The 106973-nt window shown below is 36.5% G+C and overlaps 3 protein-coding genes, 1 long non-coding RNA gene, 1 other non-coding gene and 1 pseudogene across 12 annotated transcripts in view; 4 read left to right on the top strand and 2 right to left on the bottom strand.

Moving 5' to 3' along the window:
* The first annotated feature begins 16722 nt into the window (after positions 1-16722).
* Positions 16723-16841, top strand: LOC112485224 (annotated as a pseudogene).
* Positions 16842-36553: 19712 nt separating this feature from the next.
* On the top strand, positions 36554-49621 carry NEPRO (nucleolus and neural progenitor protein). Of its 5 annotated transcripts, XM_006905464.3 has the most exons (9): positions 36554-36727; positions 38371-38525; positions 41549-41628; positions 41987-42118; positions 42521-42598; positions 43726-44087; positions 44405-44466; positions 46521-46780; positions 48970-49621. In XM_006905464.3, exons 1-9 carry the CDS (start codon positions 36625-36627, stop codon positions 49430-49432), a joined length of 1695 nt encoding a protein of 564 aa, XP_006905526.1. In that variant the 5' UTR covers positions 36554-36624; the 3' UTR covers positions 49433-49621. The 5 variants fall into 5 exon arrangements, with proteins under 5 accessions (XP_006905526.1, XP_024906948.1, XP_024906949.1 ...); XM_025051180.1 differs by lacking the exons at positions 41549-41628; positions 41987-42118; positions 42521-42598 and having other exon boundaries at positions 36589-36727; XM_025051181.1 differs by lacking the exons at positions 41549-41628; positions 41987-42118; positions 42521-42598 and having other exon boundaries at positions 36622-36731.
* Positions 49622-51472: 1851 nt separating this feature from the next.
* Positions 51473-51591, bottom strand: LOC112485265. Its single transcript, XR_003048391.1, has one exon. It is a non-coding gene; the product is annotated as a 5S ribosomal RNA (ribosomal RNA).
* A 2220-nt stretch (positions 51592-53811) lies between these two features.
* On the bottom strand, positions 53812-64707 carry GTPBP8 (GTP binding protein 8 (putative)). 3 transcript variants are annotated; one of them, XM_025051194.1, is made up of 7 exons: positions 64552-64707; positions 64282-64461; positions 62027-62125; positions 59765-59895; positions 58697-58796; positions 56883-57001; positions 53814-56707 (listed from the first exon to the last, which is right to left on the bottom strand). In XM_025051194.1, exons 1-7 carry the CDS (start codon positions 64615-64617, stop codon positions 56446-56448), a joined length of 957 nt encoding a protein of 318 aa, XP_024906962.1. In that variant the 5' UTR covers positions 64618-64707; the 3' UTR covers positions 53814-56445. The 3 variants fall into 3 exon arrangements, with proteins under 3 accessions (XP_024906960.1, XP_024906962.1, XP_024906956.1); XM_025051192.1 differs by having other exon boundaries at positions 53812-56707; positions 62027-62055; positions 64251-64666; XM_025051188.1 differs by having other exon boundaries at positions 53815-56707; positions 64282-64662.
* A 15458-nt stretch (positions 64708-80165) lies between these two features.
* On the top strand, positions 80166-100505 carry LOC112484606. 2 transcript variants are annotated; one of them, XR_003048065.1, is made up of 3 exons: positions 80166-80463; positions 95788-95868; positions 100453-100505. It is a non-coding gene; the product is annotated as an uncharacterized LOC112484606 (long non-coding RNA). The 2 variants fall into 2 exon arrangements; XR_003048066.1 differs by lacking the exon at positions 80166-80463 and adding an exon at positions 90755-90834.
* A 2832-nt stretch (positions 100506-103337) lies between these two features.
* LOC102887301 (cell surface glycoprotein CD200 receptor 1-like) overlaps positions 103338-106973 on the top strand; it is a 13250-nt gene continuing 9614 nt past the window's right edge. Inside the window, exons 1-2 of the mRNA XM_025051457.1 lie at positions 103338-103646; positions 103693-103941. Of these exons, the coding sequence (XP_024907225.1) occupies positions 103409-103646; positions 103693-103941 (487 nt within the window). The 5' untranslated portion in view covers positions 103338-103408. The remainder of the gene's footprint in view (positions 103647-103692; positions 103942-106973) is intronic.

The following is a 106973-nucleotide window of genomic DNA, read 5'->3' as shown; positions in this document are numbered from 1 at the left end:
CTGCAAAATGATAACCATAGTAAGATTAGCTAACATCCATCACCTCGCATAGTTATAATTTTTTTCCCTCTGTGATGAGCATTTCTAAGATCTACTCTCTTAGCAACTTTCAAATATACAATATGGTATTGTTAACCATAGCCACCATGAAGTTGTTGATGAGAAGGCAGCAGCCACTGAGCATGGGCAGACCATGGAAGCATTCCTATGTGCGCCTTCTCCTCATTCCTATCCCTTGGGATATCTCCCACTTCAAAGAATGCTACTCAGATCATTCAGGCCTGGAGAGGAATTCTGGCTTTGCAACTTACCAGCTGTGCGACCTTGGGCAAGTCGCTTAAGACAACTGAGTCTTATTTTCATTTCCAATGGGGTAATAATTCTTGTAGAAAAAATGCATGGCACTAAGTAATTGATTGATATTGTCATTTTTAATTACTGTCATCTTCTCCTCATCTCTATTTCTTGGTATTGAATACAACAATTTCCTCCCTCCCATTTCCTTTATTCAGTCATACTGAATAGCAGAGAGCCGTCCCTTGGTCAGGTGGATCTGGCTTAAGCAATCAACCATTTGCACGGCAATGGACTAGTGACTGTAATTTGACTAATGTCTTTCTGATCCAATACACCCATGCACACACACACACACACACACACACACACACGCGCATCCTGAACCCCACTTAGAGCTACTGAGTCAGAATCTTGGAGAGGTGAGTCCTGGATTCTGTATTTTTAAAAGCCTCCACCCCTGATTTAGAACACTGTACCTGTTCAGACTCATGTATACTATGAGAATAAACAAAAATATTGTTTGGAAAATTAGATGAATTATTTTCTATCAGGGTATCCTCAGAGACTGTAGCTGCCTCAGTGATAGACATAGGAACAAATTTGAAAGGAATTTGTCCGATTGGGGGCTTAATATTTCACAGAAATCCACCATGAAAACCAATTTTTTTTATTTGTTATTTTACACACTAAAACGGTTATTAGTCTAGAGTTTGGGCTTGGGTTAATTTAAAAAAAAATTTTGTTTTTTGCCTTTTTGGGTTGAAAATAATTATCACTCCATCACAAATCTCTACTTTACCTGTCATATGATTCATGTCTTTCTGAAGAGTCAAGGATGGAAGAATCCACTGAAGGAAGAGAGGAGGGGTGAATAACAGAGGAGGGAGGGATTAGAGGCCTGAGTGTAGGGTGCTGGGAGAAGAGAGATAGAGAGGAGTGGTGGGAAGTGGTTGTGAACTAAATGTTCCATACACGCATTTCGGGCAGGTGGATGTACAATTCAGCAAATCTGCTCTGAAGAAATAACTTTTCAGATATTTCTAATGCTTTGCTCAGTGTCCTGTACTAGGGGTGTGTGTGTGTGTGTGTGTGTGTGTGATGGGGGGGGGTAGGGTGGTTGTATATTCAGAGTTGAAAATAAAAAAGCTCCCTCTATTGACTCCTGAATGGCTGAGATAAAGAGAACCACATGGGATTCATTGTCAGAAGTGAGAGCTCAGAAGCTGGCCTCCTTTCCCCCATTATTGTGCTATTCTCCTCCTTCCCCCTAACCCTCCCACCTCAAAATGTTCCCCGGGTCCCCACTCAACCCCCACCTCTCCTCCCCACCCCTTCAAACAGCCCAAAGACCCTCTTTTCAAGCTCCTACTGCCTAGGCCCCTTCAACACAGCCCAAGACCTCCATTCAGAGTCACTGGTTTGGGTAAAATCCCTTATTCACCCTCTACCCACCTCCCTGCCCCATCAGCTGAGCCTCAGTTCAGACCTCACAAAACAAAACAAAACCAGCCCATAGAATTGATGGTTGCTGCTGGAGGACCCCCCTCCATTCTTTCCCCCAGGGGCTCCTGCCAGGCAGCTTTTATTCTCCATGGTTCCCTCCCTCCCTGCCCCCAACTCCTGCTGGATTTCTGTAGTTAACAAGTGCACACTGTTATTATTGTGCCCCCTATCATATTTATTCCCTTTCAGGGCTGATCTGCACTTTTGTCAGAGGCAACCGATGCATCTTTTGACATTTTAGCCTTTCTGTCTGCTGGGGAGTGATGACAGTGGTAGCAGCAGGGGCAACCCAGGCTTCTGAGATGGAGCAAGCAATGCAGAAATGAGGAAGATGAGAACAAAACCTCAAAACAAGGGAGACTGGAGAGGAAAGAGAAAACATTGTAACTTGTTAGTGACCCAATGCCAAAGAGGCAAGGGGAGGAGGATGCTAATGAGTTTGATGACAGTTTGCATTTAAAAGTTTTATTTCCCCCAGCAAGGCAGCAAGGTGGCTAACTTTGTTGTAACTTACAGAAAACTTTCATTTTCACAAGTTATCTAAATTTTAGGGAAATCAGAAGGAAACAGAAGCAGAAAGAGTGAAACCCAGGGAGATTCAGAAAGATATATCAACAAAGAGAGGGAGAAAGAAAGAAAAACTAAATTTTTGGTGTTCTTAATGTAACACAGGTGAAAGTGGCTAATAGATTTGGCAAAGGTCTCTTGTGCCTTTTAAAAACATAAATCTTAGGAAATGTGACCACAACCCCAAAACTGTAGTGATTAGTAAACTTCCCAGATTCTTTGATTTTTATTTCCATTAAGACTTGTGTGTTCATAGAAGTAATGTCTGAAATGTTGTTCCAATTAATAACTGCAGAGTGCTGAAATATCAATGGAGAGGAACTTGAAAAAAACACAACAAATGAATTTTCTCTTGACCTCTCACTGGCATTTTCATTCTAACTGTACATATGAGAAAAGGAAATTGAGCAGCACTGTGACCTGCACAAAGCCAGAAGTAGAAAAATGGATCACGAACATCTGACTGCCAGCTCCTGGAAGAAACACGGCCTTCATCTTTCACTGTCTTATTTCTAGTAAGGAATGCATTTATACCGATGAGGGGATCTGAACGACAAAATTCCAACATACTCCTTTAGGAGAAGAGCCTGCGTCTAGAGAATATTAAGGGAAGAGATTAGCCTGTGGGATTAGTCAGTCATCTCCCGACTTGGTTTTCTTTCCTTATATTACAAAAAGGAATCTCATGAAAAGGCTATGTAGGGGGAGATGCTCCAAGTCTTTTCTGATGTTGTTCTTTCACTTTTCTGAATAATATGTTTTGTTGGTTTGTTTGTTTTTAAAACCTCATACTTCCAAATTGCTCAAAGCATTTACAAACATTCATCAAGCCTCAGGACAGTTGTAGGTGGCATATATTATTACCCTCAGCATTCAGATAGACTAACAGGTTTAGAGAAATTAAATCTCTAGTACAGGTTTACTCAGAAACTCCATGGTAGAATGAGGTCCAGAATTCATCATTCCTAGGCCAAAATCCACTTACCTTTCTGTAAGATCAATGTCATCCAACATGTCCTTCAACAATATTTCCAACAGCTTATTCTTATTTTTCTGCCCAAGCTTTCCCTGTCTCGCTCTTGTGCAAACTTAAAATGGTGCCCATTACACCTTTTACAGTCTCTCTTGAGGTATGAAATCTAACATTCTCACAGGTTTTACTTCAGAATAAAACCTTCAACCTTTACTTTATTCTCCCACCATACAATTCTACTCACAGTAGGTTTGATGCACTTGTATTTGCAGACAGAAGCAGGATATCTGCCCCAATTTCCCTTTCTCAGGAGCATAGGTACCTCAACTGGTATTAGCACAAAAAATACTGCTCTGTGATATTTGTATAGTGCTTCATAGTTTCAGATAGTCTTTCAACTGAACTTAACTACAGCCCTAAGAGTTTTACAGATGAGGAAACTGAGTCAGACATAAAGAGGTTATGTGTCTAAAGTCACAAAGCTAGGAAGTTGTGTGTGGGTGGGGAGGAGGGAAGAAGGGAGTTGGCAGGAAGAAGACAAGAATCCAGGTCTTCTAGGGCTCAGGTATAGAAAGTTTTAAACTAGTGCCAGAGAGAATGGATGGAAAATGAATTTTCTGTTTATAGTGATGAAATCACATTGGCAATACAGTCTCTGAAAATAACTCAGCCTCAGAGAAAGTTTTAGGTTTGATAGGGTAAAGAATTTCTCAAGTTGTACTAAGGAACCTAGAACCACTACTTAAAAATTAGGAAGATTGCAATAAATCTTTTATAAGGTAAGCTATAATCTGTTTTGATGTATGGGCTTGAGATTTGGGTAACATTGAATGTTCTGCCACCTGGGGGCATAATTTATTCAGGTTAACAAGTTTGGGGGGCAGAAATATCACCCATTTTTAAAAAGGAATGTGTTGGGAGAAGTGTTCTGAAATATTAATTAGGTCAGGTGGTCAATACTGTTGTTCAAATCACCTATATCTTTACTAATTTTTTGTCTAGTTCTGTCAATTGCTGAAAAAAAGGGTATTAAAATTTCCAGCGGGACTGTGGATTTACCTATTTCTCCCTTTAATTCCATCCATTTTTGCTTTGTGTATTTTGAAGCTCTGTTGTAAGGTGCATACTCACTCACTTATTATTTTATGTCTTCCTGATGGATAGATTCTTTTATCATTATGAAATGTTCCTCTTTATCTCTGGAAACTCTTTGTCTTGAAGTCTATTTATCTGATATTAATATAGTTGTTTATTACGTTTACTAATTGTGTGATTTATCTTTTCTATTCAGTTACTTTCAACCTATATGATCCATTCAGAATCAAATGCATCTAAATCCCTCCTTATATAAGAGGCTTTTGTGAATTTTTTTAGTTCGAATAAGATATTGAGAATATGGTCATCTCTGGATGAATCAATAAAAGGAACTTTCTGAATCTAAAATGTTAAAATCAGGTGCAGATGGTCCAGTTGACAGAAGTGGCTGATTCTCTTGACACATGTTAAAACCTCATTACCTGAGCTTTCCATTTATTTTCCTCTCTTCTCATTCAGACTTCCTCCAAGTCTTCTCACACTTCCTATTGCCATCTTTTTCTCTTCCTCTCCAGAAATTAAACACTAGTCCATGATCTTGTCACCTTTATCCATGATCATCAAGTTTTCTTCACTTGAATATCCCTGCCTCTCATCTCTCCAATCAAAAGACTCAAGCAGGGACTCTCGCTGAGTTCTTTCTTCTCTAGGACTCTCCTCAATTCTCCTTTTGTTTCCTTTTTAACCCCTTGGTTTAGTAACCTTTCTTATATGCCTCTTGATATAACTCACATTTATTCATGCTCCTTTTTCCTTCTTCAAATCTCTCCATAGAACTCCCTTATTTTGGTCTCCCAGTTTCTCCCTCCTTTCTAGCCACATCAACTCAACTAGATGTCTCACTGTTTATTCAGTGTTTTGTTTACATCTAAATCAGACAGTCAACGCCTTGAGGCTGAGGTTTCATTCTTAGAGTTCCATGTTTTGCAAAATGCCATCTGCACTTACCACACTCTATAAATAATAAATAATCAGATCAAAAAATCAGTAAACTGGTGTCAGATCACTGATTAGTATAAGTACGCCACAGACTGGAAAGAGTTGCTGCTGCTGCTGCTGACACAAAACCTTTTTCTCCAAGGAAAACAGAGTAATGAAAAAAACATTGGAAAATATATTTGGCCACACTTAAATTTGGACGAGGTAGAGGATAAACTGACTGTGGAGGGGAAGGCTTCCAGGGCTCCTTCTCACCCTCTGTCCTCTTAAAGGAACTTTCATGTGGACCAAGAGCTCTCTATAGGTCTTAATCTTTCTCTGTACCCAGCCCCTGGCACAGTGCCTGACATGAAGAAGCCATAGAATAGATATATTCTTGAATCGTTGACCTGAATCTAAAGAATTAAGGAGACATTTAGCTCATTCCAGTGCCTAGCTACTTATTGAGACAAACCTCACTTTTGTCTAATTCGTAGACATATCCAATTGCTACAGGAACTGGATTACTATATTAAACTATATTTGGTATTTACAATTTGATGTTCAAAACATAGAGAATTATGTGCAATAGGCTTTGGTTGAGAAGGCGGATGGATACATGTGTTTTGTGTGTGTGTGTGGTGTGTGTGTGTGTGTGTGTGTGTGTGTGTGTGTGTGTGTATACACACCACATAACGATGTTTCAGTCAAGGACAGACCGCATATATAACGGTGGTTCCATAAAATTATAATGGAGCTGAAAAATCTCTATCCCTAGTGACAATGTAACCATAGTAATGTCATAGCACGACACATTGCTCATGTGTTTGTGGTACTGCTGTTGTAAAAAAACTGCACTGCCAGTTGTATGAAAGTACAGCACATACAACTACAGTAGGCTATTCCATCTAGGTTTGGTAAGTGTGTGCTATGATGTTTGTACAAGGATGAAATCACCTAACGACACATTTCTCAGAATATATCTCTATCGTTAAGTGGCGTGTGATTGTGTGCGTGCATAATTTTCATTTGCTATATATAAAAATGTATATAAAAATGAATATATATGTATATGAAATATATATGAAAATGAACATGTCTATATCTATAATTTCAAAATAATTCAATGAAAATATTTGATCCCTAAAGGAATATATCCTCAGCTATATATCTTCTCATATGAAGCATGACTTTGGAGCTCTGCAACTGCTAAGATGTGGTGTTTGGATGCTCTAGGCACTGATCTCAATACTCACATCCAACGAAGCTGAGAATGAACATTCAGCACACATTTCCTGAGCAAGTGCCTTCTATGAAACAGCTTCTTCATGAGTAAGATGTGGTTCCAGCCCTGTAGGGGGAATACAGCAGGGCCCTCAAGCCCTGCACAGTATGGAAAATTCTTATGAGTTAAGTTTACTTTGGGTGAAGTAGCTTTACTTTGGAGGTGAGGTTGAGGATGATACAAACATGACATTATAGTCAAGGTATCTTGCCTGTATCTTCTCAGTTTCAAATAGAGAAGGCTCCCCTCTTATCCGGGACAGACTTGCCACTGACTGGGCTAATAGGCAAAGACCTTGAGGGCAGAGACAGGGCAGAAGAAAAAGAGAAGACTGAGAAAATAGAGAGATGTGGGAGAGAGGAGGCACAGACAAACTGAGGTGTGTTTGTAGTGTAGGGTTGGTCTAGTACAAATCGTGTGGACACAAGGCCTATGCTATGGGGCCCAGTGTTTGTGGAGATTTGTGCTCCCTTTCTTGGCCTGGGTGGGGTTTTGTAGCACCATGCAATAATTAGCTAGACAAGAAGGATGTAGATATAAAAACGGTGTCTAATTAGGATAGTTTCAAGACCCTGGCGTGCTGGGGGATAAGCCTCTTGTTAGGAAGCCTAGGAACATGATGTACAATATACATTTTTAGCTGTGTGAAGAAGATTCCTAAAGAGTACTTAGCTGTCACTTAATTTAAGGGTTCTGGATCTGTGAACTGGCTCAAGTCTAGGAATTGGTTAAAGGACCACAAGCCTCTATTGTGGTGATTCAAGTCAGACTTCTGTTGAGCAAACCTAGGGCTTTTCTGCTTTTATAAATAAAATATGACTTTAGTAGACTATCTATGCAGTTCTAGGGACACCAAGATTAACTAGCCAGTGCCAGTGATCTCTGAGATTTAAACTATTCTGTTTATTGTTTATGGCTCTGTTGCCCAGTTTGGTAACCATATTCACCTCGCTTTTAGTGATTGTTTGCCACTCAGCCCCTGCCATCCCTGGATCCCATCAGCCCCACTGAATTTAGGGGGACCAGTCAGATGTCAACATAGGGCAGATCAAGGATGGAGCTCCCTTTGTGAATATATTTCTTAGAAACTTGGTAAAAGGACTGTCTTCTGGACTCTCTTGCAGGACATAGTTGGAAAAGGCAGATCTTACAAGGTAAATCCATGCTAGCATTCAGATTTCATTAAGCCTTTGAATATCTTCCTCTGTGGTGGTCTATCTAAAACTTTTTGGTTTCAGATTCCTTGGCATTCTTAGAAATTATTGAGAACTAAAAATTGTTTTTGTTTATTAGCGTTATATCCATCATTGCTTATCATATTAAAATTAAAACTTTGATACTACACCACCACTTGATAAGTAGTACTTTCTTAAAGGTTAATTACAATATGAAATTTAAATTACATCAATGAAAGTGTTTTTGCTCTGTTAAAATCACTGGTCAGTCTTGAACTTTGGATCTTTCATGATGCTATAATGTCATGCATTGGTCATTTGCAAACTATTGGTTTACTGAGTTACACAGATCTTCCCAATGTTGACACATTTTATTCAACAATATTAAAAACCACATTTGCTAAAATCAGAAATTGAAAAGCTTTCAGATGGTGGTCCCCTCTACCGACTATCAGCCCATCATAGGTTGGCAGGCCCTCTCTGGCAAGCTCTCCACTTACACATGGATTCTCTGCAAACTTGAGTTCTATATGAAGGTGGCTTAGGAAAGCTAAATCTACAAGCCTTTCTCTGTTCGACTATACTGTACCCCTGGGTTTACATTAAAGTAACACATCCCACGTCGATCAAGGACAGAATAAGAAGTAAGCTGCCAACTGAGGAACCAGAATAGACTCCTCTCTTTGGAATTCGCTTGACTCCATTTGGGTGCTTCTAAAGAAACTCTGGCATTTGAGCTCATGGTCTGTGTACATGTGTGCATGAGAGTGACAGAGTGAGCATGAGAGAGTGAGAACATGAGTTCTCTGAAACCAGCAGTGTGCTGGTCATCTGAATCTGTGAGAAAAGAAAAAAGGCCCTAGTCTGTAGTGTTTGTTGATTTCTGTGGTGTAAATACTTCCACCATGGCTAATCTGAAGCTACCAATGATTTAACGAACTGTTCAGAAAGTTTCTGAATATCTAAAAAGTGACGTTGCTAGCCTGTATAAGCTTAGTGCAGCATTCAGCTGCCTGGAACCTTCATATATCTACCTTTGTTTCTTCTTCACTTATCTATTTGTTTCTTCTCACAACTCTTCAACCAGAAAGAGTGGGCTTTCTTTTCTTTCCAGTATATTACATATTCTATCATGGAGTGGTAAGCCTCTCTGCTAGAGGAATCATATAACATCATCTAAATCAAGACTTTTTTGAGAGTGAAAGAGAGTACTCTCAATTCGACAGGACCACAGGAATAAACCAGGCTTATTCCCCCCAAAACAGAATATATGGTTACCATACTCATGACCAAGTCTTCATAATCGGAATTGTATCTTCCATAAAATATGGGAGATACACGATGATCTAAGTTCTCCATACTTCTTTCTCAAAGTGATTTAGGAAGTCTTCTTTCATATCCATGTCTGGTTTTTAACCCTGTCATCTGGTTAAATAAGGCTCTAATGTGAAGGACTATAAGAAAACATTTACTTATTTAATATTTTCTTTCCTTTCTCTGCCAATAAATATAAATATCCTTATAGGTCATGGAAAGGAAAGTCCTGTTTTTGAAGTCGGACTGGGCTATACATTCAGGTCTTGCCATCAAACAATATGCGATCTTGAGTAAGTTTCTTAATTTCTCAGTCTCAGTTTCATAGTCAATGAATCAGGGGACAGGCTGAACTGACGTTTAATGGTGAAATTTAATGGTGTCTTCTTGGTTCACCTGAGACTATCCTGATTTAAAATGCTGCATTCCAAGAACTCTCTCAGTCCTGGGCAAACTGGGATGGTAGGTCACTTTAAAACCCAGCAGAACTGTATGAAGCTCACATGTCATGTAATGGTGCATCTCATCTAGATGGAGCTGCTGTCCTCAGGGTAGGGTGAGTGAGAGGTTAGAAAACAACTACCTAGTAAATGTTTTCAGTTTTTCTTTGTTCTGTGTCCCTACACTTTTACTTTATTCCCAACTAGGCAGAGTCACCATCTGTTCAGTTGGACATATCGATGAATAATGAGTTGGTCTTTTAAGTCATCTCAGTAATACAATTATTAGAATGTTAAAGATTGATCTGATATAATATTTCTTCTCACAGACTAGCCCCCAAAATGACCCTTTAAAGAAAACCTCTGTAATCCTCTTGCCAAGGAAAGTCAATGTTGCCAAAGGTAGACTTGATTTTCCTGTCACTTCATTTGGAATGATCAGTGCAACCAAAGAGGCAGAGGATCAATCAAACTATATGTTCCATCCAGCCTTCTGGAGACCAGCACGGAACTGTTCTTACATAAAGGCATTATTTAGACTGACTTAATAAGTTAATACCTCTTCTTAAAATGTAACGTGAGTTTAATGCTGACGACAGGGGTTGGATGGCAAGTACAGAACCAAATCTTCTATTTCCTGAGAAAATTCATCTGGTATCATCACAGCACAAGTTTCTCTCCCCAAATCTGAAAGGCACAATCCTGAAAGGTAGGAAATAGCTCAAGAAGGGCCTGTTTGGTTTCAGGGACTCATTCCAACTCTGACACCTCTGCCACAGCTGCCCCATTATGCCAGGCAGAATAAATGACTCTTGTAGAGGCAAGGCTTGGGATGACATCAACCTTTTTCCATCTGGAAAGAATTGAAATTGCCATCATATTTGGTAGTTTCCTAGGGAGTAAAGGTTGTGATTTAAGAAATTATGACTTGGAACTCAATTAAGGTCAAAAGATGCCTTTTTCCAGTTATACCAGATGGTACAAACACAGCACCTTCATTATCAGCTCTTCAACCACACATCCCTTTTCTACATTGGCAGGCCCTTTGAAATTGGAATTAATAAACTGAATTCTTCTTTAAACAATACAAGGTGCTAGCTGTATTGAAGAGGGACTAATGAGCTTCAGTTCTTCCTTTAAACTACCTTGCCTCTCCCTATTTGTGAGCGAGTCATATTGGAGATATGATGGTAGGAAGAACAAGGATTAGGAACCATCACAGTACCTGGCACACAGCTGGGTAAATGGATGAGACCTGGTTTCTGGCCCTGGCTGTGTTGTTAACTAGATAAATGACCTTGGTATCGTTTTACCTCTTTGGTTCTATTTCCACAACTCTAAGTGAAGAGTTGGGTTGGGTTGGGTAATCTTCAAGGCCGCTCCCACTTCTAAAAGCCAATGAATGGTATGCTTCAGCAGTTTTTCTACTTTCTCCTTTTCTTTGTTTATCTTTCTCTCTGCTCTCTTGAGAGACTGAGTAGGCTGATGGGTAGGCTGATAGAATGGTCCTGGTTAGAGATAAGTTAGGGATAGTAATTAAGATTGGCTAGGAAAGAACAAAGATGTTTCTTTCTTCCCCTTTGCTCAAGTCCTGTTTTCAACAGAAGCCTCCACATGACACCAGACGGCTTTGCTCTCTTCTGGATACTGGCTTTACAAGAGCTTCTTCATCCCTTTTCATGTCAATCCTTATATTTCTTCTAACTCTAAGTCTATCATCTCCAGCCTTAAGATGGTAGCTGGCAGTCATGTCCTGGTAAAATGGCTTTCTAAAAACAAAGTCCTAATTTGTAGTATTAATCTCTTTTCATGGTGTAGTTATTACCTTTGTGGCTTATTTCAAGCTAAAAATGGTTTAACAACTTGCTTGAGAATTTCTTGAATATTTAACACTCTGTTCGTGTGGGCCAGTGTGAGCCAATTCTAACACACCACTGGCCTGCATAGATTATAAGTAGGAAACAGACCTACTTTTTTCATCAGTCCATGGTGTCAACACAGCATGCAGTAGGAACCCAAATGAAGCTCTTGATGAGCCTCTTCATGCCTTGATTAGGACAATCTTTCTTATCTTCTGCTATAGACCAAAGGTTTGTATCTTCCCCAAATTCATATGTTAAAGCCTAATCCCAAATGTGATAGTAGTTGTTGGTGGGGCCTTTGTAAGGTGTTTAGGTCATAGGGGTGGAGCCCTCATATTAGGATTAGTGCCTTTTTGAAAGAGACCCCAGAAAGCTTTTTCGCCCCTCTTGCCATGTGAGGATACGGTGAGAAGATAGCCATCTGTGAACTGGGAAGGATGGGGATCCTCACCAGACACTAGATCTTCTATTGCCTTGATCTTGATCTCCAATTCATCCAGAACTTGGGAAATAAATTTATGTTGTTTATAAGCCACCCACTTTGTGGTATTCTGTTATAGCAGCTTGAATGAACTAAGGCATCTTCACAACGATATTTCTTATTAACTCTTTTCAGGTTACAAATTAGTCTGGTCTGTTTTCATTTTGGTTTCTTTCCTCTCCTGGTACTTTGATTTTTAATGCATACATATACACCCATGAAAACAAAATCAGCTTTAAGCTTCTGTTTGTATCTTAGAAAAGAGAAGATTCTCTTAGAGTTTAGCTTTAAGCAGCATGAACTCCATCTCACATGGGAGTTCTCATGTGTTCCATGTCAGTCTGTGATTTACTCAAGGATTCTTTCTCAAAATGCTATCCATGGTGATCTCTGAGAATTGCCCATCAGGCCAGAGGAAGATTTTTAGAAACTAACCTATTACTAGCAAATTAGATATTAACTACACAAAGCTTTAATAAATTAAAGAAGCTCCATCTGTTAGACTCTTTCTCCTTTCAGTTCTTCTTTTGTTTAACTTTTGTCCTAACTTCGCTGTGCAAACTTGCTTTGCAGGGCTGTGCCAGTTGTGGCTCTGGGACAAAGTATTCCTTTTCCAGGCAGAGATATTTTATCCAGAGCTGCCCTTGACTTTTCTTTCAGCCATAATATAAGCATGAAAATACTATGAAAATGAACAGTACAAATAAGGTTTTATGGCTTTCTCCAGCAACGCAGGAAGTCAGGAAAGGCAATAACAGAATTCAATCATTCATCTTCCTTTGCTGTTAACTTGATTTCAATTTCTCTTCCAGAATAAATATTTGACAAATTTCTTCATTAGTGTGGAGTTGGAGAAAGTGCAATAACTTTGGCTCAGGTGGGTTAACACTGTTCTATCCTGGCAGTTCTGCTTGTGGATTTAGTGTTAGGTTTACAATTTCTATTAGGCTATATAGCAAGACTAAATAAAGAAGGCAATGAGGTTGCTGGGTGGGGATCCCAGGTTGGAACAGCCCAGAGCAGATATCACAGCCGAAGACCGAGATGTACACAATACTGGTAGTGATGTGCAAAGGACAAAACTTTGCATCCACTGGGTATACTCATTCCCAGGAATGCAATCCATTCTCCAAAGTGGAAAAATACAAGAAAATCACTAGAAATACAGCAAAGCTCTCAACAAATTAAAAGTAGTCACAATATTCACAAACTTCTGGGGTCAAAGCATTAGATGGTCATCAGATTAGGTGCAAATCAGATTAGGGAGCAGTGACATATATGCACATTTCAAAGGGGACACATGAGTTAGTTCTGAGAGGGCACGCTCAGGGCCAACCTGAAGCAAAATTATGCGATTTCTTTTGGCATCCTCTACTTTTGCTATTCTACCATCTTCATCTTGCTTCTAAAGTCTTATGATTCCCACCCTTTCCAGGCACTTTCCAACTCCACTCATTCAGTGAGACACTGAATTCTTGCTGAAAAAGGGATGCTTCCAGGAGAATGTCATATAGTGAGGTTGATAATTTGGGACTCAGGTTTAGATATAAATATTGCCATCTTATTGCTCTCTAGTCCACTGATGTGGACTAGAGATGCTTGCATACTTAGAATCCACTTGAGAAGCCTTTTAAAATATCGGTCCATTCCCTTCCAATTTCTCTTTCTTCCAAGGAAGCAGGGCAGTGAGGGCAAGGAAATATTATGATGATCAGGTAGTGAGAGGGAGCCTGATGGTTGACAAATACAGTGGTGAATTTGCAGAGGTGACAGGTGAAGGAGGCAGCTGGAAGGTTGGGGATTGGTTCCCTTTAGCAAATAAGTTAATTGACTGAGCAAATATATTGAGGATAGTCAAATCCACATTCTCATCATCTGAGATAAAGGTTTTCAAACACAGAAATAGGAAAATCTAGAAAGATCCTGAGATGTTGGATTAAAGTTAGAAGTACTGGTATGAACTTAAAAAAAAAAATTAAATACATACACATAGATATAGAAATAGTTACAGATATATGTAGCAATAAGCACACTAAGTCCCCAGATCTTGGCTTTTAAATACCTCTTCCATTAAAAGAAGCCAAGGTTCCTTAGAGGAATGGCTGATTGTAAGTCTAGGACAAGGAAAGAACAAGATGACCCTGATCATCTTGTTGTGACAGAAAAGAAAGTAATGCTCAAAGAAAGATAGGACACAGCTTGAAGTAGCTCTTACTGGCCGAGTCCAGGGCAACTAAAGCATCAAAATAAATACTAAATATATTGGATTGAAACTCAATGAATAAAATAAGAACCCATGAGTTAAGACAGATATAAATAAATGAATGTATAAATAAACAAATGAAGGAGAAGAAAAAGTTCTTCCTTATAGTTGAATGTCAACTATGAATTGTGGAGGTTTGATGAAGAATAGTATATTGGTATATTTTAAAAATATCTCCCTACAAAACACTAATCAAGTATAAGGGGGAAATGGTGGCCTCATAGTGGAGAACTTGGCAGATGCAAATCTGACCAGGCAACCAAAGTTAACACAAGTAGTGGGACAGGTTAGTACAGTATAGCCTCCTAATGTGATGCACTGGAAAGAGCACAGCACCATTTCTCCAATTTTTCTGCCAAGAATGCAAGGCTTGAGTGCGAGAAAACATCTGACTGATCCAAGTTGAGGGTCATCCTGGTGAATGAAATTCTGTGTTCTTTGAGACTGTCAAGGACACAGAGCCAGGGAAAGAAGAGGGAACTGTTCCAGAATAAAGGAGAACAATGAGACAATGGGTATTCTAGGAGAGGAATGAAGTAAAAGACATCTTTGAGACAGTTGGAGAAATCTGAATGAAGTCAGTAGATTGGAAGTTGGTGCTGCGTTGATGTTGACTTTCAGACTAGGCAGGTGGTGTGTTGGTACCACAGAACGTTCTTGTTTTGTGCCAATAGACACGAAGTATTTAAGTATTATGGGTCAGGATATCAGAAAAATGACTCTCTCTCTCTCTCCCTCTCTCTTTCTACACACACACACACACACACACAAGCTTACACACACATATGCTTGCACACAGGTGCCTGCACGAGAGCGGGAGAGGCGATATAATACACACACACACACACATATATATATGTATGTGTATATATATATGCAAATAAAAAGTATATATACTACTTTGTACATGTATAAATATACTTTAATAAAACTACACACGCATAAATATATGTGTATGTATGCATGTATGTTTGTAAGCATGTATGCCAGAGTTCCTAGAATTAGCCTAAATACATAGAACCCTACAGGAGTAATCCAAGAAATAAAATGGTAACTTCTAATATTTGCCCATCTTTACTTCTTATTATTTGGATCAAACACACATAAGAAATCATGGACCTATTCTACCTCCTCAGAGTCCTTGAAAAACCCTTCTTTGGTTGTCATTTTAGAATGAAAATCCATGACCTTACACTGTCATTCATTTATATTGCTATCTTAAAGCTCCTTCAAAGTCACAAGTAGCATTCACCTACAAAGCAAGTATTTAACAAGCACCTACTATGTGCCAGGCCCTGTTCAGGTACTTGGGACACATCAGTGAGCAAGAGGTAAGATTCTCTGCCCTTGTAGTGCTTCTACATTAAGTAATGATATGTGTGTATCATCCATGACATAAGGGCAATGGCCATCTGGTTGGTGCCGCCTCACTAAGTTGTGACTTCACCACAGCAGTGCTGGGACATACTGTGCTTGTTCTGATAGAAAATGGAAACTATTTAAATTGTGCCTACAGGCAAAACCTTTCCACAATACCAGGAAAACTAGAGAAGCTCTTTAATGATATAACAAGTTTCCTTGGTGATCTCTATGTGCCATACCGCTTCTCCTTTGGGATCTGCGGTACACAAGTAGCCTTCAAAACAGTCAAACACTTCTCAGCACTGGCTCTTCACTGAACAGAGCCACATGCTCTGGTGTGTCGGAGGCAAATACATGTTTTCTGGGCTGGAAGTGATAACACTACATCCTCATTATTGTAGCTTCCAAATATGAAGGTACAAAGGAGGTGCACACAAAGCCTTACAAATGTCTGCTTACTTCCATCTTGACCTGAGGGTGACTCCGACAGGCCCTGCCGATGGGGCTTAAAGTGCTACCAGTTTAGGAGAAACGGAACATCTATGTTTTGGGCCCTGGAGGGAGAATGGCAATGTCAAAATGCTCCCTCTTCTGTCAGCCCCGGCCTTGAGCCTGGCCTCCCCCTGGATGCCCTTGCAATGACCCCACCCTGACCCTGGCTGAACCAGCCTCTCCCTGTTTGAAATGTTAGGAAGGTTGGGGCAAGGGAGAGGGGTGTTAGGTGAGAGGCTGAGCTAAAGGTTTCTTTTACCACAGTGTAGACATTGTGGTTTTGTTGGAATCACAGTCAGGTTTATGTGCATTTGGTTATGAAAAACCCAGGGGCATTTGCCCAGGAGTGAAATGAGTTGACCCAGCTCAGCCACAAATGACATTTTGGCCAGAGATAAGCTCCTATAGGGAAGGTGGGAACCTCCTCTCTCTAAAGATGGTGTGGTAGGAGAGGAAGAACACTGGAAACCTGGGTTCTGCTGCTGCTCTGCCAACCAATTAGCTCTGTGACCGAAGGCAGGCCAGTTTTCCTCGCTGATCAGTTTCTTCTTCTCTAATATGGATGGAGGTGGAACAGATGACATCTCAAAGGCCTTCTAGCTCAAAAATTCTATGAGTTCTATGCAGAGCTGTCTATAATTTGTGGGGCTGGGTGCAAAATAAAAATGCAGGGCCCCTTGTTAAAAAAAATTCTTGTCTATGGCCATGCTACCCTGAGCAAGCCTGATCCCGTCTGATCACAGAAGCTAAGCAAGGTTCGGCCTGGTTAGTACTTGGATGAGAGAACACTGAGGAATACCAGGTGCTGTAGGTATAAAAAATAAAAATAAAAAATAAAAAAGAGAAAGGATTGTAAGCTGACAAAGTCCTTGCAATCTGTGAGGTCAGCCAAGGGTTGCCTTGTCCCTCCCAAAAATATATTCTTAAGAATTTCAAGACAGCAATAGCGGAATATTAAATCAAACATAGGGCTCTTCTAAGCACAGGGCCCCGTGCACTTTATCAGATAGCTTGCCCATGAAGCTGGCTTTGATTCTGTGGATGTCCCCATCACTACCCTTTACTTATTACTTTTGATGGAGTATCTGCTTCATATAGTGGGAAGAATATGGTTTGAAGTCAGAAAGACTTGGTCTTTAATCTTGGCCCTGGGTACTAATGTGATTTGGGTTACTCACATAATTGCTCCTTGCCTCAGTTTCTTTGTGTGTGTAAAATAGGGATAATCATATCTACCTTGCAGGACTGTTGTGAGGAATTAAGATAGACACACTGAGCATATGGAGGGATTGAGTAAAGAGCATAACCAGTGTCGCGAGGTAACATATATTCACATTAAACTGAATTTCTTCTGAAAGAGGAATTCATGGAGCTGTTGCTTTTTAAGGCAAGGTTGTGTGCTGCTAGAGCGACAGATTCAAAACAGACCTTTATGCCAAAAAAAAAAAAAAAAAGTCATGAGTGTTTTTTTACAGTAACTGCATCTGCAGTGCTCTGCTTTTTGGACCACACACTCTACGATTTAGGAAGTCATTCCATTCCCAACTGTAAATTATCTCTTGGGCCTGTTACTTTTTTCATTCAGTTTCCCATCCTCCCACTCTTATCCCCTGCTATTCAAAACTACATGTGGGTTTTGAGAAAAAACATTGGAGTTTCACATTTATTTCACAGCTATTATTGTTCTTGTTTGCTTTTATTTCACGTGTATCCACATGTGCAGTTTTTCCTTGATCTCTGTAGCCAGGGATGGCCAGCCTCTCCTTAGATCTCTCTCTGCTCTAGTAAATGCACTGAGCAGAAGTCAGCTTCTGCCAGGGGAGGAATTATCATTCATTCATATATTCATTCCTTCATTCATTAGCTCTTCATTTTTTGAGCACTTAATATGTGCTGACCATGTTGCCAGGCACTGGGAATACAGAGGTGAATTATGACTTTTGAGAAACTCAAGAACTAGTGGGAGAGATAAATGAGTGAACATCGAACTTGAATACAAGGTAAATACTTTCATAAAGATTTCAGGGTGTGGGGTAAGAGGAGTATGATTCCCATAAGTTCAGTTTCCACCTGGATGGACCAGAGAAAGGAACATTTGAGCTGGGTCTTGAAAGGTGAGTAGGAATTTTTCAGGAAAAGATATGTCCATCTGAAGGGAATCCTGGAACCTCACTGCTGCGTTGCCATCCTTTGTATCATCTTTGCCACTTCCCTGAGACATTCGTCTCTAGATCATTCTCATGTAACTCCAGCTTCACAAATTGAGCCGCCCTTGGTACACCATCTACCTTCATGCTCTAGTAGATAAGATTATGTGGACGTGAGTTCCCTTCACTCTCTTTACTTGAGTTATGCGATTCTTCACTCTTCCCCCTTTTATTCCTTCTCTTTCAGAGGAGCAGTTCCTCTCTTCTTCCAAAGCCATCCCACCTCCTTCAAGACTTTGCTTATTAAGTTCTCTCTCTCACAGCTTCAAAATCTCCTACTTTCAAGTTCCTTTCCTTCTGTCAACAAACAAGTTCTAGTCTCATACAACCTAAAAACAAATGAAACCTTTTTGAACCCTACTATCCCCTCAAGCTATGGAGGCACTGATCACCTTCTTTTTACTAACACACTTGTTGAGGAAATCACTTTCTCCTCTCTCAGGCCTGACATTCTCACTCCTCCTTCACTCCTTATCTTCTATCAGTTTGGCTCCACCAGCACTTCTTCTTTGCCCACATCACAGATCCTATATTGCCCCTTGGTCTCAGCTATATGACTGACTCCTAAACCTTGTTTCTGGGTTCCCCTGCTTCTCTAAGCCTCATTCTCATCTTTCTCACTGTCTCTGTGATAGTTTCATCAGGGTGGCTCACTGACATCTCAGCTACTGAGCTCATTACCTTCTTCTCCAAATCTTGATATTTTGGTGAGTGATACTGTCATCATCCCAATATCCAGAATCAGGATCTGAAACATATTATTTATTCCTAATCCTTTCTCTCCCTTACCTTATTTCCAATTATGTACCAAATCCCATAAGGTGTCATTTTGAAATGGTTCCTGCCATCTTTGCTATTATGAAAGCAATGGTTTTCCCTTGCCCTTGGGCTACTGTGGTTGTCTGATAATGCATTTCCATTCTTTTCCAACCCAGATAAAATAATCTTTCCAAAGCTTCACTCTAATGGTGTTAATCCCCTTCCTTCCTTAATTTACTCACACTTGTCTCTGGATAGTAACTGAGTGTTTTAAAAACAAAACCTGAGTTTTCTATTCAATTCAACAAATTCTTGTTTGGTGTCTGGTATGTGCAAGTCATTTGATGAGGAGCTGCAGAAGTAAAAAGAGGAAGATAAGAGTATTTGCCTTTAAGGAATAGAATCCAACTTTAAGAGAAAACCACTGAGATAAGACAGAGAATGAGGAGATCTAGAGTATAGAGGAGAAAAAAAGCAATGATGTTTACAGAAGGAGGAGATCACTGTGTGTGTGTGTGTGTGTGTGTGTGTGTGTGTGTGTGTGTGTGTGACTATGAAAATAGAAGAGGTGTTTGTAAAGGATTTTGACAAGGAAAAATGAAAATGAAACTTTCCAGGTGAAAAAAACAATTCTAACAATGGCGTCAAGAAGGGAAAGTACCATGCATGTTTGGAAAATAGTGAGTAATCCAGATTTGCTGAAGCATAGAAGTCTAGTGGAGTCTAGTCTAATTCCACTCACTTGATAAGTACCAAAATCCACATATTCCTTTAGAAAATATATAGTAAATTGTATAACTTAGGGTTTTGACTTATGCTTCAATAAAAATATTTATTTGAGTGCTGTGTCTCCTTGTTGGGACACACACGCACATAGAGACACACACATGACTATGCTAAGTAGGCTTGGGTGGATACACAGACTTTGCTTTTGAGGAACTCAAGTCTCTTTGGAGGGGGGAATAATTGCACTTCATGTGATCAACACTATTAGTACAAGTAAAGATGTGTGAAGTGCCTCTGGCAGCCAGTGGAGGGAAAGGAAATTAAGTTGGCATGGATTGTAAGGAAAACTATCTAGATAGGTAGCATGTGATTTAGGCTTTTAAGAACAAGTTTGTCAGTGAGAAGGGGAAAAGTAGGGTGTTTCAGGTACAGGGAACATGAAAAAAGATGTGTGTGTATGGTGGAGGAAAGTGTGTGAAAATGTATTCGTAGAAAGGTGAGTTGTCTCATGGGCTAGATAATGGTTCTCAATAGAAGGGGTTACCCCCTGGTGGTTCTTATTGAGTGAGGGTGACTAGAGTTGTCTCATGGGCTAGATAATGGTTCTCAATAGGAGGGGGTTACCCCCTGGTGGTTCTTATTGAGGGTGACTTTGTCCCCGAGGGCACATTTGGTAATGTCTCTGGATATTTTTTGATTGTCACAAGCTTGGGGAGGTGCCACTGGCATTGCGTGGGTAGAAACCAGGGATGCTGCTAAATATCCTACAATGCACAGGACAGCCACTTACAACAACAATTGATCCCATTCAAAATGTCAATAGTGCTGAGGTTCAGAAACCCTGGGTAGGGTATGGCAGTCCTAGAAAGAAGTGGCGGGAAACAACGTTGGAAAGATAGATGTGTTAACATTATGGAGGTTTCCAGAAAGATAAGAGTTTTTAAAATCCATTTAATTGGTCTCATTTTCCCCAATGGTGATCATTAATAGTAAAATTCTATAACAAGTGATAATGCTTACAAGTAACAAAAGAGCATTTTCTTTATAAAATTCTATAACTAAAGCTTTGAAGTCATTTGAACAAATATTTTCTTATGGAAAAGTATCCATTTGTAGCCTCTTCCTGGTTACTAGTTAGATTCCTCTGATCCCTGCCATTCCTCCCATTCCTGCCCCAATCCTTACCTCCACCCAGTGCATCCAGGGTTATCCACTGTGCCTTCTAGCTAAGCTGATCCAGGAAGTTCAGGAGCCGAGCTCTGAGTAAAAGTGGACTGGGTCTCTCTGCGACTGTAACTAGGAACTGATTACTTGTTCAGATAGCTAGGTATGGGCTATCAGGAAAGACTGGCTCTGCTCCAGGACTAAAACTGGATGTCTGTGAGCAGAAATCTGGGGATCACTTTCTCTAAGTTGTATTCATGTTGGAAAAGCTGAATTCATGTTTTCATCACTTAATTCAGTACTTCCCTCCCACATACACACACTCTTGCATGATGAATCCCTGTCCTAACCCCATAGCTGGGTGTTAGATCCACTTGATGATTAAGAGGTTGATAACTAACTGGAAATTACTTAGGAAACACACAGGACCTCCTAAGTCTAGTTTCAACCTTCTAAACAAAGGTATCAGCCCAGAAATTATTTCCTGAAGTACAGGAGACAAAGAAGGTTATGGGGCAGACCCTTCATTCTGATCAAAGAAGACCGATTACCAAAGACTATATATTAATGGTTTTCAAAACTTTGAGTTCAGGGAACATTTCCAAATACTGGAATTTTTGATGGCATCCTTAAAAAGTTTACACAGAATTCACTATCATTATACTACAATGGCATTCATATATTGAAGTTAAAAGGATACAACTTGTGTGTCCAGAGAGAAAGGTCACAATTTAAAAGTTGGATAATGTTCAGCTCCTTGTGCTGAGAAAGTGTATGATGCAGATATGGTTATCAGACAAAATATAAGACACCCAGTTAATTTCAAATTTTGGATAAATAATGAATTTTTTAAAGTAGAATTATGTCCTATGCTAAATTCATTTATCTAAAATTCTAATTTAACTGAGCACCCTGTATTTTTATTTGATAAATCTGGCCATCCTACCCCAGATGGAATGTGAGACAGGAATCTTCCATTTATTCAATCAGTATCTGTGCGCTTGTGCTTCTCTGGGATAAGTAGCTTTCCCCTCTGGATAGATAGTTGTTAAAGATGCATACAACGTGGTGGTGACTCCATAGTGTAGTAGTTAGCATGTATACTTCACACACCAGAAGGTCCTGGGTTCGCACCCCAGGTGGAGCCATGGACCTTTGCTGTGAGCGTGTGGGAGGAGACACCCTGCTTTCAGAGATCTAGTTCTTACGGAGAAATGGGCAACATCCATGGGTCAGGGGTGGAAGTGGGGTTGGGGGGCGGAGGGAATAGAGAGTGAGAAGAAAAAGATGCATACAACATGACCCTCTAGCTCAAGGTAACTACCTTAGCTAGTGCTCAATTGAAGAAATGATCTACTTTAATGCTGGAGGGTGAAAAATGTCTGGAATGGACTAAGAGATATTGATCTCTGATGTGGTACATTTGTTAAGCATTTTCTTCATTTGACAAATATTAATTGAGCTTCTGAACTATTGTAGGCACTTAGAACAGGTGGAGAAATGAAATTGTTTCTTATTAGGACAAGGAACTAAACATTCTTTTTCTCATGATGCCTACATGCTTATGTAGTGAAATTTTCAATGCTAATTTCAATATTCTTAATTTTTATCCTAGAATTGACCTGAGTTAGATGTGACTCTATGTATAGGCTTTGTCACACTTGAGTTCCTTGTCACTATTTAAACATCTGCAGTTACTGCCCTGGTCATGTTTTCTTGCATACTCCTGAGGCAAAATTCTTGCTATGCCAGCATCTCCCATAGTAGATTTTATAAGAACAGACAGCAATAAATACTGATGGAAAAAAGAAAGCTTTTAGAAGCATGATTCTCCTAACTGAAAACTTTTTGGTTTTTGGCATGTATGCATATATGCATGTATGTATGTTTTTTTTTTTGAGTGGATCTGGATGCACAAACAATGATGGGTCTCTTGAAAATGTTGAGTGTACAGAGACCATCTCCTTTCTGAATGAATCTTAATTTAAAAAATAAAACAAAACAATTTCTTGACCAGTTTAGTCACAAAAGCAAACACTTGAAAGATTCCAATAACAATTTCTTGGGCAGAAAAGATGGCCGCTGCTCCGAGCTTGGTTCAGCAGCAGACACTGAATGTGGCTTGGCTCCATCCCTTGGCATAGTACTAGGGTGTTATGTTCCACTAAAGGCCCTGGTACCTTTTCAGAAACTCTCCAAATCAGGCACAGACTTGCTGGCAGCCACAGCAGAGGGATCTTACTGATCCATGCCCAACTCTCAGGAGGTAACTGGCAAGAGAGAAGAAAGCAAAACAAGCAACCAAATCCTTGTACACCTTATAAATTTGACTTGGAAATTTTGCCTCAAGGCTGTCAAAGAGTAGAAATAATTATTCCATTTCTCCAAGGCCAGTTCTGGGCATTTTGTCTTGAACGTAGAGAAAAATACATCCAATGATCTGATTATCAACTTTTTTTTTTTTTTTTAAGTCTAGCCATTCCCAAGGTCAGGAAAATAAATTTAGGTTATGCCACTCCCAGCCAAAGCTCCTGTGACCTGTTTCCACTTCAGGGGCCAAGCCATGAAATCATGTGCATCTACTTTGCTTGTGAGACATCTGTTTATCTGAACTTCGTCTTTTGGTTGATAACTAGATTTGTCTCCATTCTGTCTGAGTTTAGGGAGCTGAGATTCTATTGGTGGCCGGAACGTAGATTATGTCCCTCTGCTGGGCTTGTTAACTGAAGCCAGAACGAGCAGTCCCGTCACAGCCTCTTGCCGCCCTCTGGTGAAAAAGGCGGGTACTGAACAAGACATAACGGGACTTTCATTTCCTGAACGAGTACTGTTAATGTCTGCGCAAAGGTCCACGGGGAATAATTGCACTTAGAGCTATTAAGTTACAGTAAAATGTGAATCTAAACGTTATAATGGAAAGATATATTAAATAAATGGAGTTTGAAATATTGTTCTATAAGTCTTGCCTTCTCAGTAATAGGGAGCTTTAATTCTACTCCTTTTTTATTTGTTTGTTGGGAAATCGTTTCTCATTTTTCTCTCTAAACTCTTCCTTTTCTTTAACCATCATTTTATGTGTCTTGAAATAACTATAAGAATCTTGTAAGGTGTTATCTGTAAATATTTCCAAAAAGGGAAACTCAGCATTTGACCCAAGACGATTTTAATTCTCATATACTCCAGATCTTAAACTGGGATTTATATCTATACATTCAGATCAAAATCCAAATCAAAATTCACTTCAGGAATTCAAATAAAATATGTTAGTCTTATACCTTCTGAAAGCCTCTCAATGCAAGTGAGAGGCTGTCTCCTAAGACTTTTGCATGCAAATTACATTTTGAAAGAAAACATGCATTAAAAAAAAGCCCTAAAAATGCCAAAGTTCTCAAGAAGTATAGTCAAGTAGAAGCATGCATTTTTAAATAAAAATCTATGATAGGATACTTTTCAGAATCAAGAAAAATTTTTGGAGACTTTGTATGGGTTTTAATACATTATGCATAAAACATATGACTGACTTCAAATGTGTTCCAGTGATTTCTAGAGTTATCATGTTTTCTGATTTAAGGATTCTTAATGCTAGGCTAGTACTTAGTTCCTATTAGAAGGCTTTTTTATTCATGAATTAATCCAGTCAGTATTTATTTAAGAAGTAGGTACTGAGTACCCATGTGCCAGCAGGAGGGAAGTGCTTACAGAATTGAGCACAAGTGTCTCAAGAACAAGACAGACTTTGGTCAGTATCATAAAAGAGGTAGAGATAAAGTGAGATGGGAGTTCAGAGATGGGAGAGATTAGTTGCAGCTTTGGGGGTAGATGAAATGAGAGGCATCTGAACAAGGAATTAAGAGATGGATAGGATTTGACATAAAAATTATTATACATGGCAGAAATTTGGAAATTTCTAAAGGAGTATTTTTTGGGGGGAAATAACTTATAGACTGATAGTAAGTGCCATAGAAATGACTTTCACCCATTCAGGTTACTTATAAAATATGAGAATTAATAACAGTTCAGATATTGTCAATTCTTGATTGACCTCTGTCCTTTACATATGGAAAGATTTCTCCTCTCTTCCTCAAAATACCCTTCTCTCTCCTGACCAAAAGCAGTAAACAAGAGATGAAGAATAATTATTTTATTCCTTTTCTCTGTCCCTAATTTTCCTTCAGTCACCAATACTATTTAATAAATATTTATTATGCCCTTCTTATATGCCAGATACTCTGCTAGATACTGAAAGGCAACAATTAACAAGCAAACATGATCCTTTTTTTTCCGAAAAAGCTTTTACTGCATGGAGACAGCCAATTAAGCAATGAAATAAAAATCCTAATGTATATTAAGAAAAATAATGTGCAGAGGTTATTTGACTTCTGGTATAAGACAGTCCAGATTCAAATCTGAGCTCCATTGAATACTTACTATGTGACCTCGGGCTAGTTCCTTAGCTTCTTTGTACTTCAATTTTTAATAGAAATATATTTCTAGGTCACCTAATGGTCCAAGCAGGTGTTTCTGGTGTGCAATGGCTTTCCTCCAGGCAATGATTATATTTTATGGCTCTGCCATCCCCTATGGCACAGCTGTTTCTTTAAAGCACTGGTCTGGGAATGGCATCTATTAGCTAGATCTCAGTCATATATATGGTTATCCTAATTCAAGAGAGACTGGGAAGAATAGTTCAGCAGTATACCAGGAATAAGAGGAGAACTTAGATTTGTTGTACAACTGGAAATCTTTGATATAAGCTTTGTAAGCCAAGATAAGAAGTTCAGGCTTTATCGTGGAATTAACAAGCCATTGACAGCAAAAGAGTAAAATGATCATATTTTTCATTTTAGAAAAGTCATTTAATCAGCAGCAAAGAGAATGGCTTGCATGATTGACTGGATAACTTGGTGGATAAAAAGGTTATTCACTGAGACAAAAAGAGGTGCAAGTTTTCAGGGAGAAAGTGGGGAGCTGAATTCAATTTAGGACGTGTTGAATTTGAGGTGCTTTGGGATCATCAGATGATGATGCAGATATATGCTCTAGTTATTTAAAGTCTAAAGCTCAGGAGCTGAGTTAGATTTCTGAATTTTCAATTCATAGATGTATTGGAGTCATGGGAGTGGGTAGAGAACACCAGTATATAAGAAATAGACAGAGGAAGAAGGACTGGTAAAGGAGAATGAGCAGAAGCATCCTGAGAGAGAAGAAAAGGCAGCATAATATGGTATTACAGATGCCATGGGAAGAGATGATTTTAAGGAGGCAGTGGTCCACAGTGTCCAAGACACTGGATTTTATGAAAAAGAGGTTGTGCGTGAATATGCTGGTTATTCTGTTTATTCACCATTTCTCCCCTTCTCTGTGCCCTTGCGAGCTGAGCCCTGTAGATTTTATCATGGGCACCCTTTGCTCTCTGGCTTCCAAATGGGCTTGGCCAGTGGAAGGCAATGGCAGATCAGAAGGCAGAAGAAGGCAAGATATTTCCCCTATTCCTTCTGTGTTTTGGCATCTGGTCTTGGGAGGTAGGTGCATCCAACCTTGACTTCAGTTCCCACCAGGTGTCCTCTTTTCTCTGGTTCTAGTTCTCACTGTTTTAGTTCCTTCTCTGTCTCTTCGGTCCTAGGAATGATAATGGCTTCCCACTGTCCCTGCTCTTTGAGTGCATCACCATTACATGTTTATTGCCTACAACACTGTAAGTTACCCCTTCTTTTGTACCATCTGGGATGGATACTGCTTTCTGCTTGGCATGCTAATATAATAATTTTAATAGTAAGATGGAAACCAAAGTGCAATGGGTTGAAGATTGAGTAGGTGAGGAAGAAGGAATTAGACTCTCAAGGAGTCTGACTGTAGATTAATCTCACACTACTTTCTCTGGGGGAAGGGAAAGGCAAGAGACAGTATAAAGAGTGGAGAAACTCTGAACTGGATGGAGGAGTTCATTCTTTCCAAGATGGAAGAGACTTGTTTATGTTTAAATGCTGATGGGAAAAGGCCAATAGAGAAGTGTATATTGTTGCTGTTCAAATGTAGGAGATTCATTTATTGCCTGAAGTGTATGAGAAGGCAGAAGGATTTGGGACACAGAATACAGATGGAGGGATTTGTCTAAGGTGAGAAACGGATCACCTTATCCATTGTAATTGGAGGAATGGAGGACAAGGTGGGTTAGGGAGACAAATAAATTTGAAGGTTTAGCATTAGGAAGTTGAGAAAGATTTTGTCTGAGGACTTGTGTTTTTTTTCTGTAACCAAAGACAATTCATAGAGTAGACTTAATATTGGGTTGGACATGTGCCAGGCAAATGCGATGGAAGTATAATGGGGTGAAGGAATCGAGAACACTAGCAACCGATGGACGGGGAAAATCTAAGCTCTACATAAATAAGGGTGAAGGCAGAGGGATACTGATGAAGGAAGAATAGGGGGTTAAGGACTGGTGATTCAGTGAGGTTCAAGATTAGATTTATAAGAAGTAACGAGTAAGAAAGTTGAAAAAAAAGATAGGAAGCTATTTGTCAGAAAGGGAAATGTCTGAATTTATGATTTCAGAGATGGGACTGTTTTGGATGACAAAAAGACTTGTGATATGATTTGAGAGTACATGACTGAAGTGAAGTGGATGTGAAGCTTGCTGGAGATGAGGACAAAGAAATAACTGCCACGATGGACGACTTGGAATGGAGAGGAACGGAAGTGTTCAATATCACTACTTCAGTGAAGGGGAAAGTGAATGGGGAAAACATCTCTTTCCCATTCTAGGAGTCCCTAGCATTTTCCTCATCATCCGAATCTAACATCCCACCACTACACCTCCCTCAGAATCCTGGGTCTCATGTGATTATGCCATTTGGGAACCCCTGCTTCAGGCGTAGAACTCAGCTGTCCTCCCCATCTCCTCTGTCTCACCACGTCAGGGACTCATTTCTAAGAGAGTCCCAGCTCCCACTTTCCACATGATAGGGAAACTGGTTCTGGAGATAGAGCAAAGTACAAGCTCCTATTCTGGCTGCCAGTGCTTTTAGGGGATGAGGGTGATACAAGCTGAGGAAAGATGTGCTCCTGCTATCTTAATTTGATTGTGGAAAGCACTTTTCTGTAACAATCACGGGGTCCATAGTTGGCCTCTTATAGAACCAGTGGCAGGGACGTCATGTATGGTGGAGCAAAATGGGTTTGGTGGGCTAGTTCTGGATTCTTATCATCATCCTTTACAATAATTTAATGGAAGAATGCATTCAGCTTCAAATGGACTTAGAAATGGATTTTCTAAATTAGGAATAGTCTGTTTTAAAATTGTGTGTTGGCCTCTAAATACAACAGAGTGATGAAAATAATGTCACTTATTAATGGATGTTTTTTCTTTACATTTCTATGAGGATCTGGGAGTTCAGATAGAAGATTGGCTGGCAGCAAGGGTCCTTGCTAAAAGAGTGATTTATGTTTATAATTTAGATATTTTAATATTTAAAAATACCATTTATCATATTATAGAGGTAATTTGTAATTCATTGAGCACAATTCTGAAAATGAAAAGAGAACATAAAACTCTTCTGTACTCTCACCAACCAGAAATAACTATTATCAATATCATGGCATCATTTTCACTCCAGATACACATTTCCCTTTGCCCCTTCCTCAACCTGGAGTCATATTATATATAAAGTTTGATAATCTCTTTTAATATAATGTGAGCATTCCTCTGTGCTATGACATATCTTTAAAATATGATATGGGTTTTCTAGCTGTTCGCCAAAATCTACTTCTTTCTTCTTGGGCATGCACTAGACTACATTTCCAGGCCTCCTTTGCAGTTAGGGTGCAGCCCATGAAATATGAGTGAATGTGATATGTGCTATTCCTGAATCACTACTTTTAAGAGGCAGGTGTACTTCCTTTATGTTATCTGTTCCCCCTTCTTACAGCAAGATGAAGATAATGACAGGGGCCTAGGGATATTCAAAGTCATAAGATTGAAGGAGCCTAAAATTTTGAACAATCATGAATTGAACACAATGTGGGTAAGAATAAACATCTATTGTGTTTGAACCATTATATATTTTTAGGTCTGTTTGTAATAGCAGTTTTGTCTACCTTGTTTTTCATCCTATAGATGGGCCACAATTTTTTAAAGAAATATGTATTAGACTGTAGTAGCTCTAATGAATGGCCCCAAATGAACGAATCATGTCTTCCTGTGTCCATGTCTCTTTGCAATGTGTCCTACACATTGCAACGAAGATCTTCTTTTTCCAAGAAGATCTAGAGTCTGTTTCCCCATTCCTTGAATCCGGGCTACTCTTATGATTTATTTAAGCCAAAAAAAGGTGATGGAAGTGGCATTCAGGGATTTCTCAGCCCAGACCCTGAGAAGCCTTGTAGCACCTGCTTTTGCTCAGGATGCATCCCAACTCGCATGTAAAGAAGTCCAGGTTATCCTATTGGAGAGAGTCTATAACAGGGATATAGGTCCTGGAGGAAGAGATACCATGTGGAGAGAGAAGCCATATGGAGGAAAACCAAGTCCTCAGACACATGTGTGAGCCCAGCTAAAGCTACAAAGAGACTCAGCCATCCCAGCTCATGCCCAGCCATTTGAGCTGTCCTAGAGGGAATGCCAGACTTGTGAGTGAGGCCATCTTGGTTCCTCCAGATCCAGGTACATCCCTAAGCCAACGCCAGGTGGAGAAGGAATGAGCCATCCTTGCAAGGCCCTTCCTAAACTTCTGACCCACAGAACTATAAACAATAAAATTATTATCTCGTCACTAAGTTGTTGATGGTTAACCAGCAATAGATAACTGATACATGGATATTTATATGTTCCCACAATTTTGTCACTGTAAGTTACAGAGATGAACATCTTTGTACTGACTTTCTCATCTGTCAAAGGAGTCTAGGTTGTTGAATTTGCTTAAATCTGGAAATTGAATAAGAAGTCATATCTCTCCATTTTGGTGCTCAAAATAAGTTTCTGGCCCCTGTTATATAGATGAAACAGTATTTTAATAGTCTGAAATCTATTCAATTCCTACTGACGCTATGATCAATTAGCCACTACTAAAGAGCCCTGCTATTCAAAACAATCGGTTACCATTTTCTGTCCCTATTTCCAATAGAGTAAATTCACCAACATTGTCTCTCAGAGGGTTTTTGTTGTTGTTGTTTTTCATCTCCACTGAAATCATGGAGCCAATTTCAATAGTGGTATATTCTACCATCATCCTAGTATACAGAAGACAGCTATCTAGAACTTTGTGAGGTGGCCCCTCAATAATGTATTTCTCAGTGCCTCAATAGAGGGAGTTACTTCTCAGAGGATACAATTAGGTGGGAGTGGCTGAGTCTTTGGGTTCCTCCTTCTACATTATGCCAGGAAAATTCTAGCATCTTACTTTCATTGAATATAGGCTATAGCTGAGTTCAAGTGTCAATCAACAAAGATACGCTTAATTCCAAGATTCTCTGGTAATTCATATGATGACCCATATCGATAGATTTGGTCTAATTCAGTTTTTTTTTTCATATTCCATCCTCTTTAGTCTAATAACCTTAAGATTCATTTTCTGATAATAAAAATTAGCAATATTTGGAATATAAATTATCTTCCTCCATATCAGACTTTGTATGTCCCCCAGGAGCAGAGATCTGACTTAAGTTATAGCTATAGAGGTGATGAGAAGTGGTGGGTCTTGAGGTTGTTATAGGGTCTTCACCCAAGTCTCACCAGACTTCACACAAGTAACAAAAAGGCAGGCTGCTCCAAGATTCTCGACTTTTCCCAAGCCAAACAAAATAATTTCTCTTCCAATTTTCAGAATCCTTTTTACTAATCAATGCCTTGACTTTCACATACAAGACTTGACAGTTTATGATTTCTATTTAGGTTGGAATTCTGCAACCCATAGAATTAAATTTTGGGTCAGCTCTGCAGCTCTAGGAAATAAGAAACTCTCTGATTCTCTGTGACTTGAGCTAAGAGTTAAAGATCTGAGCTTGTCATTTTTTGTAGGCTCTCCAGTGCACTCAGAAGCATCATTGCTACTGTAGTGGTCATCTGGTCTCCTTAGGGATTCAGAAGGCATTTCATCACAATGAACCTCAGGTGACTGTCACATGATGTCATATCATACCATAATTTCTCATATCCCATTTCCCTTTGGAAAGGAGATCACTACTGTGTTTAAAGATAAGGACATTTCCAAACCAATCTGATAATCCCATTTTGAGGGGCTGTCTCCTAGGCCTACTTCTTGTTCCAAGCATCATATTAGCCAGAGTCCATTAGTAAAACAGAATTATATTATGTATCTCACTAGAGAAAATTTAATATAAAGAATCGGTTAAATAAATGTTTAAGAATTGAAAAGCAGACATGCAACACTGAGGTAAAACAGAAATAACTGCTAAAAACAGTTACATACAACCCTAGAGCTAAGGAAACAAGGGACGGAGTTTGGAGTTATCAGTATTTGGACTTTTAAAGGAAGGGGTCTGCAGAATTGGGACCAAGATCTTTGAGGGCAGAACAGCATCAAGGTGCTGCTAGTATCTCTGAGGGATCAACTAGTTCTTCAAGCGTGTCAAAGAATCAGGGACAAGAGCCAACTGCCTTTATCTGGGGTGAAGAGGTATTGCGGGACAACAATGCAGAAATAAGGGAGCAAGCAAGAAGGAACAAGTCCTTTCTCTGCTCACCTACCTTCCATCCTCCCTCTAGTGGTCCATGTTGGTACAACTACCAGCTGGCAAAGACGATGTGGTTTTGCTGAATCCCAGCCACAGCATCACAGAGCAAAGTATAGAAGTTGGGGATTGAAGCTGAGAGGCAACAGCTGGATGAGCCAGAAGTACTTGTCTCTGAATGTACTGGTGTACATGCGCGCGCACACACACACACACACACACACACAAAATCCTAAGACTTTTTTACAAACTATTTTGGCATTAAAAACACACACACACACACATACACACACACACAAACTATTTTGGCATTAAAATTTTTTTTCTCATTAAAGTAGCAACACATAGTTCTTTCCTTTAAATAGAAAATACAAATAAGCTCACAGAAGAGAAAAGGATCCATCCGACTGCTAGAAAGATAACCATTGTTAATCCCTTCATTTAGGTCCTTCCAGACCTTTTTCTCAATGTGTAGATATGTATTTTTTCATGGAACACATTATCTATATATATAGTTTTCTAAACTGCTTTAAAAATACTTTACTGTATCATTAAAAATTGCTTGAATTAATACATATTTATTTATTTACAATAGTGGGTTCCACATTGTTCCTAGCAAGAGTCATATGAGCCACCTCTAGAGGTCTGCGGAGGAGGCTTTAATGGGAGGGCCCTGCCTTCTACCATATACTCTTGTCCATGACAACAAATCCTAAAATTTTTATCTAAAATTATCTAAAATTTTGTCTGAACCCCAGTAACATGGGACACCATGCTTTTTACTCTTTGTCTATTTGACAGAACCTCAAAATTATTTTAGTATATACTTCTTTGATTACTGATGAGATGAAACAGGTTTTATATAGTTAATGGTCATCTCTGTCTGTGGCAATCTTTCTTTGCAGATGAGGAAATTTTAAAGCATGGCCCTAAAATCTTATTTTCTCTCTAATGTATGCAGCACATGTCTCTCCCATATTCCTCAGATCAAGGAAGCTCTGATTTCAAATATCCACTGCTCACCCAGAACCCTGCTCTCTACTCTTAGTAATGATCACAAGTCCTCATCCACTGACAACACAGAATCCCTCTTTCTGTGGTTCCTTCATTTGTCCATTACTCTACCCCAAACACATCCATATCTAAATCTATCTTTATGTTTCTTCTTGGCTCAGAGAATAAAGGCTTTTCAATCTTTAAGTTAATCCCTCTGTGTAAGCACTTGATCCCATCCCTGCCTATGTCCTCTGGGACCTGGCATGGTGCCTGGCAAACCGCTGATGTTCAAAAATTTTGCTGAATGAATAATGGGCCTTACTCCATCAATTCCTTCCCCTTTATCTCTTTAGTATGTCTAGCTTCTCTAACTCTGTTGGCTCCTTTCCCTTAGCCTATACATATGATCAAATAATTTCCTATCTGTGATGGTCAGTTTTATGTGTTAGCTTGGCTAGGCTATGAAACCCAGTTATTCAATTAAACTGCTAGTCTCTAGGGGTTGCTGTGTAGGTATTCTGTAGATGTTATTATCAGCTACAATCAGTTGACCTTATATAAGGGAGATTATCCCAGGCAATTTGGGCAAGCCTGATCTAATCCATTTAAAAGGCCTTAAGAACTGAGATTTCCCTGAAGACGGGAAGGAAGAAGAAATTCCACTTGTAGACTGTAGGTTCAGCTCCTGCCTGAGAGTTTCCATCCTGCTTTTCCTGATATATATATATATAGATACATACACACACATATATGTATGTGTGTGTAGGTGTGTGTGTATGTGTATATATGTGTGTATATATATATATATTTCCTACTAGTTCTGTTTGACTGGTAGAACACTGACTGATACACTATCCTTAAAATCAGAACAAAATAAAACAATACCCTGATTGATCCTGCATCTTGCTGTTAAACATAAATTGTTTTCCCTTCCCATGTAAGCTTCTAAAAATATTGTCCTATATTCACCATCTCTACTTCCTCCCTTTGCAATCATCCTCTAAGTTATAGTTCCATTTATTCACCTGATGAATTGTATATATTCTTATGGACAATCCATAGGCAACCTCAAACTCAGTATATCAAAAGTTATCTCATTATTCCTGCCTAAATCCATTCTACTTTTGAATGCCATTTCTCAAACTCAAGGCAAAAATCTGGAAGTCATACAAGACACCTAAATATCTCAATAGTAGACATCTACATAAGTCATATTGTCCATTTAGTGCCAATGTTTGAATTCAGGCCCTCAGGATGTCTTGCTTTAGCTTCTGTAATAGAATCTCTTACCTCTAGCCTCATCTCCTTTAAATCTGTTCTCCATCGTGCTCTTGCTCTGATACAAGGTGACCGAAATTGCCCTGCCTAAGAATCGGTGTCTCCTTTATCACCTTAGGTAAGGGCTCCCCAAACCTGACCACCATGACAAGGAGCTTTTAAAAAACACAAATTAGAGCTCTACTCAGACCTAATGAATATGAATTTCCAAAGTGGGGCCTGAAAAATTCTATTTTTAAAAGCTATCCAAGTAATTATAATCAGCCAGGTTTGGGAACCACCAATCTTCAGGATAAAATACAAATTCTGCCCATGATTGACACCACTACTCCCAGCTTTATACTCCCAGCTAGTCAGACATGATCAACAGGGGAACAAAGGAATAAGGGCCCAGCCCAGAAACCACCCAAAGAATACTCTATTGGTAGTTAGAGAATCCCTCCTGCATCCCCAGAGACAAAGGACAGGTGGGTCATAGTCTTAGCTGGCCTAATCTGGCTATAGATGCTTACAGACTGGTGGTTCCCAAACCTAGCTGATTATAATTACCTGGCTAGCTTTTAAAAATAGAAAATTTCAGGCCCCACTTTGGAAATTCACATTCATTAGGTCTCAGCAGGGCTCTAATTTGTGCTTTTTAAAAGATCCTTGTGATGGTGGTCAGGGTTGGGGAGCCCTTGCCTAAGGTGATAAAGGTGCTACCCTACAATTAAAGCTTCATTATAATACCATGTTTACGCCTGGAAATTCATGAATCTAATTACAACAGACTGAGTTCTGGGTAAGCACATGTGCACTAGGCAACGAGTTATATAGCAGCCAAGTGTCAATCAAAATGACCTCAGGAGCCAATCACCTAAGAATGCCTTTGGAAGCGCCCATCACGGCCCCAAATATAACAGCATACCTCTCCTTCCCCCGGGGTTATAGCTCTCCATCTTTCCTACTGTAACCCATTTCTCCCCCACGGTGAAAAGGACCTAGAGGTGTGTGTTACCGGAACTCCGCTCCAATGGTAACAAATCCTATTCACCCTTCAAAAACTCTCTACAATATCAGTGAGCTATATTGGCAGTATAACCTTCAGTAAACTCACATGCCATTGGAGGAGACATATGAACACACAAATTAATACAGCGAGGTAAATTCTGAGAGAATCTGTGGTAAGCTGAATGATGCCTCCCAATAATGTCCATATCCTAATCCCAGAATCTGTGAATATATTACCTTACATTGCACAACAGATTTTGTAGATGTAATTAAAGATTCTGAGATGGGGAGATTATCCTGGGTTATTTTGGTGGGCTTGATGTAATCACCAAGGTCCTTTTAAGAGGGAGGCATGCAGAAGGTTGAGGGAGGGTGGAGGGAGACTGGAAAATGTTGCGCTACTGACTTTGAAAATGGAGGATGGAGACACGAGCCAGGAAATTCAGGTGGCTTCTAGATGCTGGAAAAAGCAAGGGAGTAATTTCTCCACTGGAGCCTCCAGGAGGAACCGGCCCTGCTGACTTGTCGTGAGATTGATTTTAGACTTCTGACCTTCAGAAATGTAATATAACTAAGTTGTTTTAAATGACTATGTTTGGAGTAATTTGTTATAACAGCAACAGGAAGCTAATATAGAGGCCACGTAAACATAAAGGGGTCCCTATTTCAAGTTCTGGAGTGTGGATGGAATGTTAAGAAAGAATTACCAAGAGTTGATGACACTGGAGCTAAGGGAGATTGTTTCAAGAGGATGGTCCAGGTAGAGGAATTGGTGAGTGCAAAGCGCACACAGAGAGATGGGAAGTGCTTCGATAAGACAATGCTACTTGTATTAAACATTAGAAATAATATCAACAATATTCATTCTGGTAAATGTTTGTTTGTATGCCAGGCACTGTTCTACAGCACGTTACAACTCTGTAAGGTCTAGACTATCATTATCTTCTTTTTACCTATAGGGACACTAAGGTTTGGAGGAGTTAGGTAACTTTCCTGAGATCACAGAGCCAGTAAACGGGCAGTTATAATTAGAAGCTTGGCAGTGGGTCTCCAAAATCCACTAACTGCCTCTCTAATATATTGCCATAGGAGCCTTAAGTACTTAAGTAAGGTAGCATCAATTTGGCTGAAAATAAATGAACTATTAGAAAGATGATTATGAGGTGAGGATCAGCAGAGCTTGGAATATAGTCCTCTCTTAGATACTGAGGATGGGATTGAAAGTCGGCCAACTTATAAGTTTAATGATCGCGCACTTTTGCGATTGCTCAAGATAAAGGAGCCTTCCTTGAATATGTCAAATTACTTCTGCGTTACAAATTCTACACTTTGCATAAGCCTCTTTATTTCATCTCCTGCTTTTCTCCTAGTATCTGAGACAGAGTTGGGGATGCATGCACCAACCCAACTCTGGGCCTCAGTTTCCATATCTGTAAAACGCCTTGAAGTACTGTAGTTTCAAACTTGGTTGTGCCTCAGAATCCCCTGGGTGGAAGCATAAAGGAAATGCAGATTCCTCGCCCTGTTCTAGATTCTGATTGAGTAGTACTGGGGTGAGGCTCTCCCCCAAAACTCTCCCAAGAAATTCTGACACACATGCAGGTTTTGGTTACCAGATGCCGGACGACCACCTGGCTCCTTCCCAGTTCACAGCATTCGGTCCGCGATTCCGTGAAGGCCCCGCCCCCTCCCCGGCCCCGCCCCTTGCCCTCCTCCACCTTCGGTGAGGCTTCACTGTCTCGTCCGCCTCCGCCTCCGCCTTGCCCCGTCCCTCCCCGGCCTCTCCTGATGGCTGTGGTGCTGCCGGGCCCGGAGCCTTGGAACCGCGTGAGGATCCCTAGGCCGGGGAGCCGCAGCGCAGTGACTGTACAGGACCCCGGCGTGGCCTTGGGTGGGTGAGGTACCCCGCGCGCGCGACCGGAGCAGACGGTTTTCGGAGGTGGCGTCCGGCCGGGGCGGTGCACGTGCGCGGGGGGCGGGACTTCCTGAGGTCGTGGGGCGCCGGGCTGGGTGCTGGACGGCCCGGGAGGGGCTGCGCTCCAGAATTTGCCTGGGAATCTTGGAGGGCCTGTGGCAGCGCAGCCCTTTCTTGAACTTACTGAGCCCTTACCGGGCCTGGCTGGAGCGAGCAAGGCCCAGAGCCCGGCCCCGCACGGAGAGTGCAGAGAGAGGCGGAAGCAGCCGGCGTCAGGGAAAAGTGCTGCTTGGGCACCTTGTGCTCGCTCAGGGCACTCAGGACTGTTTACCTTCAGTCAGCCTCCCGACTTCTGCCTCTAGGGAGCTGCGAGTCCTAGGCACTCTGGACTTAAACTGCGATCTTTCTGGTTCCTCATTTGCAAAATGGGGTTAGTTCTCCCTACATCACCGGTTGTTGGGAGGATCTAATGATGTCATTTAGGGATGGAGTGCTCTTAAAGTGTTTTGATGGTATTGCCGTTTATTCAGGCATTAGGGCGTAGTAGTAAGGCGCTTGACTCAGGAGCCAGATTGACTGGGTTTGAATCCTAGCTGTTCCCTTTGCCGGGAATTGTCTAACCTTCTTGTGCCTCAGCTCATTTTCAAATAGCTTCACAGAGCTATTTTGAATAATGAAAGAGTTAATGTTATAGGTAAAGCATTTAGAACAGTGCCCGATATGGTAAATAAACACTTAAATGATGGTTATTATTAATATTAAATGCTTATAAGCTATCTAATCATCACATCCTCTTCTCCATCTATCCATCCATCCTACACAGTTTACAGATTTTCTTCTTCCTGTATTCAAAAATTCCTTAACAAGATTCCTATTAGGTGTGGACATTCACCAACTCACTCCCCATTTCCAAGGCAGCCCATTCTTGCTTCAGGTAGTTGGGACAACAGAAAGTTCTCCATGTTGTATAGAAATCTACCTTTGTGTTCCACTAGGATGCTAGTGCTAGCCTTAGAGCCATACAGAACACATTAACTCCATTTTCTACTTCACAGCTTTTCCAACTTGGAAGCTGTTATCTACTGCTGAGTACCTCGTGTTCAGTCAGGCATTCATCAAGTAATATAATTTCCAGTTGCCATGCCGGTTTCTCTGAACATATCTTAAAGTGGTATCTAAATACAGTGTCTTTGACTTTTAAGAGTATGAATGTATCCATTCTGCCTTGCTTATGTGCATAACAAAAATGGGGATTCAGAGAAGTATAAAGCATGTGCAAAACCTTCAAGGTATCTATAGAGTATAAGTGTACACCAAATGACTGCCAAATATTCATGTAAAAGATTATTTAAATCATGATAAAATGTGATATAACGATATACATACTTGTTTAACAGGTATTGTCTTGATTTCCAGACTTTGTATCATCTGTCATCGTTTTCCAACTTCTTACATACTTAGAATCATTAATTATGTCCTTAACAGTTGAGGCTGATTTTGTTAATTTGTCCTTGAGTCCTTTAAAACAAATAAGGAAAGATACTTCTTTCAGTGTATTTTTATATAATATACTTAATGTAGAAATGCATATTAAGTCTTACTAAACCTCTCTGCTTTAGACCTTTGTATTGCAGCTGTTATTAAAGAATGCTGTCTTGTTACACTGTCGCTGAAGAGCCAAACCTTAGATGCAGAAACAGATGTGTTATGCGCAGTCCTTTACAGCAATCACAACAGAATGGGTCGCCACAAGCCCCATTTGGCCCTCAAACAGGTAAGGAGGAAGCCCTGTTTTTAAGATTCAACATTTTACTTGATGAAGATGGAGATCATACTACCACTTAATATTTTGTTATTTATGGAAACTCAGTAAATTACTTGTGACTTATAGGTCTTTAGTCCATAGTTGCATATGAGATTTCATTTTTTTAAAAGTATTTCAAAGAACATTTATTTTTTAGAAAAGAACTATGCTTAATTCTTTCTATCTTGTTTCTAGTGGGTAATTTTATGAAAAGTTTTCTGCATTATACACAATCTATAATAAATTACAGTGTGTTTGCTTAGTTCAAGGACACAGTGTTTTGACCAAGACAAAGTGTTGAATTAAGAGATAATTTCCTGGGCATAATCAAAATCCTACAATCATAAAAAAAAGAAAAAACAAAGTTGTGATTTATTTATTGTGGGGTATATAATCAAATTGGTAATATATTAGAGTGTGTAAAGTGGTTTCATGTAATTTTTGGAGTGTAAGACAAAACTGGACCCTGCAGCTTAGGGACTGCACCATAGAGCAGAGCCTCCTAAGCTGGATTCTTCATATGCACATTCATTGATTCACTTTATTAATTCTGCAAGTATTTTTGGTAACTTTCTATTTGTCAGACATTTTGCTTGGTGCTGGGTATACAGGGGTAAAAAAGACATAATCTCTAACCCTATAGGTTCATGCTCTCTGGTTAATTTTCAGCTCCCATTAAAGGAAAAGAGATGACTATTTCTTCATCAGAGAAAAGTCTGAGATCATGGTCTTCTCCTGAATTTTTTCTAGGCACCTTTTATCTCCTTTTGAATCTTTTACTTCAAAACCAAACTTATCTCAGATTGAACATATTTCTCCTGGGTAATTGTGAATAATTATCCAGTCAGAAAAACGGTGTGTCCATTTTCTCTGCTTCTTTCTTTTATGTAGCTCCGCCATCCAGTCAGTTGATCAGTCAAAACTTTCTCTGCATCTAGTCCCTTCTTTTACTTCTGGCTGCATTTTCCTTTTTAGACATTATCTACTGTTAGTTGTCTTGCTATCCTAACTGATCTTCCCTCCTCCAACCTTTCCCACACTCTCTCATATTCTGTAAACCCAAATCAGATTAATCATCCTAAAACAGAGCTTTGATTTTTAGTGGTTTTTCACTGTCTTCTGAATAAAGATCAAACTTCTTAGCTAAGCTTACAAGTTCCTCCATGATCTGTCCTCTTCAATTTTCCTTAGCTCAGGCTTCTCTCTCATCTTTCATCGGCTTTATACTCCAGGCAACCTGAGAATAGAGTCCCCTGCTCACCACATTCATTCCCTTACCTGAGCTTTGCTCAGCTGGTTCTATATGTTAAGAATGCCCAGCCCCTCCATCTCTGTCAGTTAAAGACTTTCTCATCCTCTAAGTCCCATCTTCAAGGCTTCCTAGCAGTAATAATTTCTTCCTGAGGAGTAACATAATTGTATGTTATGGTAATCTCATTTTAAGTTGCATTTTTCTGATTAGTAAAGCTGAACTCCTCTTTTTATGATTCTTGATTATTTGGACCTCCCTTTATGTTTCTCTTACGGCATTTTGCACAGTCTACATCGTGGTACAGGTATTTGCGTACATATTTTATGTTCCCTACCATCCCTTAGAATAGAGAACATGTCTCATGCTGCTGCTGCAACTATTATTACTACTACTACCTTATATCTGCTTAACATATCACAGTTTATAGAAAACTTTCATCTACTTTGAGATTTATTTTTTCTACCTTCAAAAGCTAGGTACTGGAATTAACTTCACTGTCATGTTCTCCCAAATGGAGCACAGAAAATAGTCTTGATTTCTCTTCCGTGTGACTGTACTTTGAATAGATGAAGACTGTTGTTCCTCCATGTTCTCTCTTCCTTCATAAACTTCTCAAATTTTTTTGCTTTACCATCTTGGTTTGTCAATACCTCTCTCAGAAGATGGTATCCAGAATTGAAAAATGATAAAGATAAGGAGCTGCCCTCTGAGAATTTAGGGATTGTTGCCTCCATTGCTCTGAAAACTATGCTGTTAAGAGAGAATCCATAACTGAATTTCTAGTAGCATATATGTAGCTCTAGCAAGATACTGTCTTTGCCAGTATCAGTGGGCATCCAGATCTTCACATCCTTCAGTCTAGAAGCAGTCCCATGTACACCCTTTGTGTAGTATTTCCTGAGGACTACAGAATTGTTACCACGTTTTATGAATGGCTCTTACCCCCCCCTCTTTTTTTTTTGATAAAAAAATGCTATTGAGTGCCTACTCAACACTCAGTACTGAGTCACAGTGGTGGATAAAATAGACAAAATATATTGCCCTCATGGAGCTTATAGTGGAGAAGAAAAAGGCAGTCAGTCAGTTGTCAGTCAGTCAAATGTCAGATGGTAATAAGAGGAGCTATGGAGAAAAATACAGCAAAGAAGGAGGAAGTGCTGAGGGGACTGTAATTTTAAATAGGGCATATCTTTTTATTTTAGTACTTAAATATATGTCTTTTAAACTAATTGTTTACTAGATTTTTAGCAATTAGAAATTGGGAAGTGTCTTATGTACTATTTGATTTCCCAGCATGCCTTGCATGTATAAGTGTTCAATATACATTTATAAAGTGAATAAACATCACTTTCCTCATCTCTGTAGCACTTACAGATTGTTAAAATTTAGTAGTTAATTTATATCTTTTTAAATAGTTTCTCTATTAGAAGTCATGTTGCTTCAGAAAAATTATAATCTCGATAATAATCTTATACTTTGGTCTCCTTTATAGCATCACAGATATTAAATTCTTAGTCATAACCTGACTTGATAAAATTTCTTTTGGCTGGATAAATTTCAAAATTTTAACCAGAAGCAATTGCTCTGGGTTATGGATTTCTTTACCCTTAAAAAACGGTATTATGTGGTATTTAGTCTATTTTGATACTTTGGAATTTTGGATCTCTTTGCTTTCCTGGTTACATCAGTGGCTTTATCTATATCATATACGTACAAATTTGAAATATTCTTCCCCTTTCAGGTTGAACAATGTTTAAAACGTTTGAAAAACATGAATTTGGAGGGTTCAATTCAAGATTTGTCTGAGTTGTTTTCTTCCAAGTAAGTGGTCCAGTTGCTTGGTGATGAGCTGGGAACTTGGTGTCTTGCTGTGCTCTCCCTTTGGACTTTACTCTGCTTAGTGTTGGAATATAACTAATTATACTTTAGTTGTACAAATTTTGTTTTAATAAGGGACATCTGGTATTTGTGGTCATCTCCCTTTGTGGGCTTGCAGGAGGTACTGGGGTGACTTGAAATGTGGGGTCATGATAGATTATATTGAAACATCTGTGTTGATCAACTGAGTCATTATTGAGCATAACTACCTTGAGCTTATAGCCCATCTGCACTTGAAAACTGCTATATCAGTGATTTATATTTAATAATGAAAGTAATGTACTTTTCTATTTTTACCAAGTGAAAATCAGCCTGTACCTACCAAAGCATGTGTCGTCCCCAGCCAACCAGTTTTGGAACTGGTGCTGATGAAGATTTTGGGAGCCTGCAAATTGTTACTTCGTTTGTTAGACTGTTGCTGCAAGACATTTCTGTATCCTTGAATCAACTGAAATACCTTCTTCTGAATTGGAATTGTTTGGATAAATTTAGTATTTCTCTTAGAAAGCTAAGGGGTCTGTAAGAGTTATAACTTATGGGAATTCTTAAAATTTTGCTCTTGACCTCCTTTTTCCCGGAATTGTCTTATACAATCATTGCCAGAGATTGCCTGTCTTTATCTAGTATGTATTATCCTAAGGGCATTGATAGCTAGAAACTCTTAATGTTAGAAACTAAATTTAATAATGAGAGCTCTAGCAGAGTATATATTCCTTCAAGACTTTAATTCCTTCAAGAAAATTATTTCTACTTCCAATCTAGTTTTGTCATAAATATAATTTACAAAATTGAAATGACTTAGGTTTTGTTTTGCAACTTTAACTTGATTCTTCAGCTTGACTGTGAAACATCTAGGTTTGCAAGAATTCATTATTTTAAACCTTGTGATGGTTGGGCTGGTGAGCAGATTATGGTATGAATGTACATACCTTAGAAATCTTTCATTTCTTTTTCATCTCTTTAACTCACCTTAGGTTTCTCATTAGTAGTTTTCATATTTGTTTTCCCATGGGATGATGAAGATGCGGGAATTCTCTTTCTACATTTGATTAGAGTTTATTTGGGGCTATGTGTTGATAGTTATTAAAGAATTAAGTAAATGAATTTGTAGGATTAGCAACAAGAATAATAAAAAAATGGTTGCTGTAATTATATAGCAAACAGCCCATTTAAAATGAGGGTGTTTCTGGACAGGCTGTATCTCATGATTCTTCCTGCCTGTAGATTTGTAATTTTTCATGGCAATGCCCTTCTTTATGTGCTCTAGATTCTTCCAGCTGAAACACAACTGCTTTTTGAGGTGTAGTTGATATAAAGAACACTGATAATAGTTGCAAACCAAAGATACCTTCTTTTGTATCTTTTATATTATGAAACTTATCTGATGAATAATTGGACTTGGAATCTGCCCATCTTTGTTCTGGGCCATTTTAGACAATTGGGATAATTATCTGTAATTTGAATTAAAACTAGAAAACAAACACAAAAAATTCTGTCTTTGGAGATTAAAAACCTTGCTTTGAAATCTTAGCCTGGATATCTCAAATACTGTTTCCAATCATCTTGTTTTTTATTCTGCTTATCTTTAGTCTGGGGTAATAATGTTAGAATCACCACTCATATTATTTTAAAATGTCAAACATTCATTATTATTTTCTGTGATGAAAATAGCTTTAATTTTTGCCGATTACAACAATAATATGTTGCTTAAGAATTTTTTTAAAATAGAAAAATGTGAAGAACCTGAACTGCCTAAGATTTCACCACCTAGATAAAACTGCGTTTAAAATTTTGATGCACATCTTTTGAGACAGCTTTCTGTGTAGTACTCTATTTGGTTTTAAGTAACATACTCTACTTGGATTTTTCTGTTAGGGCTAGACTAATCTGGCTATTTGCAAATATGTATTATAGTGTTTTTTTTTTAATCTATAGTGGCAGATGATAGGCATTTATTTTCAGCTTTGAATGTTGTAGTTATTGTATAATCTGCAAATTGTAATTACTGGCTGGTTCATGAGCTCCTGTTTCTTTCTCTAGGGTTCTCTATAAAGGTGTTTTAAAAAGGCTGATTTCTTTATATGGACCATTGTTTGGATTGCTTCAAGAGGTCTCTAGGATTCAACCATTGCCTTACTTCAAAGATTTTACCTTTCCTTCTGATATTGCTGAATTTTTAGGACAGCCGTATTGTGAGCTATTTAAGAAAAAAATGCCTACAGATTTTGCAGCTAAAGGAGTAACTAAATTACTAAATAAGCTGTTTTTAACAAAAGAGCAATCACTAAGGTGCAGTGAAGAAACTTTACTTAGAATTTCCAAAAAAGCTAAACAAATGAAGATCAATGTACAGAATAGTGTGGATCTTGGACAACCAGTAAAGAATAAGAAAATCTTCAAAGGTAATATGCTTTTATATGGCACATACTCTTAAAAATTTTTGAAATTATAATATAATTATGCAGTGTGTAGAAAGAAATCCTGCATCTCCTTAATTTTAACTCCCATTGATCATCTTTAGAGAGGTATGTAATACCTGTTTTCAAAGCTTGAGCATTTAAGGTTGTTTCTGTTGCTGCTTCATAGTTCTTTGCTTGCTTAATTCTCTTTATTTCTTTAGTAGTAATTTGGCAAGAAGTGATGTTATGCACCTAAGAATTTGTTGATTTGAAAACAGTATGTCTAAATTTTTATAACTGTGATCTTTCCATCTCCACAGAAAAGTCAACAGAATTTGATCTGAGGGCTTTCTGCAAACAACTGAAACACAAAGCTATTCAGGTTTGGCTTACTATAGCTTATGATTTCTGCTAATTTTTAGATGCCACTTACCAAGGACAGAGATTGAATTTTCTATTTTTATCTCGAGCTCTAAGCTTAGTGCCATCTTAGTTCTGTCTGAGCTTTTGAATGAATGAATGGAAGCACTCCCAAGGGATTCAAATGTACCCAATTAATAGAATGCCTTCAGAAACATTTCACTAAGAATTTTGCTAAAATTTTAAAGTGACCCTAGGATCTGTCACAGGTGTGGATTGTACTGTAGCTTAAGAGTATGGGCTTTGCAGTCAGACAGAAATGGTTTGAGTCCTGGCTTAGGTTTGTACTGTGTGACCTTATGTAAGTTTCTTGACCTGTCCATACCTCTATTTCCTAATAATAGAATGTACTTCATGGGTTCTGCCAACTTTAATGCATGTAAAGTGTTTGGCACAGAGTCAAGAGTATGGTAGACACTTAATTGGTATTAGATGTTATTAGCTACTTTCATCATCATCCTCATCCTCATCCTTTGTCATGAGGCTTCCATTTCTTTCTTCCTGTCAGGGTTCAAGCTTTAACATGATTCTTCTTAGTGTTTGTAAATTCTGTTTGTTCTGGACCTAACAGCAGATAAGTATGTCACTGTCACCTTCTTTCATCTGGTAACTAGTTGACTTGTGTTACCCTCTGTCTTCTCAAAATTGTTTTTTTCTGTTATCCTGCATGATTTATTTCTTCCATTCTTCTTAAGAACTCTTAATCATTCTAATAAGTCAGAGTACTTTCTTGAACGTTTACAAGGATTCCAGTTTGCATTTATATTCTGTCTAATTCATGAGTTCCAGACGGAGGAATAATTGATGATGATGATTATAATAATAGCTAATATGTACTTCCGTTGCATTTACTCTGCTAGGCATTGTTTGAAACACTTATATGCATTAACTCACATAATCCTCACAAAAGCCCTGTGAGACAGGTGCTATTATTATTGTTTACATATTTCAGATGAAAAAATTGAGGCATATAAAGCCAATGAACTTCCTCAGGGCACACAGCAAATACAAGGCAGAGCTGGGATTTGAGTGCAGGCAGTTTGGTTTCATAGTCTTTGTTCTTTACTATTACACCACTCCCCAAGATAGTTTTGCCAACTTTGTTTTAAGAACTATGGCTCTCTGTGACCCTTGAAACTTCTGTAGTCCATCCACCTTTTCCTAGTTTTGAAGCTGGTTGGTCAGTGTCCCTCTTATCATGACTAGTCATGACTACCACGTTTTTAGCAATCAGCACTAATGCACTTAGCTGGCTTTTAGGACAGACTTCTTTTATTGATCACCAACATAAAGTATTGATAGGTCTCTACTTTTATATTATCTATTACTTTTTTATGTTCTCGAGGGTAGGACATTTGGAAGAAGGCTAACCCTCGAATGAAGGATGGAAGTCCACCTAGTAGGTGGCATATTTTCATAAACAGTAAAAGTTGGTAAAATTCAAACTTGATACAGAAAGATGGGTTGAAGAGACAAAGGTGCCACAGAATTGGAAATGAATAGAATTGGAAATGGTGCTCAGTTAAGCATTTTAAACATATGTTCGGCAATCATCCCTGTCTTCACGTGTTTTCAGTAACATTTATGACTCTTCATTGAGGAAGGTAACTCAGGGTATAGAAATAAGTGAAAAAAATGTGGTGGTAGTCCAGTAGTACAGAGGAATAGGGCTCTTCAGTAATTTTTTCCTACCAGATAGGCTTTGACCAATATTTAATTATGTGGAGTTTTATTCCTATGTATAGGTTAAATAGAGATGTGTTAGAATATTTATATTGTTTCCTGTGTACAACTGAATTCAACTATAGACAGGATCTTTTGTAGCACACAGAGAAACGAATCTTGTGTTAGGAACGTGGATAAATAAGTTTAGGACAAAAGGAAAGCACAGTGAGCTAAAAAAATTTTTCTTCTTTTAAAAATTTTGATAGTCTGTGAGTCAACTTTTCTTTGTTGTCATATATTTACAAGTCAGTAACAAATCCAATATATTTTTTCACCTTTACATTATTTCAGGAGGCCAGCTCTGAGTTTAAATGTCCTAAATCCCAACTAAAGGCAACCAAAAATTCTTCTCAGAAAGCGACAGGAACTCCTTGTGCCCAAAGTTTTGTGCAAAGATTTCAAGAGGCTGAGACTTTCATACAACTCTCTGAAGAAATTCAAATGGCGATTCTGTGGTGCAGGAGCAAAAAACTCAAGGCTCAGGCTTCCTTTCTGGGCAACAAACTTCTTAAAAGTAACCGGCTTAAACATGTGGAAGCTCAAGGTTATAGGTAAGTGTATTACAAAAATTATATTCCTTTTCCTGCTATCATTTAAGGCAAAAGTATATATTTATTCAAGTCAGCTTTCTTAAAAATGGGATGTTAGTAGCCTGAAGGATGCTAAAAATGAGACCCACTCTTAATTGATTTTATTGGGCAAAGCTGTCATTGGGAGGAAACAGGTAAACTTGGTTAATTGGATTTTTACTCACCATTCCATCCATTCATTCAGAAGCATGAGGAGTATCTGGGGATAAAACCATCTGTAAGACAGACTTAATTTTCACAGAGTTCTAGCTTTAGTAGGAAAGACAGCCAGTCTGCCCACAGCTTTAGTGCAGCAAGATAAGTGACAGCAGAAGCAGAAGGTACTTGCCTCCTATAATGGCACACACCAGACTCCAGGGTCAGGTAATGTTCCTTCATGGGAGCTACACTCGCCATGTATTGATTTTTTCCTTTCCTGTGATTCCTGTGTTCATAGAACTGCTTAAGGATGGTCATTTTTGATTGTGAGCCAGTCGGTATTGCTTGAAAACATTACATGAAGTTAGACACTTTAGGGTTTTACATTTTTATTGAAAAAATAATAGATGCCCATGGTAACAATTTCAGCCACAAATGGCTATAAAGGTCCTTATTCTTTCTTCATAGAGGTGTCATTCTGACCAGTTTTTTATGTATCCTTCAAGAAATATTCTGTGCATCCAGCATAATTTCTTATCTATAGTTACAGACAAATATCTGTTTAGGGCTTTATAATGGTTCCCATGGATGAAGCAATTTTACAGTCTAAAATTTGTTAAATTTTCTTTTAAAATGTATGGAAAAGATACTCCCATTTTAACAAATAAAACTAATATATAGTCAGGTTTTTTTTTTTTACAAGTTTTGATTAAAAGCTGTGGGAGAAGTTAAGTATTCCTAACGAATAATTTGTGGAAAAGTTTTTACATTGGGGTCCCCACTAAAGGTCTGTAGCCATCTAAAAGGGATCTGGCTCAGAGTGGAAACTTAGCCTGAGGTGGAGTTGTTCTAGGTTTAAAGTCAGGGGTAAATGAGGAAGAGATAATAATCATTAAAAGTCAATGAGAAGGATAACAAACTGGTATTTGGTTAAACCATTACTATGTAACCCAGAAAATAGTCCTCTTTCATACTGTCTTGCCTTGCTGTTTCAGTAATATATTTCTAGTATATTTTTAATTTACTTAATGTCCACAGTTACAGATAAGGAAATGATTTTGCTCAGGGTGTTGGAGACCTAGAACTTCGTACGGATCCTCTGATTCTTCTGTTTTCATTCTATTTCCATTTCAATTGGGAGATACACCTACCTTCTTCCTCCTTAAAAATTACTGCTTCTATTAAGAAAACAGTTTGGAAACAGATAATGAATTACTAACATTATAATGGGCTTCCACAAGTTCTATATTTGTTTAAAAAGGAAGAGGAGAGGGTATTGGGATAGGAAGCACAGACCCATGCTAATCTTTTGAAATCTGATGATCATTAACAGTGGGGCATTTAGCAAGGTACTAATATACTTTGTGGCATGTACCCTATTCAAAAGCAAAACACCGAAAATAATCAGCTATTTGAGTTCTGAATTCCCAAACTTGAAGATGATAGGTAAATCACAAATTGGTTAGCTCAAGACAGTCAGTTTGGGCCAGAAGCCTTGTCTTCTCATTCTTACATAAACTCCTTCACTGTTATTCCATTCAACTTATTCATTTCCTGCTATAATGGGAAGTTGTTTATCCAGAAATGGACTAATGCACCCTTGCAGATTTTTTTTCTATTTATGATACATCCTTTCCCAGTTCCATTCCTATTGCATCATGAACAGATTAGCAGTTATCAGGAAAAAGTTCTGGCCCTAAAGTATGGAGGTATCTCACCATTCAGCTGCCTTGGCAGGCAGTTGTAGGAGCTACTTTACTTTGGGAACATAATGGGGACACATTTGCCTACTGCATGAGGGAAGTTGTGCTCTGAAAATGCAGATTTGGGTTGAAGCTCCTATATCCTTATTTTTCATTATGATTCTGGTTTGTACACAGGCATAGGACTCTTAGATAAATTGTACATTTTCTGTTGGAAGTTGGTAAAAAGGAGACATATTAAACGTTTTTAAGACTGTTTTCTGCATTTTAAAAGTCTCAAGATTTTTCCTTTCTCTCTGTCTTTTAAAGTTTGCCCAAGAAACTAGAGTGCCTAAAAACATCTATTTGCAACTGCCTTCTTCGTGGCTTAGGTAGCAAAACTTCAAAGCATCAACTGAGACAAAGAAGATCACAGAGCAAATTTTTACTGAGACAGAGAAAACCACAGAGAAAGTTGCAGTCGACTCTTTTAAAGGAAATGCAGCAGTCTCCTCATGGGACTCAAAATGCTACAGATACCAGTAAACAGAGACTATCACACCATGCAGTTCATAGAACTAATCTCCATCCTAACAGTAATCAACTCTTGAGTAGCAGAGTTTCAAATCCTGTCATACAAACTAAGGAGAAACAAAGTCATGAAACTCTTACAGGAAGCAAAGAAAATGAAACTGATTTGAGGACAATGATGCAAATAAATAAACATAATACATCAGAAACCATTAAGGAGATAAATGACATTGATGATATTTTTGCTTTAATGGGAGTTTAGATGCTCATATGTGAGACTTTTAAATGATTAGCAAACTAGTCCAGTGTTCTGCTGTTTTAAGTGGAACTCTTGAGATCTGGAAAGATCTATAAGTACCATTTGGACTCAGAGAGGAGTTGATTTAGTGCAACAATGTACAGCAGTTCATTTCTGTTCAATAAACATTTATAGTAACTTTGTGTCATTTAATTGACAAGTATTTGACTATTAGTCAAATTTTGACTTTGACTATATGCCGGGTATTGATGAAAACTCTTACCATATTCTGCCCTTGAAAAGCAGATGTAATTCCTTGGTTAAAGCTGGTAGGTCCCTGAAAAACTGTATAATTTCATGACTTACCAGGGAATTAGACTTGAATAATTAGGCTTGCAAAAACCTACTCTGTGCCTTAAGGTAAATGGGGAGTAAAGGTGGGGAGTAGTAAGGAAACACCTAAAAGGCCACTTTGGCCTTACTGGCTTTGTTGTAGGTAAGTCCACTTCTGAACGTCAAGGTTTATAGTTTCTAATGGTTGTGCTGTCTTGCTTATATATTAGAATTGATCATCAAAGGAACTAAAAAGTTTAGCCACTAATTATATTACCAGGGATTGATCACAACCATTACTTTGTTCATCTTATCTCATGGAAGGGCATATTAAAATGCTTCAGGAATTCTCTAAAATTTGTTTTTTTTTCTGGTTTATTTATTTATAGGGTACAAGTGATTGATTCCAAAAAGGATATAAGGTGACTTACAGTTATACATGAAATACAACAGAATAACAAAGTAGAAGTAGGTGAGAAAGTGAAATGGAAAAATAAAGCTAGCAGACACAAAGTAGACCCAGGAATAAGGCTAAACATAAATTTATAATTTGGTGCTGATGTTATCATCTGATATTTGTTGCTTGTACAATTGTTCTGAGAGCGTAAATCTTATGTATTTTCAAATAATGATGTGAAGTTTAAAGTTATATATCAAATATTCTAGCTTACTAGAATTACGTTAAACTTCTATTTAAGTAGGTTGTAGCCTTGTTTTATGTTTTATATAGATTTGCAGAAAAAAGTATCCTAGTATATATTGTATTTTTTCCTCAGCATTTTTTAAAGCTTAAAACACTGCTGAATAGAATAGACTAGCTCTGTCTGCTACAAAACAACTGAAAATATATTCAAAATTGAATTTTCTAAAAAAGCCACAAAGTTATTTTATGGCCTTAATTTTTTATTGCTTATAACCTTTTATTATTTGGCCTCACTTTGAAAAGCTAAATCACTTGTATGAATAGGTCAGTAACATCTTCAGAAAAATCTTTTTTATTAACTTTAGTTCAAAGTAAGGCATTATCTTTCCATTCTGAATCTTAAGGTACCGATTCTAAGTCCCATCAATTATTTTGTCCCCCTTCGTAAGTAAGTTTTTTCAGCTAAAACTAGTTTTGTTTTTTGTCTTTCACTAGAGAAAATGTTACTTCCTCCATAAGATGTTTTCTGTGATAAATACCTGTGAATTTGCTGTATTCTTGGGTTGGTTTCACTTTACGAAGATGCAAATGTCCTTTTCACATATAATACCACTTTAATCTTCATAGCTTGTGAGGTCAGAGTTACAAATGAAGCCCAGAGAAATCAAGTAATTTGCCCAAGGTCCAACATACAAAAAAATAATAGAACTGGAACTTGAATTCTGGTCTTCTGATTCTGAATCTTGTGTTCACCCGAGGGCAACTGATCCCAGCCTGAATTTATTTGTGTTTCCAGCATGGACTGAAATTTCATCAAGAATTGATTTATATTCAGATAAGGACACAAAAAATGCTCCTACATATGCCTATACATAGGAGCATTTATCTTCAACTTACCTATCAGTGCTTAATAGAAAAGTAGCTCCCTTTTTACCTCCTCCATTTTAATATTTAAAAAATATACATAATAGACATTCTTTAAAAGACAGCCCAATAACATGGCAAACCCTTCTCTACATAGTAGTAAATAGGTTTTCATCCTATGGACTTCTATATGCTGCTCTTGTCAGGTTTTTTTTTTTTTTAAATGCCTACGGCACCTGGTATTCCTAGGTGGTCTCCCATCCAAGTACTAACCAGGCCCAACTCTGCTTAGCTTCCGAGATCAGATGAGATCGGGCATGTTCAGGGTGGCATGGCCGTTTGTCAGTTTGTTAAAATAAGAAAAACTACTAGTACCTGTTTCTAATGAACAACATAACTGTATCATTTATAAACCATTTTTTCTCTCAGGCACAAATTCATTCTTACTTTGGGAAGATGTGGGTTTGAAAGCTGAAGTGATCCTCTGCAAATTATACATACAACATTTAAAACAATGTTGACATTCTAGGTGTTTAACTCCAGTTGGCATAAAAAGTTTTGAGTCTTCAGCTAAACTAGGTGCCATTAGTCTTAAGATTTCCTGTTATATTCGCTATAAAGCATCTCAACAGATGGATTCCAGAATAGGTCACAGCACTGTGAAAAGAAAAGAAAAATCATATTCATCCTTACTTTAGAGGTAGCATAGATCTGAATTCATCTAATTTAAAAAATTGTTTACAAAACTCTTGAGTTCCATGTATGAAACAAGGTCTTAATTTGTCCTACCTTTCCTCTCTTCCCCCAGCCTCTTGTGGTATTCTAAATCTGATGGTCCACATTATCTGTTCTATTTCCTTTATAATTCTAAAAATTTCACCATATCTACTATTTTGCTTTTTATTTCCTGGACTAAAAGTTGTTTTTGTTTGTTTGTATGGAGGTATAATTGGCATATATTAGTTTCAGGTGTACAACATGATTCAATATTTGTATATACTGCAAAATGATCATAATAAGTCTAGTTAATATCTGTCACCATAGTTACAAAGTTTTTTTCTTGTGATGAAGACTTTAAAGATCCACTCTCAGTAACTTTCAAATATGCAATACAGTATTATTAACTATAGTCACCATATTGTACATTACATCCTCATGACTCAGAACTGGAAGTTTGTACCTTTTGACCTCCTTCAACTCTTTCTTCCCCCACTGCACCTCTGGTAACCACCAGTCTCCACATGAGCTTGGTTTTTTGTTATTTTAAATTCCACATGTAAGTGAGATCATACAGTATTTGTCTTTCTTGGACTTATTACCCCTAGTAATAATGTCCTCAAGGTCCACCCATGTTGTTGCAAATGGCAGGATTTCATTCATTTTTGTGGCGGAATAGTATTCCATTTGTGTGTGTGTGTGTATCTCACATCATCTTTATCCATTTATCCATTGATAAGACATTTAGGTTTCCATATCTTGGCTATTGAAAATAAGGCTGCAGTGAACATGGGTGCATATATCTTTTTGAATTATTGTTTTTGTTTTCACTGCATAAATATCCAGAATGGAATTGCTGGATCAAATGGTAGTTCTATTTTTATGAGGAAATTTCACACTGTTTTCCTTAGAAGTTGCAACAATTTATATTCCCACCAACAGTACACAAGCGTTTTCTTTACATCTTTGTCAACATTTGTTAATTCTTGTCTTTTTAACAGCCATTCTAATAGCCATGAGGTAATATTTCATTGTGGTTTTGATTTGCATTTCCTTGATGATTAAGTGATCTTTTCATGTATCTATTAGCCATCTGAATGTCTTTTTTGGAAAAGTGTCCATTCAGTTCCTTTGCCCATTTTTTAAATTGGATTTGTTGTTGTTATTGAGTTGTATGAGTTCTTTGTGTATTTTGGATATTAACCCGCTATCAGATATATGATTTGCAAATATTTCCTCCCATTTTAGTCAACTGCCTTTTCATTTCATTGATGATTTCCTTTGCTATGCAGAAACGTTTTAGTTTGATGTAGTCCCACTTGTTTATTTTTGCTTTTGTTGTCTTTGGTTTTGGAGTCAGATACAAAAATCATCACTAAGACCACTGACAAGGAGCTTACCACTTATGTTTTCTTCTAGGAGTTTTATAGTTTTGGGTCCTACCTTCAAATCTTTAATCCATTGTGAGCTAATTTTTGGGTATGGTATAATGCTCTGTGTGTCTGTTTTTTTTATGCCAATACCATACTGTTTTGATTACTATAGCTTCCTAATATACTTTGAAATCAGGGAGTGTGATTGCCTCCAGTTTTGTTCTTTTTCAAGATTGCTTTGGCTATTGGGGGTCTTTTGTGGTTCCATACAAATTTTAGGATTATTCTATTTCTGTGAAAATGCTATTGGGATATCTTCTATTTTGCTTTCTATTTCACGGTGCCAATACCATACTGTTTTGATTACTATAGCTTCCTAATATACTTTGAAATCAGGGAGTGTGATTGCCTCCAGTTTTGTTCTTTTTCAAGATTGCTTTGGCTATTGGGGGTCTTTTGTGGTTCCATACAAATTTTAGGATTATTCTATTTCTGTGAAAATGCTATTGGGATATCTTCTATTTTGCTTTCTATTTCACGGACTAAAAGTTTTTATCTCTTTATTTTTGTGACAGAGATTCAACTTGATTATTTAGACCTTTTTTGATGATTTTTTAAAATTATCATCACCATTACTGTCTATTATTATCTATCTGTCTTACTATATCCATCCATATTCATTCACCCATCAGCATAGAAGTAAACACATGGTTCCCCAGGATACATTGACTTTTATGGCTACACTATTATTATGGATGCAGGTATGGTGTATACCTGTATATAAAACAGATAAAATATTTTCTCCTATATTGCTAATTACCTTCCTGATAAAGTATAGCATTTTAGACTTTTTGACCAAAGCTGACTGCATGAGAAAGCCCATAATGACTCTTGGGTTATAACTGAAGTTATACAACATAAAGGAGAGTTAAAGTTGGATAATCCACACAATAACCATGACATCTTGAACTCATTTACAACATTTCTGTCAACTCATGATTTTATTTGGTTCTTAAGAGTCAGTTTTGTTTGCTTGGAATTTCACTACATAGAAAACCACTGAAGCAATTATACTGTACCTACTTAGCTATTTATTTCATAGCATTTATAAAAACAGACTGATCCCAGCAGCAATCTTTAGGGCCCTTCACCGTTTATACTTTTCTCAGTTGGGACAGTTCAGATATGAAGGTTAATGCTGAACTTTTGCCTAAAGGCTTAAGGCCAAACCTCACTGGACCACGTCTACCCACATTTCCACCTTTCTCCTATCAAGATCATATGGGAAGAGAAGAAAATATGACTTATACTTATTCTGTGAATAGGCCAAACTCCATCTGGAGGGATGGAATGGGATTAAGTCATGCTAGTAAAAGCAGGAAGTATATACAACTACTTTCTGAATTGGGTTTTGAAAACTACAGAGTATAGCCTGCCAGTTTCCTATATGTGGTCACTGGTGTAGTGAACACTGATGTTCTAGAAAGTCAACAGGCTCCTATGTCTCAATTCTTAGACTTTGAGTGCTGTGTGGTTTCTATAGTGCCTTGGTCACCTCCGGTGAGTACAGTGGCAACAGTGATTCCATGCTTATACAGCAGAGAATGCTGGTATATCTAAAGACAAGAATGCCCCTAAAAAGTACTGGGAATCTGATAAGCTGGGTTTTTGGCCTGACCCTACCATTTACTGTCTGACCTTTGGCAAAGAAGGCAACTAACATTTATTATACGGCGAATGGGAGTACATCAGTCACAATACATTTTATTTTATCCTTCTAACAATCACATTTTTACTAGTGAGAAAACAGACTCAGAAAATCAAACAAGTTGCTTTAAAATCTATAGCCAAGAAGTAGAGGAACCATATAAAACCATAGCTGATTCTAAAGCCCATGCTCTTTCTATCATAGCCAATACCTCTCTGCAACTCACTTCACTTCTTCAACTTGTATCTGTATCTATGAAATAGGGATGTTTACTGTGAGGATCAATTAAGTGTTTTGCATGATCTAGTGACATGACCTCCCCCAAGACCCTCTGTTTTCAGATAGCTCTAGTTGTTCTTAATGTTAAGCCACACTCTAACTTGATTGGTCTGGTGGCATCCAGCTTACAGCAGTGTGGGACTATTGCTTGATCATTCCCTTGTTTTGAACACTATAATTCTCTTAATGTAGCTTGAGAAAACATTGTCAGTTTTTCCCTAGCCCCATTATACTATTAAATCAAACAGCTTATAGTCAACTAAAACTTAAAAATTTTTTTTTTTCAATAAAGGCTGCTGTTAAGGCATAATTTGCCCATCTTATGTTTGTGTTGCCTTTTTTGCTGAAGTCTCACTTCCTTATTAAGTAGTTAACAGAAACAGCTGTTTTTCTGTGACAATGCTCAGGGCTCTAAGAAGAATTAGGATTTCATTCCTGTTCCTAGGATTTTCCATTGTATATATGCAACACATGTGAACACGATAAATGAACAGGATAAATATGAATGTAAGTGAAAGAAGAACATTTTGTAGGAATGAATAAAGAGGGATTTTGATAGCCATTTTGTAAATACAAATAATTTAAATGTGATCTGAATTGGTAGGACCTAGAATGACTGACTGCTTAGAGCAGCAGTCCCCAACCTTTATGGCACCAGGGACCAATGTTCCTATGAGAATCGAATGCCTGATGATCTGAGGTAGAGCTGAGGCGGTGATGCTAGCACTAGGGAAAAGCTTCAAATACAGATGATGCTTCGTTCGCTGGTGCTACTCACCTCCCGCTGTGTGGCCCAGTTGGTTCCTAACAGGCCACAGACTGGTTGTGGTTTGGGGGTTGGGGACCCCTGGCTTAGAGAATAATTTACTATACAACTGTTACTTGGTTTCATTGTTTTCTCGTAGCAACTACCATAGTGCCTCTCACAAAGAAGTTAGAGTGGGACAAATCACAGGGGAGTGGCACTGTAACTCTGCAATAGTACAGGTCACTTACTGTGTGCCCAAGACATACACTGAAAATACAAACTCATGTTTCATCACTAAACTACACCCAATATCTCAAAAATTGCCAGCTCAGGAAATAATCATTCTGTCTCCTACCAGTGCTTAATTCTAACTTATATGACACATTTTTTTTTTTTTTTTATACATGGTCCTTCGAAAGGAATATTTTTATCCATCATAGCCTGAATGAGCTTTCTACCATAAAGATAAGTTGTTTTTCTTTGGAACTGAGAAAGGGATGATAGTATTTTTACTGTGGCTATTGTATAGCTAATTCTAAAAAGTAAAAAGTTTTCACTTCTGCTGTGGTCTAGTGTTGAGCTAAGCTTTGGTAGAAGGAGAATGAAGATACCTACAGGGAAGATCCAGCAAAATCTGCAGAAGGAAGAAAAAATGGAAGAAAAAAAAGTGGGGATGAGTTATACCAATAAATCATGGCTAAGTGTATAGTCTTCCAAACTCCTCTAATTTTAAGTGACACCTCAATTTAAGAAACACTAATTTAATACTAAAGGTTATTAGTATGTAGAGTTGTAAAAATGACTCTTACCTTACAGGAAACAACTGAGGAAAACATCCTTGCGTATTAGTGTCAATAAATTTCTGGATCTGAAGCACCTGTTTTAAAAGATGTCCCTTGGAAGATTTGTCAATTTTTGTTAATACCATCTACAAGAAAACAAATATTTCACCATTAGAAATAAAGTATTTCTTAATACAAAGTTTTACACATTTTAGCTATAAATTTTCAATAACGACTAGGTGACATGTATAAGTTTCTTAAACACTCTGCACTTGTTTCCTCATTATAAAATAAAAAAAATTCCTGCTAAAGGACCCTGGAGTCATATGTGCAACTGCCATAAGCCAAATGTTTCATATGATTACTATACACACTGTGGTCTAAGATATATAAGTGAGTATTAATAAATTGATCCATAAAAAATTGCCAACTTGTAATTTTTTGACCTACAGAATGGTTTCATCTATAATAATCTAAAGGAAAAATTAGAAATTAGGCTATTTGTAAGCTGTATCTACTATTACAAGCTTTATATAATTATATTCTAAGTAAGTCTAGAATTTACTAGCCTTTCTAGTAATTACTTTGAATAATTACTAATTTAAAGACAATCACATACTAGAAGAAGGTCAAAGCATGGATGATTACAAAATCAATTAAAAAGTAAAACCTTGATCTACCAGGTTTTCCTGGAAAATTTCTATAAAATTAAATTTCCTGACTGACTATTTAGGCTTTTCAGTTATAAAAAGTGTTAATGGTAGAAGAAAGAAGCAAAAAGTGGGTCGTTTCTAATGACCTGTGAATCCCTCAAATGGGAGTCCTTCCTCATAAAGGCGAACATGCTGATATTTAAAAGGAGACATAATTTCGTCTATCACAAGCTCTTTTTCAAAGAAGAAAGTAATATTTCTTTAAAGTTAAAATTGAGGAAAATATATAATTTCACAAACTGGTAATCCATGAGACCAAATCAGGAATACTATCAGTTAATAAAACCAGTCTGGCATTATTTAGGCTTTTTATTTTGGGTTTTTTTTTTTTTTTTTTTTTTTTACCATGTAGACTATCAATCCGTTGGCTCCTTGTAACTGTAGGCAATCGCTAATGCTTTACAGGGCTTTCAAAAAAGTTGCTGAGTAGTAACATGGTTTGATTTGCATTAAAATACATGGTTAGATTTTAGTGGTTTTCTGACACTTTTTTGAAACTAAATTGTAGTCAATAAGTTCTCCACTTTTCCTTAGAAAGGAACTTTAAGAGTACTAATCTGGAAAACTCACAAAGCAAAATAAATGTGGATACCAATATACTAATTTGTATTCTATTGCAGAGCAAATAACAAACAAAACAAACACACACAAAAAAAAACACTGGTAAGATATTCCCAAAAGAAATTTTGTTTTAAGAATAGAAAAATCCTACTTGTGTGCACTTGAGCCTGCTATGTTCTTGTAATGGTTCTTAAATTCCGAATTAGTTTAGCAAATTTTTCAGTTAGTTTTATTTACATACTGAAAAGTACTATCTAACAAGCTGCTGTTAAAGAGCTACTAACATGTTTTAAACAAATGTTTACATTGTTAGTAAAAAAGAAAGAAAGAACGAACTTAAGAACTCTAAACAGCTTAAATCTGTTCTTTGACTAGAATTTTGAAAACTTAAAGCTGAGAGAAGGAAAAGTTTCACAGAACTTATTAATGATTGATAATAAAAGATTATTCAAAAGGTACTCCTTTATCTCTTGAGGAGGCAAGACTTGCTTATTTATTAAAAAGACTGACAGACTCACACAGAACTGTTATTTCTAACTGCAACCATGATTCAAAAGAAATACTCACCACATAAGGTAATGCAAATTCTTCACACATTTCTATGGCAATATTGTCTGCTTTTTGAATTCCAACAACACTATCCACTAACAAAAATGTTCTCATCAAACTATAAGAATGCAGAAATAAAGATTAATGGTAATATAAAATTAATTCATTTCTCCCACCCTCACTATGCTAATAAATTTTCCTTTGACCATTTTTTTAGTCAAAGTTAATGTCTTGAGGCTCTCAAGGAAATTCTCGGTTCACTAGGAAGTCCATCCTACAGTCCAAGTTAAGTAAATTCACTAAATATTAATTTATTCAATAGCATGTATTGAACATGACACTATGCTTGGGATTGGATACAAAGATGAGTGAATCCCTTCCTCTGAGAGCTTGAACTCTAGTGGGAGAAAGAGATATGAACCCAATTAACTATGTTATCATAAAAATGTTTAAATTTTCAAATATTACTTTAAAATTAACAGATAACACAAACCAGACATCATATTTGTATTTTCTTGTGTAAACATTTCCTCTTAGTTTCTATGTAAAGCTACAACAAGCGAGATGCTTGTAAACACTTTTTGACACTTCAAAGTTAACGTTAATTTTCTTACACATCGTGCAATGCTTTTTAAACATACAACTGCCATCTGACTACCTATGGGAACAAAAAAAGGTGACATTTATAGAGGAAATGATGTCAGAAGTACTTTAAGACTTTACATAAGTTTATTTAAACCTGGTAAATACCACATTAACCAACAATTTTCATTTTCAAAATTAGCCAGCTAAGAGTTTGGTATAAGAATATAAATAAACTCTGCTCAAGTACTATTTACAGTCTCAATTCAGGAAAACAGTTACTTAAGATTAAGCTAACCAATAGGAAAAAACTAAGCATGCAGTACATACCTTGGTCCCAAATTTTGTGTTGCAAAATATTGAGAATAAAATGGATTTTCTAAAAGAAATCACTTGATAAAACTAAAATGATCATCATGTTTTTTCATTTAATGAAAATAAGCTTTTGGTTTAAAAATAAGCTTTTGGTTTCTTATAACTATTATAAGAAAATTTTTTCCTTACTTCTTTCGTTCTTTTAGATAGGTCTCAACCATGTCAACAAAATCTTCAGGTGCTCTATAGCCATAACCTGGCATGTCTACCAATGTAAAATACTTTCCAACTTTAAAAAAATTCATCTTCTTTGTATGCCCCTGAAAAAAAGAAAAATGAAAGCTTCCTTAAAATATGTCCTTTATGTAGTTCATGACTCAAATATTTTCAATTCAATTAACACATATTTATTAACATGTATAAGTATTCTACACATAACCCCAGCTATGCTGATGATGAGACAGGAAAAAAAGATGGAAGGGAAGCAACTGGAGATAAGCTTAGATGATACTACTTCTTCCCTCTAACTCATAATTTTAAGAGAATCTATATGACTTAAGAAGAACTTTAGATTCCATATTAGAAATATGTAGACAAAATATTTTGGAGTCTTTCCTATTTCATTAGCTCTCTTTCAGTGAAAAAAGTACCCTGTTCTAAATGGTGTGACTGAACTAGTCAATGTTCTGTGATGAGTAATCTATCTCTCCTTTAAAGAAAAATAAATTATGACACAGATAGCTTAAATTAAATGATTACTGTTAATCATATGTGTTTTCATAAAGCCTAAATGCAAAGTCGGATAGTTTATTATGCCTAGATTATTGCTCCCCTAAAATGAAGAAGTTTTGCATTATCCATTAGGTGGATTTTAGTGCTTTCATTAAATCATTTTTTAAAAGCATGTACAGCACTAATATCTGTGCAACCAAAAATGATGTACAGATAAGTGGTTTATTCACGGTTGTGTGTCTATGGACATTTATTAATCAGAAAAGGAAAGATTAAGATACTTTAAAAAGTCAATTGTTAAAGAGGGGCAGGAGACTAAGTAAAAAAGTATAAATGGTAGTTATAGTCATGGGGATGTAAAGTACAGCATAGGGAATATAGTCAATAATATGGTAATAACCCTGTATAGTGCCGGGTGGGTGCTAGTCAGGTGGATCACTTCATAAATTATATAAATGTCTAACCACTATGCTGTACATCTGAAACTAATATAAAATAATACTGAACATCAACTGTAATTGAAAAATCAAAAAAGGGGCGGGGGAAATAAGGGGAATAAGAGGTTCAAATTTCCAGGTATAAAACAAATAAGTCATGGGGATGTGGTGTACAGCACAGGGAATATAGTGAATAATATTGTGATAGAGTTGTATGGTGCTGGAGTTATCATGGTGATCACTTCTTTAGGTATAAAATGCTGAAAAACTATGGTGTACACCAGAAACTAATACAATATTGTACATTAGCTATATTTTAATAAATATCTTAAAAAAAATAAAAAGTCAACTGATTGGAACTTAGAACAAATGTTTTCAGAGGAAGATTTTATAAATGGTTCCCGTTAGCTATGTGTCTATCTATGGGAAAATAATTTTAGAATTACAGATCAGAAATGTCAAAAACACATTTCTTCCACTGTCCTCCCTACCTAAAAGTGAGAGTTTAACTAGGTTATTTGGTGAGGTAGGGAAGGAGTAAGGACCGAAGGGTTAACAAATGACAACAAACATCAGTGCTACTCTAGAGTCAGGGAATCAGCTATATAAAGAAGTGGGGGCCAAGAAAGTACTAGTGAAGCCTCATGGGTGAGTTCCAATGCAAGGAAAGGGGCAGTGGGTTGGTGGGAACGTTTTGCCACGGATAGATAATAAGGTGAGGGGAACTAAGGGTGAGTTCTGAAGAGAGGGTATCTTAGATATTGGTAGAGTTTGCATCATTGAGAAGGTAGTAGAGGAAATTAGAAAATAATAGAAAGCTACTACAGCAGACTGGCTGGGATAATAAGGACATTAATTTGGCCCAGGGTAAACTGGGGACTGCCTGATTGGTCTATATGCATGAGTTAGCAAGGTGTAAACGATTATAGGAGGTGAAAAAAAAAAACACTTTAAAACTGTTTCCTCTGAAATCAATGTAGAACTAGATGATCATTCTCATAGAAGCAAATATAGAATTACAATAAAACAACTCTTTGGAAAATATTTGGACCAAAGATGATTTCCTCAAGATACTGGCAAGACTACTAAAATAAATCCAGACATACTTCCTTTTCTTCAGAGAAATACACGAACATTAACGAAATGTTTTACTTTAGTACTTGTTTGAAAGAAATCACTTTTCTAAGAACTTAGCAATTATGATTTCTTGTATTTCCCAACATTTACTATTCATCTTAGTCAATTCAGGGATAGTTCAGAGAGATTTTAAAATTTAACATACCGGTTTTTTGGAGACTCTGACTTCAACCTCTGGAGCCAATGAAAATAAAGCCTTTATTAAAGAGGATTTTCCAACATTACTTCTGCCTATAAAACACACCTTATACAAGAAAAAAGATAACTGAGTACTAGTTAATATCCATATATTTATTATATGAGGCATTAGCTGCAAAAATCTGTCAAACTATTCAGTTTTGCACAGCCATAAACAGTTGCTTATGTTTAGTCAAATCTCAAATTCTAACATACGCTACTATCTATTGAATGATATCAAAATGCCAGATGCTGTTCTAAGCACTTAACATATATTTTATTTGCCTTTTTCAACATCCCTATGAGGTATATTATCTTCATTTTACAGATGATAAAAGGAGAGATAGAGAGAGGTTAACTAATTGGCCCCAAATTGTACAGCTAGAAAGTGAAGGAGTTGGAATTTGAACTCAGGATATCTATATCCAGAACCTATGCTTTTAATTACACTATGCTACTCAAGAACATCTGCAACATTTACAAAGCTTTCCATATCTACAAAGCTTTTAGAAGATAAAAACCAGAAGCGTTCCAACGAAACTGGCTCTAAAGTACAGGTTTGGAACCACATTTCCTAACAAACTTTCAGAGTATACTGTAACACTATTTTAATTAAGAAGTTATTCCTTTCTCTTGACCTCTCTTCCAATTACGCTTTTCTCCTTTAGTTCTCTATAATGTAGGAAGCAACAAAATATTTCTGATACTAAACATTAATATCCATGGCTCTGCTTTTTAACATGGTATTGAAGGGGGTTCTAAATGAGGGTGATACCGCCCCCTGGGGGCGTGTTTTGGAAATGTGTAAGGGCACTTTATGATTATATGGCATTTAGTGGGCAGGGGTCAGGGATGCTATATATTGTGCAAAACCATGGTCCTTCAAAATGAATTGATCTAAATCTTGCATAAATTTCAAATGTTCTGCCAGATTAAATCCAAAAATAATATGTAGATAATAAAACTGAATTTTAAAAAATGAATTACACAAAAAATCCAGTAATTTAGAAGCTTGAATCGAAAAGCAATGCTATCTCAAAATTAAATGATTCATATGCTCTTAAGTTATTATAGCAGTTCTATTTATTAGAAGAAAAGTTTTAGTGCAGTTGTGCAGATACTGCAAATACATCAGATCCTTGAATAACACTGTTACATTCAACTTCATTTTGCTATAACCTTGATGAGGAAAAAGAATCCCAGCCGGGACCACTGTCTATGTGGAGTTTGCATGTTCTCCCCATTTCTGTGTAGGTTTTCTCCCGGTACTTCAGTGTCCTTCCACATCCTAAAGATGTGCAGGACTGGCATGGCTACATTGTCCCACTATGAGGGAATGTAGGTGTGGGTGGGCCCTGCAAGGTAATGGCACCCTGTCCAGCACTGGTTCCCACTGTGCGCCCTGAACTGCCAGGAGAGGCTCTGTCTCTGTTACCCTGAACTGGAATAAGTGGGTTGGAAAATGATTATCTCACTTGTTTTTATTAATCTGTCTTAAATGTACGTATAGTTCACATTCAGTGTTCAATATTAAAAGTGTTTTGGGTCTTTATTTTGAAGTTTGGTGATGTTTTTGTGACAAGAAAGATGCTGTAGGAACTTAACTCTTATTTATATCATTTAGCCCATGGTAAAACTGGTTTCGTTACATGTTGTTTCGCTTAAAGTCACAATTTCCAAGAGCCTATCCAGAATGTTAAGTGAGGACTTACAGCATGTAAAGAGATCTGAGTTTACTTTTAGCAGACTTAGAAGAAAACTTTACTAATTTAAAAATTATTATACTGCAGGACATGCATAAAATGCAGTCATGGACTTTCACTAAAGTTGTTTATAAAGTCTTCTACATTATTGCCATCTATGTATAATTATTTTTTAACACATGACAGGAAATTTAGATTGGGTGAAAATTACATATTGATAAGGATCACCTAATTTGTGAAACTATTATACTTGTCATATTCTTCTCTTTATCTACTTCTATTTTATTCTATTTATCTAAATAGGATAAAAAATTTTTGAAAGCTTGGCTTGGATTTTAAAACCCTTTGAAGTCTCCTATATTCATTACGAAAATAATTAAAACTATATTTGCTTATTTAGTTAAAATAATTATATGCACCCACATAAAGCTAGAAAACCTCTCTCGTTTTGTGTCAAGAAATAGGTGAGGGCAAAACCCCGGCCCCCACCTTCACGACCCGCAGGCAGCTGCGACCTCACCTCCGGACGTGGGAGGTCCGGGGCGTGGTCAAGACGCTCCGCCGAACTCAGGTATTCGATGCGGTTCCGGGCGGTGGCGGTGAAGAAGCCCTCTGCCCTCGCAATGTCCTCCAGGCTCGGGTGGAAGGTCTTCAAGTGAAGGTCGGACCCCGAGTCCTGGAGAAGATGCCGCTCGAATTCCTGTAATGGGAACACGAGCTTCGTCAGTTGCCTCTTTGGCAGCCGTAGAACCTCCGCGAAGGCGTGGGACGTGCTATGGGGTCGGCTCACCCGCCCCAGCATTGCCGGCATCTCAAAGAGCTTGCCCATGCCGGGCAGCAGCCTGGGTGCGGCCATTTTTCTCTCCCAGAAGCCCCGCAGCAGGCCCTCCTTTCCAGCGTCTGGGCTGCGCGTGCGTGACCGCGCTCCCTGTACGCATACTGGGAATTGTAGTCGCCGGTGGCCTCCTTCCTGCCGCAGTCCGTTGCTTCTAGTGAGCCCGTGGCAGGCGTTTCCCGGAGTCGGGGAAAACCCGCTGGGTGCCTTTCACACTCTGGCAATGATGACTGTGTCTTTGGTGTTTCTGTCGCAGTGGGAAGGCTGTTTACTGGTTTCTGGAAATAAAAAGACACACCTGGTTATGTGGCCCTTGAGTCCCCAGGGAAGGGGAAAACGTGTGACGCTCTCGTGAATTCCAGGCCCCGTTTCTCTTCACAGTTTCTGGTTGTCTCACGTTGACATTGATGTGCACAGCACTAGGAAAAACACTTTCAGCAGAGACAGGGACTGGTGAGAAATGTGGTTGAGATGGCACCTGGTTATCGGGAGGGACAGTTTATATTTCAGCCTCCTCTATACCTGCTGGAAATGTCATTAAATTTTTGAGATTTCTCACAGAAAATAAAAGCAAAAACAGTTTTGCGCAAGTGTTGGTTTTATGAAAGGAGATCTTATTTCAAACTGATCAGCGCCAGAATGGGAGATAAAGCAATCATGATGAAATGAATAAATAAAAGATAATCCTTCATGAAAGACCAATGATCTTCTGAAACATCAGCAGAGAGACCTTAACTCATCGCCTCTTGAGCAATTTCCCAGGTTGTTTAGTGACTAATCAGGGCAATTCTTGAATGAAAGTCATACAATAATTAATGAACAGGACCAATGACTTAGTAGCCTAACTAGGGGTCCCCAATCCTCAGGCCCTGGACTGGTACTGGTCCATGGCCTGTTAAGAACTAGGCTGCTTAGCAGGAGGTGAGCCACTGGCGAGTAAGTGAAGCTTCTGTATTTGCAACCTCTCCCCAGGGCTAGCATCACCATCTCAGCTGTACCTTAGGTCATCAGGCATTAGATTCTCATAGGAGCATTGGTCCCTGGTGCCAAAAAGGTTGGGGACCGCTGGACTAACCTGCTGCTGGTCGTGTGATTTTTGATATTTGCATTAGGCTTTGATGCTTTCTTCCATTCCCCTAGTCTCACTCCCCTGTGATAAACATTTTATTGTAAACATCCAGATGCTTGGAATATATAATTGTGTGTGAATTTTAACTCAAAATACTGTTCTAAGCCTCCCTCCACCTCCTTTTAAAAGTATATTTGGAAGTCTTTCTATATCAGTATGTACCGACCTACATGATTGTTTTTAATGGAGGCATATTATTACATTTATTATTGTCCTATTGATCACAAATTAGGTTTTGTATTACAAACTGCTACAGTGAACACTCCAAAATAGATAATTTCACACCCTTGTGGGAGTAGGATAAGTTCCTTGACGAGGACTTGATGGTCATAGGATATGAACACATATTTTTCATACCTCTATTGAAAAATTATCCTCTAAAGAAATTATACCAAATTACTCCTCAACAAAGTATTACAGTACCAAAACAGACACTATAAAACTAGGGTGTTGCATAAGCTTGCCAATCTAATAGATGAAAAATCTTATTTCTTGTTTTAATTCATGTTTTCCTGACTATCAGGGAGGATGAACATATTTTGACATTTTGGCCATTTGCATTTATTTTTTGTAACCGTTATATTTTCTATTAGGTTATTCACCTTTAAAAAGGATTTATAATAAATTTAATTATTGAAAACATTGACCTCTTGTCTGTTATCTTTTCCAAATATATTTTCCATTTATTTATTTTTTAACTTTTAATAGTACTTTTCGCTGTACAGATTTTTAATTTCTAGGTGGCCAAACTGAATTGTCTTTTATGTATTCTAAGTTAGAGTTATATTTAGATGATTCTTCTAAGCTTATAAACAAATTAATTTATCTGGAATTTAATGAAAAGAATCTATTAGGAATTCAGCTTTACTTTTTTTTGCAAATGGTTAGCCAATTGTCTCAACAATATTTATTAAATAATTCATCTTTTCTTCACTGATTGATAATACTATGTGTAACAAATTTCCAAATGTATGTGGGTCCATTTCCAGACAACTCTCAACTATGAAAATGCTTTCATATGTGCTATTTTATTTCTAAACCTTGGAGTTCCTGGTTTGAAAATAAACCGGAACATAAAGGACTTTTGCTTAGAGGCATTTTAGAGGTATTCAGGGATTAGTAGATACTGAAGTATTCATAATCCTACATAGTCTGAATCTAAAATCATTTGACAGGACAATTTTTGCAAAACAAATTGTTTTGTCATCCAAAGTTTGATGGATCCACTGGAAATAAATACAAAGAAAACCACTAATTTATTTAATCATCTTTTTTTTCTTCTTCACTTTAATTTTAAGTGTATATGTAAACAAGGCATACACAACTTTAGAAAGATGGTTTAGAGTAAATAACACACTGCACTTTCCCTGGGTAAATGTGATCAAGGTCTTCCCTAATTTCCAGTGTAGGCAGAGGGTCAAAAATGGGACATGCATAGCAGTGATGCCTATGGTGAGAGGGAAAAAACCAGAAACATGAAGAATTAGCTTAGTGGAACTAACTCTATTACAGAGTTTTGATGGAAATCATGAGTCCACAGAGAATTGTCAAAGTCCAGAGAAATTAGGCCAAATTAATACTGAAGGGTTTCCAGTCTGAGAGATGGGATGAATGAGATGTTGCAAAAGTACTCTCTCTGTTCTGACAATATTCTGATTTATTGTTGGCAGCATCTTGGCCGGTTCCAGGTGGTCTGAGTGAGGTAGTACCCTAGCCAGTAGCTCTGGATTGGGAGTCAGGATGTAGCCTCCTGGCTGGGCAGGGTGTTAGGTCTGAGATTCAGAATAAGATTTAAGTCCCAGTGGTGAAAGGGAGTGTGGATTAGGAAACCAGGCAGCTATTTAATCATACAGATATGCAAACATAACAAGGACATTAGGTAGGGCTTGAACTGATCTAGGGCATCTTAGCCCTTCTCCCAGAGAACTGTGGAAAACTCACCTTTGGTCTAGTTCCACAGCACTGCGGTCAGGATGTACTTTGCTAAACCGTGGTTGCCAGGGGAGGTCAACAAATGAGGACCATATTCATGTACTATACTGTTCTGTACTTCCCTCCCTCCCTTTGTACAATACTGTAGGGTACATTATCTAACACTGAGAATGACAAGGCACCCTGCTAGATTCCACTATTAGTTTATCAAGCATTTAATGAGCACTGATTACATGCCAGGCACTGTACTAGGTGCTGAAGATGATATATGAGTGAGTAAATGAAACAGGAAAAAGTTTCTGTCCCCATGCTGTCTTGAGACAACACATAGGTAAAACATAGAGTATGTTAGATAATGATAAATGCTTAGGAAAAAGCCGAATTGGGTAGGGAGCTAAGGTCTGCGTGTGTGTGTGTGTGTGTGTGTGTGTGAGTGTGTGTGTGCATGTGTGTGTGTGAGTGTAGAGGTATAAGCTATTGCCGTTTTAGCATGGTCCTCACCAAGAGGATGATATTTGAGCAAAGATTTGAAGGAGATAAGGGCATAACTATGTGCTTATCTGGGGGGAAGCATTCCAGGTAGAAGTACAAAGGCCCAGAGGTGGAGAGTATATATGGCTTGTTTGAAGAACAGCAAGGAGTCTAATGTAGCCAGAATGGAGTAAACAAGGATAGAAGTTGGAAGTGGCTCTAGCTATTCTTATCAAACTTTAGTTTGCTTGTAGACATTTGAAGTGAACAAGTGTTATTTTTAGCTGTTCAGCATCCCTTTCATAGAGAGGAACTATCTGCTCCCACTCTACGTGGTTCTTTTGGGGCGATCAATAATAGAACTCCGCTCTTCTAATCACAGGAGGTAGGATTTGGCCACACATTGTATATATTATGACAGTAATGAGTATTTAGGTAATGTACAAGTGACCCCAACCAGGCCAGTCATTATGTTGAAGTTAAATGGACAGCTGGCTCTGCCACTGAGCCTCTTGTAACAATGCCAGAATGTGAGTCCAGCACTCACAATGGTCGTTCTTCCCAGCTACATTGAGGATGCCTTCAGTGCCTTAAGAGAGCACAAAGCGAACACAATTAGATTATAAATTACTTTTCTTAAAATTTAGTATTTTACCATTATTCAAGAAACAACAGAGATTTGGAGTTGCCAGAAACATATCTAAAAAAGTCGAAATTGCAACCCGTAGAACTAAATAGTAGAGACATGATGAGCTCATCAGTTGAGATCAGTGCTTTACATCTTAGTCATGAGGATAACATCAGATCTGGCCAGCATCTGAGGACAGATAAAGAAGAGAGTTTATGTTCAGAGTTTGGGGCCTCTAACATGAAATACTCTATGAAGGTGAGTGGGATTTCAAGGATTATGTAAACTTGGGCCCCCTGGAAGTGAAGCTCATGCCTGTGGAGAGCAAGAAAATGCCCATTCTTTGGATAAATACCCAGAAGTTCAATTGCTGGGTCAAAAGATATACCCATTTTTAATTTTTTGAGAAACCTCCATACTGTTTTCCATAGAGGCTGTACCAATTTGCATTCCTATCAACAATATATGAGGGTTTCCTTTTCTCTGCATCCTCGCCGACACTTGTTGTTTGTTGATTTGATGATGACCATTCTGACAGGTGTGAGGTGATATCACATTGTGGTTTTAATTTGCATTTCTCTGATGATTGGCGACCCTGAGCAAAACAATAATTTGTAAAGATCTGTGTACCCCAATATTCATGGCAGCACAATTTACAATAGCCAAGATACGGAAGCAACCTAAATGCATAGCAACAGACGATTGGATAAAGAAATTATGGTTCATATATACAATGGAATATTACTCAGCCATTAAAAAAATGAAATCCTATCATTTGCAATGACATGGATGGACCTAGAGGTTATTATGCTGAGTGAAATAAGTCAGATAGAGAAAGATAAGTATCATATGATTTCACTTATACGTGGAATCTAGGGAACAAAAAGAACAAGCTAATCAAAAACAGACTCACAAATATAGTGGATGATTTGGTGATGGACAGAGAGTAGGGAGATTGGGGAGCTGGGAGAATGGGGTGAAGGGTTAAAGAAGTACAAATTAGTAGTTGATAGTCACAGAGATGGGGAGCACGGCATAGGGAATGCAGTTAGCATTAATATGATGGCTAGGTGGAGGGCCAGGGGAGGGAGGGAGCAATTGGGGGGATTGTTTTATAAACTATATAGATGTCTAACCAATGTACTGCATACTTGAAACTAATTTAAATAAATAAATTTAAAAAAAAGAGAAAAGAAAGACAAAAAAAAATGCCCACTCACTTTCAAGAGAAGGAAATTCTAGTCAAATTCTGTCAGGAGGCCAGAAAGCCTCAACACATATAAAATCATAAAGTCTTTTCTCTAAGTCTAAAAGTTGCAAAGTAAAGACAATTTTTCTTTATAAATTTTCTTTGAAAATTGAAATAAGGAACAAAATAGATATATTTTCTATGATCCTCTTCTTTGGGTACTCATTAAATCATTTAGTTTCACTTTACATTTCATCAATGTACCTTTAGAGAATATGTCTAACTTCAGAGAGGCTTTTTTATTTTCCTTCAAAGAAGCTTTTGAGCTTTCTTTTAAGGTTGTGTCTGCTGTACTACCAGATTTCTCTAAAGAGATCCACAGATTAAATATCAGACAGTGCTCATGTGTAGGAGGTGAGTTCTTAGAATGATTTGAGTTTGAAGGAGGTATAGTATAGAACTTAACTTCCTTCAAGATTGTTTTTCTCAATAGAGAGAAAAACAATTGTTTTCTGTAGTGAATTTTTATCATTTGTAATTGTGTATTTGATCTCTCTGCCATACCAGTTTTATTAAAATATTTTGTTACACTCGTCAACTTGTGTTTTTATTCAGTATTTTTTGTAGGAAAAAATAGCATGGATTTTGCTGTTCTCACTGATAGGTTCGTTAACATTTTAATTCTTATTACCCATTGGGTAAGGTTATTTTTGTGTGCAAGTTGACTTTGGAGTAGGCCTCTAATTTGTGTCTTCAGTGCTTTATTGGAAGTGAATGATGTGCTCTCTGGCATACTGACTCAATGAGATGGCATTCCAGAGTCAGAGTTGTTGAGATATATTCAGATTGCTTAATTTGTTCACAGGTAGATAGTGTCAGGGCTCCCTAAAACTACTCCCCGTATTTGATGATTCACTAAGAGATCTCAGAGGACTCAGCATATGGTCATACTCATGGCTGTTTATCACAGTGGTAGAATATGATAAAGCAAAATTGGTAAAGGGAAAGATACTCAAGGTGAGGTCTGGAGAAAACCCATCTCAAGCTTCTATGAATCTTCTCCTAGTGGAGTCGCACAGGATGCACTTAATTCTGCCAGCAACAGGCTATAACAACACATGAGAAATGTCTGCCAGGAACACTCACCTGAGCCTAGGGCTGAGTTTTTATTGTGGGCTGGTCATGTAGGCACATAGTGGCTGTGTAACTGACTGTAGTCATTAAAATTCCAGACTCTCAGAAAGAAAACAGGTGTTCGGTGTAAACTACATAGTTTGTACAGATAGTATAGGAAAATTGAGCCACAGTTCTCATTTAGGGAGTTTTCTAATCAAGTTTTCAGATGCCAGCCAAGGGTCACTCTTACAAGCAAGCCTTTCTAAGGACAGCAGTTGCAGGCCTGCTCTGTTAACTCTTTTTTGCACATAGATTAAAACATAAAAAAATTTAAAATGATAGATTTCTCATCTGTACCTATTATGAGTTTGTATACTTGTAGGAAAGTTATATTCCAGATTCTGCTTTAAATACAAATGACTTCTGTGGAGATTTTTGAGAAAAATACTCCACCCACTTCAAGCACATTGATTTAATCATATTTGCCGTATAGTTCCTTTTGCCGTGTAAGGTAACATATTCACCGGTTCTAAGGATCAGGATGTAGACATCTTTGTAGAATAGATGTATTCTGTCCACCACAAATAGTGTGCGGGAATGAGAAGGTAGGTGGAAATTAGAGCCCTTGGAATAATATTTTCACTTTCTAAAAATATCATTTTGTACTACTGTTTAAATTTTTTTTTTGTCAAGAAGATATTACCTTTATTATAATAACTATTTATAAATATATTTTGGTCCTTTGGTCATTTTTTATTTCTTTTTATGGAAAGCAAATTTTATATCATGCATCTCTTTGCCTTGTAGAAGCATTATTTTGATGGCCTTTTAAAGTCATTGTGTTTAAATAATCCCAATGACTAGAGATACAAATTAGTGTACATAGAGCATAATTGATTTACCTAATATTTATACTTGAATAAAAACAATATATTTTAGAAGAAGTATAACAGTGGAATAAAAGACTGTAAATAAGGCAAAAAATTGCTCAGGAAGCATTTCAGCATGTCACTTCGTAAAAACTAGTTCCAGTCTGTGCATTGAGTCTTATTCGTTAATATTGCTATCCCAGGGGTCAAAATGTTAAGTTATTTTTGAATAACTTAAGCAAATGTTATTTGCTTCCAAATGGACCTAAGGCAAATATTAAGTTAGATACCTGATGACATATCTCTGGGAAAACTTAATATTTTAAGCAGTAATAATAGTTTATTTTCCTCATTTCCTGATCCTCTCATATCGGCAAACCAAATTTAGGCAGTCATAAAACACATTATTTAAATCAGAGATTATTTAACACATGTACAATGGATAAAGATAGAAGCAGCCTACCTTTCACAATGCTCCCCACATCCCTTCTCCCAAAAGCCTTTCCCAAGACATCCTAATGATTGGGTTGTCCTCCTTCTGGATGGAGGTGTCCTGAGATAGTTATAGTGATTTTTTGAAGCTGAAGGCATGGCTGCTTGTGTTCCTACTGCCGTTGGTTTTGAGGTTCTCATTTTGAAGAATTAGGGTTTATAGATTAGCTTGTGGTGCAAGCTCAACCCTAGTTCATCCTCCGCAAGGTTGCCACATTGCTAGTAGGAGTCATAACTGTTTTTTTCTTTTTTTCTTAGAAGCAGGGTACCACTTCTTATAAGTTTGATTGCTTTATCATGTTCAGCCAAGTAAAATATAGAAACACTAAATCAAAAAAAGGTCTTCTCTACTTCCTTTTCTCGATATAGAACACTGATCATCTAAACATTTTCAACAGTCTCATAACCCTTTTTCTTTTCCATAGGTGAAACAATCATAACAGTATTCTTTAAAAAATTCTAGACACATTTTCAAATCATATTAACCTCTCCAAAATCATTGGCTGCATATTAAGCAAGAAGAATTAAAGCTTACAAGAAAGAAAGATCACTAATAGGAAAATAGTCACATAAACCTAATTTAGATAAATATTGATGCAGCATGAACTATTTCAAGGAAAAATATCTTAATGCAGGACTTCTGACTTTTTAAATTCTTAAATTTAATGTATGAAATATCTGAGCTTTTGTATTTCATTAACATAATCAATGCTACAAGTGACCAAAACAAACAGATGGAAGAAAATTGTTATAAAATGAAGCAGCTACCAAATGCAAGTGTTCTTCAGCTTCTAGCATCTGTTTATCTTTTGCTCCTGTCCACAAGTTAAATGACATAGTGATTTATTAAAAAAAACATGCTTTTGAATGCATAACTTTTTCTTATTCTTCTTCTTCCTTTTTTTTTTGCTAATCCAACACAGTGGAGATTAATGAAATGGTCAAGTTTAGGAGTATTTTAAAGAAGGAACCAAAAAGACCTGCTGATGGATTGTGAGAGATGAGGCAAAGTAAAGAATCAAAGGATGAGACTTCTATATCCGGTAATGACAGATAGAAATTAAGACTACCTTTCCTACTTAAGGAGAAAGGCTAGAAAAAACAACAACAACAACAACTACTACTACTACTACAACAACAACTACTACTACTACTACTACTACTACTACTACTACTACTACTACTACTACTACCTGCTGGAAGGTATTGGAGAACTCACAAGGTAATGAAGAATTACCTGGCCAAGATCTAGAAAAGAAAAAAAAAAAAAGAAAAATACAGATAGATGAGGCTGGCACTTGGAACTCCTTTAACCCGGGGATATTTGCTGATCTAGAAGAGCTAGCTGAAAAGTAGTGTTTTGAGAGCTTCTTAGAGTAGGGAATGGTGAGGAGGTAGGGAGAAAATAAAACCTTTCCTCATATAGACTGCAACCTAGCTTCCAGGCGCCTGGTGGCCTAGGAAATCTGTCCTTAAAATTGGATTAAGATAATCTCAGATTGCTAATGTTCACAAATTCCTGGCAGAAGTAAGTAAAAATCCTCTCTGGAGAAAGATAAAATCGTGAGGACTTCAAATTATTTTTACGATTCAAAAAACAAAACACAGTGCTTAGCTCATAAGAAGAAACCAGACTTCACAGAAAGAACTAAGAAAAACAATAGATAATAGAGATTTACCAACAGCCATTCTAAATATTGGAATTATAAGACAGAAACTTTAAAATATTCTTTTTATGTTCAAAGAGAAAAAAGAGACAAAGTCAAAAGTTTTGGTGGAAAACTAGAAATTATAAAAATGATAGCAGATTTGAAAAAAGAATCAAATAGACATTCTAGAACAGAAAAAAATATCCATATTGTAACCAAAAACTGAGTGGCAGAAGTGAAGTTTGAACCCAGGAAGTTCAACTTTAGGGGCTATAGTAGCTGTAGTTTTAACAGCTACTCTCAAAACTAGGGGGGAAAAATGTTACATTCTCAAGTAAACTTCCAAGTTTAACTAGCGTTCAACCAACTTAAATTACTTTCCTGTTATTTATTGAAAACATGCATCATTTTATAAAAGACAGCTTGGTAAAACATATAATTTGGGAACAAAAATTTTAAGCCACTGATACAATAAAACCATACTGGTTCAACAGAATATTTGTCATTCCCCTGAAAAATGTTCACTGAAAATTGAATGAAATTACAGACAGATACTTGCTTCTACAGCAGTTTTCATTTCATTTTGTCTTTTACTATTCATTGTAACTAGAAAGTTACACAGAAACATAATTTATTTATTAATTTATACTGTCTGAAACATTTAAGGTGATCCCATTTGGCTATTGCTTTCTAAAATTTTTTGTCCCTTCTTGACTCTAGTCATTAGGACATTTTGGAGATCAGATGGTATCTGTCTCTTTTCAGAATACTTTGGCTGGATATTAGTATTTAGCTAAGGTATATGACTTGGCTTTTCATTCTTCTCAATTCATTTCCGTATTTTTCTGGACTTCCCCTTTCCAATTGTCATTCGTAGATGAAAATAACATAACTGCCTCTAAAGTTGTGTGTGTGTGTGTGTGTGTGTGAGAGAGAGAGAGAGAATTGCCATTTATAATAGAAATTGCCAAAATCGTCACCAATGATTCACAGAGGGGTAAATGAAGAGGCTCAAACACTGATTGAAAGGTTGGTCATAAGTTTGGAGGGAGAGGGAATGGGTGGTGGGACTCCCAGCTGTCCTTCCTCTTTCTAATGTCATAAGAAAGGGATCCTTGTCTGGCCAGCACTCCCTCCCCTACTTCCATGTCTAGCTTCTCTTTGGGGAGGTGGAGTAGGGGGATGTGGGAAGAGGGTGTAGTGTGAGTGGGCCTCAGAAGGGAGATGGCTGTTGGAGTGGAAGCTGGGGTCCCTCATTTCACATGTATCTTAATGCGGAACTCCTCCAAGGTTAAATTTTCAACAAGAGTCCTATTTATTAATTCGATTCCCTGGAAATGAATGACAATTAGTTGACTGGAATACCACTGTATTTGTGATCAGAATTCAAGTAGCTTGTTTTCTAATGTTTATCTACATAGGAGATGCTGCAAGGTACCACCTGATCCCCTTCAGGGAAGAACTAGATTGCTCCAGTGTTGATAGTGTTGTCAGCAAGCAGTTCAAGCCCCTCCATGGATTGCTTCACCCAAAGTCATGCTCCTTCCCTGAGTAATACTGAATGATGGATAGATGCAAGAATATTAAGACAGGGCCATTTCACCTCAGCAGAGAACATCTCTAAAAGGTAGTTCAAGCTTGAGAGCACCCCATGAGGTTAGCTAAGCCTGTTGTCAGCCTACCTTACATTTTGACTTTTCACTCTGCCCACACCAATTTCTGTTCCTTCATTTCCACAAGAGATGATCCAAGTTTACTCCTTAATAACCATCCTTTACAGAAAAATCTATTTTAGGGTTTGCTTCCCAGGGTACCTGATCTATGACAATTTACTTCAAATTTCTCTGGAATGAGGCATTGAATCTATCTTCCATCCATTCATCCATCCATCTATCTCTCTACTGTTTTTATTAAGCCATCCTGGTATCTCAAAAGATCTATTATTCTTCTTTTCAGTAATATTTCTTCAGGTTATAATAGCTATACTATCTGTTTAATTAGCTTCTAAAGATATAAATAAATGTACAATGTTTAGCATGTTGGCGTACTTTGTGATCAAATTCTCAAAGTGTAGATGTTATTGGATTTGCTAAATGAGTTTATGAAAACATTAGATTTGATTTTACCAATTTATCTCCAGGGGGCAGCAGAGAGAGAGATATCAATGCAAATATGATTAGAGAAGCTTAGAGTTTCTTTTTCTTTTTCTTTCTCTCTTCCTTTCTGTCTCTCTCTGCCTCTCTGCCACACTTCCAAACAGACAAACTATGAAGTTGTAAGAGTGCCCAACTGGAAGAATGAATGAATAGATGAATAGATTTAGGGTGGATAAGGAGTGTGGAAGATGTATTGGAGACAAGACAGAGTTGCAAAATAGTAATTAGCCATATAACTAAGAGATGAACTTTGGAGTGAGATTTCTTGTGCTTGAATCCTGTCCCCATCACTTATTAGTTGTGTGATTGAACAATACTTAACCTCTCTGGCTTCAGTTTCCTCAACTGTAAAAAGGGGATAATAATGATATTTAATTCATAAGTTTGTTGAGAGGATTAATCAAGGCCATATTTAGAAAGTGCTTGAAACAAATCCTGGACATTAAGCTAAGAACTTGACTACTTATGATGGTTATGACCACTGAAGTCTAAAATTCATATTTAGCAAAATATGAAATGTGCTTACTAATTTCTCTGCCCTGTTTTACTTTTTATTTGACATTACACTTATTTTCTTTTTAACATCTACTTCTAAATTTTTCTTTTCACAGACTTTGTGAATATATCTTGAAAAATAATGATTAACTCTCTCATTGGATATATATTTTTAAAGGAGAATTATGGAGATGACATATTGGAATTGAAAAATTTCAAGGTGAATATCAATGATAAAGAATATAAAAAATAGAAACACATTTTGTGAGGCTCTTTTAAGTTGCTCATTAGTATATTTGGTGATTGTACATGGAAGGATTTCAAATGAGTATTCAGAACTTGGGTCTACAAAGATTGTAGGGAAGTGAATTGCAGAATAGGGAAATAGGATATGGCTTGAAGAGCAGCCATTTTGGGCAGTCATTGCATTATAGTGCCTCTGTGGTGGTTCATTAGCCTCATATCTCTAAACATTGTTCCATGAGGGTAGGGAGGAAGTGAAATAAAGAGTGGAGTGTTGTGGAGTATGAGTTCCTTGAAATTCTTCCTACTGTTAAGCATTGTTCTTTTACCTCTATGAAATTGTGACATTAGTACATGGGCAGCAGTCGGACAGGGTAGATTGAGGGACTTGGCACAATTGTTCAGTAGTATGTTCGTGTGAGTATGCAAGTGTGCGCACACTATGGAAGGGGAAGTCAGGCCACATGTGTAAGTCAGAGAGTTCACAGAAAGGAAAAATTACAAGGCAAGTAGGTATTAGCTCATTTTTGTAAAGATACACATCCAGAAAATTTAGTTAAGGTATGAGAGGCAAGCAGGTACTTGAGTTCTAGGAAGTCAAGACTCAAGTGTAGTTGGTGAAAGAGCAGGCAATAGAGAACAAAAGATCAGGAATAAAAAGGCCATTAGTGTCTTTGCAATGAGTATTTAAAATCCATGCAAAGCTTCTACATAATGTGGAGGGGTACCAATGGCAAGATAGCAATGTCTTCTACCTGGCTTTAGATTGTGGTTAAGTCTGAATCTGACACTGAAGACAAAGAAATATACCTGACTGGAAAAAGTTTACTTCAAAAGCATTTATAGGCAGATAAATCAATAATGCAAATTTGAGGGCATTATGTCTAAAAGCTCTAACTCACTAAAGCTTACCAAGCCTTTTTGTTTTGGCCACTACGACATCAATTAGTGTAACATTTTTTTGTTAGTTTCTCATGTGCACTGATTCTTAATTGGTAGTATTGAAAAGGAGTTGAAAGACTGGCGGAGTTAAAGTTTTGAATTTCTTGTTTGAGCTGCACCTTTCTCTTGGTCTTATCTTGATCTTTTGCTCTGCTTTTTTTTGGACCTGGTGCCCAAGGGGCACAGCTAAGGAGAATCTGAGTCCTTTAGATTTTTCAGAGATATGCATTTACTAGACAAGCACATTTTTCCCTGATGATATTGACTTTCATGGCATATCTTTGGTGGATGATTAAGCTAACAAACATTTGGTCCCTTTATTGTTCTTGCCAACATCCGCTCTCCATAAGAGGTAAAGGTAGGAGTTGAGAGGTTGTGGAGGTGCAGTTTGGGTGGAGGGGATAAAGGAGTGGGAAGAGAAAGTTTCATCATCCCAAATCTGCTTCAAGAATTCTATGGTTTTTGACACCACTCATTTGACGATTAAACTGCTGATTTTAGATTGTGGTCTGACCTGTGATGAGTGCATGAAAGTGTGTCTATGAAAGTTGTTGCCTGAAATTTCATACTAGAAGAGTTGAGTGGAAAGAACACAGGGCTAGCAAACATGAAACATGAGTTTTACTTCCGGCTGTGGCACCAAGTATCACCTTCTGTGCTTTAGTTTTGGCTGTTGTCATTGGACAGGCATTAAAATAAATGATCACTAAGAATTTTTGATGACATAAGAAAATGCTCGTGTAAGTATAATATAAATGAAAAATAAACAAACAGGTTAGTAACTTGATGAAGAAACATGCCTAATATCATCAGACTAGTAACTGCTGAGCAGAGACTCAACCCCAGGTCCATCTCTTGTCAAAACTCACGACTTTAACTACTATGTACCTTAACATCAATGTGGTGGAAACCAGATGCTATGTCTCAAATTACATTTCATCACTGATTTTCTGACATCTAGTAAAATATTAGACAGCAGGAAAGTTGTTTTTGCTATAGTCCACCATTGTCACATAGCTCATATCTTTAAATATTCCATATCTTTAGGCCCTCAAGCACTTGATTTCACTGTATTGATCAAATTGATTCACTGGAAGGAAAGCTGTATCAGGGGAAGGGGAAAAAATATATATAGCTTACTATTTGGCAAGAGGAAAGATGAAACTGCTAACTTAAAAGAAAAAAATGCATGTAGTTTAGTTCTTTTTCTGTTTTCAATGTTTTCCTCCCCTTCCTGAAGAGTTTGCCTTGAGGTAGGAAATTCTTAGCACATTGTGAGTTTCTTTCTTCCCATAATCTAAATGCATATTAACTAGCACATTAAGGCAGAGGGGTTTTTTTTTTTTTTTCGTAGTCTCAATTTCAGCTCTGTCATAACTAAAGATGGGTGTTTATTTGTAATTTGATTCGAATAATCAGTCTAACTCTTCAAAAGTGAAAATAAATACCAAATTTTGATAGACAGAGTAATGGCCCCCCAAGATGTCTATGACCTAACTTCTGAAACTTGTAAGTAGGTAAATTACATGGGAAAAGGGACTTTGAAGATGTGGTTAAGTTCAGGATTTTGAGATGAGGTGATTATCCTGGATTATCTGGGTAGTCCAATATAATCACAAGAGTTTTTATCAGAGGGAGGTAGGAAGGTTACAATCAGAGAACATGACAATGGAACAGAGGTTAGAAAAGATGCAGCTACAAGCCAAGGAATACTGGTGGCCTCTAGAACCTGGAAAAGTCAATGTGTTTGGGAAGAACATAGCCCTGCTGGCCCCTTGATTTTAGTTTGGTAAGATCCATTATGCACTTCTGACCTCTGGAATTGCAAGATACATTTGTGTTGTTTTAAGCCACTCAATTTGTGGTAATTCGTTACAGTAGCAATAGGAAAGTAATGCACTTAGGATGTTTCTAGAGTTGTAAATATTATAGACAGTAATTCTTTTGTGCAAGAATTTTTAAGGGAGAATATTTTATTATAAACTTTATTACTGAGGCTTTCCACCTCTTTAAGCTAGAGAAAGCTTCTAAAAGTTATCATGACTGGAAAGTTTAAAGGGATGGACCAAAAATAGGTAAATATCATGGTTTGCTTTTCAATCCAAGTTTAGACAAATTCGTTAATCTTGGGCACAGTCAATGCCTTACTGTAAAGTTTATCTGTGCACAGCAGAAGTGAGAGGAGGACCAATGAGCTGAAAGATAATTCAATCAATCTGCTTCCTCTGTCTTTGCTTCTGTGCTTCATACAGGAAATATAATGCTGTGTCAAGTTCCAGAGAAGAGTTTCTTCTGTTCCAAGTTACTAATCAGGCTAAAACAAAAAGAGTTAAAAGAAGAGGCCAGGAGAAAAGGAGCGTCCCACTGCTGATGGGCTAAGAGGATTCAGCACAGAGAAGTCAACCAGAAAGAGCCTCACCATGCCCACAGCTCCTTTGATACCTGTGTGGAGAAGTACTGAGTGAAGGGCAGAAAACAAGAGAACAGAAATGCCCTGTGCTTGGAGAACTTCTGACCTACAGCTACTACTGATTTTGAGTGTCTTCTTAGTGGCTGGTAAGTTAGAATTATCTTTAGGAGAGTCACAGGAGAATGACTGGTGAGAAACCTGGTCTCAGCTTTTCCTGGGCGTTCTTTGCCTTTCTTATGGAGCAATATAAGATAAATGCAATCACAGAGAACGGGGAGGGAAGTTGCTTCTAGATTTGTTCCACTTTATTATCCTGGTTTTCCTCTTTGTCTTACTTATTTTACTTGGAATCCTACTGAAGTACACACATTTCTATGATTTGCTTCACTGCCACTATCTTATTTTCCCCTCCCCCCCTTTTTTGAATGAGGCAGAATAAGTTAAATAATTTCTAATAGCAGTCTAAGTCATCTGGCTTCTCTTTATCTTCTTATCTCTTTATAAAAAAATTAAATAATAATTCTGACACATTTAGGTCAATGTTGTTAGCAGTATAAATTAGGAAAGTCAATAGCTTTCTATAACTTTCTACAACCAGGTGCTTTTTAAAATATACTCACAGTTTGGAGGTGCATTTGTGATATATGTGTTATTTATTTTTAAAATGTGTATCCTGTAAAAGACACTTTCTGTGCTGGGGGACACACTCTTCAACGTCTAGGTCCCTGTGGGTGTTGTAGAGATCTTGGGACTACTGTGGGGGTGTCCTGGTTTCACTATAGAGAGTAGAGGGTTGGTAGTCGATGTGCGAAGGAGTTTTCAGGTTTCACTTTAAGTAGATGGAAGCAGTGGCAAGGAAGCGATGTAGTTGGTTTAATTTTTTTTAATTTTAGAATTAAAAGAAGAAAATGTATTTTTTCTCAAATGAATAACTTGAAAATGCCTATCTTACAGCAAAAAGTCTGTTTTCCGTATGATAATCTTGCTGGTGACACACAAAATAACCATACTCTGTCACTGTACCTATGCAAAATTTTCACACACTTTTTTCCTTTGATCTGCACAGTAACCCAGTGAAGGAGGCACGGAAGACATTTCTCCATTTTACAAAGGTAGAAACTGAAGCTTAGACAGATGAAATGATTTGTCCAACACTACTAGTACATGGCAGAGTCACATCCCCTCACATCTATAAGCATCACTAAACATTTGAATAGATAATTTCCCTCGATATTTAGCTATTATGCTTTTCATTAAGGAGCACCACTATTTATAACACCACTGAAAAAAAGTTAAACCAGTACTGGGTTATAAACTTAATGGACTATTTACTCATTAAAAAAAAAAAAAAATCAAGTAATTTGAATCTTTCAGTAGTTGAGATCTTGTAGAAAGCTCTTATAGAAACCTGTGGAGGGCCCAACTTGTCAGAGAAGCCAGGTAAGCAAGGAGTATTTATGTCAAATTGCACTATGACTTTTAGGAAAACATAATCAATAATTTTGAATTTTAAAACTATTTCTAATTACATTTAGGAGACACTACATACATCAAATCTCTAAGGTCTGTGCTTGTATAATTGTAAAATTATCTAAATGTTTAGAATCAAGATATAAAAAAGCAAATTACTTTATATGCTGTGATTTGGCATGATAAATTCACCATGAAATCATTTAGAATAATGAGAAGCAAACTACTTGGGGCATAAATTTATGCCTCTAGTACCACTTTGTTATTCATACTGCCAAATAGAAATAACTCACTTTAATATACAAAGATAAATTAACAAAGGGGCAAGGGAGTTAGTGATTTCAATGTAAAACATAACATTAAAAAAAAAATCTATTCACCTTTTTCTTTACTAATTTGCTTATAAATTCAAGCAATGTGGTAGTCGGTAGACAAAGTTTATTGGGAAAAGAGCTGAGGGGAATAATTAAAACACCCTAAGTTGTCTACTGCAGAGCAAACTCACAACCCTGTGCCTGGTCTGCCTTCTTAGCATTCCTTTCCCTCCACACCACTGCCTCCTTATTTTAGCCACTTATCTTCTAGTTTTTCCTGTGTTCAAATTATATTTTGCTATTCCAATCAATATGATCTATCTTTTACAAAAGTCACTGATATTGATATTACGAATTATTGAAAAGGAATCCACTACTCTTTTTTTTCTTCCTTGGGCTAATTTTGACCATTTGTCATTGTCTTCCACTAGGGGGCAGGCAGTAACAAGAAGAGATAAAAATCGAGACAAGACTGTTTAGTTAGCTTCAGCAGGTTCACAAAAGATGGAAAAAGAGATTAAAAGCAATTGTGAAAGTAAAAGGTGTTTGTCCTTATTAATTTCAGCCCTCTCTTCTTTTTCTAGTTTGTGATAGTTGCTAATTTACATATTGTAGTAATTCTTAAGTGTGTTTTCTCTAAATATCCATCTTTAAGAAATTAATCAGAAATCTTTATTAAGAACACTGAGTGTGCATGGAGGAGTCTGTGTGTGCATGTGAATAGTGCCTAAAAGTTATTAGCAATCTAAATTAGGGGAATCAAGCTAAGATGACAATTTAAGAGAAAATTTTAAATCATTCGGTCTTGAAATTGTCCATGACTCTAGTAAAAATCTCCAAATGGGAGAAATTATGGTGGGTTAGAGTTGTCACAGGCTTTATAGAAGAGATGGGTCTCGAGCTGGGCCTTGAATGATAGATTTGGATTGATGAGGAAAGGCACAGATACAAATCGGGAGGAGGGGATATGCAGTGTGAACAAAGGCAGAGTGATTTGAGGAGAGAAAGAATTCTAAGCTTGATGGAATGGAAATAGTGTTACATGATCATAGGAAATAAGGTTGAATCTCAGGGGCCCTTGATAGCTAAACAGAGGAACTTGGATACTGTGCAGTAAACATTGAGGAGCCATCTGTTGTATTGTGAACAGGAAAATAATATAATAAAACAATAATTTTTGAGAATAATATGACAGCAGTTTTCTGTTCAGTGGGAGTGACACTTGGTAAAAGATTTATTTTGAAGCAGGAGAGAAGAGCTCCTACCCTTGGGTTTCCATTTTAGGAAGTCCTATGATTCTGCTGTGAGACATTGGTGGCTGAGAAGGGAAGTTTCTTTGCAGAGGAAGATGTTAAATTTAGTACAGTGAGGGGGAACAACTAGGAGGAAAATTCCTATAGGTTCTTGGAAGTATAGCACAGTCCAGGGTTTGTGAATCATTCGCGGAGTGGAGGATCTCACAAAGAGAGTACTCACAGAGATAAATGTAGTAAATTAGGTACTAGAGATTTTTGTAATTGAGTCCTAGGAGTGATAATTATTTCTCTCTCTCTCTCTCTCTCTCTTTCTCTCTCTCTCTCTCTTCTCAGTAATGGAAAGCAAGATCTGAGAAGAGCTGGGAAGAAAGACAATCTGGGATATAGATAGAGTTCTTAAACTTAAGTAAGAAGAAGGAAACCTCTGAAATTGAGAAGTAAGATGAGAAGTTAAATATAGGGATGTTAATAAATTGAGAATAGGCATAAGGAGATGAGAGAGCTCCACAGTAGATAAGTTGCCTCCCAATAAGGTCATGAATATTTCAGTTGATGGTGCTAGGGAATAAAATAACTCAGTTATCATTTGGTTTCATGTTGTATCTGAAAAATCAGTCTGCATAATGACTAACATTCAGTAATCATCGATATACTTTTCCTCTTCCTCTTTGCTATCACTGACACACATTTGATAACTCCTGACTGGGATTAGGAAGCAGACCTGAGGTTATGAAAAAGCTTTGGACTGTATAACAAAACTCATGTAAGAGTCACAATCAGCTAACTGTTTCTATGAAGTAACACATTATTTACGCATTAACAATGAACAAACAATTTTGAGATTTTCTTAGCTAAATTAGTTTATATGACTTGTCTGCCTCCCAAACCTGGAAACCATCTTAAGAACAAAATCCTATTTATGTTTAAGGAAGCAGGGTAGAAAAATACCAAAAACATGACTATAAGATTTTAGAAGCAAACCATTTTCTTTAAAAATATCTGTTCCTTTGAGTTGTTGATGCTGTTGCAGGCTCTCCAGAAATTAGACTCTGAGAAAGAGTTTAGAGTAGAGAATGTTTATTAGGGAGGACACTTGGAAGAAACATCTGGAAGGAAGGGCAAATTTTCAGAGGGAGATGTTTATCTGCAGTCTCAACTCTTGAGACCCTCATCAGATAGCCATGGGGAGCTGTGGAGTTAGAATGGCCTTAGAGAGGCCCTGCACTGAATCAACCTGGCGGGGCCTTTATACATTCATCTCAGTCATTCATTGGGTATGGGATGTCCTGAGAACGGTCTGCTTTGGACAAAGTAATTGAGATGATTCCTGAAGATGCTGAGAACTAAAGGCTGTCTGACAGTAGTGTTCCTAGTAGTAAGAGCAAAGAAGTCATTCCTTGACCATAGCTGCCGTTTCTACTTCTCTTTATTCCTTCCATATTTCTGAGTTTGTTTAGTATTATTATTTCCCATCAGCCTAAATAATTTCTTTTATTATCATTAGTGGTGTAGACCTGCCTGTGAGAAGTTCTCTTAGTTTTCTTTTATCTAAATATGCCTCATTCTTGACCTACATTTTTGCTGGATATAGAATTCTGGGTTTTATTTTCTAGCACTTTAAAAATGTTGTCTTATCATTTCTGGTGAGAGAGCAGCAGATACTCAGATCATCACTTCCCTTAATATAATTTGTCATTTTTTATTTTCTCTTTCAAGATTTTTTCTTTATTGTTGTTTTTAGACATAAAATGTGTGTAAGTATGGTTATTTTCATATTTATCCTGCTTGGGGGATTACCGAGATTCTTGAATCTGTAAATTTATGTTTTTTAGAAATTTTAGGAAAATTTTAATCACTATTTCTTCAAATAAATTTTCTTCTAACTTTGTCTCTCCTCTTCTTTTAGAATCCAGATTATACATATGTTCGAAGGACTTTTGCTACTTCATCACAGGTCTCTGTGACTATTATGTTTTTTCTTTTTAAAAATTTTTTCTCTTTTATTTAGAGTGGATAATTTTTATTGATATTTCAATTTTGCTAACAATTTCCTGTCTCATCTTTATTCATGTATTAGGTCCATTCATCTGAATATTTTATTTCCGATATTATATTTTCGATTTTATGATTTCTTTTTTAGTTTATTTTTTTCTGTTGAGATTTTTCTGATTTTTTAAAAAATTAATTGTGAGAATATTTTCCTTTACATCACTGAACATAATTTAACATCTGCTTTAAGATCTTTGTTAATTCCTACGTCTGGGTCACCTTGAATTTCATATCCCTTTAATGTCTTTTTCTCCTAAGAATGGGCCACATTTTTCTAGTTCTCTGAATATTGAGCAATTTTATTTGAATACTACATCATAGAGATTCTGCAATTTATTATATTGCTCTGTTGATTTTTTTTTTCCAGAAAGCATTTAACTTTGTTGAACTCAAACTTCAAACTCTGTCTTATGGATAGTGCTTTAAATCTCAGTGCTTTCACCTTTAGCTAGTCAGCTTCAAGTGTACCCTACCATGTGTGGTTTAGGGTCAGCCAGAGAGCAGTTGGTAGAATTTACACACAGAATTTCTGCCTCTTTCTCTCTATCTTTCTTTCTTTCAATTTCCAGAGACCAAGGTTGCCCCCAAATTTGTCCTCTTATTCTTCAGAAAACTGTGCGTTTTCTATTAGAGTTTTTTAGCTGTTCGGTGTGGTGCCAACTGCAACCTTCTCTAAGACTAAAACAGTCAAAATGGGGAAAAAAATAGGAACCCATACCCCACACCTGATCCATTTCCTTCTTTCAAAGATTGAAACTTCTCAAGAATCGTCTTGCTTTTTCCACTCTGCAGTGTCTTTAAATAGTTCTTATATTTTGTCCAGAATTTATAGTTATTATATGTGGAGCCTTACTTTGCCATAAAAGAAGTAGAATTTTGTTCAAATCCATAATTTTAATATCAGTGTGCTTTTACCAGTTGATATTGATTTGGTTAGTTATATTGTCTTGGACATTGAGATTGAATGTATTGTATTATTAAAAACCTTTTTGTTTTCTAACTTTCATTCATGCACTGAATGTTCTTTTTTTTTTTCACTTTCCCAATAAAATCTCACTCCTTTTTCCTTCAATTCTAGATTCTTATATATGACTTTGTTTGTTTTAATGGTATGTCATGAGATTTAATTCTACCCATTAAGCTATGTCATTTTTAAGAAATTGCTTACTCTTTTTAGATGTATTACTTAGTCTAATCTTCTTTCAGCCTTTCATATCTTTTGCCCATTTTTTCAATTGGGTTGTCCATATCGTTTTTTTTATTGGTTTATATGTTCTCTGTATATTTTTTGGTGGAAAGCAGCCTTTTGTTTATCTTAACTCTTGTGAATAGTCCACAAATTTTTGCTTGTGAACATTATTTTATGCATTTTTTTTTCCCCTGCAGAGGTTTTAAATTCTACAGTCAAAATTTTCAGTGTTTTCTTTTATGGTTTCCAAGTTTTATACCAGGTTACAAAGGTTTCTTCACTTAAGGTAGCAACTGTTCCAATTACCTGGGACTTTTCTGGTTTACAGAACACTGAATGTCTTGTGTTCCCAGAAAACCCTCAGTCCCAGGCAAATCAAGATGTTAGTCACCCTATCTCATGTTTAAGATAAAAATAAAATTACCTATATTCTTCTAGTATTTATTTATTTACCTATTTATTTGCTTATATGTAAATCTTTGATTCATTTTATTTATTTTTGTGTGAGAAGTAAGATAGGAATCTCATTTTATTTTATTTTATTTTTTTCAAATGGCTAGCTAGTTCTAATACCACTTATTAATGATATAAATAATCATCCTTCCCTTTATAAATTTCAATGGCCACTTTTATTAGGTACTAATTTTCTATAAGTGTAGATGAAGCAATGGAAGAGCCAAAAAAATCAGTTGATTTTCTTATTCTAATTTTGGTGATTTTTTCTATTTTTGTCTGCTGAAACTTTGGGATTCCACTCAATATTTTGTTTACTGAACACTCAATTAACTGTTGTCTGCTAATAAATTAATGTCTTTAAAAATGTAAATCACTTTCATAAATAAAAGTGTAAGAACATGAATATATGCCATGATACCAGGATCGATTGTTGACATTGTTATATTAAAAAAATGTGAATTGTGCTTCTAGTGTTTAAGTACTTATTATTTTAATTTTCTTTTATACTAACATATATAATATATATTTCAGAGTGTATGATATTCATACATTTCAAAGAACAATTATACAGTGACTGTCTATGTAAATTAAGAAATAGACGATTGCCTATTCTTCCCTGATTATACCCCAACTTTTGCTCTAAAGGTAGCCATCATCTCTTGGGACAATCGTTCTCTTTGGGAGATAATCATTCCCTGATTTTCTTTACATTTTACTATGCAGGTATGCAGCCCGCAACAATCAAATTCGTTTTGCCTTTTGTTGTATTGTACGTAAATGAAATCATGTTGTATATATTATTTTATAACTGCTTTCATTTACTCAGTATTATGTTTGAGATTCATCTAAGTTTGTTTGGTAGTTGTTGCTCACTAATATAATTTTTATCCTAGAATTTCAGATGTTTGAAAATAGTTTTCTTTCCTAGAAAAATTCTGGCACAAGAATAACAAAAATGATTTAAAATAAGAAATCTCACGTTTTGCATTTTTGTTTCTTTCTTTTTCGGAAACACGAATTCATGATAATTGAAATATTAAGCTATAAGACATATGAAGGAGAAAGCTTTAAATTTAAATTTAAATTTTAAATCACTAAAAAGGCAAACATTTGTTTTTATTTTCTGTTCTCCATCACAGAAAAATATGTAGTCTCAGGGAAAAAAATATCGAAATTATTATGTGAGACTAGACTAATAGCAAAAGCTGAGATTATCTTTTCTCACTCTAGTCTTTATTCAGATTCCCAGTATTTCCTGTAGTCCTTCTAGACACATGTCTTCTGCACATAATAGTAACTTTTATTTGGAATGTTGTTCTCTCTTTCTCTCTTGCTTTCTTAATGGCATCTCGCCCATTGGATCTTGTATTAATTACTCACGGTTACATGAAATATTGCCACAAAACAAATACTTATTTTCTCACAGAGACCCATGAGTGAGAGAGAAAGAGCACACCAGAATAGGAGCCATAGTTTTTTTATAACTTAATCTCGGCATTGACATCCATTACTTCTATATTCTGTTTGTTAATAGTGAGTTAGTAAGTCCAGGTCACACTCAAGAGGAGGGAATTTTATAAAGATGTGAGTATCGGGAAGGAAGAACGTTGGGAACTAACTCAGTACTAGAATAAGTTACACAAGGTACATTTTCCATATGTTTCATTTGTTGCTATTGTAATTTTACATAATGATTGTATTTCATTGTTTGATTAATATGTATTGTTCCCATTAGAATAAAAGCTACGTGATAAAAAGGTATTTATTGAGTGCCTAGCTATTGCAACTGAATAAATGAATACTAAGATAGCTTTCATTTGCCCTCACCAGTCCAAAAGCTCTAATATATGTGATAGATGGTCACTCAAGTGCCATATAAATGAAAACTACTAGTGAGAGACTGATCATCACCTTAGAAGGCAGAAAAGAGAACATTTCCTTTACTTCCAACATTTATCATTAAATTAATGCACTAGTCTTCAGGTAGCTTTAGTAGAGATAAAAAAACTTCCATGATCTCTTATTCCAATCATTCCTGTTTGCTATTTAGAACATAACAGAATTTGGGGGAAAATTGGTGATGATTTCAATTATTCCTATAGGATGATATTACTTTTTACTCAGACGTAAGAAATAAAATTATAAATTAGGCTCCTTTCCTCAAAAGTTACAAAATGTATGGATATGCTGGCTGACTATCATTAACTTTCACTAGTTCCCAGTTTACAATGTGAGAACCACTGCATTAGAGGCAGAAATATAATTAGCCTATCTGGATGACAATTCATCTTTTTTTAAGGACCTCTGAAAAAGGAGATGATTTATTTACACAACTTTGTGCTTGAATCCTTTCATAACTCTGAAAGCTGTCAGGAAATAATACTTTTATGTCTAACCTGCATCCACAATATGCCGTTTTAAAAAATGCAGTGCAAACATTCACTAACTAAAATGTTAGGTTGATACTTTAAGCTTTCTGGAGCCAGAAAGTTGTAGTAAAGTTTTCTATACTGTATTGACTTTACCACACTGGTGATTAGAAAAAGCTATGTGCTCAGTTTAGCTAAATAAAAGTTGTTCTGACAATGTAATTTGAACTTCAGGGCCTTTGTGTGATTAAGATCTCAGTCTCATAGTTGCATTCATTTTAAATGAAGCCTTGGATCTTCAGGAGAGATACACTGCTTCATTTTTACTGTGTTTAAAACCTCAGTTTGTAATGTTCTTTGAATATCTTGTATGAGTTATTCCTTACTTGTTAAGTAAGAATGATAGTCTATGTTTCGTAGTGGGAACTAGAACACATAAATTAATTTAATTATCTAAAATGATTCAGGGAAGAAGAAGCAGAACTTATCCCTTATATCTTCCAGCCATTGCTTAATTCACAATGGTCTAGCTCTGTATTAGTTGTAATAACTTGCAGAGTTTTGAAGTTTGAAAGTTTGAAACATCAAATGAAGAATGAATTAATTCTATCATTTGATTTTCCTTATGTAAAATATCAGGATATTTTCAGATTTCAATGCATTCTGTTTCATTTTTTTTAAGTAGTAAGTTCAATAAATGATAAATAACAATAGAGATGATAAATAAAGATGTGAAGAACATAATAAGCAATAAGAATGACTTCTAATTAATTCAGTACCAGCACAGAGGCCTCAAGTTCTGGAGAGAAATATTTTTTAAAAATGTAAAAATACAACTCTTCCACATTATTCTCTTTTGCAGCTATATGGTCATAGCCAAATGTTTTATGTTACAGTTTTGTCCCAATTTAAGTATGCTTTTAGCTTAAAATTGATTTTATCAGACTCTTTTCTCGTTTGTTTGTATTCTCCTCCAAACATGCAAATGAATGAAAGGGCAGGATATCTGTAACTTTTTTTGTTTCCTATCTCCATACACTAGAAATAATAAATAAATCTAAGTGGCGATATTAACTTTTTAAGTATGGCGTAATTTATGTTCTATTTTGGTTTAAAAACAGTTACCGAATTAGGGATTTTTATTAGAAATGGTGAAATATCAGAAATGCCTATCTCTAACTTTGTTAGTCAGTAGAGTGCAGCAGAGCATGGGATTTTACAAAAGATAAAAAGTGTTTCACATCACAAGAAAACCATGTGCTCTTTCTGAGAAACTTTTTCCCCCTCACCGGAGGAAGTCTTGGGAGTATAGGTTTGCACAGTCATGCCTAGAGAATGTCTATTGTGTGGGTGGTATGTGCTTGCTCAGGTATATGACAATGACATTTGGGAAAGGAAACTTCTAGTGCTCAAAGTGAGTAAGAGATTTCATTAGTAGTAAAATCACAAAAACAGTCTTCTACTAATGATTTTGACTTAAATGGAAAAGTTTTTTTTTCAGTGTCAAGGGTTTTCATTTGTATTTTGTTTTGTGTTTATTTGTGTGGATGTATGTCCTAATGTTACATGTATTAAAATCAGATGTTTCTGATGTTATTTTTAATTAAATCGAGTAATAATTTATGTACAATTAACTGCATTTATTCAAGCGATATGAATTGATGAGTTTTGACAGTTGTATATATCCTGTGAATCATTACCACAAACAAGATACAAAACGTTTCCATTATTCCCAAAATATTCCTTCGTGTATCTTTGCATCCATCCTTGCCTTCATCCCTGTCTGTAGGCATCCACTGATCTATTATTTGTTACTATAGACTAGTTAGCATTTTATGTTAGTAGTACTCTTTTATGCAGTTATGTGATTCACTCAATGGAATAATTTGAGATTCATCATTGCTGTGTGTTTCTTTTTGTTGCTGAGTAGTTTTCATTGTCTGGATAATTTATCCATTTATCTAATGATAGGCATTTGGTTTGTTTCTAGCTTTTGGCTATTGTGAATGAAATTGCTATGAACTTCATGCACAAATTTTTGTATGGCCATATGTTTTCATTTCTCTTGGGTAAATACCTAGGATTGAAATTGCTAGGTTGTATGATGGGCAGATGTTTGACTTTTGAATAAACTACCAGAAAATTTTCAGTGTAGTTACATTTATTTTACATCCCCATTGGTGATGTATAAGAGTTTCAATTGCTTCACATTTTTGCTGATACATAGTATCAGTCTTTTTAGTTTTAGCTATGCTTACATTATCTCACTGTGACTTAAATTTATATATTATTTATGATTACTATTTTTAAACATTTTTTTCATGTATTTATTGGCCATTTGAATATCTTTCCTTGTGTTAAATGTTCAGTCATTTGTCTATTTAAAAAAATTTTTTTAAATTGACTTTAAAAGTTATCTAATTGTGAAAATTCTTCACATATTCTACCTAGCAGTCTCTTATCCGATACATGTGTTGTGAATATTTTCTTCCAGTCTATGGTTTGCCTTTTTATTATCTAAATATTTTTCAAAGAGCAAAGGTTTTTAATTTTTGATAATATCTATTTTATCAAATTTTATTTCATTGTTTGTTCTTTTTGTATTCTAAAAAACCTTTTTGTATATGCCAAAGTCACAGATTCTCTCCTATGTTTTCTTCTAGAAGTATTACAGTCTTAGCTTTTACATTAAAGTTGATAATATACTTTAAGGTAATTTTTGTGTATAGTGTTAAGTAAGGGTTGAAGTTCTTTTTTATTATATGGATATTCAATTATTTCATGATCAACTATTGAAAAGACTTCACTTTTCCTTTAAATTACCTTAACATCTTTGTCAAAAATCATAGATCATATGTGTGTGAGTCTATTTCTAGGCTCTCTGTTCTGTTCCATTGAAGTATGTGTCTTCAGCTAATGGCAGACTGCTTTGATTACTGCAGCTTTAGGATAAAGTTTGAAATTAGGTAGCATAAATCTTCCAATGTTATCTGTGTTTTTTAAAACATTGCTTTGGCTGGTCTAGGTTTACATTCCCATATAAATTTCAGAATCAGCTTCCCAAGTTTTATGGAAAATACTATCAGATTTTGATTAAGACTGTATTGAATCTGTAGACCAATTTGAGAACTGATCTCTTAACAATTTTGAGTCATTCTGTCCAAGAACAAGGTATTTATCTCCCCTATATAGGTATTCTTTAATTTATCTCAGTAGTGTTTTATAGTTTTCAGTGTACAGACCTTGCACATCTTTTGTTAAATTTATTCCTCAAGTTTTTTCCCTACTATTGTAAATGGAATTGTTTGTTTTTAAATTTTATTTTTCAATTGTTTGCTGCTAGAATATAAAAATATAATTGTTTTAAAATATAATTAGCATTTTATACTATGACCTTGCTATATTCAATTAGTTCTGGGATTTGTTTTGTAGATTCCTAATAATCATGTCATCAGCAAATAGTTTTATGTCTTTGTTTCTGATCTATATGCCTTTTTTCTCCTTGCTTTATTTCAATGGCTACAACCTCTAGTAATATTGAAAAGAAGTAGTTAGAGCAGACATTCTTGCTTTGTTCCTGATTTCAGAGGGGAAATATTTCATTATTAAGCATGATTTAGCTATAGGATTTTCATAGATGTCCTTTAACAGTTTTAGGAAGTTTCTTTCTATTTCTAGAGTTTTAAAAATCATAAATGAATGTTAAATTTTGTCAAGTGCTTTTTCTACTACATCTGTTGAATTGGTCACTTTTTTCTCTCTTTTATTCTCTTGACATTGGGAATTTCATTGATTTTTAAGTGTTCAATCAACCTGCATTCCTGAGAGAAATGCTATATGATCATGTATTATTCTTTCTATATAGTGTTAGATTTAATTTGCTACTCTTTTGTAAATTTTTTTGTGTCTTATGTTTATAAGGGTTCTTGGTCTGTTGTTTTTCTTATTTGTAATGGGTTTATCTGGATTTGGCATATGGTTAATTCTACCTTCATAAAATGAGGAGGGAATTGTTCCCTCCTTGTCTATTATCTGAAGGAGTTTGTTTGTAGAACTGATATTACTTCTTTAAATGTTTGCTTAAATTTGTCAGTGAAGCCAGTTTGGTAGGAAAATTTTTATTAAATAAAATACAATTTCTTTAATAGCTATAAGGCTCTTTGGATTATTCGTTTAATTCAAAATAGGCTTTCAAAGCTATTTTTCAATGAATTTGTCCATTTCATCTAAGTTATTGAATTTGATTAGCATAAAATAGTTAATTTTCTTTTATTTTTTTCATGAATATAGTATCTATATTAATGTTTCTTATTCCATTCTTGATATTAGAGAATTGATTTCTCTGTTTTTTTTTTCTTGATAAATCTAGTTATTGGCTTATAAAGATTGAAGATCTTTTCAAAACACCAACTTTTGATTTTGTTAATGTCTGTCTTGCTTGTTTTTTATTTTAATGATTTTTGCTCTTACCATTATTATTCTATTTTTTGTTTGTTTGTTTTTAGCTCCTCTTTTATTTTGTCTTTTTATTTTGTTTTTAGCTCCTTTGGGTGGGTTTTAGATACTTCTTTTCCAAATAACATTTAAAATTTTAATTTTCCTATAAGCATTGCTTTAGCTGTATATCACAAAGTTGATATATTTTATTTTTACTGTTATTCAGTTCAAAATATTGTCTAATTTCCTTTTAGGTTTCTCTTTGATCAAATGATTATTTAGAAACATGTTTAATTTCCAAATAGTTGGGGTTTTCTTAAATGTCTTATTGTTATTGGTTTCCAATTTAATTCTGTTTTAATATGATTACATTTTTGTACGATTTCGGTTTTTAAAAGTTTTTTGAGACTTGCTTTATGGCACGGAATGTGGTCTAACTTGATGAATATACCATGTGAACTTGCAAAGAATGTGTATTCTGCAGTCGTTGGGTAAAGAGTTCTAAAAATATCAATTAGGTTAATGCAGTTGGTAGCTATGTTAGTAATTATCTATTGCAATGTGATGAATTATCCCAAAACTTAGCAGCAGCTTTTTGAAAGATGCATTTTTAAAAATAAAGTACATTATGAGTCAATACCGATACTTTTGACTCAAATTCAGAACTCAGAGGTTTTACTTAAACTTATTCATTTTTACATCTGTATCTTTTCTTCCACACTGCAAAATTGAATGATGCCAACATATTAACTCCTTTGATTTATCCCACAAAACATATACAATGGTTTGAAGATAATAACTCCTGTCAGTATGCAAATTACTAAAAATCTGTTACTAGCGTAAGTGCTCAAAAATTATTATTTTAAAATAGCATTTTATTACAGAAGATGGCAACTAAGAGAAACATTAGATTCAAAATTTCTCCAGAAAAATACTGTGCATTAAATTTTACCCTAAATGTTTCTCTGCTGCTCAGGTCCACTAACTGTAGATGCACTAGAAGTATATTGCTTCGTTGTGAACACTTTCTAGTTTTTTACCTTCCATAGTTAGAGCCTGCCAATATCCAGCCTCAACGCTAATCAAACACCCAATTCTTCTCATTTTATGGCAATACTGAACTATTTGTAGTTCTTTGAAAACCTCATGTGAAAACCATTCTTTCTGTGTGTGCAATTTTCTTTTTCCTTCCACCTTCCCGGAAAACTCTCAATCTACTAAGATCCAGTTCAGATATCATCTGTTGCAGGGAGTCTTCTTTTACCTCTGCTCTCTTAGAATTAAGCATCACTTCTTTTTAGCTTTTGGACATTATGCATACTTTTATCATCACTCTGAAAACTTTACAGTATGTTTGCTTACATAGTTGTTTCCTTTCCTGAACTTTAGCTCTTGGAGAGAAGAGATATTTTTTATTATGATGTTTCTATGCCTAGTAAGTGCTTTGCCAAGTAGTTGCTATTCAAAATATATTTATTAGCAATTCTCACTTAGAGCTTGCCCTATAAAATTTGAAGTTAATAGATAAGTTGTATATATGATGTGATTTCAACAATGCTTAGGAAAATCCTTTTTAGTTCCATACCAGCATCTAGTTAACATAGTGCTTCTAAACCTTTTCTACCTACTCACTGGTGCCTAAAAAGTCTGTAACAAATAGGAAAACCCTGTCTTCCACAGAGACAGACTAAATACATATAAGCCAGGGAGAAGAAATACTTAGATTTGAATATGAAGACAGGAAGGTGGCAAGGGACATTCTGGGCCTAAAGTAAAGGTATGACAAAAAGGCAGGAAGATTGGGTCAAAAGTTTATACTGGGGCAAAATTTTTTGAGAATTTTGCTTGCTTGTCATAATTTGAATTTTCATTGGCAATTAACTAGGAGTCAGGTATACTAATACATATTTCTCTCTCCACCCTATTTCAGAGTGCATAAGCACAGAAGTAGATGATTCTGTTACAGTAAGCAGCTCAACGCAGAACATGGGCAAGGATAATTGCAGTTTGGGTAATGCTCATCTTTTAATGATAATTCTACTAGGAGAGTGCTTGATATTTGTATAATTTTTACGTTTTAGAATTTTAAATAGTCTTATATGCATTTATAGTGTGTATTGTCTAAAATTCTCTAAAGAAAATACTGCTTAAGTTTAAGAGTGTTGGTAAATTTTTCATTCTGAAATTATTTTTGCTTATTTAGTACTCATTTCAAAAATGTGATCAGTAAACAAATCAATTTCCAAAATATTTTTTATTCAATTTTGGAAACATGTTATTACCTTATAAAAAACTTTAAAAAATAGGTCTTAGCAGATGTTAGTGGTTTATTTTTTGTGCCCTACCACCCAGCCCTACTGTCTCTTAAAATTTTGTTTGCATTACAGTTAACTTTTTCCTTATATTTTAAATTGTTATTTCTGTGATATTTCTTACGTTGAATACTTAATGTAAAAATAATTCCAATGATATCAAAATGCATTCTTGGACTTAATAAATATCTCTTTTAATTACATTCAATTACTCACTACCTAGAAAAATTACAGAATAAACTATATTTACAGCCATCTACAGAATAAAATAAGTAAAATAATTGTATAAACTATAAATCTGAGGTGTGGGGATAATACATGAATGTAGTGGGTTAAATGGTGGTCCCCCCAAAAGATATGTCCACCTGGAACTTATGAATGTCACTGTATTTGGAAAAAGACTCTTCAAAGATGTAAATAGGTTAAGGTTCTTGAGATGTGATCATCCTGAATTAGAGTGGGTCCTAAATTCAATGACTAGCATCCTTAAGAGACACAGGAGAGAAGGTCATGTGAAGAGGGAGGCAGAGATTGAAATGGTACACCTACAAATCAAGGAACACCAAGGATTGTTGGCAGTGACCAAAAACTGGAAGAAACAAGGAAGGATTTTTCCCTAGAGTCTTCGGAAGCAATATGGCCCTGCTAAAACCTTGATTTCAGATTCTGGCTTTCAGTGATCAAGTTTACTGTTATATATATTATTTATAAGGAAGTGAATATAATGAGTAATTAAGTTACTTTTCTACTGTAAATATGTTTTAAAAACACAATTCATATTTGTTTCAGTCTATATATGTATATTATGTATATATGTACAATGTGAAAGAGTTAAATTAGATTTTTGATGTTAACAATGTAAAACTATAATCTTTCTAAATTTAAAAGAAAACTTGGTTTCATATGAAGAAATTAAAGAAAAACTCAGGACCATTGATCAGAAGCTTTAAATATTTGTTGTACTACTTTCGTGTATACAAAGCTTCCAGCAGGACTGAGTAAGAAGGACACACTTTCTATTGATATGAAATTCTATAGCAACTAGCTGCCAATCGAGATAATAAAACTCACATATTAGCAATTAACAAAGTTTAAAAAAAAATCCAGTATTTTAAAAATAATTAGAATAATATTTGAAAAAATAAGCATAAATCTTTTATTCTTCTAAAAACAATTTTTGTACACCTAAGAGTACATTCTAACTCATGAGTTTTATCTCTGATATGAGAAGTTGTAAAGATAATTTACTGATTTTCCCGATTTACTGATTCTCAAGGTAGTTTTTGGAAGGAGGTGGATTTTTGCTTGATTGTAGGAGAATTTGGTACTTGATTTGAGAGATTTCTCCTTGGGTCTCCATTCACTGAAAAATTATTAAGCAGAAGGTCTCTTTTACATTCTAACTCACTAGGAGATCACTGAAACTCAAATACTTGAAGACATTATTTAAGTCATTTATAAAGACACCACTTATTGTAAAACCAGGCTCTTCTAACAGAATCTTGTAGTATCTGGACACTTATTTAGTTATATTTGATAAGTACTAATATGGTCAAGTTGCCAATATTCCCAGACAAGTTTTCTAAAATGAGAATCCACTGAAATGGCAACAATTTAACAGTTTAGAGCATGAAAATTATTTGCGTTGTCACTAAAAGTAATAATATCTATAGGGCATATGACATAAAATTCAAAAGATAGAAGAAAAGCCTTTAAATATCTCCTTAAAGGCATCAATTGGGGCTGAGTTCTTCAAACTTTCCATTGGAAATAGACTATACTTTTAAAAATAGAGAGCAGGTCTCATGGTTGCAGAGGCCAAAATGCCCACAAAGGAAAGCCCTTATCTGCTAAAGTAACCTTTGTCTTCATGGCTACCATCTCTTGATCACTAGTCAACTACTTTAACTGGGAATGGAGCAGGGCACATTGTAATTTTCTTATTCATCAGAATCCTATTGGGTACCCTCAATACTTGCCACACTTCACTTAAAGTAAGGAAAAGAAAGAAGGAAGAAAGGAAGGAGAGAAGGAGGGAAGGAAGGAAGGAGGGAATGGAGTTGCTATTTATAATAAAAACAAAATAGGAAATTTATTTTACTTGTGGGAAAACTTGGAGTTGTTAGTAGGAATTTAGTTTATTTTTAAGGCAAAGTAAGCAGGAAAAAATAGACTACCCAATAGGTATTTATTGTTTTTAATTATGGTAAATACAAGAAATTAGAGCAAACAAATCACTATACTTTAAATCATGAGTCAGCAAACTATGGCCCATGAGCAAAATCTCATTAACTGCATATTTTTGTAAATAAAATTTCATTGGAATAAGGCCACACTCATTATTTAAGTATTATCTATTACTGCTTTCTAGATGCAATGGCAAAGTTGAATACTTGCAACGCAGACTATATGGACTGCAAAGCCTCTAATGTTTACTTTTTGGCCCTTCATAGAAATATTTGTAGACCCTGATTTTTCCCTTCCAGTACTCCTACCCCACCTTACTTCCACCTCTTATTCCTAATAAAACTTTAAATTTTCCTCTCAATGTTTCCAAATGAAAACTTCAACAATACCATCACAAAGTACCCATATCCTAAATTTCCTTCTGTTATAAACTCTCAGTCTTGGTTGTGGTCAATTTGACAATGGAAGAGACCGACAGACCCTAGAACACTTGAAAGCTGGATTGTGTTAGGATGGAAGAGGTCTGGAAAGGCTAAGCTATTGTGAGAGCTATGATTTTTAGAGCTTGAAAATCTAGATCTGGGTAAACCTTCTGAGGTCAGCTCTGACTTTTTATCTGCTACTAGAACAGATTCTTGAGCCCAATATGGACTAAATATAATAGAATCTCACTCTTCACCTTCCTTCTCACCTAAGCCAATAACAGTTAGCTGCCTAGAAAAGTCAAATTATTTCAGAGATCTATTTGCTGCTCATTTCTAAGGCCTTTACTGAATGTCTTTGTTTATTTTTTTTAATGTAGTAGAACTGCATGCAAAATTAGAATAGGAGAGCAAGAAATATATTTTTATAATGGAAGGCTCACACGAACGGTGGTCTTATAAACTCAGAGGAAGAACATTTTTATGCCTTAAAATTATAAATAGTATTTTAAAATCATTGTTTTTTAAAAAACAATACTACAAAACAGAGTTTTTCAGAAACTAAACTCAAAGTAAATTAAGACTACTTTGATTATCAGAAACTCTGTAGAACCCAAGAGAAGGAATGCATTAGGTCTCAGGAACTATGGAATTGGAAATTTCAGCTAGATAAAGATTGTCATTTCTGTCTGTCTATCTGTCTGTCTGTCTCTCTGCTTCTGCTTCTGCTTCATTCTTCCCAAGATAGATGCATTAATCAGGGTTCCTCAGAGAAACAGAACAATAGGATGTGTGTGTGTGTGTGTGTGTGTGTGTTGAGAGAGAGAGAGAGAGAGAGAGAGAGAGAGAGAGAGAGAGAGAGAGAGAGAGAGAGAGAGAGAGAGAGAGAGAGAGAGAGAGAGAGAGAGAGAGATTTTAAGGAATTGTTTTAAGGAATTGTCTCACGAGATTGTTGGGGCTTGGCAAGTCCAAAATCTGCAGAGTGGGTGAGCAGCCTGGAGACCCAGGGAAGAGTTGCAGTTTGAGTCTGAAGGTGGTCTACTGGCAGAGCTGCCTTTCTGCCTTTGACTTATTGGGTGAAGCCCACCCACATTACGAAGGGTAATTTGCTTTACTCAAAGTCTACTTATTTAAATGTTAATCTCATCTAAAAATATCTTCATAGAAACATCTAGAATAATGTTTGACTCAATATCTGAGAACTGTGTCCTAGCTAAGTCAATACATAAAATTAACCATTATAGTAGGAAAAATGGGGAAAGAAGAGGGATAAATTATTCTTCTCAGTTCTGGTTCCAGAATTCTCGAGAAAGTACTCTGATTTGTCCAGCTGAGTGAAGTATCCAACACTGAACCAAACAACTTTAATCCGGGGATGGCTGCAGAAGGGGTGGGGGCAGGGTCACCCTTTGCAAAATAGTTGTCAAGCACCAAACAAAGTACCTCATAAATAAGAAATACTGATTAATAACTTATGAATGTACTTTTCAAATGTTAACATATTTTTCCATTTAATGATGGACTAATTCTAATTTCTGGTTTGTAAGGCTTTTAATGTTATTCAGTTATGATTAACTTATTTTCTAACATGTTTACATAAGTTTTTGTGGAGAACTAGTGGATTCCATTCCATTTAAGTGCCTAAAATTTACTTTTCTCTGAATATTTTTCTAGCTTCATCTATGGACAAGAAGCGGAACCATTTAAAACTTCCTGCAGAAGGTAATATATTTTTTTCTAGAAGCTACTACTGACGAGATAAAGTGTTAAACTTCTTTATAAATAAGTTGCTAGTCTGGTCTGAGGGCCAGCCTTGTGTCTAATTGAAGAATATGGCTGTCTGAAAGCTGTGGTGTGAAGGACCCTAAATGACCCTGTCTCTCTTGCCCAAAGCAGTTGAATTCCGTTAGAAGATTATAGAGCTTTTTCTATTAGGCACTGTGCTAGGCTTTATGGGGTACACAAAGATGAGCAAGACTATCAGAGAGCCCTCAGGGAGCTCAGTTTTATGGGAGCATACAGACATGACCACATTTATTACATAAAGCAGAGGAGATGAGTGCTCACATCAAGTGTATCAGGAGTGTAGAGGAAAGAACTGTTAGCACCAGGGCTCAGAGAAGGCTTCACATAGGATGCAGCATGAATTGGGTCTTAGAGGAAGAGGAATATTATACTAGACAAAGAGCAGTGTGAAAGTCATCTCAGAGTCAAGAACAATGTGAAGAAAGACATAGAAATTAAATTGTGTTTGGTGTTCTCTTTCTGAAGTAAGGGGCAATGTAGGGGTTGATAAGATTGGCAAGGTGAGTCAACTTTAAAAAGAGGGCTCTCAAAGCCAATACAAAGAATTTAAATGTTTTCTTCAGGCAGTGAGAGATCTCTAAAGGGTATTAGAGTTGAGTGAATCACATCTGTGTTATAGAATGATGTAACTGGCTGCAATGTAAGTTATGAACTGAAGACAGGATAGTTTTGAAATAGAAATAGAAGTTAGGAGACTTTCACAATAATCTAGGTACATGGTGATGGGAACTTAAGATAGGGGATGGTAGTGAGAAAAGAAAGAAAGGAAATGCCCAAAAGCCAATTTGAATTTGTCTGAGTGCACAAGGCTGGATGAGACTAGAGGGTATTTACAGACAAAAGATCCAGAAAAGACGAGCTATGTATGACTACTGGCTTTGGAGCAAATTTGAGAATCTACTCTCTATCCCCTCAGTGAAGTAAGAAGTGAAATCACCCTGGCTGATCACAGCAGTGTATGAGGATATATGTGTTAGATGGGTGGCAAACTCATTTAGTGTGGGGTAGTGGCTGGACATTGTAAATTATAAAAAAAGTAATTAAAAAAGATATAAAAAAAGTAAAAGGAGAGTGAAGAGAGGATGAAATAATTGCAATATGATCAGAACTATCATTAAAGGAGAAGGGCGATTGACTGAAGTCCATAGAATGGAGGAAGGTAAAGGAACATAGAATATCCACTGTACTTGGAACCCTCATCATCGGAGTTACTTCCTTGGATACTGTGGCCCTGTTAAAATACACATGTTTATTTGACTAGCTAATACTTTCTCTAAAAAAAGATAGATCTTGAGAATAAATATTAAGCAAACACATTAACACCTTATAGTGTTTACAAGCTATAGTTCAAACTCCTCAGAATACAGAGCCTTCACAACTTGCTCCCTCACCAGTCTTTTTTATTTCTAGTTTTATCTTCAGCATCTTTCCCTTGTGGCACATATGTGCTTACCCACACCCAACTCTAGTTCTCTAAGTCAAGTTCTTGCTTCCCTTTAAGCCTTTGTCAAGTTGGAGATTCCTTCTGTAAGGGGATGCCACCTGGAGTGGTGGAAAGAGCATGGATTTAATGCCTCTCAGATCTGCTTTAAAATCCTCCCTCTTTCTTCATCCAGTTAAGTGATCTTTATTTAGCTGTAAAATTCAAAGGCTTGAGTACATCACAGGAGAAGAAGGTGACCAAAAGAGGAAAGGAGAGAAGATATCAAATGTAGAGTTTAGCACAAATAAGCTTCATTCACATAAAAATTTTACCTTGCCATAGTTGGCTCTGCTCATGTTAAACCGATGAAGTCACTGACATTCTATTACAGGTGAGTTGTAACAGATATACCTTATCATCTCTCAGTAAACCCTCCACCAGTCATGGACACATTATGTAGGTTTATGGGAAAGCATGGGCTTTCATGTTGAAAAACACTTATAGGTTGCAGGGCTTAATTTTTACTTTAAAAGATGGGCAAAAGAGGTCAGCTTCTACTTTTAATCCTCATAATTAGATTGAAAGCATGGAAACAAAATCTGTGGGAAAATTTCACAGTTGAATTCTTTGGGAGTGTGTGACTGAACAGGAAGGAAGGAAGAAAGATTGGTTGAGTTTGCTGACTTTCTGATTTTCCAAAAAAAAAATAAACTTAAAAAAATTTCCAGCTTGCTCAACCCAAATGCCATCTCAGTTATTTTTAACACCATATACTTGCAGCATTTATGTTTGTCTGAAGTACCACCCTTAAGGATCAGTATTTAGTTCTGATATCACTGATTTATTCTCTCTTATCAGAACTTAGGAGGCCACAACCACATCACTAATTATTCCATTTTCTGTCCTGAGGAGCATGAGTTATAAAATAAATCTAATGGTCTCTGACCAGAACATTCATTGTCTTTGCCTTTTAATTGAGAATTGTGTGTTCTTGGTCATTTCATAGATATCAAAACTCCTGAATTAATTTCAAAATACTTAAAATATTTTTTACACATATAATACATATTGTTTACCTAATAATACACAATATAGGAGAAAATGAGTTAATCTTTGGATTCGGTGTCATATGTTATGTACATTTTGAAAATGCTTAATTTTTTTAATGTAAGTCTAACATTTTTGGAATAAGACCACCAGCAAGTAATGTTCTAGTACAACTTCAATGTAATATGTTATGGAAAATTTAACACCCTTATTTACCAAGCTTTTTTTTTGTCTTTTCCCAATCATTCTTTGTGTGTGTATGTGTGTGTGTGTGTAGTTAATGTTTCCCGGTCTGTACTGGTGGATACAAAAGTCGTGCTCCCTTGCCATCCTACCCTGTTGAAAACAGAGTTGATGACATGGGAAATAATCCTCAGAGACAAGCCTCCCTGCACCAGAGCCTACAGGAGAGATACAAATGAGACCAGGGAACTAAACTGTACTGACAAGAGAATAACCTGGGCCTTCCGACCTGACCAGACTTCTACCCTTCAGATTGATCCAGTGGCCATCGCTCATGATGGGTATTACGGGTGTCAGATGGCAACACCTGATGGGAATTTCCATGTGCGCTATCACCTCCAAGTGTCAGGTAAGGGGCATCATATACGAGTTTTCTCTTCCCTACATCTCTGCAGTGGCCCCTGAGGTGACCCTGTTTCAAAGCAAGAATAAAACTGTGGTGTGCAAGGCAATTGCAGGGAAGCCAGCTGCACAGATCTCCTGGACCCCAGAAGGAGATTGTGTCACTGAGCAAGAATATCTGGACAATGGCACAGTGACTGTCCAGAGTACATGCCACTGGGCAGATAGCGATGTGTCTACTGTGTCCTGTTCTGTCTCCCATTGGACTGGCAACAAGAGTCGGTCCATAGACCTGAGTCAAGGTTAGTAATTCTAGTTTTGTGTCTGATTTTTCCATTCTTTCTGAGGCATTATGGTAAGAAGGAAAAAGGATTGTGCAGAAAATTTCTTTACGTTCTCCCCAGCCTCTGTTTTATCCCTTGCTCCTATACCACATAAAAGGTATATTTAGAAGAATAATACAGAAATTTGTTGTAAGAAGCCATATTTTAGAATGTTTATTCTTTAATAATTGAAACAAAATAGAATTTAATGTTCACTTTCATACTAGTAGTAAACAGGCTTGAGTAGTGTACTTTAAATGAATAATTGTGGTTTTAGTGGGATAAAGTATAATTTTAAACAGAAACTTATACTTTTATTAGAAGGACAAAATCATCCATAAATTTTCTACATAGATTTTTTTGTCTGATAGACTTTTCTTCTCTAAGGTTTTTCTAAAAATTTTAAATATTTATTATAACATCTATGATTAGTTTACCACTGTTCAGTTTCTCTACTCTCCCATACCATTCTACTCTCATTTCTTGTTATTAAAAAATTAAATACTATTTTAATCATCACATACACAAAGTCAAATTGTTCTAAAAATTATTTGCCACTCTTGTTTCTTTTTCACCTAAACACAAGTTGAAGTCTTTCATCTGCTCTTGACTTCATCCATTTTCTCTTTGTGTTTGCAAGTTTATACTTAAATTTTTTTTACCTGTATTTTAGTAAAGTTTAAGAAAGGAGAAGAAACAAACCTATGTGCTTGAACCACCATTTTCAATATCTATTCTTAAAGTGCTATTTGTTTTTATTTTAAAGAGTTTAGCAGTATTCACAGAGAAAAGTAATTGTGTCCTCATTATGTATGAAATCTGACTACCCAGTAATAAAATATAATGTCATATTTATAGAATCTCAGAACTGAAGTGACTGGCTAGTCCACTCCCACCCAATGCAGGATCTCTTCCGTATTCCTTGTAGGGCGGATGTTCAGCCTCTGCTGGTACACTTCCAATGAGAGAGAGCTTATTAGTTTGAAAGAGTAGGTTTCAGGATAATGCTGTTATTTTAAAATGTAAAACCAAGTGTTTCTTTTTTTTAAAAGAAATACCAAGAAATCCAATGTTTAAAAACAAACTGTTGAAAGAAGGTCGTGGGGCTGGACAGCTTTCACTTCACCTCCCAATGCTGCCCCCAGCCACATTCATGGAACACCAGGAGCATGGTCTTAAAACCACTGCCTATTTACCAAATGGTCAGATTTATTAGGTAATCCATCAGTTCCATTTTTTTCCTGAAGATATCCTTCTAGAGTTTGTTGACTTATCCTTTGTTGACTTGTCCTTTTGTCAAATTGAGCTTTGTAATGCTGCCAACAGTTAATAAATGATTTAAAGTTACTGCCATGGACTCATTTTTTAATTAAATTGATTGGGGTGGAATTTATTGGTTAATGAAAATTGTATAGGTTTCAAGTGTAAAATTCAATAATATATCATATGTATATGCATTGTGTGTTCACTACCCAAAATTAAATTTCTTTCTGTCACTATATATTCGATCCCCTTTAATCTTATCAAACCCTCTCTCCTACTTTCCTCAGGTAACCACCTAAATCGTTGTCTATGTCCATGAGTCTATTTGTTTGTCTTGTTTATTAGTTGCTTCCAGTTTCATATCCCACATATGAGTGAAATCATATGGGTCTTGATTTTTTCTGAGTTATTTTGCTTAGCATGATAATCTCAAGATCATTCATGTTGTTGCAAATGGCAGTATTTTATCTTTTCTTATGGCTGGGTAATATTCCATTTTATATATGTACCACATCTTTAGACAATCATCTATTAAAGGGCACTTTGTTTGTTTTCATGTCTTGGCCTCTGTGAATAGTGCTGCTATGAACAAAAGTGTGTAAATATCTTTTTAGATATGGATTTTCGAGTCTTTGGGGGTAAATATCCAGTTGAGAGATTGCTGGATCATATGGTAGATCAATTCTTAGTTTTTTGAGGAATCTCCATACTGTTTTCTATAGTTGTCGTACCAATTTGTAGTCCCACCAGCAGTGTATGAGAGTTTCTTTTTCTCTGCATCCTCTCCAATATTTGTTATTACTTGTTCTATTGATTATAGCTATTCTAACAGGTGTGAGATGGTACCCCATTGTGATTTGTTGTATTTTCCTAATAGCTTAGTGAGGTTGAGCATCTTTTCATATGTCTGACCATTTGTATGTCTTCTTAGGAGAAGTGTCTGTTGAGGTCACCTGCCCATTTTTGAATTGAATTGTTTGTTTTATTGTTTAGTCGTATGAGTTCTTCATATATTTTGGATATTAGCCCCTTATTGGAGGCATCGTTTGCAAATATCTTCTCCCATTCAGTTGGTTGCCTCTTTCTCTTGTCGATGGTTTCTTGCCTGTGCTAAAGTTTTAGTTTTTTATAGTCCCATTCATTTATTTTTACTTTTTACTTCCCTTCTCTTTGAGGTCAAATTCATAAAATTTTCTCTAAATCTAAAGTCCATGAGTTTAGTACCTATGTTTTCTTCTGTGTAATTTATTGTTTCAGGTCTTATATTTAGGTCTTTGATCCATTTAGAGTTAATTTTAGTGTATAGTGACAGATAGCAGTTTAGTTTCAATCTTTTTTAAAAATTTTTAATTTTTTTATTGTGACATTGGTTAATGAAATCCAATAGTTTCATCTGTACACTTTAACATTAAGGCATATACATATTTACACTGTGTGTTCGCCTCCCATAGTAGATTTCACCACATATTCGACCCCTTTAACTCCATCTATTTCTCCCCTTCCCCCACCCCCTACCCTCTGGTAACCACTAGTCTATAGTCTGTGTCCATGAGTCTCTGTTTGTCTTGTTCATTTGTTGCTTTTAGTTTATATCCCACATATGAGTGAAATCATATGGTTCTCAACTTTTTCTGTCTGTCTGATTTCGCTTAGCATGTTAATCTCAAGATCCATCCATGTTGTCGCAAATAGAAGTATTTCATCTTTTCTTATGGCTGAGTAACATTCCATTGTATATATATATCCCA

Source organism: Pteropus alecto, unplaced genomic scaffold, assembly GCF_000325575.1.
Source record: "Pteropus alecto unplaced genomic scaffold, ASM32557v1 scaffold270, whole genome shotgun sequence".
Lineage (NCBI taxonomy): Eukaryota > Metazoa > Chordata > Mammalia > Chiroptera > Pteropodidae > Pteropus > Pteropus alecto.
The sequence above is the reverse complement of the archived record's forward strand: the minus strand, read 5'-3'. Positions and strand labels throughout refer to the sequence as shown.

Excerpts from the sequence above, each read along its gene's own strand:
- NEPRO (XM_006905464.3), top strand. The coding sequence starts at position 36,625 with ATGGCTGTGGTGCTGCCGGGCCCGGAGCCTTGGAACCGCGTGAGGATC. Across the intron at positions 38,526-41,548 it reads CCCATTTGGCCCTCAAACAG|GTTGAACAATGTTTAAAACG; the intron begins GTAAGGAGGAAG and ends TTCCCCTTTCAG. Across the intron at positions 42,119-42,520 it reads TGTTGCTGCAAGACATTTCT|CTTGACTGTGAAACATCTAG; the intron begins GTATCCTTGAAT and ends TTGATTCTTCAG.
- GTPBP8 (XM_025051188.1), bottom strand. The coding sequence starts at position 64,617 with ATGGCCGCACCCAGGCTGCTGCCCGGCATGGGCAAGCTCTTTGAGATG. Across the intron at positions 59,896-62,026 it reads TCAGAGTCTCCAAAAAACCG|GGGCATACAAAGAAGATGAA; the intron begins GTATGTTAAATT and ends TCTTTTTTTCAG. Across the intron at positions 58,797-59,764 it reads TATCTAAAAGAACGAAAGAA|TTTGATGAGAACATTTTTGT; the intron begins GTAAGGAAAAAA and ends GCATTCTTATAG.